Source organism: Chrysemys picta, chromosome 3, assembly GCF_011386835.1.
Source record: "Chrysemys picta bellii isolate R12L10 chromosome 3, ASM1138683v2, whole genome shotgun sequence".
In the NCBI taxonomy this organism is placed as follows: Eukaryota; Metazoa; Chordata; order Testudines; family Emydidae; genus Chrysemys; species Chrysemys picta.
Window position 1 is genome coordinate 7,245,098 of NC_088793.1, and position 143,647 is coordinate 7,388,744.

The 143,647-nt window shown below is 51.2% G+C and overlaps 1 protein-coding gene across 1 annotated transcript; it reads right to left on the reverse strand.

The window, feature by feature from the left end:
* Positions 1-3,678: 3,678 nt before the first annotated feature.
* LOC101937180 (bifunctional epoxide hydrolase 2-like) lies at positions 3,679-109,214 on the reverse strand. Its single transcript, XM_065587430.1, has 19 exons — positions 109,048-109,214; positions 87,776-87,860; positions 87,076-87,235; positions 86,110-86,300; positions 85,703-85,825; positions 78,452-78,526; positions 77,807-77,902; positions 74,284-74,362; positions 70,962-70,996; positions 70,139-70,165; positions 43,423-43,508; positions 40,807-40,918; positions 21,614-21,688; positions 19,170-19,215; positions 16,304-16,406; positions 15,833-15,902; positions 13,351-13,431; positions 12,774-12,832; positions 3,679-5,058 (listed from the first exon to the last, which is right to left on the reverse strand). The coding sequence occupies exons 1-19, from the start codon at positions 109,146-109,148 to the stop codon at positions 4,974-4,976; spliced, it is 1,689 nt and encodes a 562-aa protein (XP_065443502.1). The 5' UTR covers positions 109,149-109,214; the 3' UTR covers positions 3,679-4,973.
* Positions 109,215-143,647: the final 34,433 nt, after the last annotated feature.

Here is a 143,647-nt window from a genome sequence, read left to right on the forward strand (position 1 = left end):
ATGTTTTTAGATTATTAGTGTATTAGGGATTATTATTCAGACCAATAAAAAGGTTTCTTGCTTTGGAAAAGAATATTGCTTGTGTCAATCACTTATTGGAAGGCCTTATCTGTGTCCTTCAAGTATTTCCTTAACAACCCTAGTGACCCATACCTTAGGAAAAACAGATTAAGGGGGCAGTAAGTAGGTTATTTTAGGGACTCCCCAAAAGCTGTTTTTCAATGAGTTCCCGAACCAGCTCTTTTAAAACTCTTGAATGTACATTATCTGGATTGCTAATTTAAAATTTCTAACTTTAGTATTTGTGGTTTAACATCCATCTGAGGCAATAGTGGAATAGGAAGAGTGGGATAATCATCATATGATATGAATATATCATCTGCTTTTTTTGTATTATTACTGAAAATTCTATCATTTCCATCTAGTAATGGGCCAATACCATTGTTAAGATTCTTTTTGTTCTTAATATACTTAAACTTCTTATTGTCCTTAACTCTGCAGGCCATAGATTTTTCCTTATGGCCCTTTGCTTCCCTTATCAATTTTCTACAATTCCTAGCTTCTGATTGATATTCATTTTTCTCATCAACTTCCCCTTTCTTCCATGTGCTATATATAATTTTAAAATTGTTTATAGCCTTCCCTGCCCTTCTAAACAGGTCAGTGTTTTAACCAGTACAGCCTTCTTCCTCAACTGTGGTATTGGGAGAGGGAGGGGTGGGTTGTGGCTAAAATCAGACTGGGAACTCCTTGCCAAACATTTTCTACTCTCCACCCCAGACAAGGATGGGATCTTCCTCCTGGATGTCATTTTCCTAAGCTTCCTTTATTGATCTTCCTCCCAAGCGACAGACAGCTGGCAGGAATCAGCTCTGTATTACACCTGCCTCTGTCTGTGGCTCCTGCAGAAGAGAGGGAGGATCAGCATCATGCAGGGGAACACTGGTGTATGTGAAAGGAAAGGCTTCCTTGCGCCGCACATCCTTGCTGTGGAACCTCGAGCCCAGCTGTGTCCCTGGCATGAACCCGATGGCTGGTTCAAGGGGACGTCAAATGCTTATTAAACACCAGCCTTGGATGCTGCATTTCTCCAGCATAGACTACCGCTTGCATTGGACTCACCTTATAAATGAAACCCTGACAGCTCTTTCCCTGGTAACTGGGCCTGGCTAATCCATCAGACCAGCATCTCCAGATTAGCTATCGACATCTGCATTAGGGATAAATGACTCGGGGGAGACGGATGAGCAGGGTTCATCCGTCTAGCTCTGACTCCTTGTCTGCCCTTAAGAGTTCGGATGCTGCAGCACGGGAGTTGCTGTCGAGTGTCCAGGGAAGATTCGTCCCCAGTGCCTGCTCCTTTGAGGATTCAACTCAAGGCCACAGAACTTGGGCTGGGGGAGTCCTGGGACCTTGGGAGACAGGCGCACGTTTCCTCCTTGGGGCAGCGACGCCACACCTGTCTCTTGTCCGTGTCGTTCCAAAGGTTCAGTATAAAGCTCTTGGCTTTCATACGTCTGCCCCAGATCCAAACCAGGTTAGAAATGCCTGAAACTCAGTAACATCCGGTGGCTTCTCCGAAATGGGCTGGTGGCTTTTTATCCAGTCGCTGTGGCTGGGCGAGCCCATTGTACAAACCCACAGGGCTGCAGCTGGCACTGAGTGGCAGCCACAGCAGAAGCAATGGAAAGGGAGCTCACCTCCAAAGCTATTCTCCCCTTGGGGAGAGCGATGCTGGCCTCTCGGATGGCAGGCAGGGTGTTACCCGTCTACCTCGCCAGGGACACGGCCGCGGGGAGCAATTCCTCCCTGTCTTCTAAACAACCAGCTCCAACACCTGGTTTGAATGAAAGCTGAGCGGGCCACTGCCATTCGGGGCAGCCCGAAGCGTCGGCTGAGCAGGGAAAGTCCCCTTATTCAAATCCCAGGAGCCCTTCACTGACTAGTACTTACAATGTGGTATAGTCACGGTGTTGGCCGTCTCCATTTGGGGCGGCACATCACAGGGCTTTGTCCTGGCACAGGAACGTCAGAAGGGAGCCACTCTCTGTCTGGCCCCCCGCTTGACACTGGTGTCCCTCGCCTCTGTTTGCCAGAGGATGGAGACGGATGGCAGGAGAGAGATCACTTGATCATTGCCTGTTAGGTTCACTCCCTCTGGGGCACCTGGCATTGGCCACTGTCGATGGACAGGATACGGGGCTGGATGGACCTTGTGGTCTGACCCAGTCTGGCTGTTCTTATGCTGTATCTCGTCTGACTTTCTTTGGGCAGGCCCTTGGGGCCCATCGCCTCCAGCGTATTTAGGTTCCGAACTTCCAGTGAAATCAATGGAAATTAGGAGCCTAAATATCTTAGAGGATTTGAGCCTCAACGTCTAAAGTCATCCCGAAGCGACCCAATCTGACAGTTTTCACCCCCAGACTACTACTACTGAGATCTCTAGCTGGACCAGAGAGACCACTGCCCACCGGCTGTCAATCACAATGTTTGCTGGAATGTGCTTAAATACTCCGGTGATGGAGAGAGTAGAAAGTGTGTGGGGAGCAGTTTTGCAATCAGTTATTGAGCATGTGGCATTCAACAGCAAGTAGGTTGGAAGAGAAAAGGGAGGGGGAAGGGAAGGGAAGAGAGAAAGAACTAAGATCAAACTCCAGGGACCCTTTAGGAGTTGGCACCATGGAATGGAAAAAATACTTCCCCTCGAGGAGAGGCCATCAGCAAACGCAGCCCCACGGCTCTGCGCCTCTGACTCTTTACATACCGCGGCACTTATCTCCACTGTCCTTTCGCCTCCTTAATATCCCATTGCACCGAGGCTAGCGGACTGCAGGCTAAATGATCGCTGGGTTTGCCTTGGCTAACGAGCTGCAAGTGGAAGTGAAAAGCACAGTAATGAAGCTTGCAGATGCCGCGAAACACAGCACAGTTAGTACCGGCGCAGGCATTCACACAACAGACACGCCGAGAGCACTTAGGAGCCTGGGCAGAAAAGAGAGAAATGTCTCTACCTGGTGGAATGTACCAGTCAATAGGGGACAGAGCAGGTGATCGGTAATGCTGATGGAGAGGTACTGCAGAGGTGGACAGTGAATTTGTTTTGCTCTTGTATCCTACTGAAGACGGAGGTCTCTGGGTACGTCTACACTGCACTTAGCCATGTGCCTGCTAGAGCGGCGAGACAGACCTGCATTAGCTTTGCTCGAGCTAGCATGCTAAGAAATGGCAGAGTGGATGGAGCGGCTCTGGCAGAGGCTTGGGCTAGCCCAGGGGTCGGCAACCTTTCAGAAGTGGTGGGCCGAGTCTTCATTTATTCACTTTAATGTAAGGTTTCGCGTGCTGGTAATACATGTTAACGTTTTTTTAGAAGGGGTCTCTCTCTAAGTCTATTTTATATAACTAAACTATTGTTGTATGTAAAGTAAACAAGGTTTTCAAAATGTTTAAGAAGCTTCTTTTAAAATTACATTAAAATGCTGATCTTACGCCACCAGCCTGCTCAGCCCGCTCCCTTCTAGAAAGGATGTCTCAGGATCTGTGGGGTTATCCATCTGGTTCCACTGCTAACCCCACTTCCAAAAGCACTCAGGGGTGACAATGCACCGCAAACACGCCTTACAAAGAATCTCCACCAGCATGAACATAACCAGGCGCCACCGGGAAGAACACTGGATGCCATGAGATCAATTCTGGGATTTATTTCGGTTGCTGGTTTACAAAAGACGCTTGAAATAACAAAAGCAGAAGCAAGTTTTCAAAGCAGCATAAAAGAGCTATTAGTATCCAGCAAAGCCCGTATTAAACCCTCAATGTACAGCTTAAACGGACAACAAAAGCCTCAATCGCAATGAAAATAAACCCTGGTCACAAGCAAGGCAGTGCTTAGGGCTTGACTAGCTGCTGGCCAGGGTTCAAGGTTTGGGCACGAGGCCAGGTCAGTACTGACATCCCTGGTCTCCAATCTGAACAGTGGACAGCAGGGGGCGCTAGCTGCTTTCATGGGACAAAAACTCCTCCACTCATCTCTTGTCGCAAAGCTATTGGCCGTGTCTGAACTAGAAAACAGGCCTTTCTGGTTTGGGGGCCGAGCCAAACCAAACCCAGAGCGGGGAGTTTGAATGCCAGAGGTGGACGCTTAACCCTACAAAATATTCACAGGGTTTCAGATGAGTGGTTCAGTATCATCAATAACTGAAGGGTTTCAGAGTAGCAGCCGTGTTAGTCTGTATCCGCAAAAAGAAGAAGTGGGCTGTAGTCCACAAAAGCTTATGCTCTAATAAATTTGTTAGTCTCTAAGGTGCCACAAGTCCTCCTGTTCTTCTTTTATCAATAACTGAATCAGCTGTAGATGCAGGAGGCACTTGGGAAGTCACCCGTCCCCTCTAAACCCTGTATCCTAGCTTGAAATGTTCAGGCGCTTCCTAGCCAGGGAATTTCCCCCCCATTCTATTTTTCTGCAGTTTACATTATTTGCTAAGTAGACGACGACGCTCGGTTTACTGCTCCCTGCAGCTTTGAGACTTCGATTTGGCCTCCTCATTTGCTAGGAAATGTCGGTGTCTTGCATAGGGTGACCAGACAGCAAGTGTGAAAAGTCAGGACAGAAGGCGCGGGGTAATAGGAGCCTATATAAGGAAAAGACCCAAAAAGCGGGACTGTCCCTATAAAATCGGGACATCTGGTCACCCTAGTCTTGCATCACAACACATGCAGGAGAACTGCCCCACATCAGAGCGTGATGCTACAATCCCTCGCTGAGACGCCTGCATTCCCACGCCAGTGCAAAGAAAGGCAGTTATCCGGCTTGATGTGGCTAGCTGAGCCCCGGCTACCCCACCTTTCCCAGTGACTAGCTTGAAAACCAAAACCCAGAGGCAAAACCCAGCTTATCAGGTGTGTGGTACTGGCAGGGCCCACACCGACACACAAGCAGCAAGCAGGAAGTTGGAGGCTGAAATCTTCCAAGGGCAAACTCAGAGTTTTGAAACCTTCTGCAGCAAAGAATTGTCATGAACATCCTCCAGCCAGTTGATGAGGATCTTATTGAGAGCAGCTGGCCTGTAAAAACAAAACAACAACACACTGCATTAAGCTCGGACTGCTCCTTACTGGGCTTTCTCCAGCCCAGCTTTCCCGGCCCAAGGAATTAGGCTTCCATCCATTTCCTAGGGAGACTGCTCACAGCCTGTGCTGCTTTGCTGTTGGGCAATGTTATTTCCCATGAAAAGTTTAGAAGAAAATGATACATTTTATTATTAACTGGCGGTAACGAGGTGGCATTAACGTGGGGAAAATGCAGGCTGCCAATTAGAAGAGGCTGAGAATTTGACCCAAAAACGCCTTTTTGACTAAATAGAATGTTAATTATTTTATTGTTCTCATTTTTCAATCAAAACATTGTCCCAAGTCCCATGCCCTATGAAGTCAATTACATCAACACTCCCACTTGTATCAACCAAACTTGTAATCTCGTCAAAAAATGAGTTGGACAAAATCTATTCTCCATAAATCCATGTTTACTGGCATGAATTATTACCCTCCTTTAATTCTTTGTTATTAGAGTCCTGTATCAGTCACTCCACTGTTTTGCCCAGGATCGATGTCAGGCTGACAAGTCTGAGACTACCTGGGTCATCCCGTTCACCCTTTTTAAATACCCGGGGAGTTATGACAACTTGTTAAAAAAAATCAACACTAATGTCCCAGACTGTAGGGACTCAGACTAGAACCTAGAACTGCCGGGCTCTGGGTAACCAAAGCAGCTATGCCCCCACATGGCAGAGCTGCAATCAATGCACTATAATCCCTGGGAGACTAAGGACCACAGGAAGTGCCATCCACAGATGACCTGATTGGTAGCACCTCTGACTGAGGTCTGATTGGTCCAGGTGCACTATTTAAGCATGGAGGGAGTTCCAGGAAGCTGCCTGTGCAAGTTGGTGGTACCCAGTCTTCTGCTACAACATAGTCCTCTCTTATTGCCTGCATTGGACCTGGCTCTAATCCTTGTCTTCATTCCTGATCCCCACCACCAGCTACGATCTCCAGCTAGACTCCTGATCCCTGACTCCAGTTCCACTCTTCAGCTTGACTTTCGGTTTCCGATGCCAGCTCTGACCCCTTGGCTTGACCCCTGTTCAAACTATTAGGCCCTACTTCTGCTCCGACCACTAGCCCTGACTCCTGGTTCTACCTGCTAGGTCAGGGCACCCATATCCCAGTTGTGATACCCGAGCACTCCTTGGCCAGCTCTTCTAAAACTCTTGGATGCAAGTTATCTGGAGCTGCTAATTTAAAATGTCTAATATTAGGCGCTGTGTTTAACATCCTCCTGAGTTACTGCTGGACTGGGTTTTGAAGGCTCCTTTAGCTCCTAGGTTCTGAACACCCCCTTTTGGGGACACCCAGGATTCACGCAAAGAGAAGCAGAAGATTTGCATGAATGGGTTGGTGCCCAGATACCATGGTGAGAGGTGCTGCGGAAACACCCGAGACAGATCAAATCAGCCCACCTTGTCCAGCAGTTGCCAACACCAGAGGAAAGCAACACATTCCAGTGTGGGTGATTCCCTTCTGCCTCCCTGAAATTCCCCTTGGATACGGGATTCTTCATTTCCCAACCTACAATGCTGCCTGGTATAGCAGCGCTGCTAAGCAGCTACAGCGGCCCACTCCACCCCAGGGGGCCTGATCAACAGAGGATGGTGAAGAAGGTGCCAGTGAGGGTTGACGAGCTAGTGTTGTAAAGCACACAGAGGTCTTTGGGAGAAAGGTGCCAAGTTCAGTAGCAGGATTAAGAACAAGAGAAAGAAGGTTTCTAATAACACCGGACCCTCGCTAGAACGCAGGATTTGGGATCCATGCGCGGTACCGCGTTATAGCGGGGACCGCATTAAAATGAATTGCAATTAAAGTAATTAAATTTGAGATCCATGGCCGTGACCGCGTTATATGTGAAGTCGTGCTATACAGACGTTCATTCTAGCGTGGGTCTGGTGTATCTGCTACATCCACAATTCAACGAGCAGCCCTTTTTTCCCCCCCGGGACATGAATGATCTTCCACATCCCGGGCACATCTTGACAGCAGTCAGTAAAAGAACCATCCAAGAAACAATGTCACTGGGAAAGTGACAGGGCATCGCCTCCAGATGGAGTGAACCCCAAATATTTATTTCCAGTGACAGACACTGATGTTGACAGACATCCCTTCTGCTGACTCCAGACTTAGAGGGTGACAGTTCTGGATAATGTCACCCCTTTGTCTGATGGATGCTGGTATGTTAGAGTTACTCACTGGACCATGATCAAAAGGCTGCGTGCTGATTGGCTCAGAGGATCACTTGTCTTCTACGTTAGCCAATCACACAATAGCTCTCTCATACAAGTGCTTTTTGACGTGTGTTGTAACTAGTTCATGCATGTTGGTTCCAGGATGGCTGGCGGGGCCAGTGACGGAGTGGTGAACAGAGGTTGCATTTAATACGGTTAGAGACATGTCGGCATGGAACCTTGGCCTTTAAATCACGTTTCTAATTGCATTTAAAAAAAAGCTCTTTCTAGTAAAAATGGTGAGAGCTGCTAGCTCAGCAAAGAGTCAACGTTCCTGGCAACAAATGCTTGTGGACTGAACGGCGTTAGGGTTTCTCAGAGACATTACAAATGGAAAAGACCTGTTATTAACAGTCACTTGTCTAGCACCTTCCAGCTGACGATCTCCAAGTGTTCTACAGACACTCCCAAGTTAAGCATCAAAGCTGATCTTCATTCGACCAATGAAGCAACTGTGGCACATGGACATTAACAGACCTACCTCAAATCACACCCGAGGAACTGGGAATAGACACCAGATCTTTCTATACATCCAGGTCCTTACACTGGGGTCTATCACTAACACCTGAGCTCCCCAGTTCCTGCACCTAAAGCTTTTCTTAAGTCATGTTGACCATTGATCAATGCAGAACTGGTCCTTCTCCGATCTTCTCCAGTGCCTCGTCTAGTAGAGTTTTAAGTTTCCGTTGGTCAATTATTCTACAGCCCAACAGAGCTGACTGGCATCGGGTGAGAACAAAGCCCACAGAAAGAGCAACGAGCAAGAAATAAATGTTATTTTTAAGGTGATGTTTTGATCTACTCTACTAGGATCTAGCAAGGTCAGTATTGCCCTTTCACGCAGTTAAAAAACCAACTCTTAGGGAATACTAAGAGTACAGATTGCTGGTTTTGCAAGCTCAGGTTGCAAGCTCACCAACAATTTGTGCTTTCGTAGCTTCAACCTGTCACAATGTCTGGAACCCTTGGGAAATCCCTTGAAGATTGTATTTTGCACGCAGCCGACATCCTAGAGTTCTCTATTTAATTCAGCTTTTAGAGCCAAATCCTCAGATGGTGCCAGTGAGCGTAGTTTATGTGAAGTCTGGTTCATACACAAGGCAGTTTTCAAGGGATTTCCCAAGAATTACATGTTGGGACCCTGAAGTTGAGACCAGCAGAAGCCACTAAACTGCAAACAGGTGGTGAGTTTGCAACATGAGGAACATGAGAGAAAGAGAAAATAAATCAGATGTAGTCACATTAAACAGCCATGGAACCATTTAAGTTTTGAAAACATCCATTCTGAGTTATTCGACCACTGAGGAAGAAGCGAGTTTTCACCCAAGGAGATGGTGCAAATGCTGGTTGGCCAGTGAATGACTCAAACCCAGCTTTGTTTCAGAAGTTCATCAGGATCGGGGTGTCATCCTGAACGAGGAACACAAATTTTGTCTTATCTGAGGAAACCTGGTTTTGCAGTCAACCTGAACACTTGAAAAAAATCACGTTCCAGTGCAGCGCTTGGGCTTTGGTGAACTATACGAGCATACGAGGTGTGATACTCCACATGGGTGCATGAGAGCCTATAGAACTGAAATCCATTGGTCTGAGCATAGGAGAAGGAGCCAGGAAACCTTGAGTTCTAACATGACTAGGCCTCTGCCAGTGACCCGTGTGGGGCTCGACGGAAGCCAATTAATCTCTTTGCTTCCGCTGCCTTCTCTGTGGAATGAAGATGATAATGTCTATCACCCGGGGTGTTGGGAGCAGAGACTAATTAGTCTTTGAAAGAGAAAAACGCTGGGTGATGCTGTAACTCTTTAGCGATGCTCCATCACATAATACTTATGGGCCCAATTCTCTCCTGTATCCCAGTGGAACGGCCTTGACTTGAATGGAGTTACCCCAGCTTTCCACCAAACAGGGCTGAGAAGACAAATCAGGCCCAGTGAGACCAGCTGAGAAAATCAGATGGGATCCAAACTCTCCCAAAATGTAGAGTGTTTAGATCCCCAGGCACAATAATTCAAACCGCCGGGAGGGAGAGGGAAAGGGAAACGGAGGAAGCTCTTCAAGCCGTTCCAACAACTTACGAACCCCCTGCTGGTTCTTTTCAAGGTGATCTCTGCTTAACATCCTTCCCCTGCACCATCGGTGCTCTCTGGGCCCGGCAATGGGAGGCGCTCCATTCGGCTTTGGATCAGGCCCTCTAACCTCACATACAAATGATTACGCGGTTTAACACAAAATGCTATAGTCTAGTCCTGGCTGAGGAGCCGTTTCCATTACAAACCCGCTCCGCAGGCGGCCGGGGCCCGCCGAGAGAGATGCGAGTCTGTTCTGTTACTTTCTCTCAGCACCCGTAACATTATTCAGCACTGATCTCTCTCCAGCCTTTGGAGTGTAACGACTCCGTCCTTTACCGCACTCGGCACTCTTAACACTGGCATTCAGACCTGTAAAGCCAGGAGAATATTCCGCCTTGCAATGTAGTTGACGAGATTTTATATATCTTGTAAACCAGCAGAAATCGAGTCTGATTCAAGCGGCGCTGCAGAGATTCATCCATCAGCCGTTAGCATTGATCATATGACACATGCACTTTGCAGAGATCCAATTGCTCCTGCTGACTTAACTGCCTTTCAGCCTAGCTGCTGTTTTACACCTTCTCTGACATCCAGGCAGACCCGTGAGTGAATTCCAGGAGTCATGGACGAGCCGTCAGTGGGGGGTTATTTCCCAAGAAGCCTCTCTGGAGATGATGAAGTGCTCTCTCTCTCTCTCTTACTGGTGCAGAGGAGGTTTGGGGGCATGAAGAAGGGGTATGTGGGTAATTTGGGAGGATGGATCCATTCTGTGGGGCTGAACTACAGGAGCGAAATAGAACGGAGACTTGCAGAGACCTGGGGGGGGGGGGGTTCACCCCCTGGCTGATGGGCAGGTGTAAAGGAATCTCAGCTGTGTCGTTTCCTTTCCAATGAGATGAAGAAGGTTTAATTTAAAGAAAGGGCGGAGTCTTCTTTCATTATCCCTCCCTCCACTCCATTGTGGGTCTCTATGTGCTTGGGCCAGGCCCTTTCAAATACCTGCACTGTCCTGCTAGACGTCAGCAACAGCTCAGGGGAAGAAAGAACTCGCTGCTCTTGTGGAAGGGGAAGGGAGAGGTGGCGATAAGGTTGGCACTTCTTACAGTTCAGCTCAACTCTGACTGCCTGTGTGACCTTGGGCAAGTCACTTAGCCTCGCTGTGCCTCGGTTTCCCCATCTGTAAAATGGAGATACTCGTGACACCCTCCCTCCCAGGGGTGTGTGAAGATAAACATGTGTGTGACAGAGTGAAGTGTCACATGGGGGGTGGGAGAGAAGAAAAAAAGCAGCTGACTCAAATTATCCAGTCCTCTCAGAGACTGCTGGAAGGGTGTGTGTGTGTTTGTGTGTGTATCAGGGTGGGGGGTGTCTGGGCTACATAAATCAGACCCAGTCCCTTGCAAGGGGCGGAGAAGGATGCGGCTGGATGAGGAAGGATGCACTCTGAAGCAGAGCCTAGGGGAAAAGAGGGCCAGAAACGGGTAGGGGCAGAAGAAAAGACCAGCACCTGCTGGGGAAAATGTACTGGGTTTGGGGCGCAGGCTAGGACCTGCCTCCCCTGGAAACTGAGGCCTGGCCATAGAGGGAAGAGAACTAGAGACCCTGGGTGTAGATGAGGATACATTAAATAGTGACACTGCCCTTTTGATAAGCATTAGTACTTCAGTGACTGTCTGAACTCCCTGGGGCCGGAGAGCATCCACCACTTCACAATGCTCGCGACTGGGGTGCTCAGACACTCCGGCAAAAGAGGCCCTATAAGGACCATAGAATGTATAGGTTGAATTTTGTCTAACTTTGCCTTTTCCTAACTACCCCCCATGACTCCGGCTCAGGCCCGCTTGCCTCACCATCCACAGTTCCCTTCCCCCTCCAGTGCCCTGGAGGTGCTGCCGGTAATGGCCTCTCAGCCGCGCACACTTAGCTGTTCTCCTCTGTTCTCGTGAGACGATCCCTCCCGGCCCAGCTCATCTTCGGCTCCTTTTCTCTGCTAATTGCTTGTGTTAAATAATGGCCAGCGGATGACATGGGCTAAGCGAATGAGGCTGGTTTAACAGAGCTCCCCCCCCCCCCCCAACGGGCTGGATCGCCCGGTTCTGTACACCATTGCCAGCTGCCGGAGGACAAGCTGGGAAGCTGCAGCGCAGTAATGCAGGGATGCTCGGACGGCACACGAGCTGCCGGGGATCCCGGGGATCTCCCCGTGCGGCACGACTGGGGCTGTAATGAACTCTCTCGTTAGCTGGTGGCGGGACATGCGTTTGGGGTCGTATCCCAGCAGTCCCCATGCAGACCGAATCTCCACTGACCCCACTGCGGGATTTTGCCTGAGCAAGCGCTGCAGCAGCTGGCTGGGAGGGGGTGGCCCAGGGGGTCTCAAACTGGGGGTTGGGACCCCTCAGGGGGTCGTGAGGTTATTACATGGGGGGTCGCGAGCTGTCAGCCTCCACCCCAAACCCCGCTTTGCCTCCAGCATTTATAATGGTGCTAAATATATAAAAAAATGGTTTTAATTTATAAAGGGGGGGGGTCGCACTCAGAGTCTTGCTGTGTGAAAGGGGGCACCAGTACAAACGTTTGAGAGCCACTGGGGTAGCCCCTCCGAATTCTTGGGCTGGGCTATGGGATGAAGACGAATCAGGAGCCGCGTCGTGGCCCCGGGCGGTAATGCTGCCATCCAGGTAGGCTGGGTTATGCGTATATGTATTGGCCTAATTCAGGGAGGTGCTGAGCCACCCTGGCTCCCTCTGAAGTCAATGGGAGCTGGGGGCGCTCGGCCCACTGAAAATCAGAGTCAAATGTGCAGTGATCTGCCATGAGCCATTCGGTCTGGTCCCTCCAGCACAGGCCAATACTGGAGGCTTCAGAGGAAGTGTTAAAAGTCACTAAGCCATTTAGACAGGTTTCAGAGTAGCAGCCGTGTTACTCTGTATCCGCAAAAAGAACAGGAGTACTTGTGGCACCTTAGAGACTAACACATTTATTTGAGCATAAGCTCTAAGGTGCCACAAGTACTCCTGTTCTTTAAGCCATTTAGCTAATTGCACAAGGCTTCAGCATCGGGCGGGGGCTGTGGGGGAGATAATCCGTGGTGATCCCTGTGGGCAAATCAGTTCCCGGCCCAGGCACAAGAGCTCACTGCCCTTAGCAGCTTGGCTTGCAGTGCTGACCCAGCCGAGCCTTTAGCAAACGCCGGCCGCGGCGCCCCACTCCCTCGCCGCACACATTTCGACTGGCTAAAAGCTCACTCCATGCGGCCAGGGCACCGGAGCAAGAGCTGGCTGCCAAGCAGCGCTTACAGTCAGGCCCCCAGCGGCTGACGACGACAGGGCTTTCAACGCCAGCCAACCCGTCCCCGCGGTGCACGCGGTACCTTTCCATCTGAGTCCAGTGTCCGCACTCTTCAATGTGGCCCCGGCTCAGCTGGGGAATCTGGAGAGAGATGCACAAGAACAGTGAGACCCTGTTTCACTCCAAAGACGCTGCCGGGCCTCTCAAAGGTACAGAGGCTTTTAGAAAAGGTGGCTGCTTAGGACCTGCCTTATGGGATCAGCCCCATCGAGCCTGGCACCATGAACCCGGCGCTGGACAATTCCTGACGCTTGAGAGGAAGGACAATTCCCCGGCCCGGGCATGTGGTGCTATACCTGGCTAGAAGAGCATTTCGCCCTGACCCCTGCACGTGGCCTGAAGCATGAGGTTTGATCGCCCTTCTCGGCAGGCACAGCTGGTGGGATTTATGTAGCTCGTTAGTCAAGGCGGCTGGTCCGAGACCCTCCTGCTACTGGGAACTCCCCACAGTTGCTTCACATGCGAAGCACGAGCCACTTACGAGGGATGCATTCAGTTGGGATGGAGTCTGAGGGAACCAACGTCAGCCCAATGACACTGGATATCCCTGGCCGCCGGGTAACCGGGACGCCATGGGGTGGATAATGCTGATCACTTACCCACTCCTCCATGCCTTTACTCAGATTAGGATGGAGAACAAAGTCCTTCCCGGCAGTAACCATCAAAGCCGGGACCAGGATCTGCAGGGGGATAAAGACAGGGCTAGGAAATGAGACGCCCCCAGATCAAATCCGCTCTGTAAACAGTCTCCTTGCCCAGCGGGGTAGCGATCACTAGCCGTTCCCATCAGTGCGGAGTGGAGCAGACTCACGTAGAATCCATGGGAGCGGGGTGGGCGGGGGCTGCGTAGGCACCCCCACCAGGTGATGATGCGCTGCCCAAAGGCCACGCACAACAGTGCACATGACACCTCTGCAGATGGGGAGCCTCACGGCTTGTTGCAATTGCTCCTTGGCAGATAACCACACTTGAAATTTCAACCCGTTTATCCAGTGTATGGAGAGCATGGACAGCGCGAGATCCCCCCTTCGGGGAGGCTAGTCCCATAGCCCCACCCCTTCTGCCCAAGGCCCCGCCTCCCACCTACCAGAGCCCCAACCGCCCCCACTCCTGCAGATGGAGGAGCCCCAGCCCACCCGCCCCGACCCCTGGGCCAGACCGAGCCCCGGCCTGAGCCCAGCCCCGGCCCGACCCCCAGGCTACTGGCTGGTCGAAGCCCCGAGCTCTGGGCTGCCAGCTGGAGCTGAGCCCTCACTGGCTTCAGGGGAGAGGGGGAGCGTAGGTGGGGCCACAGCCGGGGCTAGGGGAGGCTTAGCCTCCCCTGACCTTCGATACCCACCGCCCATGATGGAGAGCTACAGGCTGAACCCCCAATGTTTTGCGACCTCGGCAGGCGTTTCTGCGCTTCTGTGCGGGAAATCACTCGGAGACGCTCGCCCATCCGGAGGTACAAGGGCACTAGAGAGGAACCCTTTCGACCTGCCCCAGTTAGGACAATTTATGCCTGTCCGAGGACTGTGGCCGTCCCAGCCAGAGCACCAGCGAACAGACTGTAGAGAGCAATTCTGCACTGGCCCCAAACGATCATTCCTAGATCTGAGCCCAGGCTGACCAACCAGTCTGACCTCCTGCGTCAACCAGCCCCGAGAAAACAGCTGGATGGATGGAGTAGATGGGATCTAATGAGCCTTCTCTGTCCCTCTTCTCTGAATTCCCCAGGGTAGCCGCTGACCCAAAGAGAGCAGGGCGGGGACAGTGCAAGCGAGACCAGAGCCCCAGAGGGACGTGCCCTGGGGGCGAGAGAGAGCGGCTGCAACGTGACCGCTGTCTAATATCAATCACGGCCCAGTCAATCAATCCTCCAGCTCAGTTGCAGCGGAGGAAGTGCCCTAGGCTGGAGGCCACCCACTGGCCCAAGAGTTCTCGTTTATATTCGCCGAGACTGAAAGTGAAGCGAGGTCACAGAGCCAACGCACGTCTGAGCATCGCATTGATTGCTCCAGCCACTTGCTTAACCGCTCAATGCCCTTTGGGGGGCGGTGCTGCCCTCTTGCGAAGGCAGCATGGTTCAGTGGTTAGAGCACAGAACTGCTGTCCAGCCCACTGGCCCGCAGTGTGACCTTGGTCATGCCACCTCACTTCTCCGTTCCTCAGTTTCCCCAGCTCTGTAACGCAGTTTGAGATCTCCGGAGGCAGAGAACAGCGTGAGTGCCAATTCCTGTTCTTCCGAGCACAGCCGCACTGACCCCGCGTTCCGGCATGGAGAATAAAGACAAGCAAGAAGGGGCAGGACAACACCAGGTACCATGGCGGGGCAGTTTGGCAACCGCTGAAAGCAAGTTGTGGGACTGTGTTCAAATCCTGCTGGGGTGGGCAGGCAGACTCTTAAAGGGATTTAGGTACCTAGAGCAGGCTGCACAATACCCGTACAAATCTGGCCCTAAGTCCGGAACCTTCCAAAGGTGCCGTTCTACCACGGAAGACAGAGCTGAGGTAGACCTATTAGATCACCCCGCCCTGCCCCTGGCCAGCGGAGGGTGGTTGACTCCGGGTGACAGGGATTTCAGCCCTCCACAGCCCCATACTCCCGCCCTCCGGAAACTTTTCCTCTCTTGCGTGGAAAGGAGGCCCTGGTGGAATAGGCACAATGTTACTACAGGCTGAGAAGGGACCAGTTGCCAGTTCACTCCGTGGGATGTACTGAGTGGGTGTGTATCAATCCCAACTGTGGGACAACCCACAGCCCCACAGGGTCCCCAGGCCAGGCTTCCACATGGGGGTACCACAAAGGACACCCTGCCCTTCGCCAACACGTTGCCTCTGGCAGAGAACAGACATTCCAGATGCCGGATCACGACGCGCCCGCGAGCCTAGGGGAGGACAGACAGATGAGCCTAGTGCCTGTTCCCAAGCGACTGTTCATTCTGCTCCAGGGAACGAAGGCACCGCGGGCTGCTCTCGGCACGTTCCCTCATCTGCGAGCGGCCCAGGGTTCGGGCTGGAGAACGGTAACCTAGCTCCTGCCCCTGCTCTGAGATCCGAGCCCAGAGACAGCTGCCGAGTGACAGGAGCCGCTCTCACCTTCCTGTCTTTTGCAGACAGGCGCCACAGCCAATTGGCTCGCATGTTCCGGTACCAGTTCAATGGTGTCCTAAGGGCGAGAGAGAGAGAAAGGGGGGAGGGGCTTAAATCGTCACTGGGATCCCCGAGAAGTTCTCGGGTGCTGCATTCCTTGGGGAGGTGCAGCTGAACCAGGGGCCGAGATTTTGGCTGAGTTGGTATTTCCTTGCGATCCCAGGGCAGACCCCCCCGCCCTCTTAGCTGGGCTTTCTATGGTGGCTCATCTTAGGCTCCACATGGGCACCAGCACCGCACGCCTGCCTCCAAGCCGTGGGGAGATTCTCAAGAGCCCCATGCCGGGGGGGGGGGGGGGGGTTGTTTGCAAATGAAACAGCCGAAGGCCTTGTAACAACGTCTCTGGGAATATCCCAGGCAGAGCCGACGTTACCTCCAGCACCAGACTCTTGTTTCGTTCTTTAGCTTTGCTTTTACCTGAAGCCAGACTTTTTAAACTGCTGGATGAAGTACTGGAGATCCGCTCCCGCTAGGATCTGGCTTGGAGGTGGGTCTTCTGGCATGCCAACCAGAAGCCCTCCTGCCGAGAGAGAGAGGGTGAGAACATCTGATAGGCAGCATCGTGGGAAGGATCAGCTGCAAATGACCCCGAATCCGTGGCCCCAACAAAGGACTAAGGGCTTGCAAAGGGCCTCTGCAGACTCCCTGCACCCACCCTCTCTCCCCGTGCTCAGTTTTAAAGCCGGATGCTGCTCTGTGAATGGGATTTAGCCTGAGACGGGGGAGCCCGGTGGTGACGAGTGGACGGCGTGTGAGTTTCATGCCGGCCCAGGAGTTCAGGCTCCTCATTTAAGCAGCTATGGGAGCGGCCTCCTCTCCAGAGGCACTGGGCAGCGGCAGCTCCCACTGAGGGTGCTCAGTGCCCGTGATGGCAACACCGGTTATTTAGGCACTTAAATGTGGATTTAGGTGCCTCGACTTTATGCACCAGGGCTTGTGATGTTCAGCCAACGGCTACAGGGGCAGTGGGACAGAGGCCCAATGGTGCCGCCTGGCAAAGGGTTCCCTGGGCTGTAACACCAGCGCCTAACAGGCCTGACAAACTCACTACACCCACCACCCCGCTTTCATAGAACGTATCCGTACCCGGGGTCACATGCAGCCCGGGCGTGTCTAGACGAGAACACGGCACTGGTAGAACTCACAGCGTGACGTTAAACCAATATGGTGAAACTGGTCCAGCTAAACCCAGATTAGCTGTTCACACTGAAATCCACACAGACGTTCGCTCTAGGCTGGTTTCGAAGCCAACTTCAAGTCCTACCAGGGCATCTTTCTCCTTTGGACCGGCCCTCAGTGCCCGGAGTAGAACCCTGCAGCCCTGTGCATAGGCCGCCCCTCCAGCTCTCCTGGAGGTTTTTGCAGGGTGCGCGCCTCCAGCTGGAGCTGCGCAACGAATGCTTATCGCTGCTGCTATTGAGAGCGCCTTTCGGCAGCGTGCATCGCTGGGTGATTTGATTAGAACGCTGCGTAAGTGGATTTGCAAGAAAGGGAAGAAACCCAAGGAGGGAGACAGGAGTTTCAGGGGCTCTGGTTAACATGCAGCCGCTCCACGCCATCCCACTGGCCGAGGCGTCCCTCCTGCTGCCCAGTGTCTAATTAAAGGGACAGCATCAAGGGTGTTTCTCAGTGTCATAAACATACAGCTACGGGTAGCACAAAATCCCTCTTTACCTGTACGGGGTTAAGAAGCTCAAATAACCTGGTTGGCACATGACCAAAAGGACCAATAAGGGAAGAAGAGCCTTTCAAATCTGTGGGGGGAAGTTTTTGTTTGTGGTCTCTTTGGCTACATCTACACTACAGGGCGGGGTCGATTTAAGATACGCAAATTCAGCTACGGGAATAGCATAGCTGAATTCGACGTATCGCAGCCGACTTACCCCGCTGTGAGGACGGTGGCAAAATCGACCTCTGCGGCTTCCCGTCGACGGCGCTTACTCCCACCTCCGCTGGTGGAGTAAGAGCGTCGATTCGGGGATCGAATGTCGCGTCCCAACGGGACGCGATAGATCGATCCCCGAGAGGTCGATTTCTACCCGCCGATTCAGGCAGGTAGTGTAGACCTAGCCTAAGTTGGGTTCTCTCTCGGACAGAGAGGGACCAGGGCAGGAAAAAACCATCTCCTAAAACCTTACCTGAAATAAGCATCTAAGATTACAAAAATTGTAAGTAATAGCAAGGAAATGCGTTAGGTTATCTTTTGTTTTAGCTTGTGAATTTTCCCTGTGCTAAGAGGGAGGTTTATGCCTGTTTTTGTAACCTTAAAGTTTTACCTAGAGGGGAAATCCTCTGTGTTTTGAATCTGAATGCCCTGTAAAGTTATCTTCCATCTTAATTTTACAGAGGTGCTGCTTTTACTTTTTCTTTCTTTATAATAAAGTCTGTTTTTTTTTTAGAATCTAATTGGTCTGGTCTGTGCTCAGCTTGTTACCGATCTGGTTGGTATATTATTCTCAAGCCTCCCCAGGAAAGGGGGTGAAGATGCTTGGGGAGATATTTGGGGGAAAACAGGAACTCCCAGTGGTCCTTTTCCTGAATCTTTGTCTAACTCACTTGGTGGTGGCAGCGATACCGTTCAAGGACAAGGAAAGGATTTGTGCCTTGGGGAAGTTTTTAGCCTAAGCTGGTAGAAATAAGCTTAGGGGGTCTTTCATGCGGGACCCCACATCTGTACCCCAGAGTTCAGAGTGGGGAGGGAACTCTGGCACTCAAAATGACTCATATTTCACTACATCCACCCTCGCCTAGTGCATGATCTACCCAGAGGAGCTTGCAAAGAAAAGCGATTTCTTTCTTAATACCAGCCTCTCTCCTCCCTGCAAGCACACAGGCCAGTTTGTTATCGCAGGGTCTCTCCCAAGCCTTGGGCTGCACATGCTGGGATGTTATTGTAGGGTTGCACTATTATGGGACAATTCAATGCTTCTTTTTATCCATCCCTTTTACACCCTTTCTCTCTCCTCCATCCCCTTCTGTCATGGCCCTGGACTTCCTTACGTCCAATGAACAACCCTACAATAACATACCTGTGTGCGCAGCCCAACCCTCGCGAGCAACCCAATCCTTTGTTATTGTAGGGTTGCTTGTGAAGTCGGGTCCGTTCACGTTTGGAGGGAAGGGGAGGGAGCCCCGGGAGTAGCTCGGCAGGACCCCCCTCTGGCAAGTATTTGAAACATCGTCAATAAGAGAGATCCGGCTGCGCCACTAACGACAAGGCTGGGAGATAACGGGGGAACGGGGCGACAAATCCCTTCCCACCTAGGCCATTTCGCACCCTTACCTCGCTCCCGGACGTCGGCGAAGTTGAGTGGAACAGGCAGCTCGTCCTGCAAGGGAAGCAGCTCTAATTAACGGGACGTGATTAACTCCCAGGGCAGCCGGCCAGAGGGGAACTCAGAGAAAAGCCATGGGAGCAATCACGCGGCGCCGGGGACTGACGTAGCGGGTTGGTTTAAAAAACAGACGTGCATCTAGCTAACGAGCCTGGAAACGTACTGTTCTTGGTTAACTGCCCAGCCGGTCAGGGAATGGCTCCCCCGGGCCGACTCGGCGTTGCGGGGTGGCTGCAGGGAAGGGGCAGGCCCGGCTGTGGAATGGTTCCCCAAAGCTCCATACGAAGGCGCTTTTGTGGCCCACAGCAGCACTGGGCCTCCTCTGTGCTCGGCTACCGAGCGCAGCCCCCAGAGCGCCCGGGGAAGGGGCTTGTTGGGGCCTTCCAAAGCCAGGAGCCGACAGACCAAAGCAGCGCAGGATTTGCACCGAGCACACGGGGGCTGCTGCTCTATGTAATGAGGCTGCTTGGATTTTAGGACCTGGCCCAGTCCTATCCAGACCAGGCCCAGTCCTGCCCAGGGTTTCCCTCGCCCAGCTGGCTCGGAGCAGACACTGCAGAGAGCTCTAACCCAGCCAGCCCCAAGCAATGCAAGACGCTGCGTCTGGGGCGACGGAGGATCCGAGTCACTTGCAAACGGGTCCCGAGTGCCCCACGCCGCTGCTGGAGCACTCGCTCTCCGCGGGGACAGCAAACACTCATTACCTGACGCCTGAACCCTGTGACGAAGTGGGGCTGTTCTTAATGTTTCCTCTGAATACTGTGTGGGTGCCTCAGTTTCCCCTATGCATTTCTTAAGTCTCCAGTGTGCATAAATGGCTGACACTCTGTATCCTGGCAATAAATGGCTGGGGCCCTTCCCCCCTTGCAAGGGAATAGCTAAAGGTGAACAAAGAGATCAGGTTACCTCCTGGCCCAGGAAAGAGACAAAGGCCAGAAAGGAGGGGCTGGAGGGGGTTTCAGTTTGGAGCTGGCTGGGGACTGGGAGTGAGTGCAGACAGGGTTGTCTGGCTCGCTGGGCCCCAAGAATGGACCCGGCTGAGGGGTCCTGTTCTCTGTACCTACAGGCTCTGTTTTAGACCGTGTTCCTGTCATCTAATAAACCTCTGTTTTACTGGCTGGCTAAGAGTCACGTCTGACTGTGAAGTGGGGGTGCAGGACCCTCTGGCTTCCCCAGGATCCCGCCTGGGTGGACTCGCTGTGGGAAGCACACGGAGGGGCATATGCTGAATGCTCCAAAGAGAGACCCAAGAAGGTGAAGCCATGTGAGCTTCTTGCCCTGAAGATAGTCTGCTCCAAGGGAGAGGAGGCTCCCCAAAGTCCTGACTGGCTTTGTGGGGAGCAGTTCCAGAGCATCGCCCGGGGACTCCGAGACAAACCCCAGAGAGTTGGTTCAATTCCCAGGCTGATCTCACTCCCTGGACTCTCCTGGGACGGGACTAGTACTCCATTGGCTCTGCAAAGGCCTGGAAGCCAAGCCAAAGAACTGCAGCGACGGGCCAGACGTCCCTGCTTCCAGCATGTGCCTCCCCCTCACCCCCGCTGGATTTACCCTGGATATTAGGTCACTATCATTATTCCTGCGTTAATGATGGCAAAAGGCAAACTGCAGTCAGGTAACTCGCCCCAGGCTACACAGTGAGTTGCAGCTGAGCCAGGATTTAAAAAAAAGCCTTAACTATGAATCTTCTGCCTTCCAGACTTTGAGTTTGTTTAAATTACAAAGCTCTCTTAAGGGTTTTTGCCCTGAAGCTGCTGATAAATATTTACTGCCTCTGTTCTAGGTTAATGACGCTATTTGTATTGTGCTCTGAGATAAAGAGACTCGATGTAACCCCTGGAGATGGTTCAGGTTGTGCCGTATGCTTAAGGCCCTGTGCCCTCCACCGAGTCCACCCCAGCCACAACAGCATAGGGCAGAATTGGAGCGAGTTTCCTTAAAGGACATCCCAAGCCTTACTAGGTCTTCTGAATGTGAAATGGATGTAAGGCAGACAGCAGTGCCCTGGTTGAGTCTGCAGACAGCCCAAATTATTGTCTCCAAGAAAGGTGTGAACTAACACCCCGTTCATCTCAACAGAGCGTGTTAACTCTGAAACCTACCGATGATCTAAATACCAACATTCTTCTCCAAACATCCAGCGGGCCCATCACCATTGGGTGGAGTGGCAGATAGCGGGGTCGGGGGTTGCAACAGTTGGCAAAACTTCCAGCTGAGTCTTGATGCCAAACCCTTCCTCCCGAAATTTCCGGTCAGGCCTCCCCAGGTGAGAGAGATGGGAGCGGAGAGTTAACCCAGGCTGGGGCTGGATCATCAGCCTCTGAGTCTCCTCCTTCAGACCCCAGCTATGGGATAAAGCCCCGCCCTACCCAGCCGCATGCCCCGCCCCTACCTCCTTCCTGATGGATCGGATCATGATCCTAAACATCCTGCTCAGGTCCTTCTCCAACTCGAGCTCAGCAACACCCTGAAAGAGAAACAGCAGCAGCCGCTTTCAACAGCTCTCTCCAAAGAGGACCCAGAGTGCTGGCGGGCGGCTTGGCGGGAAGAGGCCTGCGGGGTAACACGGCACCGGTTTCCCGGGAATGGGGCGTTTCGTTCGTTATCAGCACAGCTAAGATGGTGACATTTCAAAAGGCAACAAAACGCTACGTTAGGAGAACCCGGATCTCCCATGTCAGGGGGCCGGAGAGTTCAGGGGCCTCTTATCTCTAGTCCCCCAGCTGGAACCCAGCCCAGACAGCTGTTCAGTGACCTATATGAAATGGGTACATGGCACAGCGCAGCACAACAGTCCACAGTGTCGCTGGTCCAGGGACCTCCACCGCTCCCTACAAACGGTCTCCCCCCCTCCACCCGCCCCCGGGGCAAAATAAGTGACACGCCAGGATCACTTCTCTCCCCATTCGTTCTCAGGAGAAGTGAAGTCCCGCGGCAAATCAGAGGTCAAGTAGGAAACAGCACCCAGGAGTCCTGGCTCCGAGTCCTCTGCTTGGCCCACTGGAGGAGATCAGCGAGAATGCCAGCAACGGTGCCAGACATGACAGCAGTTTTGTAACATACACACCCAGCCACTGGGGACTAGACTGAGACCCCCCCCCCCCCCAACTCATTTAATATAGGGGCTATTGAGCAGACGTCAGATGTGAAAACTTCTGGTGACCATCCAGGTGAGCTGCAACCCAGCTGGTGACCTAAAGAGTGAAAGGCTCCAATAACACATTAGCAATCCCCTTCCTGCCACCAACACAGGTGGGCTGTGAACTGGCACCCTAAAGGTATGAGGCTCTGTGACATTTAAAGACACTTTATCCTAAGACCGTGCAGAAGCCAGTCAATAGTCCTGGTCACCGGCTTTCTGGGCTGGCTATTTGCTGACGCACCCGAGCTGTCGGCCGGAACGAATTGAATGGCCCTGTTTGCATTTCAGTTCTGCTTTCACTCACTCCAGCTGTCAATTAAAATGAAGCACCTATTAAAAGAAGAATTCATTTGGGGAAAAGCCAAATGCTCTTAGAAGAAGAGAGAAGGGGGAAGATTAATCAGCTTTGGGGCTGGGTGATTTTTTTTGCAGGTTCCCCACAGCTCCACCAGGGCTGATAATGCATCAGGCTGGCAGGTGTCTTGTCTACCAAGCCCAGTTTGGAGAGTCACATGTGCAGTGGCTTCACATGCACTGAGAACAGGGGAGGAGAGGGTTAAACGCACCCAGGGGTTCGGTTCGGTCCTGCCCTGCAGGGACAAGCTGTGATGCGGGGTGGAGGAGACTGCAGTTGTGAGCGACTCCTGGGAAAAGATGAGAATGTTGCTTTTCATACCAAAAAATACCTAATTTTAAAGCCTCCCAGAGAGAGGGGGAAAGAGAGAAAGCTGCATGGGCACACCCCACATTTATCACCATATTTTGCAGCCCTGAGAGGCAGAGGCACCGGAACATGGGGGCCAAGGGGCCATGGCCCTCCCACTTTTTGAAAGTGTATAGGTGTGGCCCGTCCACTTTTCGCCATGGGCCCAGCCCTCTGCCCCTCCTCTTCCCCCTGAGGCCCTGCCCACCGGCCAGGCAGGAAGCTGGAGCCTCGCCCAGGTACGAGCGGCCCGGGGAGCCTGAGCAGCTGTGGGGAGTCGCAGACCCCAGGGGCTGGGGGCTGCTCTTGGGTCCCCCACCCTGGGCAGATGGAGGGGCCCGGGCTCCCCAGCCCAGCTCCAGCTTGGCCAAGGGGCAGGGCCTCAGGGTGGGGAAGCAACCGAAGTGTCGGATTCTTTCTGCTGTGTACTGAGCGGTGCTAAGCATGTCAGGGTTTTTTTAGGCTGCAGGAGACACAGGCCAGGTTCAATTCTTGATGTTGTGGTACCCTGTAGCCTGGCGTTTCTGGGTGTCATGTTCTTCTGACTCAATGTAACGGATTAGACAGGGTCACGTTGTTTCAATGGGACTCAAGGTTTCATTATCTACCTCCCACAGGATGGACCATAGGGTAAAAAATACAGTAACATCTACCTCACGGGGGGTGAGGGGGTGGCGTGGATTGATGTTCATTCTGTGATTCTAAGAGAGAGCCACTATCTAAGTGCTAACAACAAACAATAAATAGCAATACCAGCTCTTATAAAGGGATTTTCATCAGTAGATCTCAAAGCACTTCACAATGTTACATCACGTGTCTCCAAACAGGTATTAGTCACCACTATGTACTTCTCTCCAGTGAGAGATTCGCGGGAGTCCTGGAGCATCCTCCACAGGCTGTCTACTACACTGAATTCCCACGAGAGGAACTTTACTAGTGTATAAACCACTTAGATCGGAATCATTTCGCCCCGCACCGAAATGTAGCCAGCGCTGGGATGGAATGAGGCAGCACCAATGCACTGAATCGCGGTGGGACACGAAGAATCCGGCAATTCCGGGAGGCAGAACGCAATTACCCAGCATGGAGTTTGCCCAGGGCAAATGGGTTAAAGCACCGAGAGTTCTTTGATAACTACAAGTGCCTTGGGTTTACATCTAATCTGAGGGACGGTCCCTCTGCCAACAGGGCTTCATGGCGCCGTTTACACGCAGGGAAACGCTCAGCTATCGGTTCCCATCTGCAAGAAAGCCATCCGCACCCTGGAACGGATTGGTTTTCTCAGAGCCAGTATCAGCCGTCGCCGATGGATCCCTCTTCCCATGTAACTCGGACATGCCCTGTCCACCGGGAGCCCAGCTACATCTGCCAACAGCCACATCTCCTATGAACCTCTGTGGCGGGCCTGGCACTGCCCCGCCCCTTTGTGGCAGGGGTGGGATGGGGTGTCGGAACCTCGCCACTCCCAAGTTCACGTGCCCACCCCTCTGTGGGCAGCCCGATCCCTCAATTTAATCACCCCTTGCTCGGGGTAGTGTGACCTAATGGCCAGAGTCCACATAAATTGCTCCCAGCGTTGGAGCAGTGCGGCCCAATGGCCAGAGTCCATATAGCTCCCCGTCGCAGGCGGGGTAGTGCGGCCTAGCGGCCAGAGTCCATGTAACTCGCCCCAAGTGTCAGGGCAGTGAGGCCCAATGGCTAGGGTCCATATAAATCACTCCCAGCATCAGAGCAGTGCAGCCCAATGGCCAGAGTCCATACAACTCCCCCCTCGCAGGCGTGGTAGTGCGGCCTAGCGGCCAGAGTCCATGTAATTCACCCCAAGTGTCAGGGCAGTGAGGCCCAGGGTCCATATAAATTACTTCCAGCGTTGGAGCCCTGCAGCCCAATGGCCACAGTCCATATAACTTCCCCCTCTCAGACAGGGTAGCGTGGCCTAGCGGCCAGAGTCCATATGATTCCTGTGATGTGGGGAAGAGGTAGGGCCCGCCCTCTCCATCAGGTCCTGACCCAGGGCCCTGGTAGTGGCAAGTTCCCCTTGTCACCGGCTTGGCGGGGATCCGCCCGCAACACGCCGAGCCTCTGTGCGGCTCTAATGCCGTTTTCCTCTAAAGTTCCCCTGGGTCACTTCCTACCAAACTCCGGGTTCTCTGCTTCGGGAGGTCCTCTGGTCTGTTACCCTCCTGTGACGTACTCCGTCTGGGCGTCAGGGTGCGTCCCGGTTTGGCTGGCCTCCAGATCCTGGAGCGCAGACTGTCCCCCCTCGGCTTTTATACCTGTTCTCCAGTTGGAGCATGCCCAGCAGAGCCTCAGGGGTGTGGCTTCCTCTGCTAGGAAGGAAGGGTTAACCCCTGCGGTACCAGTGCAGGGCCGCTCTGCCCCGTCACAACCTCCAAGACATTTGAATCACCTGCTTTCCGAGGGCTCCGTATCGCCCAGCAATCACATTGCTCTTAGCTGCAGCCTGCAAGCTAGAGGGGAAGGCAATGACTTTCGCACAGGGAACCCTTGAGAGTAAGGGTGCTCGGACGCCAGAGAAAAGCTGCGGGAAGCCCGCAATGCAGCACCACTGCAGCGAAGCAGCCTGGGGCTCCCAGCAGAGCCAGCCCGCTGCTTCCCAGAGTTGCATTGACGTCCGTTAGCCGGAAGAGCCTCCCACTTGAACTGACTGGATGCAGAGGGGGCCAGGAAGTGATGGTGCCACTAAAACTCTTACGGGTCCTGCGCTCTGAAGCCCCAGATGCCTAGCGGCCCTGGAAAGCGCAAGGGGGCTGCCAAAGTGGCAAAACTAATGAGGGGAGGAACAGACGGTTGGAAATAGAAGCCCAGCGAGGAGAGAAGAGTTTGGAGCAGAGGACAGAGAATAGTCATGGGCCAGTCTCATATCCGCAGCCTGAGAGTGGGGGTAAATGGAGAGGCAGGTCACTCGGAAACCTGCAGCCTCCAATCTGGAATTGGAACCATCTAACAAGCCTGAAGGGCCACCAGGAGCATCCACTCCTTGGATGATTTCCCCTTTAATGAAGCGTTATTTCATGTGCTCCAGTGGCGTTGCTTGGATCATGCAAGAGACTGATCCCTGCCCCAAAAGCCTACAGTCTAAGGGCCTGATCCTACACTGCACTTATGGGATTCAGTGGCTAAGTTCCCCCTGAAGCTGCTCTCCATTCATCATCATCGGCGATCCCTTGATTCGAGGATGATCTCTACCACAAATTTACATATGGGTCCTGAGATGACTTAGGATTCTGAGCCTGGAACCCCAGATCCACCTGCAGTAGGTACAGACATTTCCTGGTGGGTCAGCTGCCTGCTGGGAGAAAGTTCTTTCCTTTTCCTTCCTTCTTTCTGTCTTTTCAGCTTCTTCTCGAAGCGGGCCCCTGCCTGATGGAGGATGTAATGCCATTGAGGTCAGTTGGTGGCTTGCTCCTCCCAGCTTGTGACGTCCAAATCAGTTTTCTTAATATGCTCTTTCAGTGAGTCTTTGTAGCGCTTCCTCGGACCACCCCGGGATCTCTGACCATAGGTGAGCTGAGAGTAGAGGACTTGATTTGGGAGGCGAGAGTCTGGCATCCGCACACAATGTCCAGCCCAGCAGAGTTAGTGCATGAGGATCATTGCTTCAATGCTGGTGACATTGGCGTCAGTAAGGATCATAGAATCATAGGACTGGAAGGGACCTCGAGAGATCATCTAGTCCAGTCCCTGCATTCATGGCAGGACTAAGGGTACGTCTACACTACCAGCCAGATCGGCGGGTAGTGATCGATCTATCGGGGATCGATTTATCGCATCTAGTGTAGATGTGATAAAATCGATCCCTGATCGCTCTGCCGTTGACTCCGGAACTCCACCATGGCGAGTGGAGGAAGCGGAGTTGATGGGGGAGCGGCAGCGGTTGTCTCGCCACCGTCCTCACGGCCAGGTAAATCGAACTAAGATACACCAACTTCAGCTATGCTATTCGCCCTTGTTGCAATTTAAGCCCATGGCTTCTTGTCCTATCCTCAGAGGTTAAGAAGAACAATTTTTCTCCCTCCTCCTTGTAACAATTTTATATGTACTTGAAAACTGTTATGTTCCCTTTCAGACTTCCCTTTTCCAGACTAAACAAACCCAATTTTGTCAATTTTCCCTCACAGGTCATGTTTTCTAGACCTTTAATCATTTTTGTTGCTCTTTCTGGACTTTCTCCAATTTGTCCATATCCTTCCTGAAATGTGGTGCCCAGAACTGGACACAATACTCCAGTTGAGGCCTAGTCAGCGCAGAATAGAGCGGAAGAATTACTTCTCGTGTCTTGCTTACAATACTCCTGATAATACAACCTAGAATGATGTTCGCTTTTTTTGCAACAGAGTTACACTGTTGACTCATATTTAGCTTGTGGTCCATTATGACCCTTGGATCCCTTTCCACAGTACTCCTTCCTAGACAGTCATTTCCCATTTTGTATGTGTGGAAATGATCGTTCCTTCCTAAGTGGAAGGAACCATTGGGCATCATTTCTCCAGTTTGTCCAGATCATTTTGAATTTTAATCCTATCCTCCAAAGCACTTGCAACCCCTCCCAGCTTGGTATCGTCCGCAAACTTTATAAGTGTACTCTGTATGCCATTATCTACATCATTGAGGAAGATATTGAACAGAACCGGATCCAGAAGTGATCCCCTTGGGACCCCACTTGTTATGTCCTTCCAGCATGACTGAACCACTGATAACTACTCTCTGGGAACGGTTTTCCAACAAGTTTTGTACCCACCTTATCATAGCTCCATCTAGGTTGCATTTCCCTAGTTTGTTTATGAGCCGGTCATGCGAGACAGTATCAAAAGCTTTACTAAAGTCAAGATATACCACATCTACCGCTTCCTCCCTATCCACAAGGCTTGTTACCCTGCCAAAGAAAACTATCAGGTTGGTTTGACACGATTTGTTCTTGATAAATCCATGCTGTTATTGATCACCTCATTATCTTCTGGATGTTTGCAAATTGATTGCTTTATTATTTGCTCCATTATCTTTCCGGGTACATGCTGGCGTTAGTGTGGCGATCTCCCCACTAGATGCGAAGGATCTCCTGGAGGCATCGTTGGTGGTACCTCTCCAGACTCTTGAGGTGCTGTCGATAGTCACCCAGGCTTTGCATCCGTAAAGGAGTGTAGGAATAACAATTGCTCTCCATTACCCCTTGTGAAATCTGGACCCATCAGGCAAATCTGGACCCCTTATGAAATCTGGACCCATCAGCCCACTCAGTACTTCCTGCAGCTTTTCTGCTTCCCTCCAACGCTCTGCCAGGCTGACGTCCGCATGGCAGCGGCTCCACTTCCTTGGGAAGCTGCAGGGGTGGTGGTGGCAGAGGGGCAGCACGCGGCGCTGAGAGCTGATGCAGGCTTTCCGGGGAATACGCAGTCATTTCATTGAGCTTTGCCCAGCGGAATCATTATTCGTCGAAAGGAGAGAATAAATAATAAATGCCAGGCCCTGGCTCTCCAGCTGTTTTGAAGCAATCAGAATTAAAACCGTCTGGCTGACGCAGCCTGGCATGACAAGGGGAAATAAATCCAGCCTGTCACAGCCCTATTTATATTTGCTTCAGGCTGGAGGTGTTAGTGGGGGGGGATAGCTCAGTGGTTTGAGCATTAGCCTGCTAAATCCAGTGTTGTGAGTTCAATCCTTGTGGGGGCCATTTAGAGACCTGGGGCAAAAATATGTTAGGGATGGTACTTGGCCCTGTTGTGAAGGCAGGGGACTGGACTCAATGACCCTTTAAGGTCCCTTCCAGCTCTATGAGATAGGTATACCAGGCACAGGGATGTGTAGTGTATTTACAGATGCTGGTGCAGCGGTGCCCTCTACAGGGGACAATGCACACAGCTAGCTTTGGGCAAAAGAGCCTTGGAGGAGAAGACACAGGATTACTGGTTGGCTAAAACTTACTCTCTCTGGGGAGGGGGCTCTATTGTTTGAGGGAACAGACACCCGCTGGGGGGCTGCCTTCCAAGGCACACCTCAGCATAAGCCTCCAGGTGGTACAGACCATCAGTGCTTTACAATCCTTTTACACTTCCATTAGCTTCGCTCCTACTGTTAAGATTAAACGATTCTTTGGTTTAATCCCGGGTCTGGTCACTCCATTCGCTGTTGGTCACAGATGCTCTCAGGGAAGAAGTGCAGGGGCTGAACCTGCTGGCTAAATACAGTGAACCACAGGGATGCTGTGCCCCAGGGCCTGGTCTGAGAGTGGAGAACTGCAGGATTCCATCCCAGGAGAGGTACCGACCCAAGGCCTGGCAGCGGGGAGGTGCATTTGGAGAGACCAGAGAGGGGAGAGGGACAGCGAGCCCTGTAATTATGGCACCTGCATTCAGAAATCCTATTTACCCTGGATCTGGAGGGATTATCTCAATGGCCCTGAAGCCCTGGGCTGTTCTAGGGGTTTGTACTGCTACCCAGCCCCCTAGTATCTAGGTGCCTTTCACCTCCCAGAGACTGATACTAGTTGAACTGGGATATCGATAAAGCCCTGGCTGGGATGATTTAGTTGGGATTGGTCCGGCTTTGAGCAGGGGTTGGACTAGATACCTCCTGAGGTCGATTCTATGATTCTATGATATGCACCACAGCCACCGGGCAGAAACGGCAGCACACACTGCCAGGCGATACTGCACTTCCTTGAATATCAGATGTTCAGCTCCTAGACCGCTGGGAGTTCTCTGGCCTGTGACAGCCAGGAGGGCAGACCAGACGGTCCCAACGGCCCCTTCTGGCCTTGCTACGAGTAAGAACGGAGCTAGAGAAAACCTCACTCTGCAATGACTTTGCCATGTGTCCTTCACTGCAAGCGTGGCGAGTCTAAATGAGCCTATCAGAGGGGAACAAGTAACATATGCGCATATTAATTTGAAGCGGAGAAGCTGACACTGCATTTCCTGAGGCTGCATCAGGCCCGATTTGAGGTTTTGCTTTCTAGTTAAATGCCAGTTGCTCCCGCTCTCCCCCCTTCAGCAGTCAGCCAAGCCCAGGGCGTGCAGCCACCCCGCAAAGCCCTGCTCAAGTTCCTGCCACCCACTGGGGTTGTGCTCCCCCACGTGTGTCGCTAGGACTTCTGGGGGCACAGCCCATGTGTTTCTGTGCTGCAGCAAACTGAGCCGCTCTATGATTCTACCCCACTGAACTGTGGGAGAGCTTGCCTGGCCTGCTGGGCACACAGGGGGAATTGTGGGAAGGCCCTGGAGGACTATCAGCACCGAGTGGTTTAGCCTGCGCCCTGGGCTACCAGCCCAAGTGAAAGCGGGATGTAGGTTCCACCCCACACCCCCAATGGGACCAACTAGCCTGAGGAGAAAGAACCATGACACTCGCGGGAGAGGGATATGTGTGGGGAGGGTAAGGTGGTTAGGGGGCACCCCCGGGTAAGAGCCTGGACTCACTGCAGCGAAGACAGATCTCCCCGTCCTCACTTTTGTAAAGAAGTTTTGCAGTGGGCGAGACATGCTGAAGAGCCCTCGAAACCCCAAACTTCCCTTTGTCCTCAGAACAGATCCCATACCAACCGCTTCCCACTCAACGTCTCCAGCTGCAATTGGGGCTTAACTCCCAGCCCAGCAAGGGAATCAACGTTTGGTGGAGCTCATCCCAGGCCCCAGCTATGCCCATTCAAACACACCGCAGTATGTAGCCTGACTGAATGCAGAGCCAGGCTCAGGACTGGAATGGAAAGGGGGGGGACGGACAGGATTGGGGTGCACTATCCGAGCTGTGTGAAAGGTTTGTGCGACACCTGAGTCTGGCCAGTATCATCAATCTGTCTTTTTCATGAGCACTAATAAAACAAAAAGAAGAACAGGAGGACTTGTGGCACCTTAGAGACTAACAAATTTATTAGAGCATAAGCTTTCGTGGACTACAGCCCACTTCTTCAGATGCATATAGAATGGAACATATATTGAGGAGATATATATACACACATACAGAGAGCATAAACAGGTGGGAGTTGTCTTACCACCTCTGAGAGGCCAATTAATTAAGAGAAAACAAACTTTTGAAGTGATAATCAAGCTAGCTCAGTACAGACAGTTAGATAACAAGTGTGAGAATACTTACAAGGGGAGATAGATTCAATGTTTGTAATGGCTCAGCCATTCCCAGTCCTTATTTAAACCGGAGTTGATTGTGTCTAGTTTGCATATCAATTCTAGCTCAGCAGTTTCTCGTTGGAGTCTGTTTTTGAAGTTTTTCTGTTGTAATATAGCCACCCGCAGGTCTGTCACTGAATGACCAGACAGGTTAAAGTGTTCTCCCACTGGTTTTTGAGTATTTTGATTCCTGATGTCAGATTTGTGTCCATTAATTCTTTTGCGTAGAGACTGTCCGGTTTGGCCAATGTACATGGCAGAGGGGCATTGCTGGCACATGATGGCATATATCACATTGGTAGATGTGCAGGTGAACGAGCCCCTGATGGTATGGCTGATGTGATTAGGTCCTATGATGATGTCACTGGAATAGATATGTGGACAGAGTTGGCATCGGGGTTTGTTACAAGGATAGGTTCCTGGGTTAGTGGTTTTGTTCAGTGATGTGTGGTTGCTAGTGAGTATTTGCTTTAGGTTCGGGGGTTGTCTGTAAGCGAGGACAGGTCTGTCTCCCAAGATCTGTGAGAGTAAAGGATCATCTTTCAGGATAGGTTGTAGATCTCTGATGATGCGCTGGAGAGGTTTTAGTTGGGGGCTGAAGGTGACAGCTAGTGGTGTTCTGTTATTTTCTTTGTTGGGCCTGTCTTGTAGGAGGTGACTTCTGGGTACTCGTCTGGCTCTGTCAATCTGTTTTTTCACTTCAGCAGGTGGGTATTGTAGTTTTAAGAATGCTTGATAGAGATCTTGTAGGTGCTTGTCTCTATCCGAGGGATTGGAGCAAATGCGGTTATATCTTAGAGCTTGGCTGTAGACAATGGATCGTGTGGTGTGTCCTGGATGGAAGCTGGAGGAATGTAGGTAAGTGTAGCGGTCAGTAGGTTTCCGATATAGGGTGGTATTTATGTGACCATCGCTTATTAGCACAGTAGTGTCCAGGAAATGGACCGCTTGTGTGGATTGATCTAGGCTGAGGTTGATGGTGGGATGGAAATTATTGAAATCATGGTGAAATTCCTCAAGGGCTTCTTTTCCATGGGTTCAGATGATGAAGATGTCATCAATGTAGCGCAAGTAGAGTAGGGGCGTTAGGGGACGAGAGCTAAGGAAGCGTTGTTCTAAGTCAGCCATAAAAATGTTGGCATATTGTGGGGCCATGCGGGTACCCATAGCAGTGCCGCTGACTTGAAGGTATATATTGTCCCCAAATGTGAAATAGTTGTGGGTGAGGACAAAATCACAAAGTTCAGCCACCAGGTTAGCTGTGACATTATCAGGGATACTGTTCCTGATAGCTTGTAGTCCATCTTTGTGTGGAATATTGGTGTAGAGGGCTTCTACGTCCATAGTGGCCAGGATGGTGTTTTCTGGAAGATCACCGATGGATTGTAGTTTCCTCAGGAAGTCAGTGGTGTCTCGAAGATAGCTGGGAGTGCTGGTAGCGTAGGGTCTGAGGAGAGAGTCTACATAACCATAAACCTGGATATCCTGGACGCCCCATCATCTCAGGCATTGGCACCCTAACATCAGGCTTGTCTGGCCAAGCTCTAAGATATAACCGCATTTGCTCCAATCCCTCGGATAGAGACAAGCACCTACAAGATCTCTATCAAGCATTCTTAAAACTACAATACCCACCTGCTGAAGTGAGAAAACAGATTGACAGAGCCAGACGAGTACCCAGAAGTCACCTCCTACAAGACAGGCCCAACAAAGAAAATAACAGAACACCACTAGCTGTCACCTTCAGCCCCCAACTAAAACCTCTCCAGCGCATCATCAGAGATCTACAACCTATCCTGAAAGATGATCCTTTACTCTCACAGATCTTGGGAGACAGACCTGTCCTCGCTTACAGACAACCCCCGAACCTAAAGCAAATACTCACTAGCAACCACACATCACTGAACAAAACCACTAACCCAGGAACCTATCCTTGTAACAAACCCCGATGCCAACTCTGTCCACATATCTATTCCAGTGACATCATCATAGGACCTAATCACATCAGCCATACCATCAGGGGCTCGTTCACCTGCACATCTACCAATGTGATATATGCCATCATGTGCCAGCAATGCCCCTCTGCCATGTACATTGGCCAAACCGGACAGTCTCTACGCAAAAGAATTAATGGACACAAATCTGACATCAGGAATCAAAATACTCAAAAACCAGTGGGAGAACACTTTAACCTGTCTGGTCATTCAGTGACAGACCTGCGGGTGGCTATATTACAACAGAAAAACTTCAAAAACAGACTCCAACGAGAAACTGCTGAGCTAGAATTGATATGCAAACTAGACACAATCAACTCCGGTTTAAATAAGGACTGGGAATGGCTGAGCCATTACAAACATTGAATCTATCTCCCCTTGTAAGTATTCTCACACTTGTTATCTAACTGTCTGTACTGAGCTAGCTTGATTATCACTTCAAAAGTTTGTTTTCTCTTAATTAATTGGCCTCTCAGAGGTGGTAAGACAACTCCCACCTGTTTATGCTCTCTGTATGTGTGTATATATATCTCCTCAATATATGTTCCATTCTATATGCATCCGAAGAAGTGGGCTGTAGTCCACGAAAGCTTATGCTCTAATAAATTTGTTAGTCTCTAAGGTGCCACAAGTCCTCCTGTTCTTCTTTTTGCGGATACAGACTAACACGGCTGCTACTCTGAAACTAATAAAACAAATTCACTCCCAACCATCTCAAAGGGAAAGCGCTGGTTCACCAGCCTCCTTGCATCGCTATTAATTCCGGTCAGTGTCTGGCAGGAACAGACTTCAAAGTATGTTCTCTGCCCATCCAGATTGGAAACTGCCTTCAGAAGAAATTGATGCTCTGATCCACCCACCCAGAAACCACATACAGAGGCTGAAGTGTAAATGCAATTCCCATTAGCTGGTGATCATCAACTCGCTCTCAGGACATGCCCTTCATGGTGTCCCTGCTCACCCCCTCCTAGGGTGACCAGATTCTAACAGTAAAATATCAGGACACGTCGTGGGGGAGTGGGCTGAGGTGGTGATATACCATGCCATACATAAACATGTACAACACCATTGATATTGATAGCAGTGGTATACAGAATCATGGAACTGGAAGGGACCTTGAGAGGTCATCTAGTCCAGTCGCCTGCGCTCATGCCAGGACTAAATATTATCTAGACCATCCCTGACAGGTGTTTGCCAAACCTGCTCTTAAAAAATTATGGGTGGAGATTCCACAACCTCCCTAGGCAATTTATTCCAGTGCATAACCACCCTGACAGTTAGGAAGTTTTTCCTAATGTCCAACCTAAACCTCCTTTGTTGCAATTTAAGCCCACTGCTTCTTGTCCTATCCTCAGGGGTTAAGGAGAACAATTTCTCTCCCTCCTCCTTGTAACAACCTTTTATGTACTTGAAAACTGCCATCATGTCCCCCCTCAGTCTTCTCTTCTCCAGAGTAAAAAACCCAGTTTTTTCAATCTTCCGTCACAGGTCATGTTTTCTAGACTTTTAATCATTTTTTGTCGCTCTTCTCTGGATTCTCTCCAGTTTGTCCACATCCTTCCTGAAATGTGTCACCCAGAACAGGACACAATACTCCAGCTGAGGTCTAATCAGTGCGGAGTAGAGCAGAAGAATTACTGCTCGTGTCTTGCTTACAACACTCCTGCTAATACATCCCAGAATGATGTTTGCTTTTTTTGCAATACCTTGTGATCCACTGTGACCCCCAGATCCCTTTCCGCAGTACTCCTTCCTAGGCAGCCATTTCCCATTTTCTGTGTGTGCAATTGATTGTTCCTTCCTAAGTTGTAGCATGTTTTCTTGTTACCCTTTACGTCTCTGGCTAGTTTGATCTTGTTTTGTGCCTTGGCCTTTCTAATTTTGTCTCTACGTACATGTGTTATTTGTTTATATTCATCCTTTGTAATTTGACCTAGTTTCCACTTTTTATAGGACTCTTATTTTTAGATCATTGAAGATCTCCTGGTTAAACCAGGCTGGTCTCTTGCCAGACTTCCTATCTTTCCTACACAGTGGGATAGTTTGCTTGTGTGCCTGTAATAATGTCTCTTTGAAAAACTACCAACTCCCTTCTATTATTTTTCTCCTTAGACTTGCTTCCCATGGAATCTTACCTACCAACTCCCTGAGTTTGCTGAAGTCTGCAGAACAAGTACCGCAGAACACAGTCAATTATCTACGGTCGGAAAGCACAAGAGGTGTCCCCAGAAGACAGTTTGCTATGAGGGACATTGAATCCGATTGACCAACCCTGATTGCAAGGGGTTCTCCGGCGGCAGCCGCGGATGACACTCACGCTCCGTGAGACGAGGCTCATGCTTTCTAACCTGCGAAGGGGACTTAGCGTTCCGGGCCCCGATCCTGCAGTGCAGTGATTCTCCTTTGCATCATGCTGGTGGCAGATCCTGGCGCTACAGTCAGCCATGGGTGGCTCAGCCCAGAGCAGGGGACGCTCTAGTGGCATGGAGCCAGCAGAGTGGTTCCTATGCCGCTCCCCTCCTGCTGCCAGGGGTAGAGGGCACGGCCCTGCACCCAGCCAGCTCGGTAGTGGAGGAGCACAAAGGCCAACTTTCCCCCCTCCAGAGCTGAGCTGCGAGCGCCTCAGGCTACGTACAAATGGAGCCGTTAGCTAACGGGCGGCCAAAACCTCTGGAGCGGAATCAAAAGTGGAGTTTTGGAGCTAGCAAAATGTTAATTCCTCCTTTGCAAGTCTGATTTCAGGCTTGATTTGAAATAGCAGATTCGCTTCCTTGAGGGAGCTAATTCTCAGCTGCCCAGCAAACCTCTGCCACTTCTAACCGTGGGCCCGGCGGGCACAGCTGGGCGAACTGTCGGCGCTAGTATTTGCGCCCGCAATCACCGGCTCTTAACTCTCCTCATTCTTGTGAAAGCTGCACAAGCCAATCCGAGCTGAAGCCAGCACCAGCAGGGACGGCAGCCCTGGTGTGCGAGGCTTTGGAAGCAGCTTGCGAGCTCCCATCAGACCCAAGGAGGACGCCTGTCTCGTGCGCTCTCAGCATGGAGCCCAGGGGTTCTGGCTGGGTTTTCATTCATATTCCCAGCATAACCCAGGCACAAGGCCCCGGGTGCCTCAAAAGCAAAAGACTCTTTGGCCTGAGACCTTAGGAAGTGAAACCAGCGAGTGTCCCAGCTTCCCACGCATTTCACGACCTGCGGCGTAGGACGATACAAGTCTGCTTCTTACTGCAGTGTCGAAACAGATCTCAGTGCTGGTCTCATGATCCTGCCACCCCTGTCTGCCGCTTCTCCCAACCCTGTCCTGCTCCTGCTGGCCCTCACCTCCCTCTACTCACTGACCTCTTGCACACTGGGGTGGAAAAAGTAGAGTCCTCCCCTCAGTCCTCAGCCAGGAGGAAGCCTGCAGCCCTAGAGGTCTCACACATCCCTCATCTCCTCCAGACAGTGATTCACAGCTGCAGACCTGCAGCCAGGCTGGGATTTTCAAAGGAGTTACGCACTTAACTCCCCACTGGGCTCTTTTCAAAATTCCAGCCTAAACTCAGACGATCCCTCCTGAGGCATCAATAATTCGCCAGATTTCCCGACTCCCAGGCCTGTGCTCATTCCCACATGCCACACGGCACCCAGGGGCCCTGCTAAGCTTTGGGGAGACAAGGGGCAGGGCTGGCCTAGCAGGGAGAGTTGTAGGTCAAGATCAAGGGGCATGAGCAGAGCCAGGTGCAGGGAACCCTGGTGTGGAATAGCGGGAGTGCTGCAGGTCAGGAGGGAGGTGCAGCAGCAGCAAACGATGTGGGGGAGCCCAGGCTCATACGGGGTGCATGGCAGAGCTGTGAGGAGTGCAGGGGCGTGGCTCTGCCATCACTGCAAGAACAGGGGGTGCTGCAGGCCGGAATTGAGGTGCCTCAGCAGAGCTGTATCCTCTGAAGCTTATACAGCACCCGCCCTCGTTAAGCCAAGGGATTCGTCCATCGCTCTGCTAAGCAGACAACAGTCCAGTTTTCATCTTTGACCACTGCAGCGATGCACCACGGGATGCTGAACAGACTGCTCCCCCCCACCATTTGAAAAAAAGCAGATGACAGAAATACTGCTGTGTCTGGATCCGCGGCACCCTATCCAATTTGGCATCACGCAGGTGAAAGGGCGGAGAAAGGAGCTGAGAAGATAAATGGGTTTCAGTGGGATATGGAGACTTAACTTCCAGACGAAGACAGCGTGATGATGGAGTTTAATAAACTGGCGGTTTAGGCAAAGCTGTGATTTCCGCTCAAACCTGGGATTTGTCGGGCTAGAACAGCGCACGTTGAGAAAGATTACACCTTGCTAGCTGGCTCGGGGGCTGTTCCCTGCCAGAGGGGTGAGCTTTAAAGATGAAGGTTTGTCTTGAATTATAAAGCCACAGGATGCCTGACGCGGCTCCTAGAGCCAGGTACGGAACGCTTGTTTGAGCGTGTGGTTAAAGGCTGTTTCATTACGCCACGCGGCCGTCCTGGGGTATTTACGACCATACCGTTCACTGCTGTTCCAAACTCCTGCCTGGGGAACGGCCTTCTATTTGTATGATCCGAAAAGCGCGCCTGTGTCCATGCACGGAGTCAGGCCAGGTGCAAATGCGCATTCAGATGCTTCGTTACCCCTCTGCCTGTGCAGTTGTCCCGTTTGCTCGTGCAGAGGCAGCCGGGACGCAAGTTCCACACTCCGCTTGTGAATGTGGTCTCGGACATTTGGGCAAAGTGAAGAGAAGCTCCCGGGCTCACCCGGAAGGAAACACCCACCATGTATAGCACACGGCTTCATTTGCCTAGCTCAGAAAGACGACTCAACCCCACAGCGTTTAATAGGATTCCGGGGGGGGGGGGGGGTTCGAACTGGGGGCCTACGCAGCCTGGCTGCTGCTCTGTGTAGATCTCACACTAGAAAGACCCAGTTTAAAACCCCTGGTCAGCAAAGCAGCTCCAAACTAATGACAGGTCAGTCACATCCCCGGACGGGAACTTCCAGGCCCAGCCATCACTCCGCTTCGGATTCAGAGCCTCCCCTTCTTCCCCCAACGTTTTCCCATAGCTCCTCACTCCTTATTTTCCTGGAGGTTGGACTATAATCTCCCCATCCAGCCACTGCGCTCTGCTCTGAGAATCAATACTATGCCTGCATCTAGCCCCTCTTAAAATCCATCCCTGGCTCCCTGGCCCCTTCAATTCCTTATTCTCTAAGGCCCTATGCAGCAGAGCTCAGAACATCCCCTTTCATTCCCTCTGCCAAGGCCTCTTTGCTCAAAGGGCAGGAGCGTCTTCCTATCTTGAAAGCACCAGAAAGTCCCTCTGTTCTTTCTTTATCTCTTCACCTGCCTGCCAAGCGTGACAAACAAAGCCCAGCTCTGCCTCTTGGGCTGAAAACACATGGAGGGGCCATCTGCCTAATTATCATTTCAAAGACAAAGTGCGAAGGGAATATGCGAGGCCAGGGCGGAATTCACGCTGGAAAACTCGCCGTGTACCACCAGTTCGAGTCAGCTAATCGGATTTCTAACGTGCTCTAAGGGACGCATGGCTCGGCCTTCTGCCTCCGACAGGCGGAAATACACTTGCCATCGTCAGCGCAGCTCAGAGGCCCGGCCCCCAGCTACGCGATGAGCATGCTCATGGTTCATTAGCCACCTGCCCTCTGTCGAGAGAGGCTGTGTTCCACATTTAATTTTGCACAGAGAACAGGGACTGAGCAGGTGGAGTTCCCCCCCTGCTCCAGACAGGGGGCGGGTCTACACGACCGCTTAAGTCGATCTAACTTACGTTACTCAGGGGTGGGGAAAAAGTGATCCAAGTTCCAGAGACCTAAGTGCTATCCACACTGGCGCTCTGTCGGCGGGGGACGCTCTCTCAGTGGCATATGGCGTCTTTGCCAGACGCGCTGCATCGGTGCAGCTGCGCCAATGTAGCGCTTCTAGTGTAGACACGCCCAGAGTAAAACCAAACCGCTTGCACTCCACCCTTTTCCCTCCCCGGGGCTTGTAACTCAAATCAAAGCCTCAACCTGAGTTCTCCCCCAAACGGATCTGCTCCTGGACCGTCCTTGCAGGACCTCTTCTGCCTCAGCCCTTCATTCCCACAGCCCCCAAGAGACACACCAATCCCTCTTGTACCTGGGGCTAGCTAACGGGATCCACCTGCCAGCATCAATCCGCTGCAATCACTCCACCCCCGCCTGTAATTACTCACATGCCTGGCTTTAACGCCAGAGACTTTCCCAGCAGGCTCTAGCACCCAACACTTATTAGGGCCCCCCCTCATCTCGATCCGCTCTAGACCTCTCTGGGAAGAGCCCATTTGGGGAACGGGTTTCGGTTCAGGCAGACATCTGCCAGCTGTGATGGGTTCCGCAGCCACGCAGCTGTGGGCGTCTCTCAAAGGGATACCGGGCTGCCCTGGAACTAACCCATTGCCCTTGAGGGCACCACACAAGAAACATGAGTGCGAGTCTCCGCCCTTGACCCATAAGCCGTTGGGTCGGAGAGCCACACGGAAGCAGGATGTTCTGCCCCAGTGGGGAGAGAGCGGAACATCCCTCGCCAGGAACGGGCCCCGGTCCTGTCCGTTCTTCTCCTGACCAAGGGTTGGTGGGGACTGTGGAAAAATTGGGGGGGGTCACAGGACACAAGGGGCACCCAGGGGACATAATAAGGGAGCGGACACAGGTTCCACAGCCACTGCCGAGCCAGGGGCTTTAATGTGGCCTTGGCAGCCTCCCTGCGAGTCGCTGCGGTGCGGCCGTGTCACCTCAGCACTGCACAATAGCTCGGGGAGGAATGATCCCGCTGCCCCAGCCTGGCTCAGCAGCTGCTGGTGGCACGTTGACCCAGCAGCCGGGGCGGCGTCCCTAGCAGGGGGCACGCAGCAAGGGAGAGTTCGGTTACATCCGATTCGAACATGAGCCCCACTCACCCAGCCAACCGTGCAGCGAAGACACTGGGACGCCCCCCGCTGCTGCATTAGTCCAGGTAGGTACGTGCTGGGATGCAATTCCCAGCAGGGGACTTGATGCCTGTGCGCCGGTTGTGATGCAGAGTTCAAGCCGCAGGGTGCAGCTATCGGCCAGACCAGCCAGGCGCCACAGCGCGCATGGACGGGAGGCAGAGCTGTTTTGAGGAGGCCTCCTGTACTCTGCTGCACTCGGGGTCTCCTGTGCTAGCAGGGGACTGGACTCAATGTCCCCTAGGACTTACCAGCCGGTCATGGCTGGATAGTGTCAAGGTAGCTGTAGGTGGCAAGTGGCCAGATGAAGGCAATCCCGCCACGCCCTTTGCTGACCCATTTGCTGGGGGCAGCTTGGGAGATTTTCCATGCTTTGGCCGTGCTTGGAAAGGCCAATGGGAGCCTTGCCTAGTCCCGGCCAATGGCCTTTGCTCGTGAGCACTGCACACGCCCATTAGCGTGGCATCGTCTACCGTCCTTCAGCTGGCACTGCCCATGCCCAGCGCCTCGAACGCTCGGATAAGCCTCTTCGAACAAAGCCTCTGAGGCGCCGAAGGCAAGAGCAGGAATTTGTTGCTCGGGGCTATTTAAAAAGGCGGGCAGGGGAGCTCATGAATCTTTGGCTCGTACTCACCGGCTCCTGGAAATAAAGCTGAGAGTCAGACATAGGACGGGCTTTGATCATCTCCATGACATCCACTTTGGGGTCCGCAGGTCTGTAGGGCATGTTCAGTCCAGCCACTGCCCTAAGACACCAGCAGCAGGAATCAGAGAGGGAGAAACCAAAAGACCCAGTTTACAACCAGGAGCAATACGCTCGGATTTAAACAGCAGACTCCGAATTCGCACACTGGCATTGGGCTGCGTGCACACACAGGGGCATTTACATGGGACAGGAGGTCACCCACGAGCAGGCTTCAGAGAGAAGTGAGATGTGGACCTTTTCAGGTGCTCCCTCGGAGCGTCAAGCACATGGAGCGCCTTCACTAGAACTCCACCATGAAGGGGTCTGGGGGAAGCAGAGCCGTTGTTTCTGTGATGGGAGAGTAGTACAGTAACTCCTCACTGAAAGTAGTCCCGGTTAAAGTTGTTTCGTTGTTACGTTGCTGATCAATTAGGGAGCATGCTCGTTTAAAGTTGTGCAATGCTCCCTTCTAACATCGTTTGGCAGCCGCCTGCTTTGTCCACTGCTTGCAGGAAGAGCAGCCCGGAGGAGCTAGCTGGTGGGTGGGTGGAACCAAGACCGGCAGCCCCCCTAGCAGCTCCCCTATGTTCCCTGTGCAGCAGCTGCCCAGCAGGCTAGCAATTGCAGCTGTCCCTCCCCCCACTGCCATGTGCTGCTCCTGCGCTCTGCCTTGGAGCTGCTCCCCGAGACTCCTCTTGCTGTGTGTGGGGGGGGGAGGAAAAGGGGGCTAATGTCAGGGTGTCCCCCTCCCCCCTGCTCCTGCATCCCGCTTACCCCATCTTCCATAGAGCAGGGGGGACACAAGACAGAGGGAGCTTCCAGGCAGCAGCAGGGTCTCAGCTTGCTGATCTAATTAACAAGGCAGTGTACTTCTGACCCCACTCTTCATACTTAAAGGGGAAATGCGCATCTCTCTCTCTCTCACACACACACACGGTGTGTCTCTCTGTCTGCCCTCCCTCCTTTCCTGCTGCCTTGTACAGTAGAGTGTGAGAGTTAACCCTAGAGGGCTCAACCAATTGCTAGTTCATCATTAGCAGTAAGGGAAATATCCCACCTTCGGACTCCTCCACCACAACCAAGCTTCACAATCATCATCACTGTGTACCAGTATTAAATTGTTTGTTTAAAACTTATAGTGTGTGTGTGTGTGTGTGTGTGTGTGTGTGTGTGTGTGTGTGTGTGTGTGTGTGTGTGTGTGAGAACTGGGGCAGGGGAGATGGATAGCAGAGACCATCACTCCTATTACACCCCAGACCCTGGGAGTAACATCATGTGAAGGACCAGGTCCGCAGCAGGCATAATTCACCACAATTATATTGGCCTAAACAGATCATCAATTTACACCATCTAAGACTCTAGCCCCGAGTGCCCAGAGCCTTCTCCCGCAGTAAAGCATCACTTGTCAGTGGGGAAGGGCCCAACGAACGAGGTCACTGAATCCCAGATCCACTCGGTCCATATACTAAGGTTCTAGCCGCCGGCACCCCAGTTCTGCAGGCTGGTCTCAGATCCAGCTGAGTAATTCACCGGGAATTGGCTCAGGCTCTAGGACTCTTACCGTGGCAACACGCGTTACGGCCACACTGAGAGGTCAGAGTCTAAGACTAGAGAGGTTGGCGCAGCCTGGCAGGACGATGCGCAGAGAAAACTTACTGGGCTGCTGCTCAGGCTGTACTTGTTCAGTGGCTAAACAGAGAAACTCTCGTCTCCCGGGCTGGGGTCCTGGCAACTTTTCCCAGCACCAGCTTCAGCTAGTGAGGCTCTACTCTGAAAAGTGTCCCTACAAATGGTCTTGTGAGAGGTCACGTTTGTTACACCTCAGTGACTCCATCAAGCACGCTCAGTTTGAGTACAGAGGTTTTCCTCCACTAGCCAGCACTGGGAACTCAAGCTGGGCTCGGAGTCATGCTGGGATCTTTCCTTCTCACATGGGACCACATGTTCTAAAGGTCCTGTAGGGAAAATCAGGTGCTTGGTGACACCTGCGCAGCCCCAGTGCTTTCAGGTTATGACTTCAGTAACACCTGAGCAAGGCCAGCGGTTTGCACAGGTGTAACTGACCGGAACCTTGTAAATGGTGCAATTGACGATGCCCCCAGAGGAATAGAATCCAGCTCGCTTGCTCTCAGCTGTGTTGGCTCTCGAGGGCTAACAAGAGTCAAGAGCAGTAAAAAAATCACCTTTTGCCTCTCAAATGAACAGTTCTGCCTCTGACACTCACAACAGGGAGTAGACCTGGTGAGTCGGCGGAGGCCTCTTTGTACACGGTCACTTTTCAGAGTAGAACCTCGCTTCTAACAAAGCTCTGAGCAAATAAATATTTTCAAGAGTCAAGTTGGTGATTGTGGTGATAATTTATATGGTGAACAAAAAACCTTCTGGTCACATTAGTGGGAATTGGGAGCATTTTCTCGCATTCTCTTCCCAAAATCATCTCATTTCAGGACAGATTGGAAAAAACAAAACAAAAAAATCCACGACTAAGTCAGAAAGCTCATTGCGTGGTACCCCCCGCCCCCTTTGGAGATTGAATTATAGGGGAGACATCCGCCGGTGACTTACCTCACTCGCTCTGGGTAAAAGAGGGACATGTTCCACACCACAACTCCGCCCCAGTCATGGCCGATGAACACTGCCTGGGAAATGCCCTAGGGGAGTACGAGAAACAAGGAAGGTGTCATTGCGAGTGTGTCAATGGGTTAGTGATTTTGGGGAGCAAATGGGGTTTCCAGGGCAGAAGGAACTCAAGTTACTCTGGCTGGGAACACAGGAGGGTGACCCAGCACTTACCAGTGGGCACGAAGGGGCTTTGCGACAAGGAGACATACGGAAGCTCTCCACCAGCCAGAGCGAGAGCGGAATGCGGCTCAGTTTGCCAATGTGGCACCGTCTTTCTCCCCCCCTGCTTCCCCCACCCATTCAGAGGGCTCTGCGCCAGTCCAGGGGTCTTTCCCCGGGGAGGGGTGGGCCAGGGACTGCGGAACAGGCCAATGTTCATTGTTCTCCAGCCCTGGGAGGATGGGGAAAGAGACAGCCCGAGGAGGTGCATTTCCACAGCCCAGCCTCTGGGGCGGGGACGGACTAGCTGCAGAAGCCCTGACAGCACGGCTCCAGTTGAGCCGCAAAGCTGCTTTGTCTCCTGGCCTCGCGGCAATCGTTGCTAGCAGAGAGTTCTTCGCTTGCACTTGGCTCCTAATCCAGCAGGCTGGGTAGCCCCCCCCCCCCGAGTGAAAACCAGTCTACTAGCGACCTCGCAAACCCCTGGGCACGCGATCCAGCGTACCAGTCTGTTATCGCCCAGGACAAATTTCCATTCACAATGCCCCGCCGGGGGCCGAGCACAGGAACCAAGGCCAACCTCCCGCCAACCTACAAGCGGGCTGTCAAGTGCAATTCAATGAGCTGCTGGCTGGAGTTTTGCTGGGCCTTTTACAGATGAATCAATTGCTCTCCTGCCTCCCGCTGGCTGGGAAGTTTAAGGCCAAAGGCTGGATTCAAAGGGGACATCGAATCGTTAGCTGGAGGCTGGGATGCTCTCACTCCCTTAGCCCTCCGGACACTGCTGTACCAGTGTGTAATGGAGCCTCCATTGATGGAACTTGCAAAGGAGCTGGGCGGAGGGGTTTCTTCCAGTAGCGCAGGGGCTGCTTTAACTCAAGCCTTCTTCCGCCTCCTGCTCGTTGCGTTCCTTGGGTCTCTCGGCACGTGGCTTACAGGGATTAGCCTCCCTTACATTCACATCAGGCGGCCACGGTTGAAGCGGAGAGGTTAGCAGCAGGGTCAGTTACGTGTAGGCGAGTGGGTACAACTCCAAGGCAGGGCAAGAAAACGTGCAGCAGCCGAACGGATCAATTTAAGCAGGGCAAACCCTTAGCGTAACCACACTCGGACTCACTTAAACTGCTCTTAAGCTTCGTTCAGTCAGGCCTGGTCTATACACAGCGTTTCCCAGTCTAACTAGAGGTGTGAATTTAAACCAGTTTAGTTAAAGCAGTTCACAAGGGCACAGGGGCCACTCTTACTGGGGCCTGAGAGGGGCTTATTACAGGTTAGCCTGACCAGATCCCGAACAGACTTAGGACAGGGCACTGGAATAAGTCGGGATATTATGGGTTCTAGTCCCAGCGCTGCTACTGGTCTGGGCAACTCGCTTCATAGAATATCAGGGTTGGAAGGGACCTCAGGAGGTATCTAGTCCAACCCCCTGCTCAAAGGAGGACCAATCACCAACTAAATCATCCTGCCCCGTGCCTCAGTTTCCCCTCTGTATAATGGGGACAGCGCTATTTGCCTTTCTTTGGAGAGCTGCAGGTGGACAGTGCTACAAGAGAGCTAAGCACTGCTGTTAGCCACCACCTCTTACAACAATGGCTTCGCAGTGAGGGCTCAGCTGCTGTCACTTGTCATGGGCGGCATGGCCTTGCCAGGCAGAAGGTCAGAGGGAAAGGGGACCCAGCTCCCAGGAGATGCCACTAAACCAACTGCAAAACAGCAGCATGACAGAGAGAAGAGGAAAGCAATTAGTTCCAGTTTTCATTGGCCAGGCCCTGCGTTACCTTGAAAGGACCACTGCCAGCTTTGAAGCAGCATCTGTTTCAACAAGATACAGCTCAATCCACGGCGTTCCCTGCTTAGATGTTATTTATTTGTGTGTCCTGATAGAGGCTGGGCCCAGCCAGAATCTCTCTCCTCCCTTGCACGTCCAGCCGTGCTGCAGTACCGAGCTTCTTCAGATGGCACAGAACCCCCCTGGGAGCTGAGCCCCCTTGCGGGGACAGGGTGGCATGTCTGGATTTCACAAATACAACTACTTTGCGTTTCACTGGCGCTCTCACAGCACTTACAAATGCAGGCACCATTATCCCCAGATGGGAAACTGAGGCGGGGGGGAAGTGACTCACCCAAGGCCACAGTCACAGTGGCAGAGGTGGGAAGAGACCCAGGTGCATTAGCCATTGGACAACACTGCTCCTATTTCAAAGGGGACTGGATACCGAAATGAACCCAGGCCACTGTTCTGCCCACCTCATCTCTGCTAGTCTAAGGTACTGGCATGGCCCCGACTTCCATCATACCTGAGCGCCTCACGATCTTCTATGTGTTTATCCTCACAACCCCCACGTGAGGCAGGGCAGAGCCATTAGTACCAAGGGGAAACTGAGGCATGGAGGGACTAAGGCCCAGCGGCATTTAGGTGCTTCACTCCTACTGAAATCAATGGGAGTTGAGCCCAGATGCTCATAGGTATTTAGGCACCGAAACGACTTGCCCAAGGTCACACGCAGAGCTGGGACTTGATCCCAGGTCTCCCAAGTCTGTGCCTCAACCATCCGTCTTCATGTCTGCTGGGGCCCAGGGGCTGGTGTGACATGGACTGGTGGGACTCAGTCTAGTTCCCCGGAGAACAGGCACACCAAAAAGCACCAGCAGAAGTGGCACTTTACTAGCCGTCTCAGCTCTGGGTGGGTCGCGGACACAGACTTCCCCTCCCACCTCTAAGGGGGGGACCCTCACGTCAGGGGTGCAGGGAAGCTGCTGTTCTGTGTCTACTCAAGACCCTCAGCATGGCCCCCTTTAATCAGCTGCAGTGCTGGGTTAACCCCTCCAGCCAGGGAGGGCCACAGAGCGATCCGGCTACGGCTGGGCCCTGCCAGAGCCGCATCAGCACCGTGCGTTCCAACCGGCCCGCCCGGAGCAGGTTTTGATTTAAAACTAGGCTCCTTGGCTAAGCACTTTTTCCCCGAGCTGTGCAACTGCTCAGGTGCCAGCTGCTGCTGCAGCAATAAAGAAAGATCAAGGGCCTGTCAGAAGGTTTTACGACCCGCAGCCCCCGCCGGGCCGGGAGGGTTTAATGAAAACGTATCGGGTTGGGGCAGCAGAAAGAAAAAGAGCAAATCAATGAGCTACCCAGAGCTACTGAGCAGAGCTGCTCCCTATGGAACCGCTGGCTCACGGCACCGGCCCGTGCGCCACCTGCAAGGGGGATTGAACGGTGCTTAAATAGAGCAGCCATTTCAGACCCAGAAGAGCCATTGCAGATGGACGCCCAGTCCCCATCGCACAGGGCAGGAGCCAGAGGGAAGGGGCAAGGGGAGCAGATTTCCAGTCCCTTCTGCGGGTTCTAGCCCCTCTCAGGCATGCTCGCTGCCTCGGGTTAGGTACATCCAGCAGAAATACAGCCACTCCGGCTGGGCCACGCTGGAGCCAGGCCGGGAAGGGCAGGAGGCTCGGGGAACCCGCTGGGTGCACGGCGTGGGCAGTGAGGACTGGAATAGAGGGGACTATATGCCTAGTGCTAGGTCTTCTCCCCTCCTGGCACAGAACTGGATCCACCTCTGGTGCAGAAATGGTACGTCCTGTTTGCCAGCACATGGCCCCAGTGCCACGAGGGGTACTTGACAGAGGGGTTACGCTGGCCAGCCACTGCACCTCCCCTTCCCCGCTGGAGCCCCCAAACACTCACATGGCTGCCAGCCCCGGGCCACCCAAGCACCCCCAGCCCCAGAGTGCCGGGCAGCACAGCCCGAGAACCAGGCCCAGCCGCCCTGAGTCCCGGGCCACAGGCCTGCCCTAGTCCCAACCCAGCCCAAACCACAGGGGAAGAGCGAGAAGCAGGAGGGGTCTCCGGGCGGAGCGTGAGTGGAGCCATGCCTGGCTGTTTGGGGAGGCCGAGCCTTCCCTGGCCTGTGATACCTGCTGCCCATGGGGGTGGCCCAAGACTGGACCCAATAGGGGTATGTGGACTAAGGGCCAGGGCTAGGATGGGGGTAGAGCTGGGGCTGGGGGCATTGGCAGAGCTGGGGCTGGGGAGCCTGGAGCTGGAAAATGCCACAGATCAGGATTGATCGTTGCCCTTCTTTGCACCTTTTCCAATTCTAATAGATCTTTTTTGAGTCACATTTACCTAAAGCGTCAGGGTCCTTCTTGATTCATTCAGCAAACTCCCCCCGCAACCTGACAGGTGTGTAAAACATGAGCTAGAACTGCAGAATCCAGCCACATCCGTGCTTGCATTCATGAATGGGATATTAAACAATTTGGTTTAATGCTTCTCCCAAGGGCAATGCAACCTGATAGCCAGCCTCACTCCTAGGAGCAGCCACATCTTCCCACAGCTCTGCCCCCGTGTCAGATTTATGTCTGATGAGAACACCGGGCTCGTCAATATCGGACTTAAATCCAACCAGCCTGCAATGCACACAGAGCTGCAGGGAGATTTATTCCACCTCCTCACAAAAATCTGATTGCTCCCCATACAGCCAAAGGGATTGGCCAGCTCGGAAGTCTAGGTAGCAGTCACCGAGGAACAGCCCAATAGACTGGCACCTCCTCGCGGGGAGTCTGGGAAATCAGGAGCAGATATTGATGCACCCAGAATTGCACTTTGAAAAGCCCACGACTATCGGTTCTGCTCTCGCTGCACCTTCGTGAGCGGATGACTAAGAGCAAGCCCGTGGCTTACTTCCGCTGCCTGTTTTCGCCAAAGCAGGTTCCCCACTGATATATGGTTAGATCTGCGGGAAGATGGGGGTGGGAGGGTGTAATGGAGGAGACGAGGATGGTCAAGTGCAAAGGCACTTGCCTGGAACTCAGGAGATGTAGTCAGTTCCTGGCTCTAGCCAGAGCTCTCCCCATTCCCATACGATCTCCCAACAGAGTCCTGCACTTAGGATGGAAGAATCCCATGCACCGCTACAGGCTGGGGACCGACTGGCTAAGTGGCAGTTCTGCAGAAAAGGACCTGGGGATTACAGTGGACAAGAAGCTGGCTATGAGTCAGCAGTGTGCTCTTGTTGCCAAGAAGACTAACGGCATATTGGGCTGCATTAGTAGGAGCAATGCCAGCAGATCAAGGGAAGTGATTATTCCCCTCTATTCGGCACTGGTGAGGCCACATCTGAAGTATTGCATCCAGTTTTGGTCCCCTCACTACAGAAAGGATGTGGACAAATTGGAGAGAGTCCAGCGAAGGGCAACGAAAATGATTAGGGGGCTGGGGCATGTGACTTACGAGGAGAGGCTGAGGGAACTGGGGATATTTAGTTTGCAGAAGAGAAGAGTGAGGGGGGATTTGATAGCAACCATCAACTACCTGGTGGGGGGTTCCAAAGAGGATGGAGCTCAGCTGTTCTCAGGGGTGGCAGATGACAGAACAAGGAGCAATGGTCTCAAGTTGCAGTGGGGGAGGTCTAGGTTGGATATTAGGAAACACTATTTCACTAGGAGGGTGGTGAAGCACTGGAATGGGTTACCTAGGGAGATGGTGGAATCTCCAGCCTGAGAGGTTTTTAAGGCCCTGCTTGACAAAGCCCTGGCTGGGATGATTTAATTGGGATTGGTCCTGCTTTGAGCAGGGGGTTGCACTAGATGACCTCCTGAGGTCTCTTCCAACCCTAATATTCTAGGATTCTATGAACACTGCTGTGAGGCAGGGAACTGCTACTAACCCCAGTCTACAGAGACTAACTGACTGGCCTAAGGTTCCTTGGCAAAGCAAAGAACTGTACGCAGACCTCCTGAGTCCCAGGCCAGCACCCTAACCGCTGGGCCATATTTCGTCCCCTATCAACCCATCACTTTCACAAGCAGTCAATTCCATCGGTAGTCTGAAGGAGCCCTGTCCCAGGTAGGAGCCCAAAGTGAAACCTGGTATTTGCAAAAATTGCATCAAGACAGCGGACTGATGCCAAGTTAGCACATCTGCCAAGACTCAGCTAGAGAAAGGGCTCCATTTGTGACTCACCCGGAGGAGCCTGCAAGAATCACAGCATGAATCTTGGCTGGAGTAGCACGGAATGGATCCACACACAGTCACAGCCTATCTGGCCACCAGGTTACTCCTGGGGGAATTCTGTGCCACCGGGCACGTGCAGAATTCATCTCCCCCCGCAGATTTTTTTCTCTGCAGAAAATACATTCTGGCGGAGAAGCGCTGCAATTATGCCTTTCGCCCACCAGGGGATGCTGTGGCACCAGAACAGAGGGCAGTCGGCTCACCGGCCGTACCAGCCCAGCAGCCAATAGCGGGAGGAGAGGCTGCATTCCCCACAGCATCCTGACCATGGGGCCAGGTGAGGAGGCACAGGATATGGAGGGGAACAGACAGAGCAGGGCACATGGCGCTGCTGGGGGATGACAGACTTGGCTTCAGAATGGCTAGTGGGGGGGGCAGACTGGGGCAGGGGCTGAATGGGAGAGGAGGGTGCAGGGACACATAGGGACAGGAGAAGAGGTGGCTGAGTGGGGGGGTGCAGGGACACATGGGGATGGGGGAAGTGGGGTGCAGGGACACATGGGGACAGGGGCAGATGTGCTTGACTGAATGGGAGAGGCTAGGGGTCAGCCAGGGTGTGCATGGGGGAGACTCCCCAACTCTAACAATCCCCCAGCCCCCAAAAGTTCCATACTTCTCCCACCCACACCCAACAACCCCCAGGTTGACTCCCAGGCCCCTTCCCAACAATTATGTTCCTCTCCCTCAGATCCTCCATTACCCCTGACTCCCCCAAGCCTTTGCACTGCTTCTGAGGGGTGTGGGAAATACTTTTCTGCATTGTAGTTTAAATAAATTATTACTCAAAGCTCTCTATTAATATGCCTAGTAAGGAATGTATTTGTCAAAAAACAGTTCCCAGATCTTTTTTGTTGTCTGTATTATTACACACATACTTCCCCACAGGTGTTTTGAAATAAATTACCAATAAAATTGAAACTGGCTTGATTATAATGTGGTATTTTGACAATAAAATATAAAGAATATTGCAAAATTTTTATTTTTTTGGTATCAAATTCCCACAGGAGTAACCAGGTGCACTGGGGAGAGTGCAGATTACTGGTGAACTGCAACAGTAATCCTGCCACACCAAGCCACCAGCACGCATCACCTAGCTCCCACATGCAACCCTACCATAACAAACCAACAGCATGTGCAGCCCAGTGCTCACATACAACCCTACCACAAACTGCGAGCGAGCCCAAGAACCCGTCTGGGTACACACAGCAAAGAGACACATCCTAGTTATAGCCCCCAGCTCTATGGGGTTAGAAAAGAGTAGAGCAAGACGCACTTTTAACAATTAGCAATACCTTGCTCAAGTGAAATGAGTTGGATCAGGGAGCGTTCTAATCTGTAACGAACCTTGGATTCTCGCCAGCATTAGAATAATGAAGTGGACATGAACAATGGTCTTGGGCTGAGACCAAGTTCCTCTGAAACCTGCTTGGCAGTGGATGGGGTTGTGAAATTAACAGCTGAGCAGTTATAACAGGAGACACATGGACCGCGATGTGAAAAGGGCATCCTAAGAACCCACTAACCCTTCCCAGCCTTTGAACGGAAGAGCGCCCAATGGAAGAGGCTGGGGCATCTCTCACTGCAGTCCCCTGGGAACACTCTATAGCCTGCTAAGAGACCCTGAATTGAACTGGACAGGCTTGATTCTCCAGGGCCCTGCTCCATGCACAGTCCTGTACACACCCGGCCAAAGCAGGAGTAGAACTACGTACAGGTGCCAATGACAATGCAACCTGCAACGCGGTGAAGGTTCATGGCTCAGCAATCCTAGCTCCGCTGCACTCCACAGCCCATGGGCACACAATCAGCAGCCGGAAATATCTGCCACTCCAAATATGGAGAGCGTTCCATCATTTGGGGACTCGTCCATCTCTTCCTGGAGTCAGCTTGTCACGGAGAACCAGCGGTCCCAAACTCCATCCCATACTCAACACAATCCCTTCTGTAAAGCGCCAGATGGAAGGATGTTGATCTGTCCAAGCCCAGGGCAGCCACCCACCAAGAGAAGACCACCCCGCACTGAGAACACATCAACCCCGCAGACAGCGGCAGGGCCTGCCACAATGGGCTTATCAAGGCTAGGACGGGGAAGCTGGCTTCTTGTGACATTTCACTTTTAAAAGCCTTTCAGGATGGTTTATTCACAGCCGCTGCTGACAGGAAATGTTAATTGGATTTCTCGCAGACTGCGGCGGTGTCAGAGAAGGGCTGAAATGTAAGATCTGACTTATCAGCCCACGAACCTTTGTGCCGCAGTTGAGTCTCCGCATCAATTATACGACAAACTCAATTCCTCCATCTTATCTTCTTAATTATTTTTCTTTCACCCTGGCCCTATTCCCTGCCCCGGACAAATGCACCAAATGGATCATCACAGATACTAACAAAGCTAGGGAACAGCAGGAACTGAATTTCCATATAGGAACTGAAGGTCATGCTAGATTAAAAAGTTTACCTTTAGGTCACGGAGTTGACCTACTACCTTGATGTTGAGAGATGATTCATGGTCTTGGGCTTAGCTAGGTCTCAAATCTTCTCCTACAAGCAAAGAGGTCGCTCCGATGTCTTAGAGGTAAGCAGTCCCTTAGAGCAGTGGGCCAGCCGCCACGCAAGCGTTGCCCCCCGATCTCATGAGTGGTAGGGCTCCTCTAGCAGTCCTGGAAGGTTCTTCAGCAGTGGTTCCCAAACTTTCACAGCCCGCAAACCCCTTTCACTAAATTGTGAAATCTCGTGAACCCCCTCCTAAAACTGAATATTTCCAGGGATTTAAGTTTAAATTTCCTCAGTATCATGGACGCGCTTGCTTTGCTCTGCATAGTTCTTGGAAGTCCGGAACTACTGGAGAAAGAAAGTCTCAGGTCTGGTTTGACATCAAGTCTGTTTCTGTATTTGGTTTTCAGATGTGCATACGAGGAAAACGGAGCGCTGGGGTCCGGGCTGCCAGCTCCCCCGCTGACGGTGGCAGGGCTCGGGCTGCCAGCCCAAACTGCCCTACCCCGCTCTCCCTGGGGCTCGGGCTGTCTGCCCTGCAACCGGGTCCCACCTGCTGCCTCCAATGCCCGGGGTCCTCTGGCTGCCATTAGTGAAATTTTTCTGACAAACCCCCTGTAAAGTTCTGCAAACCCCCAGGGGTTTGCAAACCCCACTTTGGAAACCACTATTCTACTGCTACAGAAAGTCCTACCCATAGAGAGAGGCGGTCGCTTGGGGAGGCTGTATGGAACCCAGAGAGCTGTAAAGCTTAGACCATGATACCCTGAGCTTCCCTGGGGGAAAGCCAACAGCGTGACTGGAGCACAGGGGAGACGAAGACCCACCCTATTCACCAGGCAGGCTGCCACACCCTGGACCAGTGGAAGCTTTCCTTGCAGGGCTCGCCTTCCCAGGCATAGCACATTGCAGCCAGCCAATCTGCAGGCCACAAGAGCAAACGTGAACCCTCCTAACACCCTTGGCAGGAAGCCACAGTTTGGGGAAACTGAGGCAGCGTGGGTGAGTAACTTGCCGGGAAGTTGAGCGACAGTCCAGGGGCCACAGCAATTAGAACGCTGCATTCAGTCCAGGAAAGCCAGACCCCACAAAGGAGCCAAACAAACGGAGCTGGGCGAAGAGCCGCTGAGGCTAACAGCAGGCCAGAGGGGCTGAGATACAAAGGAAGACTGAGAGGTAGGTAGATATTACTGGGTCAGGGGGCACTCGTGGGAGGGGCAGGGCAACTCAGACACTCAGGGGGTAAATAGCAAGAACGGGAAGCAATAGTCGGTAGGTGAGTGACACATGCCCCTCCATTGTACCACCTGTCAAGAGACCCCAGCGATGAGGGTGGCATACAAGATTGTATGTGGCAGATTCATGCAATGCCATTGGCCTTTTAGATCAGTTCCCTTCCCTCCTCCAAAGATGGACCAGGGAAGAGTCTTTAAAGGAAAGTCAGGGGCATCTGTCATTTAGGATATTTAAGAGAGGCAGCGTGGTCTAGTGGATAGGACACTGGTGACCTGAGTTTTATTCCTGGCTCTCTGTCACTGAGCAGCTGTGAAATCTTGAACAAGTCTTATTTAGATTGTAAGCTCTTTGAGACAGGCTATCTATCTATATGTGTACAGCACCTAACACAATAGGCCCCAAATGCGATCCAAGCACTCTATATATATATAGATAGACTGGCAAAAACCCTAGAAATTATACTATAGGGAACAACCTTGCATTTGTTGTAGGAGCTGGATTCAATCAGTCACCTCCATTTCTTGAATCATGCAGTTGTTATAGGGTTCCTGATACACACACACACACAGAGCACCTGGCTCAAAGCTGTGCTTTCACAAGCAATCACAGTCACTCAAAACAGTTTAATAAAAGCACCAGCACTGCACTGAAGAGATCCCCAGACACACAATACACAATTAAACCTGCTAAATGCATTTCCAGCTACAGCTAATGTGGCAGAGAATCTCCAGGCCAGGCTGCTGGGATTTGGGCAGGCGACTGTAGGAGCTAAGCACACACACAGCATTCCCATCAATCAGACCGATTAACAGAAAGAATAGATTCTCTTTTTCGGGGAGGATCAAATAATAAATATATTTGGTTTTTCAAAAAGCGAGTGTTATCTGGGGAGCAAGCAAAGTTTGTTTTGTCCCAATTAATTGCTTTAAGTACCTAAGGCCTCCCAAGAAAGGTAGATTGATATGATCTCCTGCAAACATTTTTTAGATTACTTACCTCCTGGGATCAGTAGCACGGCTCTTAAACTCCATCCCCATACAGTTATAGCTGGGCAGCAGATGGTGCAGAGAGCATTTCATCCGCAAGCGAACTAAGTGAAACACGGAGCACACCCCTCCACAAATGGGTCAGCCCCACAGATTTAACAGTTAGCACATATATGGCACGCACATGTTTAATTACATTTCAGATGCTTGCCACTGCCATCTGGACCGTGACAAAGGGGCAGCTGAGAAAGGGCCTTTAGAGTGGGGAACGGGCAAGAAAAATAATGGAAGAACCATTCAAGTAAGGATGCTTTGAACAGTTCATCGAGTGCTGCCGGGCACTACAGAGCATTTGATACAATGTCTGCAGGGGGGGGATGGACTCTCAAGGGATTCGAGATGATATGGAGCCTTTCATCTCTAGCTTGCATTTCAAACTCTGACCTGGGTTGGTAGTTAACTCAAGGGATCTACCTTGACACCGAAGCAGCAAAGAGATGAAAGTACCTCTGGCTCTCAGCATACGTAAGCTGAATGGAGTGAGGTTGGGAAGAGATCATCTCCTGGCATGGGGACAGCCGTAGGAGCTGGGAATATTCATCCAGAAGGACTCCAAGGAACATTACAAGGCACACAAGGGACCACTTTGCCCCTCACCTAAATGCAGCAACATATGGGGTAAAACACGGCAGCCACTTAACACCACACGTCAATGCTAAACAATTATAGAACGAAGTGATAAACAGCCTTGTTCCCTCTCCAAGGGGGACGTTTTAGGGTTGGCAGAATGCAGCTGTATGCCCCAAACAATGGCTTTTTAGCCAAAGCCCAGCTCTTAGAGAGGCTGCCCTGGGGCCCTGAATAACCACCAGTAGCCAGGACAACAAACACGTTTCCGTCTCGTCCAACAGATAGCACCCCCAACAACAGTGCCCCCTAGCACCAAGCTGGGGCACTGCTTCCATACCAATGAAAGGAAAAAGTGCTCAATATCAACACCACTTCCTGCCGCATGTGGGGGTTCCTTAAAAACTGCCCATCCCCACACTGACCCAGCCTAGCTACAGAGTCCTGGGTAGGTAAAGAGTTAACTGCGTAACCTTTCTGCCACTGGGAAGAGGGGGAAACTGTAGCGAGGTTGATTCCACTAAAGACGCAGATGCATTTCCCATCTCTACCAAGCGATTCAGGCATTGTTTAAAAATTATGTAGCAGAAGGTTCCCAATTAGCCAGCTGGTATTTAAGAGGCAATTAAACTTCCCCTGCAAGCAGCAAAGTGAAAAAGTCGTCACGTTCCTTGGAAGAGGCTGCAGACGGCGAAGCAGTTTTAATCCAGTCCCTGTTGCTTTACACTGGATTCTCTTTCAGCAGCACACGTGTCCTCGGAGGGAAAGCTGGCAACCTACATAGCAGGAGGATGGGCCTCCCAAGGAATGCATCAGAGCAAGGAGCTAGCAGAGAGTTGGCCAACTGTTTGCTGCTCTCCTTTGGGGCATTGTGAAATCCCAGATAGCTAATTCCTTCAGCAGTAAAGACCACAGAGGACCATAGCAACTAGAAATGAGGAGCATCTGTCAGGTTGTCTCCATGTGGAATACAGAACAGTACATACATGCAGCCACATACGGAGAGAGGAAGAGGACTAGAGTGGAACCTCAACCAAGCACAGCTGATAGAGCTTGTTCCCACCAGGTCTATAGGGGTCCATCTCCACGACTCATGGGCTTTTGAGTGTAGGGAAGAGCACCACGCGATGCAGCATACTGCAAAACATGGGCGTGTAGCAGTGTATGAGAAAATGCTGCTTCCCTCCCATGACTTCTCCAGACGGCTTGCACTGGGCGGGATGGAATTCAAGCCACTCTACCTGTAATTGGGATGCAAAATGCCCAAGTTACTGATACCAGGTTTGATCTCTTAGGGGGCTTTTGTGGCTGGGCCAAAAAGGGTTAAGCAACTTGCAGGCTAATTGATCCAGATTCAACCTTTAGAGATGCAGAAGTCGTTAATGTTGGTGGGTTTTTTGTGTGTTAACAATGTAACACAATAGTTCCTGTCTATGGCTGTATTCTGTTAATTCAGAGATCAAAAGATCTTCACATTTAAAAGATATCACTGTCTTAATTTCTCTTTGAAGTCTGTGGTAAATCACCTGTAAAATGATGAAGATAGGCAATTGCCTTGTGTTAATCCATGTAGCTAGTTACCAGTGATGCTTCGGAAATAGGTTTATTTCCAAGCCACAACGATTGCCTATTGTTCACCAAGGACTGCATGCTGCTACAGAACTATAAAGGGGACTCTTGAGTCCTGATCCTTTTTATCTCAGATCTGCTTATGCAAAGCCCTGGCTGGGATGATTGAGTTGGGGTTGATCCTGCTTTGAGCAGGGGGTTGGACTAGACCCTCCTGAGGTCCCTTCCAACCCTGAGATTCTATGATAAGACCCAGGAAGAAGAATTTGAATCTAGATCTGCTCAAAGAGCTGGTGGAGCCAGTTCATTTCCAGCTATAAGTTCCGTAAGATTCATAGACTGGATGGCCAAAAGGGACCATGGGCTCATCTAGTCTGTCCCCCCGTGCAGTACAGGCCATTACATTTCACCCAGTCACCCCTGTACTGGGCCCAATAACCTGTCGAGTGCGGATAACGACACCTCCTTGGTAAAGCGCCCGGCGAGCTGCTGCTGAAAATAATGCTATACAAGGATTAGGTTTTATATTCTTGTGTTTGGCTAAAGCAAATCTTCCAGAAAGGCAGCCAAGCCTTGAAAGGCAAAGTTCAAGAGATGGGGATCCACCACGTCCCTCGGTAGTTTGTACCAATCACCCGCAGTGATAAAAATCTGCCTTATTTCCAATTGGAAATGGTCTGGTTTCAGCTTCCAGCCATTGGTTCTTGCTCTGCCTTTCTCCACTAGGTTAAAGAGCCCTCAGAGCCTGGTATTTTCTCCCCATGAAAGTACTTTACAGTGTAATCAAGTCATCTCTCAATATCTTTTTTTAAAAAATTCAACTCTTTAAGCCTCTCACTGGAAGGCCTGGTCTCCAGCCATTCAGTTTCTGTGTAGCTCTCCTCTGCACCATGGCCAATATTTCAACATCCTTTTTCAAATGCGCTCACCAGAATTCCAGCATCAGTCTCACCAGGGCAGCAGACCGAGGTAAAATCATCTCCCTGCTCCTATTCACCACTCCCCTTTATACATCCAAGGATTGCATTAGCCCTTTTCTGCCATCGCATCCCACTGGGATCCCAAAATCTTCCTCAGCATCTTCTTTCCAGGATAGAGTCCCCCCGACACACATTCTTTATTCCTACATGTAGAATATTGCATTTGGTTGAATTCAAGTCACATTTTCCTTGAATGGGCCCCGCTTCCCAAGCAATTGAGATTGTGCTAGCTTCCCTGTCCTGATCATCTACCCTTCCATCAATCTTCAGGTCAGCTGCAAATTTTACAAGTCGTGATTTTGTATTTACTTCCAGATCGTTGATTCAAACATTCAGCAGCATGAGGCCTAGTCCCAATCCTTGTGTAATTCCACTAGAAACACCCTTAGTTGAGAATGAAACCCCGCTGACAGCTCCTTTGAGGTCCATCAGTTAGCCAGCTCTTAGTCCACTTAACGTGTGCATGGTCGAAATTGAATAGGGTTAATTTTTAAGCAGAATGTCATACGGTACGAAATCAACCATGTTACAGAAATCTAAGTACATTTCCTCTATGCAATTACATTTATCAACCAAACTTATAACCAAAGAATGAAATCAGGTTTGACAAGATGTATTTTCCATAAAGCCACATTGACTGGCATTAATTCTACTCCTATCCTTAATTCTATATCAGTTGTGGGGGAGGGATAGCTCAGTGGTTTGAGCATTGGCCTACTAAATCCAAGGTTGTGAGTTCAATCTTTGAGGGGGCCACTTAGGGATCTAGGGCAAAATCAGTACTTGGTCCTGCTAGGGAAGGCAGGGGGCTGAACTCAATGACTTTTTGGGGTCCCTTCCAGTTCTTTAAGATAGGTATATCTCCATATATATATATAAATAAAATCCCATATCAGCTTTTCCATTTGTCATGGAATTGATTTCAGGCTAACCAGCCTATAATTACCCATCCTGCTTGCCAGTGACGAATTCTGTATCCATCATAACAAGGTCCAAAACAGTTTACCTCATGCTGGTTCAATACCTTGTGTTAGAAAATCACCATCTATAATTATTAGAAACTGAAAATTGCATGTTAATTGTCCCATCACAGACTAATATCAAATTTCTTCTTAATGACACTTTCCCATTCTTCTTGCTTGTTAGCCAACCTCCTGCCACTGGTATAAAAGCAATTAAAAAAAACAAACATTCTCTTCACATCCTTTGCCACATTGGTGCAATCTGTTTATGACACTGAATTTGCTTCCTTAGTACCCTCCCTGTTAGTTTAATACACTCCCGGATGTTCCAGCTAGTCTCCAACTGAGACTAGCATCCCCTCACCCAGGAGATACAGGCCATCCATTCATACAGCCCCTTCTTTCACTGGAATGTGGCCCCTCTCCAACAACCCTCTCACTCCATACCGGCCATGCAGCCAATAGTTCATCTCCAGGATTTTCTGCCTTCTTCTCAGAGATCCTTTCAGTCCCTCAAGCAAGAGATCACTTGGATTTTCCTCCTCTTCAGCTCCCTTCCAAGATCCTTGACGTGTTCAATAATCTGTGTAGTTCCACATGATGCCATGTCATTGGCTCCAGTGTATCACCATGACTGGAGACTTGCCACACGACTTCGTAATTCCATGTCTTCTCTTCTCTCCAGGGAGACCGCACACAGTCCTGCTGTCCTTGTGTCTTTCACTGAAATCTTTCTGCTCTCCTCCACCAATGATGACTGGCATCTTAGGACGGTTGAAGACTCTTTCTTGGTAGCTGCTTGCTTCATACCACCAGGATGCCTATCAGGTGGGTCCACTGTAACTTTCCATTCCATTCAGTCAGAGGCAGGAACCTCAGTAGCTGACTTGCAGAATATCTGAGGACTGATACTTTGACAGGGTGAAAGTCTTAGTTCTCTTTCCCCTCTTGGTCACCACTTGTCAGCCCACTTCTTTGGTTTCTATTCTCTCCAGTTCCATTATCACAGATTCCCCCCACAGGTGTTTGTGGCAATGATTTTAGAATCTAGTCTACAATTCATAAAATCAGAATTGTAGGGCTGGAAGAGACCTTGAGAGGTCATCTAATCCAGTCCCCTGCACTCATGGCAGGACTAAGTATTATCTAGACCATCCCTGACAGGTGTTTGTCTAACCTGCTCTTAATCTTCAATGATGGAGCTTCCACAACCTCCCTATGACCTATGAGGGAAGATTGAAAAATATTGGGTTTGTTTAGTCTGGAGAAGAGAAGACCGAGAGAGGACATAACAGTTTTCAAGTACTTAAAAAGGTTGTTACAAGGAGGAGGGAGAAAATGTTCTCCTTAACCTCTGAGGATAGGACAAGAAGTAATGGGCTTAAATTGCAGCAAGAGAGGTTTAGGTTGGACATTAGGAAAAAGTGTCAGGGTGGTGAAGCATTGGAATAAATTGCTTAGGGAGGTTGTGGAATCTCTATCATTGGAGATTTTTAAGAGAAAGTTAGACAAACACCTGTCAGGGATGATCTAGATAATACTTAGTCCTGCTATGAGTTCAGGGGACTGGACTAGATGACCTCTCGAGGTCCCTTCCAGTCCTATGATTCTAATTGATTCTTCTCCTTCTTAAGGGTAGTGCTTTGCATTTATCCTTACTGAACTTCATCCCATTTAATTCAGACCATTTCTCCAGTTTCTCAAGATCGTTTTGAATTCTGATCCTGTCCTCCGAGAACAGAGACGGACTGAAGTTTAGATCCAGATCTGGTATTTGAGTCTAGACACTTACCAACATTTCTTTCCATTCCTCCAGGCCAGGATCGCTGTGCAGGGTTTACATGCTCCATCATAAAGAGGTGTCATGCTACTTTTAGATCTGGAGCAATAGTAATATTTCTATGAGATTCTGGGCTCAATACAGGATTAACAATTAACTTCTCCAGCCTGCGATACACAGAAAGTCTGACTAGATGATCTTTGGTCCCTTCTGCCCTTCATGTACTAAGCAGGTATTGATGTAAATGGGACATCAATAAGACTTAGGCCATACCTGTGCAGCTACAAGCCCCGAGTGTGGACACAGGGAAGGTTGTGTTGCCCTTGGAAATTAATCTCCCCATTTGATGGTAGCTAGGTCAATGAAAGCATTTGATCACCGTCTCTGTGAGCTGCCCCGCATCTGTTGTATCCCCCACCGATGATCCCAATGGCCCTTGCAGTCCTTAAATAGAAATCAGAAATCCTGGCCCCAGCAATCCCAGCACTCTGTCATGAGCGGCTGACAGGACACCAGCAGACAGGGCGAGCCCCGCGGTTACAGCACACCAAGCCCTGAATTCTTAACAGGTCCCTGCCGGCAGCTCCTTGTTTAGGACACACACAGTCTCGCTGTGCTCCCAGAAGGTAACAAGCCACGCTTGTGTAGCTAAAGGGGGAGGGATAGCTCAGTGGTTTGAGCATTGGCCTGCTAAACCCAGGGTTGTGAGTTCAATCCTTGAGGGGGCCACTTGGGGATCTGGGGCAAAATCAGTACTTGGTCCTGCTAGTGAAGGCAGGGGGCTGGACTCAATGACCTTTCAAGGTCCCTTCCACTTCTAGGAGATGGGATATCTCCATTAATTATTATTAAGGCAAGCAGAAATCCTAATCACTTTTTTGCAGGAAGCACTAAACCCACCGGCCTGCCTTTCCTCCCACGCCTCACCTCCTGTGCTGCTCGCTGCTTCACCGATTGCCACGGCGATTTATTAATCCCAGACTCAGCACGGGAGTCTGAGCACGGTGGGAGGTGAGGGGGGGTTTCCATTCCACAGAGGGCACCAAGGGGCAGGCGTCCTGAGAGAGAAGATGCACAGCCAGAGACAACCACCATGATTAAGCTGGAGCAATTTTCCACTGCGAGGCCCTCAATCAGGAGTTCGGCCTCTGTGGGCTGACTGGAGTCAAAGGACAGGCTCCCTCTTCTGCCACAGAGTCACCTGCTAGGAGGGAGGGAGGGAGCAGTTTCAGAGGTCAGCCCTGAATGGTTCTGCACAAAGGCTATGCGCTCTCAGACCAGCATCTTGCTGTGACTGATACATTAAGGCAAGTTTTCCCAGCTGAAGGGGCTGCAGGACAGGAAAGGCCATCACTGGGGCTGGGGCAAGGCACAGGCCCCCAAGTCTCTCCCACACCCTATGCAGCAGCACGGCTGTAGTGTCGGTAAAATGGATGGGCACCATGGAAGCCCCCTGTGTTCTGCTGAGGCCTTGTCCACTCTGAGGAAAATGAGGTGTTAGAAATTAGTTAACACCTGTCTTTTAGTTTAAGCTATTAAATACCACTTAGAACCACAGAGGCTAGAGCTATGTCTACAGAGTCTATGTCGGCAAACTCAGCATCCACTGTAGGAACATCATCTCCTTGAACTAAGCCCTGGTCTACAAAATTTAGATCGACCTAGCTACGTCACTCCCCAAGAACCACAGCTAAGTTGACCCAACCCCCGGAGTAGACACAGCAGGGTGCATAGAAGAATTCTTTCTTTGGTCAGCCTGCCTACTGCCACTCAGGGAGGTAGATTACCTACAGTGACAGAAAACCCCTTCCATTGAGGTAGGAAGCATCTACACTATGGTGCTACAGTGTAGACGTACCAGCACTCTGTCCTCATCATCTATGGCAGGTGGGCACAGCCACATCATGAGAAGGTGTGGTTTTTTCACACTGCGACCAACACAGAGCTATGCCAGTTTCAGTGTAGACCAAGCCTAGGTTTAAACCAAGGCCATGTCCACACTACAAGCAGTACAGCGACATAGCTACAGCACCAACGCTATGCCATTGTAGTGTAGACGCTTCCTGCAGTGACAGAAGAGGTTTTTCCCGTCACCAGAGGTAATCCACCTCCCCGAACACCCTGTAGCTACATCTACACCAGAGGCTAGGTCAGCATAACTACAGAATCCAGAGGTGTGATTTTCACACCCCTAAGCGCTGTAGCTCTAATTTTTTAAGCGTCGACCAGGCCTGATATAGGGTTGAACATGATTTTGCCTTTACTGTGGCTGGGGCCAGTCATGCTTAAAAAAAGTATTAGGTTCCCCCCCCCCCACAGTTACAAAAAGACCAGCTATCACATGTTTAAACTGCCAAATGTTAGCTGCTAAGTGGTGTTTAACCCACTGTTAATTGGAACCCGGGAGTGCTTGCTAGCTTGCCTCCTTCCCCAGTGTGGACAGAGCCAATCTACGTCAGTGGCTGCAGGAGCAGCTCACACGTGTAGACTCACACAGCACTTGCCCAGTCTGCAAAGCGGCGGCGATAATACCCTGTTCTCTGAGAGTCCCGGTGCTTGGAATTGTTGTGACAGGAGGCTCAGAGACAAACACGGCATCCCAGCTCCCTGCTGCGTTAGTCAGACACCCGGTCAGAGTCCCACGCTGCTTCCATCACTAACTGGAGCCTGCACACCTGCATTGCGAGCTATGGGAATTCTTTGCTCAGGTCTTGGCTATATGTAAGCTTGCCCCAGTTTAGTTAGACCAGTGCAGACGCCTGTGGGGCACTCTGGTTTTGGTTTAAGAGGGGCATAGGGCTTGTCTACACATGGAGCTCTTCTGGAATAGCTATTGTGCTTTCAATTCGCACTCTACCTTAATCCAAATTAACTTTCAAGTGCGGACAAGCCCTTATTTAGGTTTAACCTAAACCAAAATAAGCCACTTTTAAACTGAAACAAGAGCGTCCACACAGGAGTTGCCACAACTTTAGCTTCATCGGTTAAATTCACACCTTAGATAAAACTAGGACAACCTTCCAATGTAGACAAGGCCTTCACCTCTTTTTCTAGCAACAGTATATTTCAGAAAATCTATGTGGGTACTTATACAGCCCCCAGGCCCAGAGCAATTGAGCCCCTCAAACAATCACATCCTCTATATCCTTGCAGTGTTGCCAACCCCATGTATTCCAAAATCATAAGCCAGGCCAAAAAAACAACCTTAGGACTTAAAACGTTTGGATATCTTTTTATTTACTTCCTGGTTTCTAAGTCTTGCAGGTCACATTTCCAAGCTTTACTCCAATATCATGAGAGCTAAAAGCTTGCTTTATTAAATGATGGGTGAGAATCTCACCTAATCTCATGACTCCAGGAGCTGGAGCTTTAAGACAAACACCCAATCTCAAGATTTGGCAACACGGCCCCTGTGAGGCAAGGCATATTATCCCCATTTCGCAGATGAAGAACAGAAGCACAGAAAGATGAAGGCTATGTCTACATTGCAAGGGAAAGAGCAATTGTCGCACAGGTAGGCACAGGTAGGCACAGCTGTGCTGGCTTTTGAGACAGATGTGGCAATTTCCTGCAATCTCCTGGACAGACCTTACGGAGTTAAATCTTATTGAATTAAGTTTAAGTATCTTTGGAGACCACTGTATTAAAAATGCAAAGGGTATGTATTATTGGAGGGTTGCAGGTAACTTCTCGGGGATGGGGGGGGGGGGGGGGAGAGACGGGAGACGTGGCCAACGGAAACCTTGGGAGCGTCAAAGGATTATTGTGAACAATGTGCCGGACAAACCGAGTTAAGTGGGGTTCCTATGAAATAGCTGGGGGGAGGGGGGATGACCGCAAATTACCACCTCCGGTTATGCAAAGACCCAACCTTTTGAAGCTTCGTCCTGAGGAGGGGACCCTTGCTTAGCTGATTACTTAGTCATGGTCTGCAGCTCAAAGACCAACATTGTATAATGGAGTGACTCTCTGATTCAGGGTGTGATTGTTCGGAGCCAACAGCTGTCGTGATGACAGGAAAACCCCCACAGCTTTGACCTCTACTTTAGTTCAGGCCTCAGACCAGGCCTCTGGTACAAGGTTCTCTTCCTCCTACAGTTAGCCATGCTAACTGTAGGAGCATAGACGTGGTGGCATGGGCTTCAGCACAAGGTGGCTGGCACAGTACAAGCCCTCCAGGGACCCTGGGTACATACTCTGGTTGCTAGCCCACGCTGAAAAACGTGCCACCACATCGAGACGATGGTTACCCGGGTTTACTCGATTAACGCTAGCACCAGTGTACCAACCCACATTACAACCACACCTTCCACTGCAGCGTAGGCAGAACCCTAGTGAGCTGTCTGAGGTCACACCAGGCAATTGAACCCAGGAGCTCCTGAGTCCCAACCAAAACCTTAACCGCAAGGCCAACCTTCCTCCAAGATCCAGGCCCAATCCCTTCTTTCTGAAGTCTTCACTATTTTGGGCACTGTCTGATTACAAGGTGAAGTTCTCACTGATGGAAGATGCCAGCCTGGCAGCCTTGGAGTCCTTCATTCACAGGGCAGGCTCGCCACCCCCACCGCCCACTCCTCAGATACCAGGCCCAAATCCCGACCTGGGTAATATTGCCATTACGGCTAACAGGGGCAGTTCAGTCTCATTCAATCCTAGGTCAGTGCTGAGAAAGGAAGCCCAGTTTGCATCAGTTGCAACGGACATTTTTGGCAATGCACCTACCTGTCCAGCCTAGGACTACACACAGACCATCAACCCATTGGCCTTCAAACAGACAACTTTCATCTCCCACGGAGCAGGGGCAGCTTTGAACTGGTGACTTTGATGGTAAAAAAATTACATTATTCTAGTGCCAACCCCTTGATCGCTCCTTTAATGTCTGTTTCCAGTTGGCCAGAAAGAAATTTCACAAACAGTGAGTCTTCCCCCACAACCAGGTGGAAAGTGCTACTTGGCTGCCTGAAGCTCAAGCCAGCTCTAAAGATCTGTCCTTTCCCCTTAAGTTTTATTTTTTTGCTTTCCAGTGGAAGTGGAAAAAATAGGTTGTAGAGCACCCCGCAGCGAAGGTAGAGGTCTTCTGAAATGCTGCACTCACACATTTGGGAAACAAGTCAGCGATTTCTTCCCCAGTGTTAATGAGATTCCTGATCAAAGATTAAATAGCCCTCACGCTATAGAGCTCAGCAGGTTTCTTCCAATGCCACATTTACCCACAAGGCAGGAGCTAACCACCCAGAACTTCTTCCAAGATGCAGGGCAGGTTTCTCGGTGACCTCTGCCAGCATTCCCAGCTCTCCCCCGCAGAGAAAGAAGAAGCTGACGGAGAAGCTCTGCAACGGGGCAAACTATAATCCTCTGAGTAGTCAGCACTCCCCACGCTGCAAGGAAATGACTGCTTTCACCTACAGCAATGGCCCAGCCTCCTGCGGGATAAGATCCCCATCAGCTCCCCGTAGGCTCTTTGGAAATAATAGATGTGTTTGGAGGAAGCCAAATGCTTTTGAGAGCTAGCCGGCAGCTGTGACTCGACCACATCACGAGAAGCGGCACGTCTCACAAAATGAAGAGAGAGAGGCTGGACCAGTACCTGCATAGGAATCCTCAAGGGAACAGCTAAGTCCCACAGGCAGTCATATCCAGTCTGGCTCAGGGTTGGACTAATGGGCTAGCATGGCATTGGGAATGCTGTACTGCCCTCTTGGCGATGGCTATGCAGTGTTCTGCATCCCACGTATGGATCCTGAACCCTCGAGGGGATTGGTGCCAGAGCATTGCTATTTACTGAGCACTCTGGGCCAGATCCTCCACTGGCTTGAATGAGCAGAGCGCCACTGGCTGTCCTGAAGCTCTGCTGATTGACTCCAGTTGAAGATCTGGCCCTGAGAGTGTACAGCACTATACAAGATGTGGAGGGGACATGATCAGGGCACTCCAGCCTAGCATTTTCTGGAGCCAGGCGAGTGATGCCAGGGTCCTGACATGGCTAACTGGGCTGCGTGCCACGTTCTGGGCACATGGTCTCCCAGCAAGTCAATTGCAAGCAGAAGACAGCTGCTGAGTTTTCCTTTGCTCCCACTTTGGGTGCGGTTATCTCATTCTAGCCTAAGAAAAAAATGGATCAGCCTATAACAGGACATGGAGAGCTACACCAGTAAAGATTGACGGGTCTTTTGCCCAACTGATGTCAAATCCAGGTGTTTCCCCATTAAAAGGCTTCCCAAGCAGAGGGAAAGGGAATAAGGAAGACCATACAAATACAGACTTACATGATCTTTTAAGTTTAACAGTTAAAGTTGTGGTAACAAAAATAAAGAACAAACCATAAGATGAAAATTATAACACATTAAAAAACCCCACGCAACCCTCTCAGCTGCTGCATGGAGGAGTCTGTTACTAGAAGGCTCTTTAATTGAGCGGATAAAGGCAGAATTTAGCTCCCCACCACTGCATCCAGCTAGTTAATTTCAAACTTGAAACAAAATGCACATTTTCAACAAGGAGGGTCATTAGCCATTGGAGCAGCTCCCCCAGGGATGGGATGGAGACTTCATCAACTGGAGTCTTAATAGAGATTAGACCTCTCGTACCCGAAATCCTTGGGCATGGTGCCGTGAATACTAGCGGAAATTCTACAGCCTGCAGTAAGCAGGAGATGGTCGGAACTGTCCCTTCTGGCCTTAATGTCTTTGGGGAGAAGACGGTGGCCTCCATTACGGAAGGAGGCAGAGATACATGAGCAGGAGAAGGATAAAGAAGGGGGCATGTCCTACCGGCAGGACGAAGGCAGCGTGGGGAATGGAATAGTAAGATTGGAAATGCAGGCCAAGATGTGCAGACCCACGGGGAATGGAGAGCTTAAATTCAATAGAAAGAGAAGTTTCAGAGAGCACCGGGGCTGTGTGGCGAGACTTACGATTTGGAAGCGTGCAAGTTATGCTATGCCTGAAAATAAAGGTTGGCAGCAAGTTTGCCCATCAGCTGGCAGGATAATTCTGAGACTTCTGCCACTCCAGGTTATGCGCCAACTGGTGGGCAGCCTCCCCTCAGAGGGTGTGGATTTAGGGGAGCTGGAGCACACAAGCACAGCAATTCCTTCCTCCTCCCTCTCCTTTTCAGAGATGTCTAAGAGTAGCATGGTGGGGCGGCGGCATTTATGGTCTCAGCAACTGCAGGTCAAACGCACTCAGTCGGAGATTGGCTTTTCCAATCCACCAGGGATCAGAGTCACTCCGGGCTCCTCTTCTTTTGTGCCTCATCCCCGGTAATGCAGGTTCTGGGGACCAAACCAGTCCCTCAGCGGAGCTGTATTACAGTCAGTGGGTTTGCACGGATGTCACCAAGTGGGGCTTGGTGAGCAGAAGCTAGGAGACCATTCTGCTAAGACACAAGGAAGACCACACTGCGGTTCGCTCACCCGTAACCAGACGGGTCCTGCAGGACTCTCAGAAGTGAAGCAAGAAGCACTGTCACTAGGGTCAGCTGCAGTTCTGATGCGGACATACATGGGGAGCAGAGCTGCTGAAGAAGCTCCCCGCCCCTCCCCACCTTTTATTTACAGTCTCTTTAAAGAGCGGGACAGCACTTCAAGCTGGGCTAGTTCTCTTGGAAAATGTTTCAGACTATAGCAGGGAAAAACCCCCTACAGATACTGACCTTTGCCTGTGTCGCCCCTCCCCACCCCCACCCCCACCCTGGTCATCTCATTTAAAGGAGTAGGGATTGTTTCTATTCTTTCGATGGGATGGAAGCCACTAAGCATTGTCTTAATTACATTGTCCAGGCAGATGAATGGCCCCAGTGGTGCCAGGAGAGTACATTATTTAATACAGGAGGAGTCAAGCTGCTGACCTTGTCGTTTGCCGCTTTGCTGCGCACCCGCCCATGGGTCGAAGGGAAAAGCGTTCTCCATCACCGAAGGGCAGCGAGACAGGAACGCGAGATGAATCAACCGACTGGCTAAAGACATAGGACTTGCCAGACTGAATGAGATCAAGGCCCATCTAAGTCCAGCGTCCTGTTCTCTACAGTGTCCAGTAACAAATGCTTCGGAAAAAAGCGCAAGGATCCCTGTGGAATAATCTACCTATCTGTCTTCTTAGCTCCTGGCAGCCAGCAGATGATGACTGTTTAAATGCCTTCTTCTATCCGGTCTACTGTTCACATTATCCACAGTGATGTTTGACTTCTCTTAAACATGGTCCTCAATTCTTGGCCCCCACTGACACTTAGTTACAGCAAGTTCATTACGTAAAAAAGCATTTCCTTTCATCAAGTTTTAAATGTTTGCCTTTTTGTTTCTTCGACTGCTCCTTTTCCATGGAGGGGAGGAAAAACAGGAGCACTCAATTCACCAGTCCAATACAATTCATTGCTTTGTTAACAGCTATTGTGTTCCCCTCTTATTCAATCTCCTCTGTAGATGTATCAATCCCAGTCTTGGCCATTTCTCTCCATGCGGAAGTCTTCCCAGGCCTCCACTCACTGGCACCTTCTCTCTAGTGATGATCTGAAACATGCCCTGTTATCCCAGCTTCTAGAGGAACAACTGCCAAATTCCTCGTCCAAACTGCAGTGATTTCGTAAATGGAGCATCCTTCTTCCAGACTCTCCACGGGGACCCAACGCGTTTCATTTGCAACCTTCATCTCAATAAATCAACACAGTTCTCTAGCAGCGAAAGGCCAGCACAGGAACCCACTTAAAGCAAGACACTTCTTCACACAGCCAGGAGAGACCGAATGGCTGGGGGTTCCCCAGACTGCCCAGTAGCTGGGTCAGAGAATCATAGAAGATCAGGGTTGGAAGAGACCTCAGGAGGTCATCTAGTCCAACCCCTGCTCAAAGCCGAATCTCTTACAGTCTCAAGTTGTGCAAGCTCCTGTGTGGAGTACCTGCCCCGTGAAAGACACAGGGTGTGTCTACACTGCAGCTGGGAGCAAACTTCTCAGCCTGAGTGGGCAGCCAGGAACTAGCTCTGCTCAAGCAAGCGTGCTGGAAAGAGAAGCGTAGCTGGGCATAGCACGGGCAGGAGTCCAGGCTAACTGCCCGGAGTACAAGCCCGGAAGCCCCGGGTACATACCCGGCTGGCTAGCCCAACCGCCAGCCACGCTATCCCCAGCTGTGCTGCGACTTTTAGTGCCTTTACTTGGACAGAGCTAGCGCATCTGCCTACTCGAGCCGGGACCCATGTTCCCAGCACAGACAGACCCACACAGTGACCCGAGGGGAACGTACCACAAGTCTGCAATGCTTTGCATGTCCTCTAAGATTATAACATCCTTCCCCTCAGACACGCACACACCCTCCTCTCTTCTCCATCACCCCAGGGAACCATATACTTCTGTGGTTAGAAAAAAACAAAGCCCAAGAACTTATGCTGAGCTAGTCGAACGCAACAATTATACGGGTTAATTGCTGTAAGAAGAGAGACGAGCCGGCAATCGCTGCCTTCATCTCTTACGCAAGCGCATCTCCCAGCAGAGGATGTATCAGATATTAAACTAATACTAGATTTGATCTCAGCCAAGAGGCAGAATTAATTAAACCATTCACTCGAGCTGCTCAGCGAGTCACCAGGGATCTGCCTTTCGTCTTCTCTCCACCCTTTAATTCAAGATTACACGAGGTAAAGTTTTACAGGCATTTCCAGCTCATTTCTCGTCTCTCCCTGGCAACTTCTGTTCCCAGCCAGTCTGGGGTAACGCTGCACAAGGGGGGGGGGGGTACAAGTTACACAGCTGATAATGCTTTTCCCCAGGATCTCTGGTTGTGGCCCAAAGCAATCCCACCGCTTGGATTTGTACATCTCTGTACACTTAGCAAAGGGAAAACATAAATCACAGGGGGATTCTCACCAGTTTGTCCAGGAAAACCACAAGATCCTGTGAGGGGGAAAAAAAGAAAGATAATCAGATTTCTTAGCCATGAACATGCCACTGTCTTAAGTGCCAACAGGATTCTGAAGGCTGTTTGCCTTCACTAAGAGGTCTCCAAAGTCACCTGAGATCCAATACACCTCCCCATCCCTACAAGGTCAGGGCACTGTACTCCAAGCCCTCTCTCTAAGATTAGACAGGAAGGACGGTCTAGGAGGGAAGCACCGGGCTGGCATTCAGGGGATTTGGATTCAAATTGCCAGCTCAGCCAGAGCCCCCATGTGCCTAGGGGAGGTCACAATTGTGCTGAAGTTCCCATCTAACGTTTTGTCTTTTTAGACCATGAACTCTTTGGGGCAGGGACTGTCTCACTATGTCCGTGCGGTGCTTTGCCCGACGGGCCCTGGAGGATCTTTGCCCCTCAGTGTTACTGTTACTACTAATGAAGATCATGCAACAAGGAGACCTCATCCTGGCATCAGGGAGTCTTCCCTTGCGGGATCTGCGGCGTTGCATGCAGCCTCGCAGACGAAGAGCAAGCTTCGCAGTGCAGTACTGCAAACCACTCACCAGAGAGTCGGATTTATACCGCACTCCTTGCCCAACTAAGTTCAGTCACTCAGTTTCCCCCAGTTGGAAACAGCCGCCCTGGGACTGCCTTTGTTCTCCCACCCCGTCCTGGACCCTTTTCTACCGTCCATAGAGATACGCGGGTTAGAACCTTAACTAGGGAGCTCGGAGCGTGGTTCCATGATACAGACAGACCTAGGTCACAAACAGAAATCAGGACACCATCGCCTACCTTGCATATCTCTTCCTGGGAATATTCTTCTATGTCTGCAAACAACAACAAACATTAATTATTGAGCTCACTTAAGTGTCCTTCCATTTAATTTTTTAACGTTCTAAATCTGCCATGTACCAGGCTGCGGCCCCCTGGCTCCCACCAGCTCTACAACAGTTCAGTACACACAGGATTCATCTCATCAGTCACTGCACCATCTTTAAGAGGGGGAGAAATAGGATTTTCCCTAGGCTTCCCATAGGCCTGCTCTGGGACGTTGATGAAGTATGGCTGCCGGGTTCAACCCCAGAGGTGGGTGCATTTAGCGGTGGTGGCAGCAGGTCGGGGGGGGAAATGATCCTTCTACGGCAGGTTGTCAAGTGCTTTGGGGTTCAGGATGAAAGGCCTGGCGCAGCAGGAAGCTGTGCTGATCTGATTTCAGATTCAAGGGCAGGAGGCGGTATCATGAAAAAGGGGTCTCTGCCTGCAAGGGAAAACAAGAAGCCCTCCTGAAACGAGCTCTGAAGTCTCCTCCTCTAAGCCCTGCTGTGGAGGAGTGAGGAGTAACGACGGGGGGATTTAAGGAGAGAGCAGGTACGGTCACTTCCCAAGCTGGAATAGGACCAGGACACCAGCAGCCAGAGCCGCCCAGCGACTGGAGCGATGAACGGTGCTATCAGGGACTAGGTAGATGAAAACAAAGATTAGAAAGTCTTGCGTCAAGGGGCTCCAATGACAAGTGGGTCTGGGCTAATCTAGACCAACAGGAGCAGAGGTCACATGTCGGCACCAGACCCTGCAGAAACCAACACGTATCAAGAGTGTACTATGGCCCCCAGCCCCTGCTGACTGGGATCCTAGGAAAACCAAGGCCTTTGTACCCACCGCAGGAAGGAAATTAACTGCAGTGGCCTTACAGGAGCTGCTCCCCAGGCACCAGCAGGGGTTGGCTCCCTCACAGCCACTCTCTGTCCAGATATAAAAGCCCTCTGGAAAAATGCCCCTGCTGGGCTCAACCAGTTCCTAGGCAAGCAGCTCAGATGGGCTGGCCCGGTTTAAATAATGTTGTGAGTGATGGGACACTTTACCACAGGAAGCACATGAGTATTTTCAACCATACTAAACAGGAACACGTCAGTTCAACCACCGGTGACTGGGCTGGAGGAGGGAACCAACCAACTGGCGAGAGTCTACAGCTGGCGTAGGGGAGAGGCTAGAGGACCGGCATTGTCCCTTCTGGCCTTAGATCTACCAGCGTACCGATAAACACAGCAGTGGGTGTAACTCAGTGAGCAGAGGTGAGGGGGCTGGGAAACGGGGCATGTTGGAAGGGAATGGGCTCGGGGTAGCCGTTAAAGAGGACAACGGGCACTGGCAGTACCTAGGTGGAGGCAGCTGCAGAAAAGGGAATGGACATGGCACATGCCGATCACCCTCCTGATCACTTGTATGTAGTATCCCTCTTCCCCCACACCCATGTCTCTTTAGACTGCAAACTCCTTGGGCTGATGTTCTTCTGAGCTTCGCTAGGTCTGGAAAGCACCCAGGGCCAGATTTAGATGCCTGAAGATATAAAGATGCATTAAGCAGGACTTACAAAAGTGTCTAAGTGAGTTAGGTCCCTCTCTGCATCTTTAGGTGCCTAAATACCTGTGTCAATCTGGCCTCTGGTCCATTGTGGGCACTACAGCAACATTCATAGTGAAATGATATTAAATGAACAGAGTGCAAAGCAGTGAGGGCTGCTGCTTTGATCAGCCCTCAAGATTAGCAACGGCATTTCACAGGGCCTTGTACCCCCAGCTCCCCAGCCCTTCCCTTCCCAGCCCCCCTGGAGGTTCACTCTCAGTCGTGCGCAAATGCCCTGAAGTGAAAAAGAAGATGCACTGTACAAGAGAAAGCTATTTGGCTTGACACAGATATTGCATAACAATGTGGTTACAGCCTCGATCCAAACCCGGTTAGAACCAGCCGGTTCGGAGGGCTCTGGGGATCCCAGCCAGACTCCCAACCTCTGAATTAGAGCCATGCAGGGGAAGACTCAGGCAAGCGGGGTAGGGCGGGTGTCAATACCGAACCCCCTCAACCAGCTAGCGACACCACTCAGCTCCTGCTGCCTCGGGATAGAGTGCGTGCTGCACTGTTATTGCTAGTCATCAGGCATGGATGGCTGCAATGACCCCTCATCCCCCAGGCTTCCAGATGGCTCAGAGGATCGTTAACGGGTGACAGAGCCTCTCGCTCCTAGTTTGTTGGTTCAAATCCAGCCCAGGCTGGTAGTGACTGAAAGTCACGGAGATCCGGCAGCTGTTGGGTAGTTCATGCAAAGCACCTTATAAGGAAAGAGGGTGTTCGCAGCTGTAGCCAGGGCGTTCTCCCTGTCCAATGCCACCACTTCTTGGCAGCCGCAGCCAAGGCCAAGGATGGAATGGGTCAAAGAAGAGCACCACCAGTTGGATCACCACCTTGAGTTTTCTTGGAAGGTCTCCCATTCAAGTACCAACCAAGCCGGACCCTGCTCAGCTTAGAAGCTAAAGAGACAACTTGGGTATCGACAGCCAAGTCACCTCTTCTTGAGCTAGTCTCCCACGGCATCCTGTGGGCAAGTTCACATCAAGGTTGTGCCAGGGGTGGAAAGAGACAGGAAATTAAAATAAGACGGCCTGAAACAATCCAGCGTCACGAGCAGCACTTTTATAACAGACACGCCAGGTGGTTTCCTCCTTGACACCATGTAAACATTGGGAGGCTTTTGTATTTACTTTCCCTGCTTCAGGAGCATTTCAAATCCAAGCCACTCCTCAGACAAACACTAGAAGGAATAGATTCCCAGCCTGAGCTCACATCACACCAGGAGATTCTAGGAACCCGTGGGAGGTTATGGGGGAGGACAAGGGGAGGTCGGCAGACATACAGATACCAAGCGCATGTCAAGATGGTTTTGGCTGCTGTTCAGTTTGTGCCACACCACAGACTTAGACGTTAGCGCAATGGAAGAGATGTGTCCGACTATCCGGTTCATCTCCCTGCAAGGGTGCAATTCTTCCCTACAGTCCCTATATTCCCAGCAACTTTAGCAAAGGACGGGACATTCTCCCAAGAATCAGGGCTTTCCCCACTTCCCTTGGGAGACTCCCGCAGCCTAAATAGTTCTCACCAAGAGTGAATTCTACCCAATATTCAGCCTCAACTTCTCCTGGCTCATCTCCACCACAACAGTCCTAGCTAGGACCCAGCAGACACACAGACACGGCAGAAGAAGGCTGAGCAATTTATCTCTGCCCTTCATTGCTTGCCCCTCTAAGGGAGGGAGGAGGAGAGGATCGGAAACCCGACTGACCTGGGGGAGCAGTGGAATCTCCGTAGCCTTTCATATCCAAAGCCAGGACCCGGAAGCCAGCCTCAGCCAAAGCAGGGATCTAGAGCAGAAATAGAAAGAAACATGTGACCTTGGGAAACAGACTTGTGTCTGCTGTAGCTCACCACAGCTGGGAAGTGGACTTCCATTTATTTGAACTGTCCCCTTTTAGCATCTGGCACTATAGCGACTATGACACCTCAGTCACGAAAGCGAAGCTACCGTGTGAATTCCACACGCTGGAAGGGGCGTCAGAATGACAACAGACACTGCTCTAGCAAAGACTGTAGCCAGCCAAACACCGGGCAAGACAATCCACGCCAGCTAGCACCACACTCAGAACGAGAGAGTCAGCCACTAAAGAGTAAAGGTGCCTTACGTGGTGCATTGGCATTCAGACTGAGGCCGAGACAAATTCCAGAGGCAGAGACCAAAAGAATAAACCCTGGATCGGTGCAGAGATTCCTCAGGGGTTAGAGGTGGGACGTGAACTTCATACTAGACATTCAATCAGCGAGAGGGAAAGAGGGGTGGGGAGCAGAGTTCATTTGTGCACAATCACTTCTTGGCTGTGGGTTCAAAAACGTGCTTTGGGTCATAGAATCACAGAAGTGTAGGACTGGAAGGGACCTCGAGAGGTCATCGCGTCCAGTCCCCTACACTCAACGCAGGCTAAGTAATAACTAGACCATTCCCGACAGGTGTTTGTCCAACCTGCTCTTTAAAACCTCCAATGACAGAGATTCCACAACCTCCCTAGGCAAATGTATTTCTGTGCTTAATCACCCTGACAGTTAGGAGGTTTTTCCTAATGTCCAACCTAAACCGCCCTTGCTGCAATTTAAGCCCATTGCTTCTTGTCCTATCTTGAGAGGTTAGAAAATTTTTCTTCCTCCTCCTTGAAACAACTTTTTATGTACTTGAAAACTGTTATGTCTCCTTTCAGTCTTCTCTTCTCCGATCTAAACAAACCCAATTTTTTCAATCCTCTCCCATAAGTCATGGTTTTAGACCTTTAATAATTTTTGTTGCTCTTCTCTGGACTTTCTCCAATTTGTCCACATCTTTCCTGAAATGTAGCACCCAGAACTGGACACAATACCCCAGTTGAGGCCTAATCAATGCGGAGTAGAGCAGAAGAATTACTTTTCGTGTCTTGCTTACAACACTCCTGCTAATACATCCCAGAATGATCTTTTTTGCAACAGAGTTACACTGTTGACTCATATTTAGCTTGTGATCCACTATGAACCCGAGATCTCTTTCCACAGTACTCCTTCCTAGGCAGTCATTTCCCATTTTGTACGTGTGCAACTGATTGTTCCTTCCTAAGTGGAGTACTTGGCATTTGTCCTTATTGAATTTCATCCTATTTACTTCAGACCATTTCTCCAATTTGTTCAGATCACTTTGAATTTTAATCCTAAACTCCTAAGCACTTGAAACCCCTCCCAGCTTGGTATCGTCCGCAAAGTTTATAAGTGTACTCTCTCTGCCATTATCTAATCATTGATGAAGATATTGAACAGAGCTGGACCCAGAACGGATTCCTGTGGGACCCCACTCGTTATGCCCTTCCAGCTCGATTGTGAACCACTGATAACTACTCTCTGGGATCGGTTTTCCAACCAGTTATGCACCCATCTTATAGTAGCTCCATCTAGGCTGTATTTCCCAAGTTTATGAGACGGTCATGCCAGATAATATCAAAAGCCTTACTAAAGTCAAGTTATACCACATCTACCGCTTCCCCTCTATCCATAAGGCCTGTCAAAGAAAACTATTAGGTTGGTTTGACATATTTGTTCTTGACAAATTCATAGTGACTTATTTATCACCTTATCTTCTAGGTGTTTGCAAATTGATTGCTTCATTATTTGCTCTATTAGCTTTCAGGGTACTAAAGTTAAGCTGACTGATCTGTAATTCCCCGGGTTGTCCTTATTTCCCTTTTTATAGATGGACACTATATTCGCCCTTTTCCAGTCTTCTGGAATCTCTCCCATCTTCCAGGACTTTTCAAAGATAATTGCTAATGGCTCAGATACCTCCTCCATCAGCTCCTTGAGTATTCTAAGACGTATTTCATCAGACTCTGGTGACTTGAAGACATCTAACTTGTCTAAGCAATTTTTAACTTCCTCTTTTCCCTACCAGTGAGAGGTGCAGAGCCCAGCCAGGCTACAGCAGAGCAGGACTGAGGTGCTGCAACAGGGTGGCTTGGCCCTTCTGGGCCGGAGGGCCTGGGGCTAGCCACCCCTGCTCACTAAAGTGGCCCTGCTGGGTCGGACCGGGTAATTCCCTATCAAAGGCAGCAGGTGGCTGCAGTGAAGGGGGAAGCTCAGGAAAGCTGCAGAATGTAAGAGAGGCTCCTGCAGGGAAGACCCCAGTACCAGGCGGGTTGGAGGTCAGAGCCAGAAACCTGAGACTCCAGCCAGTTAGGGTCCGGGACCGGCCTGTCAAAGCAGGGAGGGCCCCAGGCAGGAAGGCATGGGAGTAGGGTGTGGCTGACAGGAGAAGGAAGCCATGCCAGAGTCTGGGACTGGCGGCTTCGGGTGGAGCAGCCTGGGACAGAGGGAGAGCTCCCTGTGTGGCAGATCAACCAGGGCCAGGTCTGAACTCTTGGGTTACCATGGTGGCCTTGGGCCCCCGAGGACTGTGTGACTCACTTGGGTTAAGCCAGCTCCAAGTGGGGCGCTGTCAGCCACAAGAGAGACTGTGTGGAGTTTAAGGGGCTCAACATGAGGGCTCAGAGGCAGCAGGGTGCCTGCAAAGTGACCGCTGGCCATGAGGGGCTGCTACAGGTGTCCCAGCAGAGCGGTGTGCAGGCCCCAGGCTGGAATAGCAGTGGGGGGAGGCAGGGCAGAAGCAAGGGGCCAAGTGGAGAGGACAAGGTGGTGCCCCGCAGCACCTAACACTTTGCCTTCGCTTGCTGCTCCCAGCCCCTCACGGGAAGCAGGCACGTCACTGAACACCTAGAGCTGCATGCCAAGACTGTCGCTCAAGAGATCTCATCGGGGCTTCAGCCCAAACCATGCGCTCAGGGGACCTCCCACCAACACCCGGCAACTACCACCTGCCGGAGCATTGCTGGGCTACGACAGTCTGTTACTGCTCTGAGTCTGTCAGGGCAAGTTCCCCACTCCTCCAAACTGACTGGAGGGGGGGGACGGGGGGGGGGGGGGGGGGACTGCCATCATGGCCCGGCCGATCAGTCATTTCAGCAGAGCAGAAGGGGCTGGGAGAGAAGGAAGGAAGAGGTGACAAAGATGGAGGGAGGAGCTCTAGATTGCAGATGAAGAAGGGCGATGGGAGACATACCAGGAATGAGGTAGAGTTAGAAGTGGCCTCCACCCCTCACCATACAGTCACACAAGTGAGAACCCCCCCCCTTTCTTCTCATGAAGGCCACACCGCTGTGTAACAAATGGCCACAACACACTGCACAGGAGTGGAGGATACACAGACAGCACCGCTGCCAGCCATTGGCCCGGCTTGGCATTACCTGGTACCTCCAGGAGAACCAGGATTCAGGGAAGCCATGGCAGAGGCACACCACTGGGCCATTCCCCATCTCGACAAAATGCAGCTGGACTCCAGGCTAGAGGGAAGAACAGGCACAAGTTTATTCCCCGCCCCACAGTCCTTCCCCCTCTGTTTTACACCCAGCAGTTACGCCCCACCTCCTTGCTGCGCGCTGGCATACGGAAGCCGGCCCCAGCGCCTGGCACTCGAGTCATTGGCCATCCAGAACCTTAGCCCCTGGCTGTAAACATTCCCCACCTTCCCGTAGCCCGGCCTACGCTGCAGCAGAGGCCAGGCCAGTGCTCTCTCCGGTCCGGTTTTAGAGGACTTTGTTTCCTGAGGGCCAGGCTGGAAGCCGTCTCACATGGTCAGAAAACATTCCCCCTCCCCCCCCCCGTAAAGTCTCTATCTGCCTTGCTTGAATTTCAGCCCATTGCTGTTAAACACCACAGTGTGCTCCCAGTCTTCATATATGGATATAGCCACCTCTCTCCCTCCACGGCGTTAACACCCTTCATGTGCATGGAGAGGGCAATCACTGGATACTAATGGCCTTCAACACCATAGTACTGGGACACTTAGCTATCAAGATGGCTTTCCTAACACACCATTCGTTACAGCCTACCTTGATTGGCACATAACCATGGGTCAGGTTCCCTGGGTCAGATGCAATTGGCAGAGTCTCTTCATGGCCAAGAAGCTACACGGTGAATAAAGAAAGTTCTCAGTTCTACACCAAACCCCCACACTGCCAATATTGGTGCCCAGCAACACAGCGGCCACAGGCTGTTTGCCCCTTTCTACTGCTCAGCCAGCCCTCTAAACCAGCCCCACCTTCTTTGGGAAGCTTCCGTCATTCAAAATGGTCGTAGCTCATTAGGCCTCCAACTCAGGGGTTCTCAAACTACCTTGCACCACCACCCCCTTCCGACCACAACAATTACTACACAACCCCAAGAGGGAGGACTGAAGTCTGAGCCCACCCGAGCCCCGCCACCCCATGTGGGGGGCCAAAGCCCAAGCCTGAGCCCCACCGCCCTGAGTGAGGGGGCCGAAGCCCGAGCCCTGCTGCCCCAGGCCCCAGCAAGCCAGCCCTGGTGACCCACTTTGGGGTCCCAACCCACAGTTTGAGTACCGCTGCAAGTCTAGCTGTTTGCCCACATTATGAAAACCCCACGGGATTTGGCAAGACTGGCAGTATCTGCAGAAGGGAGAACCCGGACTGGCTAAGACAACCCTTGGTGGGGCTGCGTGACCGGGTCCAGGACTGCCGTGCTCTCACAGCTGAGGGAAGAGGACTAGGCCTTACTCATCCAGTGCCATTATTCCTTCACAGGTCTGAATGGAAACGGGCCAGGAGGCAGCTTTCAGATCCAGAACTGTCTGCAGCCCCGCTGGGACAGCACCTAGCCTGCAGCAGACACTCCTAGCAGTAGTGGATTTACTATGGAGCCACTGGTGCCATGGAGCCGGGCCCACACTCCAGGGGGGCCCCAACCAGGGCCACTCTTCTCCGGCCCCCGCTCTCTCCTGCGGGGGGGCAGAAGCTTGGTGCTCCTGGCACCGAGGCTCCTGCTGCAGTAGGGCAGCCAAGCTCCCCCTCCCCTGCCTCTTCTCACAGCTTGCTCCCTTCCCGCCCTCCCCGTCCCTGCCGCCGATCAGCTGTTTGCCAGCAGGAGGGTGGGGGAGGAGCACAGCCGCAGCATGCTCACCTGGGGAGGGGAGGCAGAGAAGAGGCGGGGGTGGGGTTTTGGGGAGGGGGGGTGGAAGGAACAAACCTACTGCCTGCAGAGCTGCGCAGCCAGGCTGAAAGAAGAAAGTGCTGCTCAGCTCCCCGGACTTTGCAGCTGGACACCCCCTTCTGGGTCTTAGTGCTGGTTGAGCTCCCTTCTGTGTGCTGGGAGCCATCCTTCATCTTGTACAACAGTGAGTGCCCGTGGTGGGGCAGGCAGGGCAGGGGGACAGAGGCAGTGGGGAAGGAAGGGGCATGGGATAGGGAAGAGAAGGGGATAGGGCAGGGATCAGCAACCTTCGGCCCGCGGCCCGCCAGGGTAAGCCCCCTGGTGGGCCGGGCCAGTTTGTTTACCTGCCACATCTGCAGGTTCAGCCGATCGCGGCTCCAGGCCAATGGGGGGGCTGCAGGACGAGGGATGTGCTGGCCGCGGCTTCTCGCAGCCCACATTGGCCTGGAGCGGCAAACCACAGCCAGTGGGTGCCGCAATCGGCCAAACCTGCGGACGGGGCAAGTAAACATACTGGCCCGGCCCACCGGGGGCTTAACCTAGTGGGCCGCGTGCCAAAGGTTGCCAATCCCTAGAATAGGGGAAACGGAGGCCCACCATGCGGATCCCTTTGGCAGCAGCTGGGGCTCCCCTGTTAAGCAGGCCCATCAAACCCTCACCCCAACAAGCCCCACCTCCCCTGCATCTGTACCACCCCGGTGAGCCCACACCTTCCCCACTGAGCCCCAACCACCTACACCTAGACCCCCCACCCCCCCACCTGTAGATAAATCTCTGTATTAAGCATCTTCACATAACTTTCATATGACTTTGTATTATGCCTCTTCATATAACCCTGTATTAAGCTATGTTCATACAACTTTGTATCAAGTCCTTTGCTATAGGAACTTTGTATCAGATCCCTATGTAGAAAAACTTATAGAAAACTTTGTGTTAAGCCTTGGTATAATGTTATAGCCCCTAAGGATAGTTAAAGTAGAAGAAAAATTTCTTTTTGCTAGGAGTAGAATAAGATTCCCCCTCCCCACACTCCTTTAATCAATTGGCATGTTGAATGAATGAGGTGTGAATGAGCAAGGCGTGGAAGGCAAGCACCTCCAGACAGCTAGTTGGAGAGGGGATGGAAGCCAGACCCAAGGACAATCAAAGTTGTCAAGTGGGCTCACTAAAGAAGAGCAGACATATTGATGGCCTCGGGGGCAGGGGGGGGGGGATTAGAATCAAGCACCTTTTTTTGGAAACAACCTCTTTGAATGGTATTGGGACAACACCCAGAAGGAAGCAGCACAAACGACCAGCGGACACAGATTTTGAATCTGATATAGATTTGCATGAGAGGGAAGCTGCTATAAATGTGAGGTGTCTTGCAGAGGACCCTGGGTCTTGTCAACATCGGAGCATTGATCCAGATCGGCAGAAGCCCGGCTCCACCCCCTCCCCCATCTAACTCACCTGGCCAGTGAAATTAAGGGGAGCAACTAGTTGGTAACAACAACAAGACGGAGTGTGTTTGTGAGTGCATGAGTGTAATATAGATCATATGCATATGATACAGTGTTGATTGATGCATGTATTACCAATGAATGTGCATCTAGCAGTTTGGGGTTTGTAAACAGTGCCCTTGTGCTGGGCTGAGTGGGGCCACTCCTGCTGCGCTGCGTCTCATTGCCCCCAACCGGCCCCTCGCTCTGTGGACCGCCCCCCATCACATGCCCTATTTCCCCAATGGGGGCCCACAAATATGTTTGGCGCCGGGCCCACAAAAAGTTAATCCGGCCCTGACTCCTAGAACCCAACCTATAACCACCAGAAGCAATCCGGCAGGCTCAGACGGGAGGTACTGGTATCAGGTCCTCTCTGATTAAGGGGATTAAATTAATTCATGGCTTTAAAAGTAAATACCTACACTAAGGGAAAAAGCCCGGGAAGGAAGATTGCATGCATCTAGGTGTTACATGCATATTGGAGAACACAAGATACACCTGTTAGAGCTCCCCAACCCCTGTGAAGAGTGAGGATTCCCTGAGAATAGAGAGATGAGACCTGTAAAAGCAAGCAATAAAACACGCCATTCTAGTACACCAAGGATACTGCTCGGTCTCTTGGGGAGACCATCAACCAGGAGGGCCAAATAGGTACTAACTATTTGATTTGTGAAGAACAAATCATGTCAAACCAATCTGATAGCTTTCTTTGATAGGATAACGAGCCTTGTGGATAAGGGTGAAGCGGTGGATGTGGTATACCTAGACTTTAGTAAGGCATTTGATACGGTCTCGCATGATATTCTTATCGATAAACTAGGCAAATACAAATTAGATGGGGCTACTATAAGGTGGTGCATAACTGGCTGGATAACCGTACTCAGAGTTGTTGATGGTTCCCAATCCTGCTGGAAAGGCGTAACGAGTGGGGTACCGCAGGGGTCTGTTTTGGGACCGGCTCTGTTCAATATCTTCATCAACGACTTAGATATTGGCATAGAAAGTACGCTTATTAAGTTTGCGGATGATACCAAACTGGGAGGGATTGCAACTACTTTGGAGGACAGGGTCATAATTCAAAATGATCTGGACAAATTGGAGAAATGGTCTGAGTTAAACAGGATGAAGTTTAACAAAGACAAATGCAAAGTGCTCCACTTAGGAAGGAAAAATCAATTTCACACATACAGAATGGGAAAAGACTGTCTAGGAAGGAGTACGGCAGAAAGGGATCTAGGGGTTATAGTGGACCACAAGCTAAATATGAGTCAACAGTGTGATGCTGTTGCAAAAAAAGCAAACATGATTCTGGGATGCATTAACAGGTGTGTTGTGAGCAAGACACGAGAAGTCATTCTTCCGCTCTACTCTGCTCTGGTTAGGCCTCAGCTGGAGTATTGTGTCCAGTTCTGGGCACCGCATTTTAAAAAAGATGTGGAGAAATTGGAAAGGGTCCAAAGAAGAGCAACAAGAATGATTAAAGGTCTTGAGAACATGACCTATGAAGGAAGGCTGAAAGAACTGGGTTTGTTTAGTTTGGAAAAGAGAAGACTGAGAGGGGACATGATAGCAGTTTTCAGGTATCTAAAAGGGTGTCATAAGGAGGAGGGAGAGAACTTGTTCACCTTATCCTCTAAGGATAGAACCAGAAACCATGGGTTTAAACCGCAGCAAGGGAGGTCTAGGTTGGACATTAGGAAAAAGTTCCTAACTGTCAGGGTGGTTAAACACTGGAACAAATTGCCTAGGGAGGTTGTGGAATCTCCATCTCTGGAGATATTTAAGAGTAGGTTAGATAAATGTCTATCAGGGATGGTCTAGACAGTATTTGGTCCTGCCATGCGGGCAGGGGACTGGACTCGATGACCTCTCGAGGTCCCTTCCAGTCCTATAATCTATGAATCTATGAATAAACTTTGGTGGCAGTTTGCATGACATGGGCACCTACCACATAGGAGACAGAATGAAACACTTGGTTTGTTCTTTCTGGTAACCTAAGCTACCAATCACCTACCCAATGGTGGTAGCTGCCGATCAGGCCTGGATTGGAGCTTGTGACCTACCGGCAAAAGACTTTGTGCTCAACCACCAATCCTCTGAACTATCAATTTCCACTCACGCGTGTAGGCTAAAGCTAGGCACCCAAATGGGAAGACATTGGGCACCTAGAATCATATTTAGGCAGCCAGAATGGGATTTTCCAAAGGTCCATTGCTTCTTTAGCAGTCCCATGACTGTCAGCGGGATACTTCTAAGTCACTTGGATGCTGCTGAAAATCTCACCCCTACCACCTCGTCTCTGGCACCTCCACAGCTGTCCGCTACATTACAAGACTGTAGTCCACGAAAGCTTATGCTCTAATAAATTTGTTAGTCTCTAAGGTGCCACAAGTACTCCTGTTCTTCTTTTTGCGGATACAGACTAACACGGCTGCTACTCTGAAACTAAAAATCTTGTAAACCGTAATTGCTACTATTTGTACTATTGTAGTGCCTAGAAACTCTAATCATGCATCAGCGCCCCCCTGCGTTAGGTGCTGTACAAACACAAAGATACAGACTGTAAACTCTCTGGGGCAGAGATCAAGTTTAAGACACGAAACAACAGGCAGATGCAGCAAACGGGTAGTGGGGAGCACAAGGGAACAATGAGAACACTGGTCAAGCAGTGGTCAGAGCACACCCACTGCCTAACTTCTGCGGTTTATATTCTGCCAGTTTTGATCAAAGAATTTACACCCCAATGCGGATTTTTGCCACAACATGGTATCAGCAACCTAATCACAAACATCTAACACTTATCAGATGCTTTGAGATCTATGGAAGAAAAGCATCACATACAAGTGATAAGTACGTTCACATAACTAGAACGGCCTTAAAAATAATGTTGTGTGCAGTGTTGTTGTAGCCGTGTCGGTTAAAGGATTTGAGAGACACAAGGTGGGTGAGGTCATATATATTTTATTGGGTCAACTTCTGCAGGTGAAAGAGAAACTTTTGAGCTCAAAAGCTTGTCTCTTTCACCCACAGAAGTTGGCCCAATAAAATATACCTCCACCCACCTTGTGTGTCTGATAAAATAAAGAATAAAGTCACAGTGCACTTCTGCACAGCAAAGTCCAGCCTCTGCTAACATAGCTCGGTGAACCATTAACCACGCCGGACAACTCTCCCAAGGGTGAGAGAAAGGGTAGACGCTATAAGGAACCCTCTTGTAGGGAGATGGGAGAGGAGCCGACTTTACAAAGCATCAGGAAGAAGGAGCCTTGGCAGACAGCAGGCACCACAAGGTATTATCCCAGGGGTAGGCGAGCTGATTTTCAGTGGCACTCACACTGCCCGGGTCCTGGCCACCGGTCCGGGGGGGCTCTGCATTTTAATTTAATTTTAAATGAAGCTTCTTAAACATTTTAAAAACCTTATTTACTTTACATACAACAATAGTTTAGTTATATATTATAGACTTATAGAAAGAGACCTTCTAAAAATGTTAAAATGTATTACTGGCATGTGAAACCTTAAATTAGAGTGAATAAATGAAGACTCGGCACACCACCTCTGAAAGGTTGCCGACCCCTGTATTAATCTATGAGCAAGGGAAGCATGGAAAGCTTCACTCAGGCTCTGCAGGTGGTAACATGATCTGCTTGTGATTCAATAAGCCAACATTAGTCCAACACTGCAAAAGGTGAGAAAGGCTGAGTGGAATTACAATCATTAGCACCTTAGCCAAGGAGAAGCCACCACTTAGTACTGATCCTCAGGGCACCACACTATTAACCTCCTTCCGTGCTCATTAAAGTCTTACTTTGGTTCCTACCTGACAGTTCTTAATCCATTACAGGGCTTTACCTCCTTATCAGATCCACGTGTGGGACTTTTGAAATGAATTGTATCCGCCAGATCTTTTAACATCCTCCTCTATTTTGCTACCTCTTCTACAGATTAAAGTGGCAGGATTAACCCTTCCAAGAGCCGGACTACTTTGCTCCAGTTTTACGACATTCACCCAGGTACTTCATAACTGAACCAAGTTCTACTCTCACTCTGGATTGACAGCAGTGTTAGTAATGCCATCGCTACAACCGAGTTACTCAGGATTGACAGTGGCATAACTGACAGCACAATTTGACCCTCTGTCTTTAACGGAGATGGGCGAAATTAGGGCATTTTAGTTTCGGTTAGCCTCATCTTATCTGGGTTTTGTTTTGCAAAGCCAGGAGTGATCTGGACCTGGGCTGAATTTGACCTGAACCCTTTAAAGGACAAGCACACGGCATTTTAGCCGAAAGGTGCAATTTGCGAGGGATTCTGAGGCCACTAACAAAAACAGGTCTTGGAATAAAATTACCATCACAACCACACTCAGAAAAACACCGTACAGTACAGGGTCAAGAGAGCCACTCCAGGGAAATTTCACTCTAAACGATAGGTTTCAGAGTAGCAGCTGTGTTAGTCTCTAAGGTGCCACAAGTACTCCTGTTACTCTAAACGATAGTAGGCTAGACAAGAGCAGGAGTCTATCTACCATAGGTTAGGATATTTCTACAGCCCCCAGCTTTGCGGTATCTAAACTCTGAACTATGTGTTCTGTCCAGAGGGAGGAGACAGTAAATGCACAGATTCAGAAAGCACTTAGCCACTAGATACCTGAATTCCACACAGGTCCTGCAGTTCCTTCACGGCAGCATCCGTGTCCTTGACCAGGATGGTGGCTATTCCCATTTCCCGGGCTGGCTTTAAGTTAGCATCGATGTCATCCAGGAAAATAACCTGGATTCAGGAGAGATTCAGAACCTGGGGTCAGTCAAGGGAGAGGAGAGTTTTGGGGAGAACAAGGAGAAGGGGACGTTGCTGTGATTCCCCAGTGATTTGGGCCAAGAGATTTTCACGTCAGTGTCTACTGATTTTGGGTGCCCAGCTTGAGAAGCCCTGGTTCACAGCCGACAGGTCTGCCCAGCACTTTCGGAAAGCCAGGCCCCTTTTGTATGTCTAGTTGGGTCGCTTTGGGCAGTCTTTGCCATTGTCCCGTAACTAGAAGTAAGTTGTGCCTGCACCTCCTGTGGTTTCGCCTTCAGCACGCCCAGCGCGTACTCGTAAATTCGAGGGTCCGGCTTCTTCAGACCGATGCGGCAAGACTCGATCACCAGATCAAAATGCCTCCTCAGCAGAGAGAACGCAAGAGCCGTGATGTGTCTCTGAGGGCCGTCATCTATCCAGTTATTTGTGAGCACACATGTCCTGAACCCTGTAACGAACAGACGGCTAAATGGGTCGCGGGGCTATTCAGACTGGGAACGGTTAAGGAGAATCCTCCTTTCCACCACCCAGCTGTCTATCAGTAATTACACATCTCATCTCTCTATGTCCACTTTAACCACAGAGGATCTTTACAAACAAAGGGCCCAACTTTGCGAGGCTCTACTCATGCAAGGTGTCTTTACTCCTGAAGTCAGGAGGGACCACTCGAGTGAGGACTCCCTGTTGAGCAAGGGGTGCACGATCAAGACCTTCTACCACCCGGTCACGTAATCCTGTTCAGAAATTTACCAAGCTCCATCTTAAGGTCAGGTAGGTTGTTAGATGAAGAGCACACCACTTTTGTTATATAACAGTTTGGGACAGGAAGTGAAGAAGAATCCCATGTCCCATTGAGACTGTTGGTGAAATTTAGGTAGGCAGAATGGAATCTGGCCACCAGCAGAGGTTTCTGCTTTTGATCACTGGGTTGAAGAAACTGACAGGATTTCATTTTGGGAGATTGAACAGTCCCTCTAAGGCAGCCACTCCATGCGGATTTGGATGCCGTCTCTTTCTAAGGCGGTGGTTCGGTTGCTCGGGTCCGTTTGACCTAGTCCCAACTGAGGATTGGGTTTTTTTGTTTGTTTCCAATAAATCCAGTCCACATAGGCAAAGAGAAACCCTATTGTAACAAGAATGGGCCAGGATCACACCTGAACGTGGTTACTGGTGTAGCATAGCTGGGTGGGAAGGAATGCTAACAGCAAGCAGCCATCACTTACCATTGTTCCTGAGAGTTACAGCAGCTTGCAGAACAGCAGTATTGAGCTTTGCTTGTGTCATAATAGCCTCAAAGACCTGTGCTACGGAGAACGTCTCCGGGAGAGAAGCCCCCGAGGAGGCAGCAAACTTCTTGCAATCCTCTTCCAGCTCCGAAACCAGCTTAAAAACCACAGAGTTCCCATCACCCAAAGGAGATCAAGTTACATCTCAACACACAATGAGAAAAAGTCATTCAAAACTCTGAATCCCATCAATAGACATGCTCCGCATTAACTATTTCCTAAGTTTAAGGGTTACCAATAAGCTAGTATTAAAGACCCCGCTCCCCCAGAAAGCAGGAATGAAAGGATTTAGCCAGAAGGGATAAAGGAACCAAGTACATTTTGTTTTAGATTTAATGAAATCGCGTTGGACATAAGCCAAGTAATTAATCTACCACTGGTGGAGGCTATTTCTCATGGTGAAACTGCCAAGCTATAGCAGACTTAAGCCCATCCTGAGGCCAGACTAGCTAAGTGTGAACGCCACAAAGTTACCGTCGTCAAGATTCAAACCTAGCCCCTTCTTGGCCCAAAGGCAATAGCTTCACCACGTGAGCCAAGAAGAAGCCTTGTCTTGGCAGGACATCTGCACAGCTTGTGTCCAACACAAGTCGTGCCCTGCCCATCTGCTCAGCGCTCAGCTGAGATGATCTCTTACCTGAGATAAGGCGATCTCCCCTCTCATCGCTCTGGCATAGGGACCATCGGGGCCTGCTCCAACGATGACATTTTGCAAAAAGTTCCTAAAAAAAAAAAAAAATCAACAAATACATTACAGTAAGGAACGAACAAGCAGCAACTGGCTCCAGGATGCTGCTGTCAAGTTACAACTTCCAAGGACCGAGCATTGTCAATGCACTGGCGGGAACCCATTCGGCAGTTCAGTTCTACTCTGAAGAGGGACTCCCAAGAGAGCGTCTCACTCCCCAGGGATCTTTGATTCATCGAGTGGGGAAAACGTTTCTTCCTTTGTCTCCTGTTGACACTGCAGAGTGCTGAGCGAGAACGCCGGATATTATTCTCTTTACGCATCATCTACCCAGTGGTCCTGCAAGCCTCAGAATAAAAACCAGTAGCATGGGAGGGAAAGTCACTTACGGAAAAGACGTCATCTTACTTGAGAGCAGAAGGCCTCCAAGTCAAACATGAGAGATGAAAATGACTTATTAAGCTAGTGGGCTAAATTAATCCCTGGTGCAACTCCAGTCAAGTTAAGTCATAGAAGAAGCTTGGTTCATCCCTTGCCACTGCAGTGTGGATCCCAAGACTCTCCGATGCTTTGTACAGTCCAGAACTGGAGTTCAAGTGCTGAAGCTTTTATCACTTCCACTAAATGAATACTGGTGGCCTAGTAGATTTTACGTCAGGAAACCTTTTGTGATGTTCATCTCAGATTTTCCCTTTGCTTTGTTTCATCCCATCACTGATTTGTACTGGGAGGCAGCGCATGGTCTAGAGGACTGGGACTGCTGGGCAACCTTGGGAAATTCACTTCACCTCCCCGTGCCTCAGTTTCCCCCATCTGCTTAACTGGGATGATAGTGACCTCCTTTGTAAAGTGCTTTGAGATCTTCTATTAATTGAGGCCCCAATCCTGAAACAACTTCAATGTTAGAGCCCTGTGCAGATACAAAATTTCCATTTGCATCTGATCCACAAATACGGTCTGTGGATATCCGCAGATTTGCAGGACTCTGCTCATTGTGACTATCTTAGGCACTACTATGGCCCCATTACTCTAGTATCTCAGCACCTCACCAAGAGCTATTACCCCATTGTACAGATGGGGAATGGAGAGAGATGAAGTGACCTGGCCAAGGTCACACAGTGGGTGTCTGTGGCAGAGCAGGAATCAATTCCTGGTCTCCCACAGCCCAGGCTGGTGCTCTAACCTCTAGACCAGGGGTGGGCAAACTTTTTAGCCTGAGGGCCACATCTGGGTATGGCAATTGTATGGCGGACCATGAATGCTCACAAAATTGGGGGTTGAGGTGTGTGTGGGGGGTTGAGGGCTCTGGCTTGGGGTGCAGACTCTGGGGTGGGACTGGGAATGAGGGGTTTGGGGTACAGGAGGGTGTTCCAGGCTGGGACCAAGGGGTTCAGAGAGCAGGAGGATGATCAGGGCTGGGGGCGTGGGGAGCTCAATGGTTTGAGCATTGGCCTGCTAAACCCAGTGTTGTGAGTTCAATCCTTGAGGGGGCCATTTAGAGAACTGGGGTAAAAATCTGCCTGGGGATTGGCCCTACTTTGAGCAGGGGGTTGGACTAGATATCTCCTGAGGTCCCTTCCAACCCTGATATTCTATGAAATCTATGAAAGGCTCCGGGTTGCAGGCTCCAGTCGCCGCTTACCTCAAGCGGTCCCGGAAGCAGCAGCACGTCCCCCCTCCAGCTCCTACGTGGAGGCACGATGCCAGCCATGCTGCTCTGCGCATTGCCCCACCCGCAGGCACCGCCCTTACAACTCCCATTGGCCACAGTTCCTGGCCAATGGGAGCTGCAGAGCCGGCGCTTGGGGTGGAGGTAGCGTGCGGAGCCCCGTGGCAGTCCCTACATGTAGGAGCCTGGGGGGAAGGGACATGCCGCTGCTTCCAAGCCCCCAACCCCGCTCTCCGGCTGAAGTTCGAGGGCCGGATTAAGAGGTCTGATGGGCCGGACACGAGCAACAGGCCGTATTTTGCCCACCCCTGCTCTAGACCATCCGCTCTCCTCCAATTCTATGCACCTCTCACAGCAGCACACAGGATGGCTCTTTCACCCTCTAGCTCAGAGGCGGGCAAACCTGGCCCGTGGGACCGTCCTGCCCGGCCCTTCAGATCCCGGCTGGGGAGGCTAGCCCCCAGCCCCTCCCCTGCTGTTCCCCCTTCCCCGCAGCCTCAGTTTGCCATGCTGCCAGCACTCTGGGCAGTGGGGCTGCAAGCTCCTGCCGGGCGGCATGGCTGGCTCCGGCTGAGCGGCACGGCTGCCAGTCCTGGTGCTCTGAGCGGCATGGTAAGGGGGCGGGGAGGTTGGATAAGGGGCAGGGGCCCGGGGGGGCAGTCAGGGCACAGGGAGCAGTGGGCAGTTGAATGGGGTGCAGGTTTGGGGGGGCATGGTCAGGGGACAGGGGGATTGGATAGGCATGGGGTCCCAGGAGGCCTGTCAGGGGGCGGGGGTGTGGCTAGGGCAGTCGGGACAGGGAGCGGGGAGATTGGATGGGGGTGGGGTCCGCCGGGGGGGGGGTGGTTAGGGGCAGGGGGTCCTGGGAGGGGGCAGTCAGGGGATGGATAGGGGCAGATAGGGGGCCAGGCTGTTTGGGGCGGCATAGCCTTCAGAACCCCGATGTGGCCCTTGGGCCAAAAAGTTTGCCCACCCCTGCACTAGAAGAAAGATTCTTGCAATGCCACTGCTCCAAAGCGCCTTCCCCTGGGGGCGCCCCGGCAGCAGGACCTCCGAGAGGGCACCCATCTACATCAATGACTAACCCAGCCCCCACAACGAAGGACCGAGAGGGAACTTTTTAAAAAAAAATGCCCTTATTTAAGGCTCGATCCTGTGAGACGCTAGATGCCCTCGCCTCCCATTGGCTGCCCACCAGCATCAATGTCTTGCTGGTCAGACTACAGAGCAGACATGCAACTAGAGGGCTCTGCTACCCCACCTCAATAGTTTTGTGCCACCCAAACTAATGTCTCCCCCCTCCCCGATTACGCCCTGCAAACCCCTCAAGAAAGTGCCACGATCCTATCTGCGTTAGCAGCTAAACGCACAGCTTAAACTACATTAGTTCGTTTAATCTTTCCTCATTAGCTTAATCCTTCCGGCCCCTCCAGCCATTTTGGAGAACTTTGCTCTATCAAAGGTTTGAGCAACAATTTCTCAGATACCTGGCTCCCGTCTCGCCAGGATCCAGCAGGTAATGGAAAGTCTGACACATCAAAAGAAACATCAGAATCGACAGGAGGAGCTAAAAAGACAAAGGCCTTTTGAACGGCGAGTCGTGTCACAGATCAAGTGGGGCCGCTCCAGTTTGTTGCTGACATTAAGACGGTTTAAATAATCAGATCACAGCCAGTCCAGCTCCCTGACAATGCAGGCTAAACCCCTCCAGCACATTTTCTAGTGTATTGGCCACTCTGGTTGCCAGCAACCCAAACAATGTAGCTTCCAACGCTCCCCTAGTCACTGCTCTCTTGACATGTTTCCTTCCCAGGTCCCTGCTCCATTTCATCTTCTTCTTCCATGTGCCACACTAAGTTCTTAGACATCCTTGAAGATGGCTATGCTTGGAAAGATTTGATTCCTTTTTTTAAATCGGTGTCAATTTCACCATTCACGCACAAACCGAGGAAAAGTATTTCCATTGAGTGTAGCATAAAAAGTGCTGGTGGAGACCTGGGAGTTTGATTTAAGGATATTTACTTTATGTATTTTGACTTGTGATGTTGACACTTGGTGTTTTAACTATGATAAAGCTTTAACAGTTTGAACCTCTGTCTACTCTCGTTAAATAAACGTCTGATCCCCCTCTAGGGTTGCCAACTTTCTAATCGCACAAAACCAAACACCCTAGCCCCGCCCCTTCCCTGAGGCCCCACCCCCCACTCACTCCATTCCCCCTCCCTCAGTGGCTTACTCTCCCCCACCCTCACTCACTTTAACTGGGCTGGGGCAGGGGGTTGAGGTGCGGGAGAGAGTATAGTTCTGGGCCAATGGGAGTGTGGAGCCGGTGCTCGGGGCAGGGGCAGCACGCGGAGCCCCATGCCCTTCCCCCCCCCCCCCCCCACCTAGGAGCCGGACCTGCTGACCAGGGCACAGCGCAGTGCCAGGACAGGTAGGGACGAGCCTGCCTTAGCCCCAACCAGCACCACTGACCAGACTTTTAATGGCCTGGTCAAAAACCGGACACCTGGTCACCCTTATCCCTATCTGCAGAAAAGAACCTGGGGATTACAGTGGACGAGAAGCTGGATATGAGTCAGCAGGGTGCCCTTGTTGCCAAGAAGACTAACGGCATATTGGGCTGCATTAGTAGGGGCATTGCCAGCAGATTGGGGGAAGTGATTATTCCCCTCTATTCGGCACTGGTGAGGACACATCTCGAGTATTGTGTCCAGTTTTGGGCCCCACACTACAGAAAGGATGTGGAAAAATTGGAGAGAGTTCAGTGGAGGGCAACGAAAACGATTAGAGGGCTGGAGCACATGACTTACAAGGAGAGGCTGAGGGAACTGGGCTTATTTAGTCTGCAGAAAAGAAGAGTGATGGGGGATTTGATAGCTGCTTTCAACTACCTGTGTTGAAAGAGTGAAGGGGGGTTCCAAAGAGGATGGAGCTCAGCTGTTCTCAGTGGTACCAGAAGACAGAACAAGGAGCAATGGTCTCAAGTTGCAGTGGGGAAGGTTTCGGTTGGATATTAGGAAACACTATTTCACTAGGAGGGTGGTGAAACACTGGAATGGGTTCCCTAGGGAGGTGATGGAATCTCCTTCCTTAGAGGTTTTTATGGCCCGGCTTGACAAAGCCCTGGCTGGGATGCTTTAGTTGGGGTTGGTCCTGCTTTGAGCAGGGGGTTGAACTAGATACCTCCTGAGGTCCCTTCCAACCCTGAGATTCTAGGATTCTATGAGCCTCCTTCCCCGATTGTCTGAGCCGCCCTCAGTTCCTTGCAATTGTGAACATTAAAATTGAAAAAAATGCTTAAAAATAAACAGTGTTATCGAAGTGATATAAAGGTTAAAATTGAATTCTGCCAAGCCTGTACCAATGGCTCCAACGCTGCAACGCAGCAGCAGCACCCGGACGCATTGTGCCTACGGAGAACAAAACGCCTCCCGGTGGGCAGAGGCTGCACAGCTGCTGCAACGCCCTTTGAAAGGGCGAGTTCACAGGATCCACCCTGCTGCCCAGTGCAAGGTACTGAGCCCCGAGCAAGCCCCCTGCTGCCCACCAGTGTTAGGAGACTCCAGCCCCAGCGCTGAGGGGTTTCCATGGACAGCGGCTGCACGCACAACCTGTGTGGGGACGCATGGCTCAGCACAGCCTTAGCCCGGCGCTTGTGTAACCCACACCCCTCCTGGGTGTGATGTTCTGGCCCATCTAGTAGCACTGAGACCACTTAAAAAGAGAAATTAATGCGTCTACTCTACAGCCTTAGCTAAGAGCCAGGTGGCTTTTAGCTCATGTGGTAGAGGCTCATGCACTAAGCTCCAGAGACCACAAGTTCGATTCTGCCCACCAGCGACCGGGGTCTGTCAGCGTTACACTTGCACCCTCCAGACACTGGGAGGTCATTACACCTCCCTTGGCACATTCAGCTCTCGACTTCTGGGCAAAGATTAACGGCAGTGGAGGAGGGCTAGGCCTGCCTGAAGTTTGACCCAAGAGGCAACAGGTTTAGAGCGATGGCACCTCAAAATTCTCAGTGTTCAGGGGTCTCCTCCACTCAGAACCAAGCTCTCTGAAATTTCTGAGGTTACAACATCAGCTCCATCTGGCATCAGTTCCCTTTCTTGCAGACGTGCTGGGGCAGGGCCTCTTGTGGCCACATGCTGTTCTGCCATACGGGAGTGCAAGTTGCCAGGACCAGGGGTATCAGAACAGGGATTAGATTTAAGACACAGTAACGGCTGAAGCCATGTTAGAGCACGTTCAACTTAATTCGTTTCCCCGAAGGTAGGGCAAGAAAAACAGACAGGGCAGGAGAGTGTGTGGAGGACATTCATCATAGCCACGCCATGAGAGGAAAGGCAGCCCTGTCGTACCAAGATGGCTTGTCCTCATAGCTTGGAAACTGGACTGGAGCTCAGGAGATCTGGATTGAATCCTGGCTCTGCCAAGCACTCAGTGGCCACGGCCCAGTTCCTCATCTGTGAAATGGGGATACTTCCTTTCTCCCACCCTTTGTCTTATTTACTTAGCTTGCGAGCGCGTCAGGGTACGGACTGTATTACTACGCATATGTACAGCTCCCCAGCACAACAGGGATCTGATCTCACCTGGGGTGTCTGGGTCCGACCATAATATGAAAAATATAAAAAACATGTCCGAAAATGTAAAGTTAACAAAATCATCTTCTTACTATCTCCATTTAGAGCTCCCGTGTGTCGATTTCTGAACTCTGGGGCAGCGCAGGAGGACAAGTTAAAGTTAAGCTCCCCCCGCCCCCTAATTTGGCATCGGTCAGTTTTTAACCAGTGATTATATTGACTGGAAAACTTGCTTTTCGATGTCCAACTGTACTAACCAAAGAGGCTGCTAGGGTGTAGGTGGGCTGAAGTTTCACACTCCTGCCAATGGATTCTACTTCACCGCAGGGCTAACAGGTTCTTCTTCCATGCACCTGCCACCAATCTGATCAATCCTGTATTAACAGAACATTGAATGGTGTATACCAGGGGTCTCAAACTCAAATGACCACGAGGGCCGCATGAGGACTAGTGCATTGGCCCGAGGGCCACATCACTGACACCAACCCCTTGCTGCCCCCAGCCCTGCCCCTACTCCACCCCTTCCATGAGGCCCCGCCCCTGCCCTGCCTCTTCTCTGCCCCCATTCCAACTCTTCCCCCTCCCTGCCCCCAGGGGGTGCAGGAGGGGTGTGGGGTGTGATGGGGGCTCAGGGCAGGGAGTTGAGGTGCAGGTGTGCAGGGTACGGCAGGGGGCTCAGGGCAGGGAGTTGGGCTGTGGGCTGCAGCAGGGGTGAGGGGTGCAGCAGGGGGTTGGGGTGCAGGGTGCAGCAGGGGCTCAGGGCAGGGAGTTGGGGTGTGGGCTGCAGGAGGGGTGAGCGTGGGGTTCTTTCGTGCGGCCCGCCAAGCTCCCCATGCCCCCACGTCATTTGAGTTTGAGACCCCTGTCTTAGAGGGTGTTTATCTGGGAGTCACCACATGACTGGACTTGAAGGAGCAAGCTTTATCTTCATGGCTGCCACCCCATCTCTTCCTGGGACCCCAGAATCCACCATCACATCACTGGGCCTTCATTGTCCTGACCTGAAAGGGATCCTGACCAGACTAGGCCGGGCCGGGCCACAGAGGAGGAGCCAGATGACATCACCACCTCCAGACGATTCAGCTGAACCCTGAACATCTCGAATATGAGACTTGGGTTCTAATGTCTCCCCTTCCCCCTCTCCCACCTGCACTACCAAAAAAAAGTCATTTTTCTGCCCCATCTTATTGCTCCTCTTTCCTCTCTTTTTGCCTTCTGTGTAACGAGAGCCTGGCTTAGCCACCAAGACGCCAGTCTGTGCCTCAGCACGGAGTCTGAGCTGACCGGACACAACAGGCAACATCTCAAAGGGCCCAGCGCTGAGAACCGTTTGCCGGGTTTTAGATGGCTGACTGGACCACGTGCTGGGTCTGCATTTCTCCAGCAGCGAAGCTGCAAGTGAGAGTCAGCCCAGAGACAGAAGCTGCGTTTTCTATCTTTGCTGCTGTTGTGTGGGTTTCATTTTGTCTTACAGCAAACGGCTCTGACTCCTAACAACTCCAGCCCATCAAAACTAGACTTTTCTCCAAAAGAGGACAATTAATAGCATCTTTAATCCCATCTAAGATTGCCAAGCAGAGGTCCCCCCACCATACTCTACACAGCGAAAGAGAACAAGGGATACCGTTACAACAAAAGTCTCAATAATTCATGTTTCAAATGCTTTAACTGCCCCCCGCCCACCACCACCACCTTTTCTGCATCTGGAAGAAAATATTTTTGATGGCGGTTTTTACAACGGGAGTCGCTAGCAGTAACTTGTCCTGAAACCCCAAACCACATTGAATTGGATAGTGTAACAGTGAGCAAGGGTTTTATGAACATCTTCTCCCTGGCTGGGCCCAAGACAGGCTCCTAACCCCATGAGCTCTCTTCTCACCCGAAATGCAGATGCCTTGTTGAGGTGAGGAGAGGAAACACTGCGCCGAGAATGGATACCAAGCAATAAGCCCAGCTACTGCAAGAGGAGCAAAAAGAACAGGAGTACTTGTGGCACCTTAGAGACTAACAAATTTATTTGAGCATAAGCTTTCGTGGGCTACCGCCCACTTCATCAGATGCATAGAATGGAACATATATTGAGGAGCTAGGCCCAACCCAGCTGCTTCCGCACAGCATCCTACCCCCTTAGGGCTACATTCGGGCCCCAGGGTAGCGCCGCTGAATTCTGTGAGCCCTCCAGTACCTCAGAGATAGGTGCCTATAGAAGAGTGGTAATGAGAATTTAACCCTTCAAGCCTTGAGAAAGATGCCTATAGTTACATGTATAATGAAGCCAGCCATGACTATGTTAACCGTTAGGACACTGGGGCAAAATTCCTCCCAGGTGATAATCCCAAAGATGAACGTACGCCCAGGTATTTAACAAGATTGTATTTCCAGTCAGCTCTTCTCTCATCTGCTTTCCTATGTGTCACCTTTTGCCTTTACGGCGCATTTGCTGAATAGCAGACTAAACATACTGGGTGCTTTTTACAGTTTGAGTTTTGTGTGTAACCTGACAAAAGAAAGGGTTAGGGGAGGGATAGCTCAGTGGTTTGAGCATTGGCCTGCTAAACCCAGGGTTGTGAGTTCAATCCTTGAGGGGGCCACTTGGGGATCTGGGGCAAAATCAGTACTTGGTCCTGCTAGTGAAGGCAGGGGGCTGGACTCGATGACCTTTCAAGGTCCCTTCCAGTTCTAGGAGATGGGATATCTCCATTTAAAAATAAAAAAAAAATAAAAAAAAGCCTGGAAAGAACATGCCCCCTGCTTCCATTATTAATTTATTTCATAATGGCATCTCACACTTATTTTTAAAGGAAGCATCTTAACATGCACGCGGCAAGATTTTTTTTTTGCCAAAGAAAGAGATTCTTGAAGTACCATGTTAAAAGCTCTACCACAAAAAAAAGAGACTTTACTGATAGATCTTTGTTATCTTGAATGAAGAAAGATTCACTTGCGGGCGATCTTGAAACAAAATGAAATGTACTATTTCTAGGGCAAAGCTGTTTTCCAATTTAGTCTTTAAGAAATGGTGCCAAATCAGAGAAGACCCATCTTTTCACTTAGAAAGTCAAGTTAAGATCATTATCTTGTCCTTCTGACAGATAATTTAACCGCAAGAGATGTTTGGTTACCACAACCCAGATAGAATTACATACGGCATAAATCCCCCTGCAGTTGCATCTGGATCCAGTAGTCTTCCTTCTATGCGGATTGTTTGCACACTGTAACTCAGCGGTCAAATTCATCCCAAGAGCTGGGCTACATTTTAGCAGAGAATGAAGCGTTCACCATCTGTGCATGAATACACACACAGCTGGGAGCTTTAGGATGAAAGGTGTGAGAGAGAGAGAGAGAGGGGGGGGGGGACACACACCCTGGAGCACTAGAATCATAGAATATCAGGGTTGGAAGGGACCTCAGGAGATCATCTAGTCCAGGGGTCGGCAACCTTTCAGAAGTGCTGCGCCGAGTCTTCATTTAGTCACTCTAACTTAAGGGTTCACGTGCCAGTCATACAGTTTAACGTTTTTAGAAGGTCTCTTTCTCTAAGTCTATAATATAGAACTCAACTATTGTTGTATGTAAAGTAAAGAAGGTTTTTAAAATGTTTAAGAAGCTTCATTTAAAATTAAATTAAAATGCAGAGCCCCCCCAGACTGGTGGCGAGGACCCGGGCAGTGTGAGTGTCACTAAAAATCAGCTCATGTGCCACCTTTGGCACACGTGCCATAGGTTGCCTACCCCGGTCTAGTCCAACCCCCTGCTCAAAGCAGGACAAATCCCCAGACTTTTTTTTTTAAACCCCAGTTCCCTAAATGGCCCCATCAAGGATTGAACTCACAACCCTGGATTTAGCAGGCCAATGCTCAAACCACTGAGCTATCCCTCCACTAGGCCTGGTGCAAGACCTAAGGCCCAAACCATAGTCAGCAAAGTCAAGCCATTGGTTTAAAGCAGATGCTAAGAAATTTACTGTCCTATACACAACCTTGGCAAGGGCACTGCTAATGTTGCAAAACACGGGCACTCCTAAGAAGCAACAGATCCTGGAGATGTGTGTGAACACACTCCAAAAGATTAACACAGGTACATCTGACCTATCGCAAGAAAAAAGGGTTTTACAGATGGTATGAATAGGGATATTTTGCCCAAGGCACCTGGAGCAAGATACAAGGAGAGGTAACAAGCAGATGTCATGAAACACGTAATGTGGTACATAAGTTGTTTGTAGGAGAAGCTAGCCGCTCTCATTCAGCAAAGTTTACCAGATGGTGACAACCAGCAGTAAGGGTAACTCATAACACGGACGGAAGGTACCGTGTAGTAACTAATTATGTGAAATGAAGGCCTCGTTTGTGATGTCACCACTCCAAATTTCTGTATCAGAAGGGTAGCTGTGCTAGTCTGTATCCACAAAAACAACGAGGAGTCCAGTGGCACCTTAAAGACTAACAGATTTATTTGGGCATAAGCTTTCGGGGGTAAAAACCCCACTTCTTTAGATGCATGGAGTGAAAACTACAGATGCAGGCATTATATACTGACACGAAGAGAAGGGAGTTACCTTACAAGTGAAGAACCAGTGATGACAAGGCCAATCCAGTCAGGGTGGATGTGGTCCACTCCCAATAATTGATGAGGAGGTGTCAATACCAAGAGAGGGAAAGTTATTTTTGCTTCAGACTAGGGACCGAATAGCTAGGCAGCAGTTCTGCAGAAAAGGACCTAGGGGTCACAGTGGACGAGAAGCTGGATATGAGTCAACAGTGTGCTCTTGTTGCCAAGAAGGCTAACGGCATTTTGGGCTGTATAAGTAGGGGCATTGCCAGCAGATCGAGGAACGTGATCGTTCCCCTTTATTCGACATTGGTGAGGCCTCATCTGGAGTACTGTGTCCAGTTTTGGGCCCCACACTACAAGAAGGATGTGGAAAAATTGGAAAGAGTCCAGCGGAGGGCAACAAAAATGATTAGGGGTCTGGAGCACATGACTTATGAGGAGAGGCTGAGAGAACTGGGATTGTTTAGTCTCCAGAAGAGAAGAATGAGGGGGGATTTGATAGCAGCCTTCAACTACCTGAAGGGGGGTTCCAAAGAGGATGGAGCTCGGCTGTTCTCAGTGGTGGCAGATGACAGAACAAGGAGCAATGGTCTCAAGTTGCGGTGGGGGAAGTCCAGGTTGGATATCAGGAAAAACTATTTCACTAGGAGGGTGGTGAAACACTGGAATGCGTTACCTAGGGACGTGGTGGAGTCTCCTTCCTTGGAGGTTTTTAAGGCCCGGCTTGACAAAGCCCTGGCTGGGATGATTTAGCTGGGAATTGGTCCTGCTTTGAGCAGGGGGTTGGACTAGATGACCTCTTGAGGTCCCTTCCAACTCTGATATTCTATGATTCTATGATTCAGTCCCCCAACCTGAAGCAAATACTCACCAGCAACTATACACACCACACCACAGAAACACTAACCCAGGAACCAATCCCTGCAACAAACCTCGTTACCTACTCTGCCCCCATATCTACTCTAGCGACACCATCATAGGACCCAACCACATCAGCCACACCATCGGGGGCTTATTCACCTGCACATCTACTAATGCAGAGATGGGCAAACTACAGCCCGCAGGCCCCCTCCTGCCCCGGGAGGCTCGCCCCTGGCCCCTAGCCTGCTGTTCCCCCTCCCTCACAGCCTCAGCTCGCCCCACAGCCGGCTTTGAAGGGGAAAGCACTGCTTCTCTCCAGCCGCTGGCCGCGCGGCTGCCCCTGCTCCTCCTGAGTCGTCCGGCCCGTGCTCACAGGGCCGCATTCCGAAAGGGGCTTTAGAGCTGCAGGCCAGGGCCCTGGGGCCCCCTCAGCCCAGGGCCCTGCAGCCCCTAAAGCCCCTGCGTTCCGAGTGGCCCTGCCTGCGGATGGGGAGGGAAGTGGGGGGGGGGGGGCAGCTTCCCCGCTCGCTCGCTCCCAGAAAGTCCTAAGCGCCACCAAACAGCTGTTTGGCAGCGGGAGAAGCGCTGGGAGGGAGGGAGGAAGGGGGAGGAGGCGGAGAAGAGGGACTTGTGCAATGCTCTCTTATAAAGTCAGCCAAATGACATTATAAGGGAGCATTGCACAACTTTAAACGAGCACATTCCCTAATGGAGCAGCGACGTAACTTCAAAACAACGTTAAGCGGGAGGACATTAAGTGAAGAGTTACTGTATTGGAAAGCTGTTTCCCTTATGATAGTTTTTTTTCCCCCCTCTCTTCCAGCTTTTTCTCTGAGTACAGTATTGCTCCCAAACTGAAGTGTGATTTCCCCCACCCCTATTTGTTTAAGTCTTCTTGTCGATTATCAAATACAGCCAGGGCTCCCTTTGCTACCCCCTAATAAAAGGGGATGGGGGTGAATGAATTCGTTCAAACCATACACTCTTTTTCTGCACTAGAACTCCCCCCAATCATTGTAAATTAATTTGGCTTTCTTAAAAGCATAAGGCACATATACATCAACCCCCGTAACTTCAGAACTGTCTCACTTCGCAGCACAGACCCTGACAGACACGTGAAAGCTACAGATTTAGGCCACAAATCTAAATTACTAAATCTGAATGTGGAATGAAGTCCTGCAAACTAGGATCCCACATTGGCCCCCAGCCAGAAACCATGACTCCCACCAAGGAAGAGACCCAATATAACACCAGATGGCCCCTAAGATGCAACAGTTACCACTCCCTTCCCATCTCCTGCAAGTGCCCTGCACTCCTCCATCCAGGACATAAGCATTCTGATTCCCTAACAAAAGCCCTTTGGGACAAGATATATGGAAATCTGGAGCCTCCCACCAAGCACCTTGCGCTGCTCTATCCAGGAGGAAAAGGATCACAGAAATGTCAGGCTGGAAGGGACCTCAACAGGTCATCTAGTCCAGTCCCCGGTGCCGAGGCAGGACCAAGTAAACCTGGACCATCCCTGACAGGGGACTGTCCAACCTCCTCTTAGAAACCTCCCATGATGGGGATTCCACAATCTCCCTTGGAAGCCTGTTCCAGAGCTTAACTCCCCTCAGAAAGAACAGGAATACTTGTGGCACCTTAGAGACTAACAAATTTATTAGAGCATAAGCTTTCGTGGACTACAGCCCACTTCTTTGGATGCATATAGAGTGGAATATATATTGAGGATATATATATATACACACCTACAGAGAGCATGAACAGGTGGGAGTTGTCTTACCAACTCTGAGAGGCCAATTCAGAAGTTTTTTTCTCTTACTTAAGTGATAATCAAGATATCAAACTGTCTGTACTGGGCTATCTTGATTATCACTTCAGAAGTTTTTTTCTCTTACTTAATTGGCCTCTCAGAGTTGGTAAAACAACTCCCACCTGTTCATGCTCTCTGTATGTGTGTATGTATATATCCTCAATATATATTCCACTCTATATGCATCCAAAGAAGTGGGCTGTAGTCCACGAAAGCTTATGCTCTAATAAATTTGTTAGTCTCTAAGGTGCCACAAGTACTCCTGTTCTTTTTGCAGATACAGACTAACACAGCTGCTACTCTGAAATCTAACTCCCCTCAGGGGTAGAAAGCTCTCCCGCCCCCCCCCCGGCCCCCCAACATCTAACCTAATCTCCCTTGCTGCATATTAAGCCCATTCCTTCTTGTCCTACCTTCAGCAGGGAAAAAAAAAAATCACTTCTTCCCTTTATCACAGCCCTTAACATATCTGAAGCCTTATCACCGCCCCCCCAGAATTTTCTTTTCTTCCAGATTAAACATGCCCAGTTGCTTTGAGGTTTCCTCACAGGTCAGGTATTTGCTCTCCTCTAGACTCTCTCTCGTGTCCACATCTCTCCCAAAGGGTGGTGCCCAGAACTGGACACCCCAGCTGAGGCCTCACCCGCGCTAAACTGAGCAGGACCATTACCTCCTGTATCTTACCTATGGTATTCCTGTTAATATGCCCTCCAGAATGATATTGGCCTTTTTTACAACTGCATCATGTTTATAATTCTCATGGAACTTGTGACCCACTAAAACCCCAGACCCTGTTCAGCAGTATGACCTGTCTAGCCAGTTACCCCCCATTTGGTAGCTCCGCATTGGATTTTTCCTTCCTGTAGTAAGATGAGTCCCTGAAACATAAACCCTTGTATCAGAGGCCTGGTATGAGGCCTGAGGCCTGAACTAAAGGAATGGTCAAGACCTTGCTAACCTAAAGCAAAAAAGTTATGCTGTGGGCCGGGGGCAGGCCCTGCTCAGAGAAGTTGGCAAGAAGGCGGCAGCTAAAGCACGTAGACACATATAAGCACTAATAAGTTGAACATGTGCCAAGATGGCACCAGAACATTCCGGTACAAACACATCCCATAGAGATAACAAGGAACAGGCAGACCCATCCAAAAGACAGGATCAAAAGGACAATGTGATGAATAGACTTCTTTGTTCGAACCAACCTGTACCAGGGGAGAGGCAGCACCCTAATGCGTAGAGGGGTTGTACCTCAATCCGTCAGGAGTGATGTGTAACCTGTTTGTACCTGTATATAAGAATGCACCTCTAAGTGGACGTCCTTGTCTGGCCTAGGGGGCAGTGGAGAGTCCCGCCACTGACTGAGCCGGTCCATTGTCAGGGGGCACATATTCGTAGTATGGCCTGTAGAGTCTGCGGGGAACTATTATTGTGCTTCGTTTGACAATCAACCTGGCCGGGGGCCTTCATCCCTTATCGGAGTCTGTGGTCATTGGGAGTTCTCTCGGGGTTTGCTGTGTCAGCGATCTGCAGAGCCGGAGCAGCACACGGAGGGAACATGCACCCAGCCAACTGTTATCATCGAACGGAGCAGAGCACCACACCGGTAGCATCTGACGACACTTCCTAAGCGTAGTTCTTGTCTCTACTGAATTTCATCTTGTTGACTTCAGACCAAAGCTCCCATTTGTCAAGGTCATTCTGAACCTCCCCCCACACGCCCTGCAACCCCCCGCACCCGAGGGTACACAGGTGCTCTGAACCTCCCCACACGTCCTGCAACCCCCCGCACCCGAGGGTACACAGGTGCTCTGAACCTCCCCCCACATTCCCTGCAACCCCCCACACCCCAAAGAACACAGGTGCCCTGAACCCCCCCACACCCCAAAATACATGGGTTCCCTGAACCTCCCCATATACGCCCTGCAACCCCTCGCCCCCCAAAGTACACAGGTGCCCTGAACCTCCCCCCACATGCCCTGCAACCCCCTGCACCCCAAAGTACACAGGCAGGGATTTCCCCACACACACCCTGGATTTCCCCAACACCCCCCCCCCCCAGTTTTGTGAACTAGCTACATGCAGTGTTGCCAATTTAGTGATTGTTTGGACATTTGAATTGAAATTGAAACATTAATACATACACCTCTACCTCGATAGAACGCTGTCCTCGGGAGCCAAAATATCTTACCGCGTTATAGGTGAAACCACGTTATATTGAACTTGCTTTGATCCGCCGGTGTGCGCAGCCCTGCCCCCCCGGAGCACTGCTTTACCGCATTATATCCAAATTAGTGTTATATCGGGTGGCGTTATACGGAGGTAGCGATGTACTTTAAAAGCATATAAAGTGTATGATAAAATATGTGCATCTGAAAAAGTATAATAGATTTGAAAAGTATGTACATAGACTAGCTTCCTTATACAGGTGTTGCTTTTATGACAATGTCAGTGCATTCATTTCGGTGATGTTGGCCAACCGAATCATTTCAAATGATGATTTGTAAGCGAAGTCTAAATGAGCTCTCCCTGACAGCTAGTGATGAGCTGGGGGAAAGGCTTCAGGGCCAGATTGTATTCACAGTCACACCTAATCTACCTAAGTATCCGGCAAACAGAGCGGTGTTGCCCAAGTGATAGATTTTTGGCTGGGTTTGGGTTACAAATCACCTGAATGCCGGGGGGGGGGGGATAAAATGTTGTTATTCTTATTGTATGAGTAAAGGGCAGTAGAATTGTACTTATCTGTGCTGATTGAGGGCATCAGGAGAGAGGGTGGGAACAGGTGTTTTGCTTGATGGTCTGCCCCAGTCACAAGTACTACTTGACCTGCCCCTCTCCACTGTTTAAAGACAGAGCTGATTAGGCTCCATAGATAGTCTTTTGTTTTCTTAAGTGACCACTACAGCTGAAATCACTGATAATCAGGTCTAAGTGTGTAGACCTGCTGTGGGACAGCGTTTGTGTGGAAGAGATGGCCCAGTCTGCACTAGCAGCGAGGTTCCCCCCCCCCCGCGAGCTCAGCTGAAATCACTGAGAGCTGGGTGGAACCTCAAGAGACCAACTCGCAGAGGACACTAGGGTGATCAGATTACCAGTGTAAAATATCAGGACGGGGGCGGAGCCAAAAAAAGGGGGGGGCGGAGCAAAAAGGGGGGGAACGGAGCAAAAAAAAAAAAAGTTTTAAGGGGCCTGGGGCATTAGCAGGCCCCGCGCGCTGCCCTCCCCGCGGAGCCTCTCGCCCCCTGGCCCGCCACGGGCATATGCGGGGCGCAGTGGGTCTGGGCGGGGGCAGCGCGGAGCGGGCAGGAGCCGGGTGGGCGGCAGGGGCCGAATCCCCGCTGCTGCTGGGGAGCCCCGCGCCTCTCCCTCCCGCTCGCGGCTGTGGCTCCTTCCCGGCGCGATGTGCCCTTCGCTGCCCCGGGCACATGCGGCGCGCGTCCCCCGCACCTAGTCTCCCTCCCGCCGGGAAGGAGCAGCTGGACGTGCGCCGCATGTGCGCGGGGCAAGCCGGGGGGGTGCGTCCGTCCGGGAAGGAACCGCAGCCGCGAGCGGGACGGAGAGGCGCGGGGCTCCCCAGCAGCAGCGGGGATTCGGCCCACGCCACCCACCCAGCCCCCGCCCGGACCCACCGCGCTGCCCCGCAGGCTGCAGGGCTGGAGCAGCCTCCAGGCTGCACTCCCGGCCCCAGGTGAGGCAGCCCGGGAAGAAGCCCTCTGGCGCGGCAGGGGGGTGGTGGGGGGGGGGGAAGGGCTCACAGCTGAGCCTCCCTGTCTCCCTCCCTTGCCAGGCCCCCTTTGCCTGCTCGCCCGCCCGGTGCCCGGGTGCTGGAGCTAACTCACCAGCTCCAGGATCCAGGCACCGCCGCCGCCACCCCCTCCCTCCAGGCTTGCACCGCCATGCTGCAAGCCTGGGAGGGAGGAGGAATGCTGGGGAAGAGGCGGGGCCAGGGCGGCGATTTGGGGAGGGAGCCAATGGGGGAAGGAGGGGGCGGAGCCCGAGCGCCAGAGTGGAAGGGAAAATTTCTTCTTTGTCCAGTGTCCCGACCAAACATTGGTCGGGACGCGGGACAAAGAAGCAAATATCGGGACAGTCCCGATAAAATCGGGACGTCTGGTCACCCTAGAGGACACAGTGGCAGGGACAAGCAGAAGGTGACTGCACAGGCCCATTGGCAACAGAGCAATGGAGTGAACGGTGGCACAACGAACAACAGTGGCCAGAGCAAACAGTGAGCAGCTGGAGGAACAAGCAAGGTGCCTTCTTGCCCCCCACCTGGGAGGTGAACTCATGTGAAAGCACCTCTGAACTCTGAGTCTCCACTGACCAAGGACAACACCGGTGAGTGTTAATGAGGCTGTTAAGAATGCTGGAGACACAACACAGTTCATGCGACCAAACATGGCTGTGGCATCCTACTTTCTATTTAAGCAAGAGATACCACACACTACAAATTGGAGGCCAATGTTAAGTGCATTGTCACTTGTTAATCCTGAAGTTGAACACTGGTTCTGAACAAGACCAGCAAGTGATCACTGTCTTTCTGCAAGAAACTCAACTGACTGGCTAGAAGCATGCAGTGCAACAGTGAAAGACTCAACAGTTGAAAAAGTGAAGAACTCTCTCACCACATTCAAAAAATTTGCATACATGGCTGATGAATGCACCGACGCAAATAGACATCAAGTATTAAGTCATTGTGTACATTATCTTGATGTTAGTGGTAGGCGAATAGATGCATTTCTAGGTGTTCAAGTTATAGAAGACACATCGGCTGCATCTGTGACAACCCACATCTTAGAAGAGTTAAATGCTTGTCAGTTGGACCCCAAACAGATGGCTGCTTGTGCATTTGAGGGCGCTGCAAATGTCTCTGGAAGACATGGTGGAGTACAAGCTTTGCTCAGAAAAAAGCGTAACCCTAATCTCTCCTATACACACTGCAGAGGCCATCTACTCCAACTAGCGTTAGTACAAACTGCAGACTCTTCAAAAGACATTTAAAAAGCTATAAATGTTATGTTTTCATTATATTCTTTTTTCAGCAAGAGTCCAAAAAGACTGAATATCTTGGAAAATATAAAAGATACTCATAGACTTTAAGGTCAGAAGGGACCATTATGATCATCTGGTCTGACCCCCTGCATGCTGCAGGCCACAAAACCCTTCCCTGGACTCTGCCGTTGAAGTCCCCAATCCTGTGTTTTAGTGACTTCAATCGGCAGAGACCCTCCTGCTAGTGATCCCTGCCCCATGCTGCGGAGGAAGGCGAAAAACCTCCAGAGGCTCAGCCAATCTACCCTGGAGGAAAATTCCTTCCCGACCCCAAATATGGCGATCAGCAAGACCCCGAGCATGTAGGCAAGAGTCTCCAGTCTGACCCCTGTTGGCCATTATACTATTTACGTACCATTGCTTGGTTTTCCTTGGCTACTATGTTTTACCATTAAACCATTCCCTCCATAAACTTATCTAACTTAATCTTAAAACCAGACAGGTCCGTCGCCCCCACTGTTTCCCTCGGAAGGCCGTTCCAATATTTCACCCCTCTGACGGTCAGAAACCTTCGTCTAATTTCAAACCTGAACTTCCCCACGGCCAGTTTATATCCATTCGTTCTCGTGTCCACATTAGTACTAAGCTGGAATAGTTCCTCTCCCTCCCTTGTATTTATCCCTCTGATATATTTAAAGATAGCAATCATATCCCCCCTCAGCCTTCGCTTTGTCAGACTAAACAACCCAAGCTCCTCTAGTCTCCTTTCATACGACAGGTTTTCCATTCCTCTGATCATCCTAGTCGCCCTTTTCTGCACCCGTTCCAGTTTGAGTTCATCTTTTTTAAACATGGGAGACCAGAACTGCACACAGTACTCCAAATGAGGTCTCACCAGCGCCTTATACAATGGAAGCAGCACCTCCTTATCCCTACTAGATATCCCTCGCCTAATGCATCCCAAGACCGCATTGGCTTTTTTTACCGCCACGTCACATTGTCGACTCATAGTCATCCTGCGGTCTACAAGGACCCCTAGGTCCTTCTCCTCTTCTGTTACTTCTAACCAATGCGTCCCCATCTTGTAACTAAAATTGTTATTAGTCATCCCCAAGTGCATCACCTTACACTGGGACTGAAGTTCAAATTAGTCCAACCTGGGAAAACCCTCTGGCTTTCTCATGAGCCATCCTTGGCTGTTGTCTTAAAATTACTCCAGCCATTATTACTAACTTTGGAAAGTATCTGCCAAGATGGGATGGATCTAAGTAGTGAGGCTGGGGGATTACTTTTGCTACTATGTTTAGAGAAGACTATTACCATTCTCTCTCTCTTGTAAGTCTACTGTTGAAACCACTTGGGTCATTAAACAATGCCATCCAGGTATCTGCTACAACACTAGTAGATCTTTGGATCAAAGATCAAAGTAGCTTGTTTTGCTGGACAATCAGAGAGATATCCATTGAAAAAGTACTGGAAGAAGCAAAGACTTCACTCCAGAAGTTGACTAATGAAGGCATTTATTTTGAATCCTTAAGTGAAGGGACAAGAAGTATTTGTTAAGACAATTGAAAAAGTACAGACTTGATTCTTAAAAATCTATAACAGCGACTTCTAGATTCTACTCAACTACGTAGCTTTTACAGATCCCTGTCCTATAAAACACTAACAGTTGAGTGAAGTGAGACACTACCAGCAATGGGGTTGCCATGTGCTCAGAAAAGAATAGAAAATTTGAACACTGAGTGGAATATCATACGACGAATGAATGAAGATTTTACTTCAACTTCTTTTTTATCATCACTAGTGGCTCGACCCAATCTTTATGCTATATTTCCTGAGATGAAAGAAGTAGGAATTTATCTCTTGCTACTCCCAGTCACAACAAGTTGAGTGTTCTTTTTCCATCATTACATAGAATTTTGTGTTCTGAAAGAAGTCATCTTCCTGATCATGTGAATGAACTAATGAACATATCAACTGAAAGAATGGAAGTACTGGACACATGATGAACACGTTGCATTCAAGAAGTTCATTAACAGAGTTGTGCAAAATTATAACAAGAAACCAAGAAGGATGTAGATGTAGAGCTTCATAGAAGGCTTGAGTAGCCAAATTTAGTTTGTGTGATTTCAATCATAAAACAGCTTTCAGTTTTTACTATGGTGCCATACAGCCACCTTCACCCTCACAGTCTTACCCCTCATCGGCCTCTCCCATAAATTCAAACACACACACACACCCATTTCAATTCCTGGGGAAAACACAGTACACAGGTGTCCTGAACCTCCCCCCAAACACCTGCAACCCCCCACACCCCAAGGTGGCCTCTATCCCTCACCCTAAGGTACAAAGTTGCCCTGGACCATCCCAAATGCACAACCCTGCTACCCCACGATGCTCCGAACCTTCCCCCCAAATGCCCATCACCCCCCACCCTAGATACAAGGGGGCCTTGAATCCCCCCCACATACCCTTCAAACCCCCCCAACATACAAGCTGCCCTGCACACCCCCCACCTGCCCTGCACGTACCCGCCGCCACAGTGCCCTGAACCCCCCCTCCCCGGCGTCCCACAACCCCAACCACACTCCGCCCCCGAGCCGTGCAGGTGGAGCAAAGGCTGGGGCTCTGAGAACGCAGTACGGGCGACCCCGAGACACACAAAATTAACCCATCATTTCTATGGGCTTCGCTGCCCGGCAACCCGAGAAGCAGGCTCGGGCGGGCGGGGACTAGCGCCTACCTGGGCAGGTGCAGCGACGCCTCGTAGCGGCCGAAGGCGCCCAGCGGGCTGGGGGTGAAGAGCACCCCGCCCAGGTCGAACAGCACCAGCCGCCGCGCCATGACCGCCGCCTGAGCCGCTCTGGGGAGCCGTGGCCCCTCTATGGGGGGGTATAGAGCACCGGGCCACGCCCATCAGCGCCGCCTGGCCACGCCCCTTCACGGGCCACGCCCCTTCTGGCACTCCAGCCCCGCCTCGAGAGCCAGGCTCCTCTGGGTCCTAGAGCCCGTTGCAGGCGCCCTGGTCTCACGAGCTGAGACCCTGCCCCGTGGGTGGTTTGGTGCAGTGACATCACAGCAGTATAAGCCCTGGCAGGGGGCGGGGCTCCTTAGCAGGGCACGTGCATGGGGGCATGAGGCGTGTAAGGGGCGATGGGGCTTGCTGGGCTGAAAGGCCTGTTGGTGGGAAGGGCTGGGGTTAAGCTGCCCAGGCCAGCGCAGGCAGAGCATAAGACCGGCCGTACTGGGTCAGACCAAAGGTCCATCTAGCCCAGTAGCCTGTCTTCCGGCAGTGACCAATGCCAGCTGCCCCAGAGAGAATGAACAGAACGTGCAATGGCCAAGAGCATGGGGACACCCAGAGCATGGGGCTGCATCCTTGACCATCTTGGCTAATAGTCCTCAATGGACGTATCTACTTCTTTTTTTCACCCCCTTATAGTTTTGGCCTTCACAACATCCCCTGGCAAGGAGTTCCACAGGTTGCCTGTGCGTTGTGTGAAGAAATACTTCCTTTTGTTTGTTTTAAATCTGCTGCCCGTTAATTCGGCCTAAGAAGAGAAGCCTCATCAGATAGCCCAAGGCCTTGTGGGAGTGGATAGATAACCACACAGGTCCAGTGTACCCCAGTGTTCTGCAAGAAGGGAACTGTGGGAGCTTTGGCAGTTTGGTTGCTATGCAGCATCTAAGCAGCTGGACCCCATTTATGGATAGGAATTATTAAAAAATAATGTAAATCGTGAATATTAATGCTTAATTATGGACACTCTCAAGGCCACATATGGATAGAGGCAGCTATTGACCTCATTATAATCAAGGTAAACGATCAGATCTGGTGTATAGTATTATTGCCATAAGGAAGGGTATAAAATACTGTGCCCAGTTCCTGGGTTTGTCAGGTCCTTGAGCCAGTCTAAACTGAATCAGGACCTTTCTTCTGATGGGCTCCACTTACTTTCCCCTTCTATTGTTGTTTCCAATGGTCTCCACAACTTGTATGAGCAATGCAGGGATCCACTTTACTGCACTTGTCTAAGTGTATTGATCCTTTCCTAGGATTTCAGTTAGAATATCAGGGTTGGAAGGGACCTCAGAAAAAAATCATCTAGTCCAACCCCCTGCTCAAAGCAGGACCAGTACCCAGACAGATTTTTGCCCCAGATCCCTAAATGGCCCCCTCAAGGATTGAACTCATAACCCTGAGTTTAGCAGGCCAATGCTCAAACCACTGAGCTCTCCCTCCCCCAACATTAGCTGGATTTGTAGTAAATAATGTTTCTCTGTTTGTTTCAGCAAATCCCATGTTCTCAGTTAAGTAGCCCCCTAGGAAAAGAAGCTGTTAGCAGATAGTGCCTGTTGCACGCCAATACATAATCTTATAAGTGTAATAATTGTTCAGGTTACAGGCGGCTAGTTGCCCCTCCATCAGGCTGTGCCGGCCTGGGGGCGGGGCCACACACCGTCCCGGGGAAGATAAGAATGAGTCCCACGGGGATGCAGGATATGATAGCCTCTTCCCACCAGGGAGCCCCATGAGGCAACCTCCCCCCCCCCCCATCTACATGGGTAGTGACTTCTCCAGGACACCAGGGTCCCCCACACTGCCCCCCCTCCACAGGGCCACAGTCATCACCCAGGACACCGGGATCCCCCACACGCAGCACTCCTCCATTCACGTCAATGAGCCCCCCAAGACACTGAGATCCCCTCTACACAGCCCTCTCCATCCACAAGGGCAGCAGCTACCCCCCCCACCCCCGGACACCGGGATCCCCACACAGCACTCCCCTATCCATAAAGACAGGGACTCCCCCCAGGACACCAGGGTCCCCACACACAGCACCCATCCATCCACAGGGTCACAACGCCAACCCAGGACACCAGATAAAACAGCACAGAGCCCCAACCACAGGGGCAGTGACTCCCCTTAGGACACTGGGGTCCCCACACAGCGCCCCTATCCACAGGGACAGAGATCCCCCCCGCAGGATCTCTTTCGACCTGCATCTAAAGAGCAACAACACAAATACACAACCCTAGTTCCACACTGCACTCCATGCCGAGCAGCTGTTCCTATTGGACTCTTAACGATCAATGAACAGGGCAGCCAGGAGACCTGGGCTCTATTCCCATCTCTGCCCTGCTTCTCTTGTGCAAGTCCCACCCTCTCCCTTTGCTTCATCTTCTTTGGCTGTAAAGTGGGGATTATGTTGTTCCCCTGCCTTTGTGAAGTGCTTCGAGATTTGTGGAAGAAACGCCCTGAGTCAGCGCTAAGTCCTGTTATTAGTACTGGCTGAAATCCGGAATTCCTGTGCCTTGGGAAATTCAGAAAGTAAACATGAAACTCATGGGCACGAAAGCGCACAATTGTGAAACTTCCCATCCAACAGGAGAACTGAGGAGTGGGCGGGTGGGTGTGAAATGTTCACTTCAAAAAATCGAAATGACATGCCATTGTGACCTCTTCTAAATGAAATTGACAAGGCTCCCCGAGCTGCCCAAATTGCTGGCCGCCTGCTGGATGGGCCAGAAATCCTGAGAGCCCCGACTTCAGGCTCCGCCGTAGGTGGCAAGGCAGATGACCTAGAAGGAAACCAGGCTGGCTTCCCTTGGAAAAACCTTCCATTAGAAAATGTCCAGTTAGCTCCATTTATTACTGTGCATCGGGAGAGTTAGCAAAGGAGAGGTCCTGTTAGATCAATGCAGCCCAGGATACTGCCCGCCAACAATACAGTTGATCTTAGACTAAGGGGGCTCTGCGCCTAGGGGCCAGATTCCCAACTGGAGTAAACTGACATCAATTGACATCAATGCAGCCAGGCTGATTTATACCAGCTGAGGATCTAGCCCGTAGTGAATTGGAGCTAATACCTGCTGAAAGAACGAGGAGTCCTTGTGGCACCTGAGAGACTAACAAATGTATTTGGGCATAAGCTTTTGTGGGCTAAAACCCACTTCATCAGATGCATGCAGCGGAAAATATACAGTAGGAAGATATATATACTCAGAGAACATGAACAAATGGGTGTTGCCATACCAACTATAACTAGAGTAATCAATTCAGGTGGGCGATTATCAGCAGGAGAAAAAAAACCTTTTGTAGTGATAATCTGGATGGCCCATTTCCAACAGTTGACAAGAAGGTGTGAGTAAGAGTAGGGGGGAAAAAATTATCATGAGGAAATAGTTTTTACTTTGTGTAATGACCCATCCACTCCCAGTTTTTATTCAAGCCTAATTGAATGGTGTCCAGTTTGCAAATTAATTCCAATTCAGCAGTCTCTCATTGGAGTCTGTTTTTGAGGGTTTTTTGGTGGAGTATTGCCACGTCGAGGTCTGTAATTGAGTGACCAGGGAGGTTGAAGTGTTCGCCGACTGGTTTTTGAACGTTATAATTCTTGACATCTGATTGGTGTCCATTTAGTCTATACTTGCTGAGCCATTGGAGTGTGTAGAGAGCACTGGGGTGACGTGTTTTCATTTCCGTGGCGATGGGCAGCTGCCTTTTAGAGCAGTTGTAGCTTGCGCGCAGCTCCCCAGCAGTGGTCCGGATGTGAAGAAACAAGACATGGTGCATGGTGGCTCAAGCTATCCTGGATACTGCTTTTCCAAGCCTTGCTCCCCCCGGCTATTCCCCTGCCTGGGCCATTTTGACACACAATGCTATTTACATCCACCGAGCTGGACAGCAGGTCAGGACCATTCAGGGAAGATCACCAGCTCCTCTTCCCTGTTCAAAAGCCGGGTTCACTCACACTGGTGGAAGAGAGACCGATTTGTCCCTCCATGTCTTCCCAGGGATCTGCAGCTTCCTCTTCCTCTTCGAATGAAGGCTTTGTGGGTCAGGCATTAGCGTTCCTCAGATGTGAAGTAAATCTAAAGCACGCACTAGTGCTGGGGAGAAAGCCCCCGTTCAGTCTGATGCTACTCACACTGACGTGCTGCCTTCCAGCACACACTCACTGACCCCCTTTCCGATGCCAAGGCCAGGGCGTGGGACAGGAAAACACCCCGCGTGAGCCCCGGGGTGGGGGAGTGCTTTGGCTGTATGGCATAGAAAGGAAACCAGACGGGGTGGGGGGGTCCTGGTTGAGCTATGTCCAGTCTCCCTTCTATCTTGGTTCTGGAGCAACTGACCTGGGGAGAAAGGCTGTGTTTGGATCCACTGGAGGATAACAGCGGGTGAGCTCAGACGCAGAGGCCCTTGCCATGGTGAGTCGGAAATCTTTGATCTGCTTGGCTTCTTCTTGAGGGCGGGGAGGAGGGAGACTCAGAGGAGTGGATTTGACTGCCATCCCCTCTTCCTTCCATTGGGGTCCAGGTGGGCAGAAACCTCTGGTCTCGTTATTAGAGGAGTGAATGCATTCACAAGCTGACTCCCCGCCACCCTCCATCAGTTCAGAAGCCCGGGTATTCGTTGCTCAACACAGAGAGGCAGGATTGCCAGGGCATAGCGCTGGCAGCTTGGCATCAGGAACCCTGACTCTCTTCGCAACGGAGAGATCTAAGGCTGGAGAAGGCTGTGAGGGGCTAAGGCCCAGATTCACAAAGGTATTTAGGTGCCTAAGTCCCCAAATCAATGGGAGTGAGGTACCTAATTAAATACCTTTGGAGAACAGGATGTAAGCGAGCACGGATGCAAAAAGGGCTTCCTCGAGGAGCTGGCCTGTTCCGAAGCAGTGAGTTACATCTGGCAGGAACAAGGGAGGATTTGGAGAACCTGAGTAAGGGACACTCCAAATCCACGTAAACAGGTTGACTGTCGTACGGCACCGTCCCTATCCACGCCCTCGCTCTCTGCCAGCCAGCTAATGGGGCACGTCCGATGAATCGAAAGCCACAGCAGGTGCGATATCTGACTAAATAAACACAGGTGATGTGAACACACTGGCGTCCAAATGCCCCATGGAACAGGGGGGTCTTCTCTGAAGGAGAAGATGGAGCAAGCAGGCCGTTAGTTGGAGGCTGTTCTAGGCTTGTGACATGGATATAAGGCAGCCTGACTATTTCAGGGACAACCTCATGTGACAAGGAGAAGCAGCACCCTGGAAAGGGTTAGGGGAGTTGTGTCTATCATGTGGCTGGGCAAGGAAGAGGGGGCTGGACCTAGGGGGCAGATGGGGAGGGTATGTCCTGTTTTCTCCTAGCTGCTGGAGATTGGGGAAAAGCCTCTGGGGAATGTAAGCAGCATTTGTATGTCGAGTTGCTTTATTTTATGTTATTGATGTCTTATTGATGACACCTTAAATGACTGCTTCTTGGAGCAGCTGGTCCTGGAACCCACCAGAGGAGAGGCAATTCTTGATTTAGTCCTAAGTGGAGCACAGGATCTAGTCCAAGAGCTGAATATAGCCGGACCACTAGGCAATAATGACCAAATATAATTAAATCAAACAATAAACTGGGCCAAGGCCAGGGCATTAAAAAGACTCAGGTGTGGCGTTTGCTTCCCTTCCTGGGCTGCTGAAACAGCCCACCAGCCCGCGCCGCCCCATACACATCTCTACGTTCATAGATTGTAAGACCTCCTGCGGAATGCAGGCGGTAGAATTTCAGCCTGTGCTTCCTGCAGTGAGCCCAGAACTTCTGGATGCGTGAGAGCACAGTTTTTAGAAAGTGACATCATAGAATCGTAGGACTGGGAGGGATCTCAAGAGGTCATCTAGTCCAGGCCCCTGCACTGAGCCAGAACTAAGTATTATATAGACCATCCCTGAACAGGGCTGGCTCCAGGCACCAGCCCACCAAGCATGTGCTTGGGGCGGCGCCTGGAGGGGGGCGGCGCGGCGGGGCGGGGCGCTCCGGCCCGAGAGCGGGGCCGCTACTGGGCTTGCCGCCCTCCCCGCGGCGCTCCGGCCGCCAGGGAAAGTGGAGCCGCAGCAGGCTCGCCACCCTCCCCCCGGCGCTCTGTCCGGTCGGGGAGAGCGGGGGGCCCCGGCCGGACTCGCCGCCCTCCTCCCGGCGCTCTGGCCGCAGAGGGCTCTCCACCCTCCCCCCGGTGCTCTAGCCGCTGGGGAGAGCGAAGAGCCCCGGCCGGGCTCGCCGCCCTGCTCCCGGCGCTCTTGTTCTATCCTTAGAGGCTAAGGTGAACAAGTTTTCTCCCTCCTCCTTATGACACCCTTTTAGATACCTGTAAGCCCGTTGCTTCTTGTACTATCAGAGGTTAACAAGAAAAATTTTTCTCCCTCCTTCTTGTAACCACCTTTCATGTACTTGAAAACTGTTATCATGTCCCCTCTCGGTCTTCTTTTTTCCAGACTAAACAAAGCCAATTTTTTTAATCGTCCCTCATGGATCATGTTTTCTAGACCTTTAAACATTTTTGTTGCTCTTCTCTGGACTTTTTCCAATTTCTCCACATCTTTCCTGAAATGTGGCACCCATTTTGAATTTTAATCCTATCCAAAGAACTTGCAACCCCTCCCGATACAGGCTGGACTGTTGATTCAGATATCTGTTCCCACCTCCCCTAGGTCTCTAGAGTCTGCAAAGCTGGACTGCAAGTCTCAGGAGAGTTATGGTGCTTTGTATTTCTAGCCAGACTTGAAAGTACTATGGGGCGGAACCAACAGCCAGCGAAATCATATGGGGATATATTACCCGACCACCTGACCAGGATGCTGATAGTGACTGTGAAATGCCCAGGGAGATGAGAGAGGCTATTAAAAAAACCTCAGTAATAATAGGGGATTTCATCTATCCCCATATTGACTGGGTACATGTCTCCTCAGGACGTGATACAGAGATAAAGTTTCTTGACACCTTAAATGACAGCTTCTTGGAGCAGCTAGTCCTGGAACCCGCCAGAGGAGAGGCAATTTTTGATTTAGTCCTGAGTGGAGCACAGGATCTGGTCCAAGAGGTGAATATAGCTGGACCACTTGGTAATAGTGACCATAATATAATTAAATTTAATATCCCTGTGGTGGGGAAAACACCACAGCAGTCCAACACTGTAGCATTTAATTTCAGAAAGGGGAACGACACAAAAATGAGGAGGTTAGTTAAACAGAAATTAAAGGGTACAGCGCCAAAAGTGAAATCCCTGTAAACTGTGTGGAAACTTTTTAAAGACACCATAATAGAGGCTCAACTTAAATGTACACCCCAAATTGAAAAACATAGTAAGAGAACCAAAAAAGAGCCACCGTGGCTAAACAACAAAGTAAAAGAAGCAGTGAGAGGCAAAAAGGCATCCTTTAAAAAGTGGAAGTTAAATCCTAGTGAGGAAAATAGAAAGGAGCATAAACACTGGCAAGTGAAGTGTAAAAATATAATTACTATCCTTGCCTGTCAACTGCCCTTCTCTCCAAATCATCCCATTTCATGTTGAGATGCTTGATGTTGTTGCCAGCACAGCGTGCCCGAGGCAAAGCAACAGCGGGTTCATTGCCCGGTGTGCGTCGCGTCAATAAACACACCAGGGGGAGAAGCAAACAAAGTTTATTTGGGATCCCAAAGCGGTGCAAGGAGACTGGCAAGTCTCAAATCAAGCACATTAACAGGAACAGTTTTTCTTCTTTTATACAATTTGCAGTTAAGCCTCACCCCCCTTTTCCCTTCTAGCCCTCCCTTTCTCCCCCCCATTCCTCCCTCTACCCCTCCCGTACCTGGTAATAGTTAAGTCTTTCTTGGCAGCTATAAGCCTAGCTTGTTAGTAACTTCTTTAAACCATTATCTTGTCCTTTTTCCCTTCAGCCAGAAACATGCAGGCCTCATTATTACTGCTTGAGCAGGGGGTTGCACACAGATAACTGGTTGCTTACATATTCCAATTGCACGTGGCTTTTGAGGTTGATTAGAGTTTAAACATGGAAGGATAGAGTTTGGTTCACTTAGGCCTAGTGCAGGAAGGCTTCACTGACACTTAGTGGCCTTCCACCCTCCCGAGTTACCTAGGGTGATGCCTAGTGACGTCAACAACTCCCTCCTTTGAGAATACTCAACAAGCTTTTGGTTGAGTTTTCTCATATTCTGTGGACAAAATATGATTAAGTGCTATGAAGCTGGGGTTTTCAATGAGAGGGTATGCCGGGATTTCTGAGGAGCGGGGGGGGTGGGGGCACAAAGCTTATGGAGGAGCATTTTAAAACAAGCAATCAGGAGGAGGGTGACCAGGCACAGTACCACACTGGTGAGGAGGAGACGCACAAGGCCACCCTCTAGTCCTCCTAGGTCGGGCAACCAACTTCAAAGGGAATCGAAAACTGTGGGTTTCCTTTCCTGGGCCTTCCACTGCTTGAAAGCCTGTTTGGCTGACAGGACGTGCTTGTTAATGTCCTGTGAGTTTTCCGGGACATAAGTACAACATTCATTCCCAATAAGGACACACGTCCCGCCCTGGGAGGCTAAAACATAATCTAAGGCCTGTTTTTCAGGGACAGCAACCGGAGCTGGTATAGCTCTGAGTTAAGGCTCTTCTCTATGGCCAAGGTTTCATTGGCGAACATGGTGAGAAACACAGAGAGCCTGCGATAAAATTGGGTTAGCCGTCCCACCCCATGGGATGGGAGGAGGATTATACCCAACCTGTCTCCTTCCTTAATGGGCTCTGAGGTGGCATACAAAGATTTACGCTGCCTGGCGCGGCCAGGGGTTGTCCCTTAATGCATACTGGGGTTCAATGGTACAGTTTTGTGACAAGGGGGTACCCGAGGTATTTCTTCCCCTACTGAACCATCCCCAGCAGATATCTGACCAATTTTGGGGGACCACTCTCCAGGGTAACCCTGCTGCGTGGTGCGGGATTTGGGAGCATACTCAGCAGTTAGAGAGGTTAAACTCTTGGGCAAAGCAAACCTTCAAGGACTCATATGTGTTTGTTTCCAAGTTAGTAGGGATCCCTTTCCATCCCACATGTGCCTGGGGGGAATGGGAGGTAACGAAAGGAGTGTCCCTATGGCAAAGAGTACCACTGTGGCAGACCCTGGACCTGAACTCATGCTGGGCAGGTGACCCTAGGGCCTAACAATTACAATTCCCCAAATACCCACAAAATAACAATTACCAATAGCAGGCAGACTAAAAGCAAAAGGGACCAGACCACCAGGTTAGGCCGGCCCTGTGAAATAAACACAACCAACGCTCAGAGTTCTCGCGGGGAGTGCGCTGCGACTGTCCAAAGAGACCACAGGGCATTCCCAGCAGATCTTATTGTTTTTTTGAATAACAGTTTAAGTCCCAGGTCGTCGCTGGTAGTCCTTTTCCGTAGGCTGGACGGTCCACCGTTCAGGAGTGGGCACTGCCTTCAGACAGGAGTGATGAATCCAGTTTTTGTGTCCCTTGACCTTTGCTACTGTGTGGGAAACCAGCAGGACGGTGTGGGATCCCTTCCACTTCTCTTGGAGAGGCTAGTCCTTCCAGGTCCGAATGAGAACGGAATCGCCTGGCTGCAAGGAGTGGACAGGGGCATCCAGCGGGAGAGGCTGCAAATCTCTGGTATACCTGTGGAGAGAACAGAGAACAGCAGACAGAGAGCACATGTACTGAGATAAAAAGCCACACCCCATTTCCCACTCCCCTGCCAGAACCGGTGTACCGTTCATAGACCATGCCCTTCCAAACATAATCTCGAAGGAACTGAGCCCTAACCTGCCCTTTGGGAGAGCGTGAATGCGGAGCAAAACAAGGGGTAAGGCATCAGGCCATCCGCTGAATCGATCCACCAAAACGAAAAGGTATTTGAATCCTTGGGTCGGGGGGGAACTCAGTCAAGTCTATTTGCCAAACCAGCCCTGGGCCTGGGGTAGGTTCCAGAGTGGCTGGTGGCACTGACACTCCAGCTCGAGGGTTGTTCTTTTGGCAGACTAGACATTCAGCCTGTACCTGGGAGGCCAGGGGTCTAAGAGCCTCCCTGCCAGCGTATACCGGTAATTCTTTGTTTCTTCACCAGGGTCAGTTCTTAATGTCTTTTGTAGTCAGGAATTCCTGGACTTTGTGGTTTCAATGAAGCAAGTGTTCCTTCTTCTCTTTTCCTGAAACAGTGTGGTTCAGCATCATACAGGGAGAGGTTACTGGCACATCACCCTGTCTTTAAATAGGCTTATCATCAGTCGGAGAGTCCTCCCGAGGTGGAGGGGTCTTTTTACAGTGAGAAGCCTGGGTTCAGGTGGGCAGTCCTTGGTACTTCACAGCGGTGTTGGTGGTTAACAGGACTTGGAAAGGGCCTTTCCAGTGTGGAGCCAAAGCAGTTTTTCGTTGATGGACTTTACGTAGACCTAGTTTCCTTGTTTCAATGAATGGCAGGGCTGCTAGGGTCTTTGGGTAGCACTTCTTTTATCTGTGAGAAAAGAAACGTAACACGTTTCATTAATGCCTGACAGTGTTTTGCAGATCTCATAGTTGCTTGGGCACATTCAGGCCCCCCTTTTCTTGGTTGTCAGCCAAGTCTTTGCTGTGAACAATGCCCTTGGATGGTGCCAGCATCTTATCTTTGGACTGAGCTTGATAGCTATATTTTTTTCCTCAGTTAACTCGTTCTGTTCTTTTTCCTTCTCTCCTTCTTGGCTTCTTTTAACTTACAAAGGAAACTTCCACTCTTCACTCATACACCTTTTCCCAACAATGAACACATACACATTGCCATTATCCAGCAAAATAACTTCTATACAGAGCTTTGGAGCAACAAACCAGGACGAGCACACCCACTTTTGAGGAGTCCAACAAAGTTCAGGAGGCTCACAGTGGCTTTAAGGCAAGGGGTGAGACCCACAGCGGCAATTAACAAGTCATCCACATATTGCAGGAGGAGGACCCTGTCCTCATTGTCCCACTCCTCCAAGTCTCTGGCCAGGGCCTGGCCGAACAGAGTGGGGGAATTTTTAAATCCCTGGGCCAGCACTGTCCAGCAAAGCTGCTTTTTAACCCTCCTTTTGTCTTCCCACTGGCTCCACTCTGGGGCTTGCAAAGCTGAGGGCTCAGTTGCAAGGGTCATTATCCAGGCATTCTCTGGGGGTAAGGTGAGGGTTATTTCATCTTGGGTGAAATGCAGGGTGGCTCCTAAGCAACAAAGCAGGTCCCGTCCTAGTAGAAGTGTTGGACAATCGGGGAGGTAAACCAGTTTGTGAGATAGAGTTCTGTTTCCCAAAGCACATTCCGCTGGGGCATATAGTGGGCACTTGGTTCCTTTCCCTGTGGCACCCACCACAGTGCGGGACTCTGACACAGGCAGCTGCAGGGGTTGGTTTACGGCGGTTCGCGCAGCTCCAGAGTCTATTAAAAAGTTTATGTCCAAGTCTCCCACCCTCATGTTTACTCGGGATTCCAGGGGCAGGATAGTCCGTCTCCCCTGACACCCCTATTCTTGATCTTCCGCTGCCATCATAGGGGTACCTTCCCTTTCGGGGCACTCATTTTTCCAATGTCCCTCTTTCCGGCATATGGCACACTGGTTGCGACCCAGACGCCTTTCCTGTGAGCCAGGGCGCCCAAGGCCTCTCATTCCCCGGCCCCTTCCACCTTCCTGGAATTTTCCCCTGCCACCGGCCAGTACTGCTGCGACCATCATTTTCGCTTGTCTCTTTTCCTTTTCTTAAGACACAACCTGATTACGCTCCACCTCAGACAGCAGGGTCCGCATAAGGACATTACAATCATCCCAGTCAGGCTTACAGCTAGCCAGGCACCCTTCAAAGACCGAGATAAACTTGCTTGGGTTCGTAGAGAATTCCCCTGCCTGTGCCTTAAAGGCTGCTAGGTCCACCGGGTTAAAAGGCACATGGGTGTAAACCTGCATAGTAGTGGCCTGATTCCTATCTGAGCCATGTCTGGACACCACGGTCTCAGTGATCAACGGATAAGATTCCACCGAGGGGGCAATCTCTGGGACCTGAGACACCTTGTCTTTATATGGTGGGGGGTGTGATAGCCGAAGGGGACACCGGACCTGCCATTACAGCTGTGGGGGGGGGGGGGGGTTCTGGGGACTAACAATAGCTACTACCGAACCTGTCGGAGTCAAATTACACTTTTGCAAAATATCTGACCTATCTCTTAGCAACATAAACAACTGTACATACATATGTTCATTCCATTTACCCATTTGCTGACAAAACGGATGGAATTGAAGGATCGTGTTATAATTAAGTGATCCTTTCGGTGGCCACTTTTCCTCGTCCTCTAGCTGATATTGAGGCCAGTCTACTGTACAGAACCTTTTTAATCTACTTTTAGTTATTGGATTTGCGCCAAACACTTTCCAATTCACCAGAATGCATTGCAAGGGTGTACACCTTGCCCTGCCTGCCATACTCTGTCCCTGCCCCATAGGGAGACACTGGGCGTCCCCAGGTCAAGACAGATAAAGTCCCCACTGGACTGTTCCTACCTTATCCAAGGGTCCGGTTCTGCACCGTCGCCCTATCCACGGGACCGGTTCCCCACCGTCGCCCGCAGCTGCTTCTCCACTACTCGAGCGCGTTGCACCGTTGTGCCCTCCGGGGTCGACCAAACCACGTCTCCGCCGAGGCCCCCGGTAAAGTCACCGGTGCGCGCTGGGCGTCGGTCGTCGCCGCAATCTGTCGACCTCCGAGAGGGGTCCGGGCAAGGCTAAATTTCAGCCTCGAGCCCCACGTTGGGCGCCAAAACTGTTGCCAACACAGAGTGCCCGAGGCAAAGCAACAGCGGGTCCGTTGCCCGGTGTGCTTCGCGCCAATAAACACACCAGGGGGAGAAGCAAATAAAGTTTATTTGGGATCCCAAAGCGGTGCAAGGAGACTGGCAAGTCTCAAATCAAGCACATTAACAGGAACAGTTCTTCTTTTATACATTTTGCAGTTAAGCCTCACCCCCCCTTTCCCCTCTAACCCTCCCTTTCTCCCCCCCATTCCTCCCTCTACCCCTCCCGTCCCTGGTAATAGTTAAGTCATTCTTGGCAGCTATAAGCCTAGCTTGTTAGTAACTTCTTTAAACCGTTATCTTGTCCTTTTTCCCTTCAACCAGAAACATGCAGGCCTCATTATTACCGCTTGAGCAGGGGGGTGCACACAGATAACTGGTTGCTTACATGTTCCAATTGCACCTGGCTTTTGAGGTTGATTAGAGTTTAAACATGGAAGGATAGAGTTTGGTTCACTTAGGCCTAGTGCAGGAAGGCTTCATTGACACTTAGTGGCCTTCCACCCTCCCGAGTTACCTAGGGTGATGCCTAGTGACGTCAACAACTCCCTCCTTTAATATAATTACTATCCTTGCCTGTCAACTGCCCTTCTCTCCAAATCATCCCATTTCATGTTGAGATGCTTGATGTCGTTCAGAACAGTTCGTTTCCATGCTATTCGAGGTCTTCCTCTCTTTCGTCTTGCGTTTTCTGGCTGCCATTCGAGGGTGGTATTTGGTAAGCATTCTTCTTCCATTCTCAGCACGTCCCAGCCACTGAGGTCTTCTTTTGTAGATTATTTGTGAGCGGGTGCCTTGTCCAGTCATTTTTCTGACTTCTGCTTTCGTCTTCATATCTCTATATGTTATCCCCAATATTCTTCTCGGACATTTGTGATGAAATGCATCCAGCTTTTGCGTATCTTTCTTGGTAAGTTGCTATGTCTCACTTCTATATGTTGTGATGGCGATAACAACTGCTTTGTACACATTCAGTGTTATCCTGAGGGAGATGTTTTTGAATTGGAAGGCCAAAAAGGAATTTGAAGAACAGCTGGCCAAAGACTCAGAAAGTAATAGCAAAAAAAAAAATTAAAAGTACATCAGAAGTAGGAAGCCTGCTAAACAACCAGTGGGGCTGCTGGACGATCGAGATGCTAAAGGAGCACTCAAGGATGATAAGGCCATTGCAGAGAAACTAAATGAATTCGTTGCATTGGTCTTCACGGCTGAGGATGTGAGGGAGATTCCCAAACCTGAGCCAGTCTTTTTAGGTGACAGATCTGAGGAACTGTCCCAGATTGAGGTGTCATTAAATGTGGTTTGGGAACAAATTGATAAACTAAAAAGTAATAAGTCACCAGGATCAGATGGTATCACCCAAGAGTTCTGAAGGAACTCAAATGTGAAATTGCAGAACTACTAACTGTAGTCTGTAATCTATCATTTAAACCAGCTTCTGTTCCAAATGACTGGGGGATAGCTAACGTGATGCCAATTTTTAAAAAGGGCTCCAGAGGTGATCCCAGCAATTACAGGCCGGTAAGCCTGACTTCAGTACCGGGCAAACTGTTTGAAACTATAGTAAAGAACAAAATTGTCAGACACATAGATGAACGTAATTTGCTGGGGAATAGTCAACATGGTTTTTGTAAAGGGAAATCATGCCTCACCAATCTAGGTCAGGGCAGGGCCATAATAAGTCAGGAGCTCAGGCCCTCAGGCAGAGCTGAACAATAACAGTTCAAAGCGCAGTGAGCCCAGGCCCTAGGGCAGGGCAGGGCAATAATAAGTCAGGAGCTCAGGCCCTCCGGCAGGGCTGAACAATAACCGTTCAAAGCGCAGTAAGCCCAGGCCCTGGGTCAGGGCGGGGGCAATGAGTCAGGAGCTCAGGCCCTCCGGCAGGGCTGAGCAGTGCCAGTAGACCCAAGCCTCCAAACAGCCTGGGAGAGGGGGAGACGGCCACCCGCGAGTGGGGTGGTGGTGGGGGGACGCAGGCTCTCCCACTCCACTGCGTCCCAGCCCCGGGGCCCTAGCAGCGGCAGAAGACCCGCTGCTGCGTCTGTGGGGATCCTGGCCGCAACACACTGACATGGGTTCTGGCAGTGCTGCAGCCAGACTAGGGTCGGCTGCCCCTGGGCTACTTCTGGACTCCCCATCGTGTGGTACCTGGGTCGGGGTGGTGTCCTCCGGGGGGTCCAGCACCATGGGTTCCTCGGGCTAGCGAGCGCAGGGCAGGTCTGGCAGCTCCTTGGGGTAGCGGGTGTGGGGCAGGTCCAGCAACTCCTCCGGGTAGAGAGCGCGGGGCAGGCCCGGCAGCTCCTCTGGGTAGCAGGCGCGGGGCAAGTCAGGCCAGTCCTGGCAGGCACTTTGGGCCGCGGGGGTTTCCCAGTCGCAGGCTAGGCTGGAGGCATCTGGCTTCCCCGGCGGCTGGCCCCCTAGTGAGCTCCGAGGGCGAGCTTTTATACTTCTGGGTTGCTGCCTGACCCTCTGAGGGGCGGGCTCAGAGCTCCCTAGCTCCGCCCACCCCGGCCTCCGGATGGGCTCGTCCCTCTCCGGGGTGGCGGAGAGCCACACCGCCTCACTACACACACACACCCTCAAGTCTGGCTCCCACTCATCGGGGCCAGGCTCTTCCATCCCTCCTAGGTGGGACAGGAAGTCTGCATTTGCATGGTCCTTACCAGCCCTGTGCCGGATAGTGAAAGCATAGGGCTGTAAGGCCAGATACCACTGCAGTAATCGATTGTTATTATTTTTCATTCTCGTTAACCATTGGAGGGGGGCATGGTCCGTGACTAGTGTAAACGGAGCCCCGAGGAGGTAGTACTGTAGGGTGTCACAGGCCCACTTCACGGCGAGTGCTTCCTTCTCGATTATGGCGTAGTTCTTCTTGCGGGGAAATAGGACCGGGTGATTGTCTCCATCAACTTCTTGGGACAGGACGGCCCCAAGCCCCACCTCTGAGGCATCCGTGTGGAGGATGAACTCACAGTCAAAGTCCGGGCTGTATAGGACCGGCTCCTGGCAGAGACACATCTGGAGTGCCCAGAAGGCGTCTTCACAGTCTTGGGACCACAGCACCCACCGGGGGCTGTCCTTCGTCAAAAGTCTTGTTAAGGGGGCTGCGATGGAAGCAAACCGGGGGATGAACTGCCGATAGTATCCGGCGAGCCCAGGAAATGTTGTACTTGGCGTTTCGCGGTGGGTGGCGGACAGGCTGCCAGGGCTTGAACTTTCCCCATGAGGGGTTTCATTCGTCCTCCCCGTATGGTGTATCCTAGATATGTGGCCTCCTGTCATCCGACGCAACACTTTTTCAGGTTAGCTGTCAGTCCTGCCTGTCGCAGGGATCTCAGGACTGTTCCAGGTGGTCCTCCCAGTGGTGGCTATATATCATGACATCATCCAAATAGGCCACCACATAGTCTTGATGGGGCCGCAAAAGCTGAGCCTCTTATCCCTTGGATATTAAACCATCAGGTTGCTTCAAGCTTGAAAAAGAGACAACTAAGGGGGGATATGATAAAGGTCTATAAAATCATGACTGGTGTGGAGAAAGGGCATAAAGTAGTGTTATTTACTCCTTCTCATAACACAAGAACTAGGGGTCACCCAATGAAATTAATAGGCAGCAGGTTTAAAAACAAACAAAAGGAAGTATTTCTTCACACAACGCTCAGTCAACCTGTGGAACCCTTTGCCAGAGAATGTTGTGAAGGCCAAGACCATAACAGGGTTCAAAAAAGAACTAGATACGTTCATGGCTATTAGACAGGAGGGGCAGGAGCTTTGGTTTATTCTTTCCTTGCTCTTGAACTTAATCTGAAATAAATGATCTAGACCGGATAACCGTAGGCTGATGCACCACCGCATCACTCCTGTTTGACTCTGGTTCCATAACAAGACCCAGCTTTTGTAGATCTCAAAGCGCTTTACAAAGGAGGTCAGCATCATTACCCGCCCTCCCCCCCATTTGCAGATGGGGAAACCGAAGCACACAGCGGTGAGGCAATTTGCATCAGGTCACCCAGCAGGTCAGAGCTAGGGATAAAACCAGGTCTCCTCAGTCTCCCGTCTAGCACTCTGTCCACCAAGATACACAGCCTCCCCTCACAGCAGTGGCTTCAGTGGCTTTATACCAGTGTGAAACTGGAGTCACGCACTGGTGCATCAGACCCTACTTAATTTGCTTTCAGAGTAGGGGAGAGAATTGAACACACATAATCCAGGGGAATCCGGAGAAACATTCCTGAGGCTATTATTGTCATTATTTGTACTGCAGCAGCACCTAAGGGCTGAGATTACAGCCCGGGTCTCCATGGCGCTAGGCGCTGTACAAACACAGCCTCAAAGAGTTGACACTCTAAGTATAATGGGAGAGAGAACATGTGGATGCAGACAGAGGAGCACAGGGATGCAATGAGGCAATGCTGGCCAGGCCGCTGAGCAGCGGTGCAGGTTTTGTATACTTTTTTTATGACTAAATGGAACGGCGGGGCCAAATTTGAAGCCACTGTGCCCCTTTAAACACAAGTGCCCCATTTCAAAGCCCTGTGCTTTCCTTCCTTCGGCCTCCCCACTCATATCTGCCTCAAGTTATTTTTAATCCGGTCTTGAAAGAGCCCATTGTCCGGGTTATTGATTGTCTGGCCTCTCCGCTCCTAACACTTTCCTCCGCTGCGGGGTTATTAACGGTCTCACGCGCTCGGCTCCAGCGCCGAGACCGTAGATCATTATCAGATACAAAGCAGGGAACGGCGCTAGCCTGGATCGCGCTGTCATTGCCGTCAGAGATGAGACAGCACGGGCGGCCGGGGGAGCAACAGACGAGCTCGCCACGGCACATAAGGCATCGCACACCGCCCCTGTTCGAGAGAGCCGTCCACTAGGACGAGAGATGTCAAAGCACATTGTTTAAGGCGGGGATGGGGGGGTCTCAACCTTTGTCTTGCGGAGACCCCCCTCAACATGCTATAAAAATGCCAGGGCCCAGCAGGGTTGGAGGGGAGGGGAACTTGGGGCTCTGGGCCATGGAGGGACCCTTGAGCACAGACATTTTTACTTCTATGGCGGGGGGCAAGAGCTGTCAGGGGTCGAGCCAGCTCCGCACAGCAGTGTCCAGGGAGGGAGCGTCACCTCCACCCCCTGACTCACAGGAGGCCACCCGGCCTGTCTGGGCTGTAGGGGGACGCAACCAAAAATATAACTCAAAGGGAGGGACTCAGGTCAAGAAGTTTGAAAACCGCTCAGGGTGAAGTGAGGGGGTAGCTAGGGGCTGTGTGAGGACAGGGGGTAGCTCAGGGTGCAGGGAAGGGAGTAGCTAGGGGCTGTGCAGGCCGGGGTAGCTCAGGATGCAAGGAGGGGAGGTAGCTATGGGCTGAGTGCAGGCAGGGGGGTAGCTAGGGGCTGGAGACCCAGGCCCTTTAAACTGCCGCTGGAGTGCCAGACGGCGCAGGCCAGGCAGGGCGGATGGGCTTGCTGGGGGACGCTGACCCCGAGTCCCGCCCCTTCTGCCCGAGGCCCCACCATTTCCGGGGGCCAGAGCTGGCCCCATACTGGTAAGTCCTCTGTGTTACCTTCACCCCTCATTTCAGGCCACACTTGTGACCCCTGTAATGCAGAATCAAATCAAGCCAATGGGCGCAGGATCTAGCCTGTAAAAGAACATGGTGCCAGCCATTTAATCAGTTTCCAGAGGACCAGATCCTGCAGTAGTTATCAGCCATCCCTCAGGCAGAACGTCCTGGGACTGTCTTGCAAATTTGAGACCTGAGAACAAGGAGCTATCCAAGCTTCTATGTGTTATGTCTTCCCTCCACATGTCTGATCCTCAGCTACACCATCAGATGGGCCAGATCCAATTGGAGAATTGGTCTGCATTCAACAAGGTGAAATTCAATAAAAGAAGTGAACTATTTTGCACTTAGGAAGGAAAAGTCAAATGCACAATTACAAAACAAGGAGTAACTGGCTAGCGGGTCGTACAGCTGCAAAGGGGCTGGGGGTTATAGTGGGTCACAAATTGAATAAGAGTCAACAATGTGATGCAGTTGCGAAAAAGGCTAAGCTCCTTGTGGGGTGTATTAACAAGAGTGTTGTATGTAAGACGAGGGATGTAATTGTCACGCTCTGCTCAGCCCTGGTGAAGCCTCGGTGGAAATACAGTGTCCGGGTCTGGGCACCGCACTATATGAAAGATGGACAAACTGGGGAGAGGCCAGAGGAGAGCAACAAAGCTGATCAACGGTTTAGAAAACCTGATCTATAGGGAAAAAACTGGGCCTGTTTAGTCTTGAGAAAAGAAGCCTGAGGGGGGATCTGATAACAGTCTTCAACTATGTTAAGCTCTGTTAGAATATAAAGATCACTAGTTCTCCACAGCCACTGAAAGTAGGATGATAATTAATGGGCTTAACCTGCAGCAAAGGAGATTTACGTTAGATATTAGCAAACACTTTCTAACTCTAAGGGCAGTTAAGCTCTGGAACAGGCTTCCAAGGGACGTTGTGTAATCTTCATCATTGGAAGGTTTTAAGACCAGGTTGGACAGACAGCTGTCAGGGCTGGGCTGCGTTTACTTGGCCCTGCCTCAGTGCAAGGGGCTGCACTAGATGACTCCTCAAGGTCCCTTCCAGCCCGACATTTCTACGGTTTCTGCCCCCAGCTAATATAAATCAGGACAGCTCCAGTGATTTGGGATGCAATTAAGCAAAGGAAAATAGAGACTGAATATCAGGAAAACTCCCTCAAAGACAGACATTAGGCTGTGGAATCAATAATCCCACAAACCAAAGGGTGGAAGTTTGCAACATGGAAAGCCAGATTGCACAGAACCCTGGGGAATACGCTGTAAGGAACAATTCTCTTGTCAGGGGAGCTGAACTGGACTTGATTAATAGAGTTCTTCCATTTCTATTTCCTGTGATGTGAATGGAATCCAGGTACATGTGCCTCTGACACACCGAAGCCACTTCTCTGAGCCCATAATGCCCATCCACGGGAAATGCTGCGCTTAAAACATTAACTGGAACTGGTTGAAAAACTCCGATGGAACATTTTCCATCGGGAAAAAGCCGACTCCACAAAATCGAACCATTTTGTGGAAACGTATCCATTTCATCTCCATTTTGGATGAAAAACGATCGCGACATTTCATCTTGCTGAGGTGGAAGTGCTTTGTTGCCACGTTATCATTTGGACCAGGATATTATATGTTCAAATGAAGCACGTCAACCTCATGGAAATGGTTTGCTAAAGGTAGTGTGAGGGGCAAGGCCAGATGGCTACAGTAAAGTAGTGAGGAACAGGTATGTTAGCCCCAGGTTAAACAAATCCTTGGTACTATGGGAACCAAATGGCAGTTGCTCCAGGTTAATCAAGACACCTGGGGCCAATTAAGATCCTTCTAGAAGGCAGTGGAGATAGCTACATTGATTGGGACACCTGAAGCCAATCAAGGGCTGGCTGGAACTAGTTAAAAGCCTCCCAGTTAGTCAGCGAGGCACGCGTGTGAGGAGCTGGGAGGAAGAGGCGCAAGGAGCTGAGAGGACGTGCTGCTGGAGGACTGAGGAATACAAGCATTATCAGACACCAGGAGGAAGGTCCTGTGGTGAGGATAAAGAAGGTGTTTGGAGGATGCCATGGGGAAGTAGCCCAGGGAGTTGTAGCTGTCATGCAGCTGTTACAGGAGGCACTATAGACAGCTGCAATCCAGAGGGCCCTGGGTTGGAGCCCGGGTTCCTCCCCCCAAACCTCCCAACTCCTGATCCGACACAGGAGGAGTTGACCCACACTGTGAGTTCCACCAGAGGGGAAGATCACTGAGGTGAGCAAATCCGCCAATAAGCGCAGGACCCACCAAGGTAGAGGAGGAACTTTGTCACACTAGTTTTGAAATTCTTTAGCAATTTCATTTCTTGGGAAATTTCAACTTCCCCTTCTGATCCAGGGTGAAAGGAATGTCAAAACGTGGGAATTTCCCACCAAATGGAAATACAAGGTTCCACCAGCCCTGATCTTAACCATTTTGGAAGCAAATTGCCTTGCTCCCCGCACAAAAAAAATAAATAAATCCTGACTCCCCTCTTCCAGAGCCCTCCCAGACATTCTCCCGGGGTCGTAGTCTGAGCTCGGCTACCCTGGTGCAAAATCAGACCAACCCCATGGAAATCAGTGGGATTACTCCAGATTTACACCAGTGTAATCCAGCCCAGGGTCCAGCCCATTGCTTTGAAAAGTGGAACCGTTCAATTCATCTGAGCTTGTGGGAAGAAGGCAGGCAGCTTAACTAGATCTCCCCATCAGAACCTTGGGCACTTCTCAGGGGTTCCTGTCCAAGCGACTTTCCCTGCACACCGAAACAAGAGCCGTCTCTTTGCTGCATCATCCAGAGTGACAGTTCTCGTGCGCAGTCCCAGCACCTCTTTCTCTTCCATTGCCCTCTAGCGTGGAGACGACGGCGAGATCTCTGCGTGAATGGTACTTTTTGCTGCAACACAGAAATAAATACTGTCACCCAGAGCAACTTCCCCATCTGGAAAATATCCTCATAGACTTTAAGGTCAGAAGGGACCATTATGATCATCGGGTCTGACCCCCTGCATGCTACAGGCCACAAAGCCGTCCCTACCCTTCCCTTGACTCTGCTGATGAAGTCTCCAAATCCTGTGTTTTAGTGACTTCAATTGGCAGAGAACCCTCCTGCTAGCGATCCCTGCCCCATGCTGCGGAGGAAGGCGAAAAACCTCCAGGGCCTCAGCCAATCCACCCTGGAGGAAAATTCCTTCCCGACCCCAAATATGGCGATCAGTAAGACCCCGAGCATGTAGGCAAGAGTCTCCAGCCTGACCCCTGTTAGCCATTATACTATTTATCCGCCTTTGCTCGGTATTCCACAGCTAATATGCTTAACCATTAAACCATTCCCTCCATAAACTTATCTAACTTAATCTTAAAACCTCTCCTGCAGGAGAGGGTGGATAAAAATACTGGAGGATTCAGCCCTTGGCATTGATATAGCAGGGTGGCTGGAAGCCTGACTTCTGCCCTCTCCACATGGGTACTCCTTGTGCAGAAGAGGATTAGGGGTTGTAGGGGACAAGCAACTGAACCTGTGGTCCCAGCACGATGCTGTGCCAAAGAGGGCTAGTGCGATCCTTGACTGTATAAACAGGAATGCGAGTAGGTGATTTTAACATCGGCGTACAGCACTGGTGAGCCCACTACTGGAATTTTACCCGCGTGTAGCAGTGTGGACTCACCCCTGCGGCGCCTCCTGCTGGTTGTCCTCGGGAATTAGCTCTCCCAGCCTTGGAGCGCCCTCTGCAGGCCGGTGATCCGCTTTGCCACTGGCCCCGTGTCCCTCCCAGGACCCCGGTGCCCTTTTCTCTGGGTGCTGCCCCCTGGCAGTACCCCCTCAATTCTGTGTCTTCCCCTCCCAGGGGAACCCCCACCCACTATCCCCACTTTGCCTCAGTCTTGGCTACTGCCCAGTCTCCATCTAGCCCCCGTTCACTGGGGCAGACTGCAGTATCAGCCACTCCTCACAGGCAAAGGGGTTCCGACCTGCTGCCTCTGCCTACCCATGGGCTGCCCCCTGCAATCCAGTACCTAATAGGCCTTACCAGGCCTGCAGCCTGGGGCTTTCCTAGGCCGGAGCTCCCCAGCTCCCTTGGCCTTTCCCCAGCCCTGCTCCACTCCAGCTACTTGGTTAAGCTCCCTGCAGCCAGGCCCGCCCTCTCTCTCTCTCTCTGAACGCAGAGAGAGACTGTCTGCTTGAGTTCCTGGCTCAAGCCTTTATAGGGACAGCTGGGCCCAGATTGGGGCATGGCCCCAGCTGAACCTGCTTCCTCCCAATCAGCCCAGCTTTTCCCCTGCCACAACCCTCTCCCAGGGCTGTTTTAAGCCTTTCCAGGCAGGAGCGGGGTGACTACCCCGCTACACCTAGGGTTACCATATTTCAAAAATAAAAAAAGAGGACACTCCACGGGCCCTAGCCCCGCCCCTTTCCCCACCCCCGGCCCCGCCCCAACTCTGCCCTTTCCCCGCCCCTTCCCCAAAGTCCCCGCCCTAACTCCCAGTCCTCCCTCCCAGCCACACGAAAAGGGCTGCCCCAGCGCTACCGGCCTTACGGTTTGCCGGGCAGCCTCCAGACCCTGCGCCCCCGGCCGGCGCTTCCCCAGCGCAGCTGGAGCCCGGGAGGGGAAGCGCCCAGCCGGGGGTGCAGGGTCTGGAGGCTGCCCGGCAAACCGTGAAGCTGGTAGCGCTTGGGCTTCGGGCAGCCCCTATGCCTCCGGACCCTGTGCCCCCAGCCGGGCACTTCTCCTCCCCGGCTCCAGCTGCTCTGCTCCTCCCCGGACTCAGACTTTGGCTCTGTTTAAGAGCCAAGCTGCCCGAGCCAGCGCTACCGGCTTCGGGCAGCCCCCCTTGCTTCTGGACCCTGCGCTGCCGGAGCAGAGCAGCTGGAGCCGGGGAGGAGAAGTGCCCAGCCGGCAGCTGGGGTCCGGAGGCACGGGGGCTGCCCTAAGCTGGTAGCGCTGGCTCGGACAGCTTGGCTCTTAAACAGAGCCAAAGTCTGAGAGGGGAGGAGCAGAGCAGCCGCGGGAGGGGAAGTGCCCGTCCGGTATTTTTCCCAGACATGTTCGGCTTTTTGGCAATTCCCCCCGGACGGGGGTTTGATTGTAGAAAAGCCGGACATGTCCGGGAAAAACCGGACGTATGGTAACCCTAGCTACACCGCCGCATTTTAAAAAGGGCGTTGAAACGTTGGAGAAGGCATGGGAAAGAGCCACAGAAATGATTCAAGGGCTGGAGAAAATCAGTTTCCCTTTTCAAAAAATAGATTGAGAAGGGACTTGATTACAGTATATAAGAGCCTTCCTGGGGGAAAATACTGGATCCTAAATGGCTCCTTAGTCTAGCAGCGAAAGGCAGAACAGGGATGGATGGCTGGAAGCTGAAGGCAGAAACATTCCAGTTAGAAATAAGACACTATTGTTTAGCAGTGAGGGTGGTTCACCATGGGAACAAACTACCATGGGCCGTGGGGTCTTCACCATCTCTTGGTGCCATCAACTCCAGAAGGGCTGCCTTTCCGGAAGAGATGTTTTAGCCGAACACGAGTACTACCATAGTTCAATTAATGGGTATTGTTGGGCGTCCGGTTACATTCAGCTGTTGCACGGCCGGTATACTGGAGCTGATAAGTAGAGTTTCTCAGCTGAAAGGAGACGTTTTCCTGGTCCAAATCTCACCCGCTCCACACACCTTCCACCCTCCAGAACCTGGCCATTAAGCCCGGCTGATCCCTCCCAGCAAATTGTATTTCCCTGTCCCACCCAGTGCTGAGGGGGGATGGGTTCTATGCACTGCAGGGGCGGCGGGTCCTGCAGCCACCCCCCCCCCCATGTGTTTCCCTGTCCCACCCACACTAAGCCGATGTGTGGGTAGTACACCTCGGACCCCATTAGAAACCGTGTGTCGTTATTTTCTATCCGCATTTGCCACACGGGTTCTTGGGACCATCTCCATTTGCACCCACCCCCGAACCCTGGCTGTAAAAGGGTGGCTGAAGTCCATTTTCCTCCAGCCACTCCCTTGACAGGAAGGGTACACTGACCCAGTGTGCTGTCCCCCAAGGTAGTCTGCCAAGTGGCTTTTTAATTGATTTGCTACATTGGTCCCCTCCAATCCAGACGGCCATAAACCCCGGCAAGCATCCTGCAAGAGGTACACAAGATGATTGGTGAGGGTTTGTTGAACCTGGCCACATACTTTCCCCCACACAACAGTTTTTACACTGTTTACTAGTTCAATCATAAGGGATTCTGTGATATTTTCGAGGGTTAGACTGACATTTCCCAACAGATGGTCAGTTGAGAAAGATGGAAAGAAGGACCAGGAGGACCCAGAGGCGGATTGAGTAAACGGGCTTCTTCATGGCGGTACTTGTTCCCTCCACCTAATTGTCAAGTAAGCCCTGAGTTAATCACATCCCATTCTTTTATCTAAGTTAATATGTAAATACCCACATTTACTACAATGCCCCCCAAACCCTTATTTGATAATAGGCACACCCATTTAATGAATATTAATCGCTATATCTTGAATATAATTATACCCACCCCTGTTTACAGCATTAAGCATATTCTACAGACATTTTTACCTTGAAGTTACATTTCTTTGCAGTAATTGTAGCTACAAATTCCCTTAATCAGCAGTTCACGGGGAGGGACGAAGGGGCCATGACCCCGAGCTCGTTTAGGTAGCTGGGAAAGGAAGGGAGGGGGAGATAACACGGCTTTACACAAAGGGAATCCTTCAGACAACCACATTCCTTATGCAGCTGCAACGCTTCTCTATCCTTAACAAGTAGAAGGGAATCGATGGTGGCCAGAGAGCACTGGGGTGAGGAGTTTGCATACCGCGGGGTCATGTGCCGCCCAGAGCGGCTCCTCCAGACACAGCCAGAGGGGACTCTCGCGCCGGGGGGCACTAGTTGCGCTTGTGCGGTGTGCCGCGGAGCCCCGAGTGGGTGAGCCAGCTGGGGGCTGCAGGAGTGGGGAGAGCCCTCTGCCCTGAGCCCCCCCCCACACACACACAGCCCTCTGCCCTGAGCCCCCCCCCCACACACACACAGCCCTCTGCCCTGAGCCCCCCCCCACATGCCCCCCTGCCCTGACCCCCTCTCACACACACCCAGCCCTCTGCCCTGAGCCCCGCAGGCCCACACCCCCCCCAGGCCTGTGCCCTGAGACCTGTGCCCTGCACACACCCCAGGCCCCTGCCCTGAGACCTGTGCCCCCCTCATACACACCCAGCCCTCTGCTTGAACTCCTTCACCCCCCCCCCACGACCCCAGCCCTGACTCTGGTACCCCCACACATACCCAGCCCCCCCAAACCCCATGTACCCCCCACATCCTGACTCTTGCACCCGCCACATCCCCACCCTGAGCACCCAATGGGAGCTCCTGCACCCCCCCCCCACATTCCCACCTGCACCCCTCACACCACATGGGAGCTGCCCAGATAAGTGCCCCACACCCAAATCTCCTGCCACAATCCTGAGCCCCCTCCCTTATTCTAGCTCCTGGCCAGACCCTTCACCCCCAGCCCTGTGCTCAGTGCACTCCCAGCCTCAGCTCAGTGCAGAGAGAGGTAGAGACTGGGCCAGAACCAGGGAGAAGGTAGGTACCCACTGTATGTGGGCAGGGCCGGAACCCCAGACCGGCAGCAGGCTGAACGGGTCCGGCAGCCAGGATCCCGGCTGGCAGGAGCCGGCGGATGGAACCCCTGAGCGCAGTGGGCTGAGCCGCTCAGCCCACTGTCAGACTGGGGTCCCGGCCGCCGGCCCCGCACAGCCTGCTGCCGGTCTGGAGTTCTGGCTGCCGGACCCTTGCCAGCCGGGGTCCCGGCTGCAGGCCCCACTTAGCCCGCTGCCGGCCTAGGTGAACAGAACCCCAGACCAGCAGCGGGCTGGCGGCGTAAGATCAACATTTTAATTTAATTTTAAATGAAGCTTCTTAAACATTTTGAAAACGTTGTTTATTTTACAATAAAATAGTTTAGTTATATAATATATAGACTTAGAGAGAGACCTTCTAAAAACATTAAAATGTATTACCAGCACGCAAAACCTTACATTAAAGTGAATAAATGAAGACTCGGCACACTGCTTCTGAAAGGTTGCCGACCTCTGGTCTAGATCCATCCTCTTTGGAACCCCCTTTCAGGTAGTTGAAAGCAGCTTTCAAATCCCCCCTCATTCTTCTCTTCTGCAGACTAAACAATCCCAGTTCCCTCAGCCTCTCCTCATAAGTCATGTGCTCCAGACCCCTCATCATTTCTGTTGCCCTCCGCTGGACTCTTTCCAATTTTTCCACGTCCTTCTTGTAGTGTGGGGCCCAAAACTGGATACAGTACTCCAGATGAGGCCTTACCAATGTTGAATAGAGGGGAATGATCATGTCCCTCGATCTGCTGGCAATGCTCCTACTTATACAGCCCAAAATGCTGTTAGCCTTCTTGGCAACAAGGGCACACTGTTGACTCATATCCAGCTTCTCGTCCACTGTAACCCCTAGGTTACAGATGGGGTCCAGTACCAGGTGACATGATCACATGGCCCTGTGGTGTCAAAGCAGCATCCAAGGAAGCTTCTCAGGAAGGTGAGAGATTAGCATCTTCAAAGACCTATTGTTCTCCCTAATGGCCCATCCAGACTGATAGCCTTCTGTCTGGTGGGTGTTCCCCAGATGTAAACTCAGTAGTAATTGTTACATAGTCAATAATCCTAACTTCAGATACAGAAATGATACAGGCATACAAATAGGACAATCATAGTCAGTACATCATAACCTTTCCAATGATGTCTCACATGACCCATCTTGCATAAAACATACCTTAATTATGCCATATTCATATCATAACAATAGCTGTATGAAGAATATGGGGTGTAGAGTCACAGGACCTATCCTCCATCACCATATCTAGCTCTTTTTTGAACCCCGGTTATACTTCTGGGCTTCACAACATCCCCTGGCAATGAGTTCCACAGGTTGACTGTGCATTGTGTGAAGTACTTCCTTCTGTTTGTTTTAAACCTGCTGCCTATTAGTTTCATTGGGTGACCCCTAGTTCTTGTGTTATGTGAAGGAATAAATAATATTTCCATGTTCATTTTCTCTATACCAGTTGTGATTTTTATAGACCTCTATCATATCCCCCTTAGTCTTTTCTTTTCTAAGATGAACAGTCCCAGTCTTTATAATCTCTCCTCATATGGAAGCTGTTCCATACCCTTACTCATTTTTGTTGCCCTTCTCTGTACTTTTCCCAATTCTAATAGATCTTTTTTGAGGTGGGGCAACCACCTCCGCACGCAGTATTTAAGGTGTGGATGTACCATGCGTTTATATAGAGGCAATATGATATTTTCTGTCTGATTATCTATCCCTTTCTCAGTGGTTCCCAACATTCTGTTCGCTTTTTTGACTGACGCTGCACATTGAGTGGCTGTTTTCAGAGAACTAACCACTCTGACTCCAAGATCTCTTTCTTGAGTGAAAACAGCTCATTCAGACCCCATCATTTCATATGTATAGTTGGGATTTTTTCCCCCCAATGTGCATTCCTTTGCAATTATCAACATTGAATTTTCACTGTTCCAACCCTATGATTGGTCACCCAAATCATATGGTGTGGTTTCTGCTCCCTGATTAGATAATCAGAACTTTTATAGTTCCCAGCATGCATCAGTGTTCACACAAAAGCACATGGTCATGAATATCATGGGGTGTGCCTGCTCTGTATTGCCCCCTGCTGGCTGAGTATGGTGCTGCAGGCACTCCCTGCATCAGTTTCCTCCTCCCCAGGTCTTTCTGTCTTTCCCAGGGTTCACATGGCCCAGCCCTCCAGCTGAATCACTGTGTTCAATGCCATGTCAGAGTAACAAGTCCAAACAAAAGTCCCATGTCAACAAAAGGTCCTTCTAGCCTTCAGGGCTTCTCTTCAGCTTGATCTCTGGGTCTTATTCCCTGTCCCTTCTGGGTTACTGTTCAGTCTTGCTCTGGCATAGAGCCCTGACTCCCAACGTCCTTACCTGGAGTTCCCTTGCAGTCTCCTGCAGTCCCTTGCTCATGGCCTTCACCTGGTCTCTGGGGGTCTTCCCTCAAACTGGAGTTCTCAGCCCTTTTGAATGAAATCATTCAGCTAATCAGGATCAGCTGAGGGTGTGGCTAATCTGGCACGGCTGTGGCTAAGCCCAACTGCCCTTAAAAGGCCGGCCAGCCTGTGACAATGTCCAAACCAAGGTCTTCATGGAAATACTGGTTCCCCGGGTACACTGGGGTGAACAAAGCTTTGGCTGTGAGAATGTTCCTGAACCAGGTGAAATTCACCCCGTGCAGAGGGCCCCATGGGCTTGCACTGGCCCTTCTGCACAAGGGTGAATTTCACCCGCCCTGAATAGACTCAACTGGCTTTATTCACACTCTCATCAGCAGATCCTTCTTTGTAGTATTCACCCAGCTCTTTCCAAACCCCACACTGAAAACCAGGCTGGGAGAGGTGGTGTGGAAAGAGAAAAGCATTCACAGTTCACCAGCAATGAACCCTCTTCTCCTTTTCTTTTGATCTCTTCCATCCATTCCCTTTTCCCCCTTTGCACTCCTCTCACATGTCAGCTGTCTAACATGCTGATACTGTTCATCCTAGCACAGGGGTGGGTCCTACTGGGGAAGGATTAAGTGGGTTCTGCTATCTCACCAGTGCAAGTAGCTCCTTACCTCACTCCAGATGTAAGGGAGGTGGGAGTGGCTGGCCAAAGGCAGAGATGATTTAGGGTGTGGGCTGAGCAATCTTCAGGGAGGAGGCCACGTCCAGAGAGGAAGCTGATTTCTCGCTTAATAAAGCCAACCCGAGGAAGGGTGTGAGCTTGGATTTTCCCTGGTGCATGTGGACTTTCTTTTTAAGGCCAATTGAGATAGCCACCTGCTCATCCTGTCTTGCTATTGCACCATTCTTCACTTCCTTGTGAGGCCCTGGCTGGTGTAAAACAGGAGCGGTGCAGTGGTAACAATAGTGAAATTGATGGTGTAAAACTGGAGAGAGTCAGGCAGTGGTGACTCCGACCCTTAGCTGGGGGCTGTAACAAGTGCCCCTTTAGTGTGTCTTTGGCCCAATTTCTGCCCCCTCTTTCGCCCATCCATTGGGTTGCTGACATAACTGAGGGCAGAATCTTGCCTTTGACCTGAGCCATTCTTTCTTTCCTTCATTCTGCTTTCTCTGACCCCTCCTGCTCTCGTCTATGCTTTTTAGCTTTGCATTCTTCCTCCATCTTCTCTATTGGGGGGGGATTGGTGAAAGGGGAACATAAGTGACCTTCATACACCTCTCGGGTCCTCGGAACCCTCCTCCTAGCCCCCCCGTCACATTCCCCATTCCAGCTGAGAAGCGCTGGGTGCAGTTCTCTGTCACAGCCCTTGTGCTGTGTAAGGTGTTGCTCTAAGATGCATCAGGCTTGCAGAAATTGGAAGCCCCATAATAGGCACAGGTGCAAAATGAAAAGATCTCCATTTAATGCACGGATTAGCAGGCTTCATTGATCAGCATTCCCCCTGCAGGCAGGGTGGCCAGGTTTCATCTGGCTTGAAAGTTTGTTTCTTTCACCAACCCAGGTTGGTCCAATAAAAGATATTACCTCCCCACCTTGTCTCGCTCATATAAGAACATAAGAAAGGCCGTACCGGGTCAGACCAAAGGTCCATCTAGCCCAGTATCCTGTCTACCGACAGAGGCCAATGCCAGGTGCCCCAGAGGGAGTGAACCTAACCGGTAATGATCAAGTGATCCCTCTCCTGCCATCCATCTCCACCCTCTGACAAACAGAGGCTAGGCACACCATTCCTTACCCATCCTGGCTAATAGTCATTCATGGACTGAACCTCCATGAATTTATCCAGTTCTCTTTTAAACACTGTTATAGTCCTAGTCTTCACAACCTCCTCAGGCAAGGAGTTCCACAGGTTGACTGTGTGCTGTTTTGTATCCTGGGACCCACACGGTTGCATCACTGCAAAGGTACAATTCATCAATTCCTGTTTGAGATCAAGACTCCTCTGGATACAACTACAAATGCCACGTTGACTGGGGGGCTTCCCGGCTTTCTTTTTGCTTCAGAGTTGTCCAGTTGCCACACGCACCCAGGAGAGGATGTAAGTGTAACATCCCGGGGTGGTGAACCCAGCACCTCTAGACCCATGAGTGTCTATATGAGCGAAAGACTCACAGCTGTCAAACAAGAGGCAACAGCAGGCGTCTCACCGTCTACAGTGGTCCAGCCACTACAGCCAGGCAAAGGCCCCACCTGGGTCACCACACAGGAGAAAGCGGGAGAGGGCTAGTCTCCAATGACAGACTAGCTTCCGGGCCATGTACACGGCCAGCCCCGCCTGAGGCCTCTGTATCCCTAACACAGAGATCATGCCTCCCTGGGGGCATACGCGGGAATTTAAATCCCAGCACTTTTGGAGGGGCATGTTCTGTGCCCCCACCAGGGCCCTGGGGGCCGGAGAAGCTCTGTAGCCTCCTTGCCAGGACCCTGGGGGCTGGAGAAGCTCTGTGCCCTCCCTGCCAGGGCCCTGGGGGCCAGAGAAGCTCTGTGACCCCCGCCTATTATTGGGGGGCCCATGTCCCTGCTTGCCCTCCCTTGTGCACCCCCCTGGCTGCCTCTTAGCTAGACAAGCCTTCTGCAGGCGAGGTTGGGATTCGTTTCCTAACGAACTCTTTGCACAGCGTCTCTCTGGGGCGATCAGAAGGAGGGAGACTTTGAGGGTGGTGCTGACACACCAGATGAGAAATCCTCCGTCGGGGGAGATGCTTTGAAAGCTGCCTTAGCATTAATCCTTCTTGATGTATGAAGCTGGGCAGGGCTGGGGATGGAGGGGGGCTCTTTGGCTCACGTTGTCTGGTTTGGAAAGGGTTTTCTGAGTAGCTAAGCCGGAGAAGAGGGTGTAACCCGTTGCCTAAGAGCAACAGCTTCCTGGTAACTGGCTAAGAAAATCTTTCCAATTTCTCTCTACCCCTCGGCGTGAGCCAAGCAAGGTCTTCAAAGCCAGGCAGTGGGAGGTGAAGGAGACACCACAGTCGTTTTTTTCACAATAGGCTGCACCACGTGCTTCACAAACCTGGGTTCATTAATAGAAGCCATTGTTTAGTTACGGGGTCACCATTGGGGAAACTGAGGCACGGAGCCAGTTAGGGCCAAATCATGCTGAAGTCCCACATGGTAGCACAGAGGTGGGGTAAGGCCCCTACACTACCCAGTGCAGCTGCATCCTAGACCTGGGAGAGCAGGGGCTGCTCACTTAATACAGTCTCCCACAAACAAATGGTAATAGGGGGTGCCGTGGCTGGTGGAAAGGGCTGACTCTACAGGGTGATGGTACATCTTGCAAAGGGGTGGTCCAGTCCAACCACCACCGTTCCCCGCCCAATCCAGCAGACACTGGAAGAGTCAGTGCTTTCCCAGGGCTCAGCAGCAGAGAGCTGCTCCCCACCTCAAACAAGTCTCCGACAGTCACGTGGCCAGGAACTCAACTGCCGCAGCAGACCCCTGCCCTCCCCACTGGACTGGACTGCCCTCATATAGCCACGCGATTCACCATGCTGATACAGCCCCCCATGACTATAGTACCTGAGCACCTCAATTTTAATCTCACAACCCCCCCTGTTATCCCCATTGTACAGAGGGGAAACTGAGGCACGGAGCGACTCAGTGACTCACCAAAGGCAGAACAGGGAATTGGACCCATGGTTCTTCAGGCCTAGGGGACCCATCCACTGGGCCAGCCAACTTCTCTGGAAGGCTACTTCCATCCCCTCCAGCGGAGAGGAGGGCTTTGTCTCAATCTGAATGGCAATGTCTCTACACAAAGCCAGCTGACAAGTCTCCATTGATTAGGAGAAAGCTCTTTCTGTCTCTGTCATTCTTGGTACATCCATTGATTTCCCAGGGGCCCTCTCCGTAGGCTTCATCGCAATTGACCGGAAAATACAGGACGAGCTGGGGATGGGATTGTAACTGGAACGGGCTCTAGAGGACTTTGCTGAGAAGCCTGTCTCTGTGTGACAGCTTAATCAGATTCAGCCGGAAGATGGGAAGGGTCTGTGGCGTTGTTACAGGCTGTCAGGAGAACGCCTTTTGTCTTGGCAGCTGCCAGTCAGTAACTTGCTTGGTAGAAAATGCTCCTTTCCCCAGACACGCAGAGAGGACCCTGGGGCATGGGGAGGTTGGTAATGCTGCTCCAAGCCAGGCAGGGTAGTCCAGCGGTTAGAGTAGCGGGGAAGCTAGCAGAGTGCGGTTCTATTAGCAAGTCTCCCACTTGCTCACCGGCTGACTGTGGGCAAAGCATTTAAACTCTATGACTGACATTTCCAAAGAAACCCAGGGGAGTTAGGTGTCACGCTCCCATTGGAATTCAGTGGCAATTGGGTGCCTAACTCCCCAAGGATGGGGTTTTCAAAGGCAGCTGCGTGTCTCAGTTTCCCCATCACTAAAAGAGACCATCACAACCTGGATCTGAATTTTGTGGCCAGTGCCCAGCTCTGCTTCGGGATGAGGCTGCTCCGGTTGCAGGTGAAATACGCCATTTTGAAATGAAACCAGGTGAGAGAAAACCCCCGTCCCCGTGGTTCCAGTGGAGTTTTGCTGTGCGCATCTGGGTTCCTTCAAACCTGAAACAAAGTGAAAGTCATGGGGATGTGAAACACACGTAGATTTGAGCCAGAGGAATTGCTCACCTTCTCTGCAACACCTGTACTAGCTCGAGCTGCCGGGTGACCCTGTACGAATGACTTGTTCAAGGGCCATCAAGATGCGATTACTTCTGAAGGAAGCTGGTTAGCCCTTCAAGTCTGAACTAGGTCCCGTTCTTGAAGAATGATGCGCTCATGGAAGGGAGGTGAGGCCAAGACACCAAAGAGAGCAAACTGGGAAACTCAGCTACATTCCCTTCCTACCCACCTGCCGCCCGCCCATCTCCTAAAATACTAACATGCCGCACCCTAGAGATGACAATGGATTTGTCTGGCCTTTGGTGAGAGGAGATGCAAAGATCGAAGGGCTAAACCGGTGAGTCCCTCACACAGCATCTTACAACCAGGGTACTCTGATCTCTTCTCCTCACCCTCTGCTCTCACACACCATTTCCGAGTGGGGAACAATGCTGGTCTATTGCTCACAGCGCTGGTCATTAGGAAGCTGTGGCCAGCCGCTACAGAGACACCAGACCAAATACCCCAGAGACCTCATTTCATACCGGACATGTGTACTGCATGATACGATTGGCCAGGGGACTCATCTGCATTTGCTTCCTTCCAGCACGCAATGGGGCAGCGCTGCGTTTGGACCCCAGTGACAGGATGGGGCTTTCTTGGACCCTTCTCCTTAGCTCAGAGCGGAGCAGAGGACGAGAGCTCAGCCACCGGCTCGGGATTTGTGATGAACGACCCAGAACACAGCCCTGATGAACCTGGGACTGGTCCCCCTAAAGCCTCCACCTGTGCAGCCTCACGTTCCACACCCCGTGGTCTTGTGGATCAAACAGCTGCACGGGAAGAACTGGGCCATCTCGAGAACCTGCTGCAGGCCACCAGCGGCACCCTGAGAGCCTACAGAACACAGCAAGTCTAGAGGGCGGAAAGCGCAGGTACCAGGATCTCATTTCTGAAGCACTGAGCGCTATCAGAGGGGCCAACCGGGAGTTCTCTGAGAACCCGGACAAGCTGACCAGCCCCATGGGGCAGAGAAGAGAAGGACAGATGGGAAATAGCCCTCAGCTTGGTTGGAATTGAACCAGGAGCCACTAGAGATGAAGACATGTTTCTACAGCTTCCACTAGAGAGACAGACTCTGTAATTGCAGCTCTAACAGACTCACGTCCTCTGTGGGTCAGGGACACACAACTCACACTGACCTGTGGGTTACACCAGCAAATCACATTGAAGCTCTTGGCAGACCTGCAAGGCAAATTCCCTCCTGTTGAGATGCTGGTCGGAACCAACATTTCATTTCAGCGAAACGGGCTTTTTCATCAAAGCCCAAACGTTCCCTGGGGACATACTGATTTCCTTTCAACGGGGAGGTTCCAAAGACTGTCTAGGTGAGTGTGGAAGGTATTAGGGATATGGGAGAACTGCCAGCTCTGTGTGATTAAGAAGAGAGGTTTTTTTAACCTAAATTATGCC

Coding starts and splice junctions, on each gene's coding strand:
- LOC101937180 (XM_065587430.1), bottom strand. CDS start 109,148: ATGGCGCGGCGGCTGGTGCTGTTCGACCTGGGCGGGGTGCTCTTCACC. Junction 86,301..87,075: donor TGTAACTCTCAGGAACAATG/GTAAGTGATGGC, acceptor TGTTCGTTACAG/GGTTCAGGACATGTGTGCTC. Junction 21,689..40,806: donor AGCTTTATTTCCAGGAGCCG/GTGAGTACGAGC, acceptor TTTCTCTTTCAG/GGTGTTGCTGAGCTCGAGTT.